The sequence below is a fragment of the Sus scrofa genome, chromosome 3, assembly GCF_000003025.6.
Source record: "Sus scrofa isolate TJ Tabasco breed Duroc chromosome 3, Sscrofa11.1, whole genome shotgun sequence".
NCBI lineage: Eukaryota > Metazoa > Chordata > Mammalia > Artiodactyla > Suidae > Sus > Sus scrofa.
Genome location: NC_010445.4, coordinates 33,700,932 through 33,822,827, shown reverse-complemented (window position 1 = coordinate 33,822,827; position 121,896 = coordinate 33,700,932). Strand labels below are relative to the sequence as shown.

Genomic DNA, 121,896 nt, shown 5'->3' with positions numbered 1-121,896 from the left:
TTGACGGAATTCCTCCCTTTTATTCATTTTTGGCCACCCCCCTGTATATGGGGCTCCTGGCCAGGAATCAGATCCGAGCTGTAGTTGCAACCTAAGCTACAGCTACAGCAATGCCAGATCTTTAACTTACTGTGCTGGACTGGGGATTGAACCCACGTCTCAGTGCTCCCAAGGTGTGGCTAATCCCATTGCACCACAGCAGGAGCTCTGAAGGAATTCCTTTATATATTCTGTATACCAGTCCTTTGTCACATATATGGACGGCAAGCATTTTCTTCCAGCCTGTAGCTTGCCTGTTTGTTGTATCTACAGTATCTTTTAAGAAGCAGGTGATGTGCTTAAGTTGTCTTTCAAGTTTCTCTTTTATGGCTCGTGCTTTGTGCCTCATGTAAGAAATCTTCATGCAAGATCACATTTGTTAGCTTTAGTTTGCTTTCCGTTTTTTGGTTTTGCTTTTTTCTTTTTGATGTGCTTCCTTTTTAATTAGTAAAAATAATGATAGGGTTCCAAAGCCAAACCTATAAACAAGGTATATTTAGAGAAGACCTGCTTCCATCCTGTCTCCCTCAACATGAGCCATTTAAGTTCTTAATCAATCCTTTTTTTTTTTCGGTCTTCTTAGGGCCGCACCCTCGGCCTATGGAGGTTCCCAGGCTAGGGGTCTAATCGGAGCGACGTTGCCAGCCTACACCACAGCCACAGCAACACAGGATCCAAGCCACACCTGCGACCTACACTACAGCTCACGGCAGCGCCGGATCCTTAACCCACTGAGCGAGGCCAGGGATCGAACCCGCAACCTCATGGTTCCTAGTCAGATTTGTTTCCACTGCGCCACAATGGGACCTCCTGAGCAGTTGGATTCTTAACCCTCTGTGCCGCAGCAGGAACTCTCAACATACATATCTTATTGTTTTATCCGGAGAGACTGCTTCATTGTAACAGATGGAGCTGTTCCCCCCTTTCTCTCTCTTGTTCCCTTTCTTCCCTCCAGCTGCCCCTCCCCGGCCCCCTATTTTTGGTAGCTGCAGAATAGCTGTAAGGATGGACATTTGGGTTATTTCTGGGGTTTGTTGCTGCACTGAAGAGCCTTGTACCTATGCCACCTGCTATTTTTGCCAGTCTATCTTTAGGATGGATTTCTAGAAATAGAATTGCTGGGTCAAAGGGTCCCACATCTGTAACTCTGCTAGGCATCACCAAATCCCCCGTATAGTACTTGTATGGGAAAGCCTGCCCCCCCCCACGCCCAGCGGACTCCCCGTAACTCCTGGTTTCTGCCCATCCGACAGACGGCAGGACTCTCCTGGACATCCCCCAATATCCAAGGGCACAACAAGGAGCCACGTAGCATTGTGGGCAAAGCCATAGACCTTACGGTGTCCCCTTTGTTTCCACAAATCCCGGCTCTGCCCTGCTGGCTGTGCCCCAGGCTGAGCCAGTGCCCTCACAATTGGGACTGTCTCTTCTGGCTGTTTCGGGCCACTGATCCTTTCACAATAGAAAGATTGGCTTCCAAGGGAGGGGAAGGGCTGCCTGAGAAACATCCATCCGTGGAAACAACAGTGAAGAAGGTTTTAATGGGGCTTTTTTCCCCTGCTTGTTTGACTGCTTCGCAGCGTATACAGTTCCCAGGCCTGGGATCAGATCTGAGCCACAGTTGTGACCACGGCTGCAGGTGTAGCACTGCTGATCCTTAACCCACTGTGCTGGGCCAGGGATCAAACCTGTGACCCAGTGCTGCAGAGATGCCACCGATCCCGTTGCACCACAGCAGGAACGCCTGCCTTTTTTGGTAGAAAGGAAAACTTGGAAAGACTGAAAGAAAGAATACATTTTATATCTGGAGTTTTACAGATAAAGATGGCTATTGTAATGGCGGGGGAAAAAAAGCTGGCTTCACTCCCCGGTCTGAACCCATTACCTGGTTTTGGCATTTGATCCCATAATAAGTCTATAAGAAGGCTTTTTTTTTTTTTTAACTTTTTATGGCTGCACCTGCAGCATATGGAAGGTCCCAGGCTAGGGGTTGAATCAGGGCTGCAGCTGCCAGGGGGGACCTGACTTTCAAAGGCTCCTTGAGCTGTGCCCAGTGAGACCCCGCCCCCTCCTGCCACAGCCACAGCCACAACCACACCAGGTCAGAGCCACATCTGCCACCTACACCATGGCTCAGAGCAAGGCCAGATCCTTAACCCACTGAGCAAGGCCAGAGATTGAGCCCACATCCTCGTGGATTCTAGGTGGGTTCTTAACCTGCAGAGCCACAACGGGAACGCCTAGGGCAGCTCTCTTATCCCCACTTCACAGATGCGGAGGCCAGGCAATGGAAGGGAAGAGAAAGGTAGGTGTTTACCCAAACTCACAGCTGAACGAGCAGGAGAGGCAGCTGGACTTGTGAGGCCACACATGTACACACACATGTGTGTGTATACATGCATATTAACACACATGCATACGCAGTGCAACATGCATGTCTAACCATGTGCACACATGTGCATGCATGTGTATCTGTGTATACACGTGTAAATGTACATACATGTATGCGTGCCTGGGACATACACCTACCCGCGTGTCCAATGCAAATGGCCATGTCCTCACAGCTGGATCTCTGCAGCCTGGATCCCCCGGATGAGTTTCTCACAGAAGAATCACCAGCTCTAATTGGATTCTTATTTTTGAGGCTCCCACCCTGCCCCTCTGCCCCCCTGCCCAGCGTCCGCTTGGCCCCCAGCCTGGGGAAGGGGTGACCTGACCTTCAAAGGCTCCTCAAGCTGGGCCCAGGAGACCCTGCCCCCTCCTGCAGGGAATGGGGACGAAGCCCACCCTCTGGCCACTGTGAGAACACACATCACAATGGCTGTTCCACCCGAGCCAGGGCCAGCAAGAGTTTCTGGGGTGACCTGCACGCCTGTCCCCTGCCGTCAACCAGGCCACACGATGGGGGCCTCTCGAGATCAGCACTTGGCTGCGAGAAGCTTGGAACCCAACACCGCCCCAATGCCACTGCTGGAGCAGAGGACCCCCTGGGTCCCCACGGGGAGCCACCCCCAGGGTGAGGGTCCCCTCATTCCGGAGACTCTGGGTCCCCTTGCTGAACTGGGGCTGATTCCAGGCTCACCCCCAAGGCCTGCTGCCCCCACTAACCTGGGGACCATGAGACCCAATGAGGACAAGGTGAGGGCTCCACACCCTTAAAGTGTCACCAGGCTACTAATGTCCCCATATCAGGTATGACCCCCCACCCACCCACCCACCGAGGGGCCTGAGACCAGCTAGAATGGTGGGGGTGGAAGTGGGGGTCCTGGCCACCTGGCTGTGGTCTCTTCCAATCTCTTTTCTTGCCTGGAACATGGTTGAAAGGATTAAAAGAGATGGAGGCCATAGGGCCGGGGACTTGGTAACTCAGTCTGAGCTCAGGACGACTTTCCAGTGGGGAGTCCCGGGCCAGGGACTTGATTTCTGACCTTTAGTTCCCACACCTCTAAAAAGGGTATAAAACCCAGTCCCAGGTGGGGCTGCTGGGGACAGGATGGGGGTGACACCACCTCCTGTCCCACAGAGTCAGTGTGGTGAGAAGCGGGGAGGGGCTTCCTGTTCCCCCATTGCCCCCCACCGGGGAGGAGGGGAGCCAGAGGAGAGGCCAGGCGCCCCCCCCTCAAGCTGCCAGGCTCCTTGCCTGGGAGGGAGGGGCAGGTCCCCATGCAAAGCACCTGAGAGCTTCCCAATAAAAACATACAGGATCCGGGAGGTCCCGGTGTGGCTCAGTGGGCTAAGAAGCTGACTAGCATCCATGAGGATGCAGATTCCATCCCTGGCCCTTGCTCCGTGGGTTAAGGATCCAGCATTGTCATGAGCTGTGGGGTAGGCTGCAGACACGGCTTGGGTCTGGCATGGCTGTGGCTGTGGTGTTAGGCCGGCAGCTGCAGCTCTGATTTGACCCCTAGTCTGGGAACCTCCATATGCCATGGGTGCGGCCCTAAAAAGACAAAATGGGCAAAACAAAAGAACAGCCTCTATATTCCAGGTATCCAAGCACTAGGACAGGGCTTGGCAAACATGGCTCACAGGCCAAATATGGCCTACCTCCTGATTTTGTAAAATAAAGCTTAAAAAAAAACCCACGGAAGGTCCCCACCCATCGCTAAGATGAAGGGGCTCCCATCCTCCTCTCCCCAGACCACACTCTGGGAATCCAGGATCCCAGCGTCCCTTGTCCCAACAGCCTCACCCCGGCTTCCTTGGCCTGGGCGGGGAGGCTGCCTGAGGCCCCCGGGGATGGCCGAGGGCTGACTGCTGGGAGGTGAGGGCAGGGCTGGGCGTCCACACAGGGTGACCATCCCTTGGGGGTCAGCAGGGAGACAGGGTTGGGAAGAACGGAGGCAGGCCCGCCCGGGGTCCACATGGTTCTTCTCAGAGGAGCTGCTGGAAGCTGCTCCTTTGGAGCTGTCCTGCCCAGAGGCGAGGGGCATGGCATTTAGTGGCCTGTGCTCCGGAGGCAGGTGTACTTATGCTCCAACCTTGACTCTCAGGCTTCTTTCCTGGGTGACTTCAGGCAAGGTACTCTACCTCTCTGAGCCTAGCTTCCACATCTACAAAGCTGGAAGAATACCACAGAGTTGCCTTGTTGATGTTTTGGCGAAGGTAAATGAAACGAGATGCAGCGGTTAGCACAGAGTTTGCCATGTAATAAATGCTTGATGTTAAAGAAGAAAAAAAGAGGTGTTCCCTAGTGACCTAGTGGTTAAAGGATCCAGCATTGTCATGGCAGGGGCTTGGGGTCACTGCTGTGGGGCAGGTTCAAGCCCTGGAGCAGGAAGTTCTGTGTGCCCTGGGTGGGTGCGGCCAAAAAAAAGGTTATATTAAAAAAAAGGTTTTGGGAGTTCCTGTCGTGGCTCAGTGGTTAATGAATCCGACTAGGAACTGTGAGGTTGAGATTTGATCCCTGGCTTTGCTCAGTGGGTTAAGGATCCAGCGTTGCCGTGAGCTGTGGTGTAGGTCGCAGATGTGGCTTGGATCTGGTATTGCTATGGCTGTGGTGTAGGCTGGTGGTGGCTAGAGCTCCAATTAGACCCCTAGCCTGGGAAGCTCTATATGCCATGGGTGTGGCCCTAGAAAAAGACAAAAAAAAAAAAAGTTTTTAGAACTCCCGTCATGGCTCAGTTGTAACGAACCCGACCTAAAATCCATGAGGATGTGGGTTCAATCCCTGGCCTTGCTAAGTGAGTTAAGGATCCAGCACTGCCATGAGCTGTGGTGTAGGCTGCAGACACAGCTCGGATCCCCCATGGCTATGGTTGTGGCAGTGGCATAGGGTGGCAGCTGCAGCTCTGATATGACCCCTAGCCTGGGAATTTCCATATGCCACAGGTACGGCCCTAAAAAGGTAAAAAAAAATTTTTTTTAAGAATAAAAGGAGTTCCCTTGTGGCACAGTAGGTTAAAGGATCCGACACTGTCATTGTATGGGCTTGGGTTGTTCCCTGGCCCAGGAACTTCCACAGGCCTTGGAAGCAGCCAAAAAATAGATACATAAAGAATAAAGAATAAAAAATAAAAAAAGAAATAAAAAAAGGGAAGGGAGAGAAAGGAAAAAAGAGAAAGAAAAAGAGAAAGAGGAAGGAAGGAAGAAAGAAGAGAGAGGGAGATATTATGGGGCTCCGAGCTATTTCTGCATCCTCAGGCTCCTGGCACTGGCTCCAGGAAGAGCTGACATCCTAGGACAATGAGGGCACAATGGAGTCGGAAATGCCTGGGTTTGAATCTCAGCTCTTCCACCTACTAGCTGAACTACCATTGGCAACTTGATCCATGCTTCCAGGCCTCAGCTTTCCTTCCTATAAAATGGGCGCACCCCCACCACCACCCTTGCCCAGACAGGCCAGGTTTTCAGGTCCAGACCTGGCCCATAGTCAGGCTTTAGATCTGAAGGGTTTTCCCTTCTGTTTCCCCGAAGGGCCTCCTCCTCACCCACCTCTGCCTCCAAGACCTGGACCACCTCTCCCGATGCACAGCTCCCCAGGTAAGTCAGCCTGCTGGCCCCACCTCCGGGCCTGCCCTCTCACTCAGCACGGCCCTGACCGCTCACCAAGACTCTGCCCAAACAGCACCTCCTCCAGGAAGCCTTCCTCCCTGCCCCCAAAGAAGCCCGGTCATAAGCTCCTCCTGACAGTGTTGACAGTCCACCCGGATCAGACCCTGAGCCTTCCATCCAGAACCTGGAAAATTGCTGGAATGGTGTTTTCTTAAAAAAAATACTCAGCCACCATCCAAGACCTCACTGCTCTGCACACCCAAGATTTTAAAAACAGCTGCAGCATTTAAAATCGCTAAACAGGAGTTTCCGTTATGGCTCAGCAGTAACAAACTTGACTAGTCTCCATGAGGATGTGGGTTCGACCCCTGGTCCTGCTCAGTCAATTAAGGATCCGCATGGCTGTGAGCTGTGGTGTAGGTCACAGACTTGGGTTACACTGGATCCTGTGTTGCTGTGGCTGTGGCATAGGCTGGCAGCTGCAGCTCTGATGTGACCCCTGGCCTGGGAACTTCCATAGGCCGTGGATGCAGCCCTAAAAAGTAAAATACAATACAATACAATAAAATAAAATGTTAAAAATCGCTAAACACATATTTTGGGGGTTCTACTGTACCTGGGCAAGAGGAAGAGACAAGAAGGCCAATGGGAAGGTTTTTTTGCTACTGCTTTGCCACAGGGGTCTCTTAGAGCTTTTAAGTGCAGGGTTAGGAGTTCCCATCGTGGGTCAGTGGTTAATGAACCTGACTAGGATCCATGAGGATGTGGGTTCGATCCCTGGCCTTGCTCAGTGGGTTAAGGATCTGGTGTTGTCGTGAGCTGTGGTGTAGGTCAGAGACGTGCCTCAGATCCCATGTTTCTGTGGCATCAGCTGGCAGCTGTAGCCCTGATTTGACCCCTAGCCTGGGAACTTCCATATGCCATGGGAGCGGCTCTAAAAAGACAAAAAAAAAAATGCAGGGTTACAGACCGAAGCTGAGAACTTCAGTGAATTCACCCAAAAGGAGACTGTATGGGCCAGGGTTATCCCAGGAAACTCACTGAGCTGAAAGGACCCAGTTCATACCCAAAGACACCCCCAATACCCTGATGCTTTGTGGGTGGGAGGGCCGTTAGACTGAGGGAGCCCTGGTGGGTAGGAGGCAGTACGAGGGGAAACCGTGCCTGTCTGGGTGGCCTGGGGTGTTCAGGGGAGCCCAGAGAACCTGCAGGTGCAGGCAGGCTTGCAGTGGGGGATGCTGGTGATGGGGACACTAGGGACCTTGGCTCTGAACTGCCCCCTACCCCTACCCCCAAGGACCATTTCCCAGCGGGCTTCAGCTGCTGTCTCCAGATCCGACACCGTCCGTGTGTCCCTACTGTGGGACCCACATCATCACAGTGACCAAGGCCGTCCCAGGCACCCTTACTTGGATTCTGTGCACCGGGATCTGCATGGCTGGGTGAGGGGCTGGCCCTTGCCTCTGCAGGGGTCTTGAGCATCAGTGTGCGCGGTGGGGGGCTGCCGGGTTTTGGGGGGCTGGCACGGGGCTGGAGGGAGGGGCCATTTCCTAGCTCACCTTGGGGGGCCAGGCAGCACTAAGGACAGAACGGGGTGGGGCGGTCCCAGGCTTGGCTTGGCCCCAGGTGAGTCCCAGGGCCCACTGTCCCCGAGCTGCAGGTGTATCATGGGCTGCTGCCTTATCCCCTTCTGCGTGGACAGCTTGATGGACGTGTTGCATACGTGCCCTGTATGCCAGCAGGAGCTCTTCTGCTACAAACGCCTGTGAAATAAATGCCGATTAAGCGACTGTTGCCTGCCTGTATCTGTCTTACTGGGGTTCCCCCAGCCCCAGCCCTGAGGGGTGATGCAGGGACTGAGGTGGTGCCTGCCTGCCCTCCTGCAGTGGAAGGCCAGGTGAGTGTGGGCACCGGCACCTTCATGGCCAGATTAGTGGCTGCCCTTCACCTCCACAGGGGTCTTGAGCATCGTGTGGTATGTGGGGGGTGGCTTCTGGGTTTGAGGAGGGCTGGCACGGGGTGGTTCACCTGGTGGAGGAATGATGGTGGCCCGGTGGCCCACCCTTCTCCTCTAGCCCTTGGAAATCGCAGTCCACTGTGTCAGCTCCAGTTCACAGAGAAGCTCTGCAGCTTCTCATCGGCTCCAGCTTCTTGTATCTTCGCGAAAACTTCTCTCCAACTCCAGCAAGGGAACCTGCAATGGCCTCACCTGCCACTCGCTCCTGGCACAGAGCCTGGCATGGTCCAGCTGACCAGTGACCCTCGTGCTACTAAATGCCACACCCACCAGGCACTGTGTCCTCTTTCCTACCTGCCAGGAGTCTCTGTTGTGATGCTCTGGCCACATCCTGTGCAACCCCTCAGAAACCCTGGTACCCCCCAGGGCCATCTTGGCCTCTTCCTTTCTCCTGCATCCCACAGCCTGCCCAGGATGCTCGGGGGGCCCCACAAACCCACTGGGCCTCAATCACCCTCTTTCCACCTGCTGGCAGCCCCTCCCCTCATCCCAGAGCCCGCCAGTCCCTCGGCGCAAGAGCCCCGCAATGATTTCTCTCCCTCCTTGTTATCACACCCCAAGTCTTTTTTTTCTTTTTTGTCCTTTTAGGGCCATACCTGCAGCATATGGAGTTCCCCAGGCTAGGGGTTGAATCTGAGCTACAGCTGCCAGCCACATCCACGCCAGATCCGAGCCGCATCTGCGACCTACACCACAGCTCACAGCAAGGCTGGATCCTTAACCCACTGATAGAGGCCAGGGATTGAACCTGCGTCCTCAAGGATACTAGTCAGATTCATTTCCGCTAAGCCACGACAGGAACTCCCCACCCCAAGTCTTAACTCCTGCCAGCATTCACCTGTGGCTAGTGGCTGGTGCTGAGTAAGCTCAATGAACACCAGCAAGAATTAACCTTCAAGAGTTCCCATTGTGGCTCAGCAGATTATCCATGAGGATGTAGGTTCAATCCCTGGCCTCCCTCAGTGGGTGAGGGATCCAGCATTGCTGTGAGCTGTGGTGCAATTCGCAGATGAGGCTCGGATCCTACGTTGTTGTGGCTGTGATGTGGGTCGGCAGCTACAGCTCCATTTTGACCCCTATCCTGGGAACTTCCATGTGCCTGGAGTGTGGCCCTAAAAAGAAAAAAAAAAAAAAAAAAGAACTGACCTTTGGCTCTGATTATGCTGGACGTTGGCCTAGTAGTCGCCATCCTCTGTGGCCCCTTGGAGGCTGCCTGTGGCTCTGGCTTCCCTCCTCTGGGCTCCAGCCAGAAGCAAGAGAGCAATGTGCTCACCCTCATGTCCAGACTCTTCCCCTGGAGACTTCCAGGATGCCCTGCCCGTCCCCTCTGCCTTTCCTTCCAGCCCCGTTACTCTTAGGGACAGTCTTGGTCCTGTCCCTTTCCTCCGGGTCCCTGGTGCCCCAGGGCCTGGCAGGGACAGGAGGGTTTATGGGAGCTGGGATGGGGTGGGGGAGGAAATCTCCGCAAATCTCTACCCCCTCCCCTCAAAGAGGTTTAATCCTTAAAACCCTTCCCAGGCAGTGGAAACAAAACTGTCTGGTAGCCATGAGGATGCAGGTTCGATCCCTGGCCTTGCTCGGTGGGTTAAGGATCTGGGGCATTGCCGTGAGCTGTGGTGTAGGTGGCAGACATGGCTCAGATGCTGCATTGCAGTGATTGTGGTGTAGGCCAGCAGCAGCTGCAGGTCTGATTTGACCCCTAGCCTGGGAACTTCCCTATGCCACAGGAACAGCCCTAAAAAGACCAAAAAAAAAAAAAAAAAAAAACAAAAAAACAAAACTAGAGGAATTTTCTAGAGACCATGTCAGAGGGGTGGGAGAATTGGAAGGCAGATCGGCGGTTTTGGCACTAACCTACATCTTATTCCCTTCAAGTGGCAGGTGCTTCCGTTATGCTCAGTATCACTCAGGAGGGCAGTGTCCCCCATCCTACAGAGGAGGGAGCTGAGGCTGGAGAGATGGCCAGTCCAGGGCCATAACTAGATGGGCAGCTGAGTACTTGGGTCTGCCTGCTGAGGCTCCTGCAGTGGTGAGAAAGGGTATGACGTTGGGAAAGGGTGTCCACAGTGCCAGTGGAGGCCTGGGAACGTTTCCCACGTGGTCTTTGGGGACAGAGAAGGCCAGGGGGTCAGGCCCTGGCAGGGGGAATGGACCCATCCAGGGACAGACTTCGAGATCTGAATGTCGGCTCCTTGAAGACGCCCACCAGCTGCCCCTCTGCACCCTCTGCTCCCTAAGATGCCCTGGAGTCAGCAGAAGCTGCAGGACAGACAGCCTTAGTTTCCCATCCAGAGACCCGTCTTCAAGAGATTTTCGGGATTAGAAGATGACGTGTGTAACACAAACTAGGCATCCAGCCCCTGAGAACCAGCACATCAGGATGGGGGCATCGAGTGGATCCAATCGACAGGGCAGGTGGTCACCCATCTAGGTCCTGTGTTGCAAAGAGGGACCGAGCAAGGAGGACTGAGAGGGAGGCCGGGTGGGCCCGCTGGCCACCACGACCCTGAGGAAGAGGTCTTGACTTGGGTGGTGGCTGGTCTTGGGCGTGGAGCCCCACAGCTCTGCAGAGGCACCCGGGCCAGTGGGCCGACAGTCACGGGGCCTGCCTGGCTCCTCCAGAACCCAGACAGGAACCAGGCACCTCTGCAGAGCTCCAGGCCAGTCTGATTCCGCAACCACCAGGCAACGTGCTGGATGGGACTCGGATTCTCTGGGAGGTCCCCAGGCAGGAACATTTGGTCACCACAGCCACAGTGCACAGGCCACACGCGAGGTCCTGCCCAGCTCTACCAGTAGCCCTCTGTGAGCCCATGAATCGGCCCCAGGCCTTCCTCAGACTGCCCAGTGGCAGGAGAGGAAACATCACATGCCCCACTTAAAAGCATCCCAACTTTTCAGCTTCTTTCAAACACCCTGAACGTCCAGCTGCAGTCCAATATCAGGCTTCCTCTGCTCAAAGGTCAAGGAAACTCCCATATGCGAGCAGATTTGTTTGTTTTTTGGCTGCACCGGTGGTATGTGGAAGTTTCCAGGCCAGGGATCGAACACATGCCACAGCTGCCACTGAAGTCACAGCAGTGACAACGCCAGATCCTTAGCCTGCTGAGCCATCAGAGAATTCTGGCCATTTAAAGTTAAACCAAGGAGTTCCTGTTGTGGTTCGGTGGGTTACAAACCTGCCTATCCGTGAGGATGTGGGTCCAATCCTTGGCCTCGCAGTGGTTTAAAGATCCTGAGTTGCTGGGGCCATGGCGTAGGCCGGCAGCTGTAACTGTGATTCGACTCCTAGCCTGGGAACTTCCATACACTGCAAGTGTGGCTTAAAAGAAAAAGGGGGGGGGGGTTATAAAAATAATAAAATCAGTGACAACTCACTCCTCAGCTACTTTAGGCACATCTAAGATGTTCAACAGACACCTGGGATTCGAGGCTCCCTTGCTGGGCAGGGCTGACGGAGGTCCCCCTCACCCCTCAGGGCAAAGTTTCTATAGGCAGTGAGCAGTCAGAAACGCCGCAGGCCCAGCCACCCACCCACCCAAAGCGTGGGCATCTACAGTTCCATCCTCCTATTTGAAATGCAGGTTTATACTTTTGAGACCGTTTCTCCAAGTGTGCTGCTTTTGGTGGTCACGGCGACCCCCTAGCCCTGTGTGACACTGTGGTTCCGGGGACGCCGATCACCTGAGGGGGGCATGCAGCATCCTCGGGAAAGGCCATCCTTCTGCAGCTCCATCCCCGTCGCCTATCGCCACCACCACCCTGGAGCATGAATCTGACGAATTGGACTCAAATGCCCTAACCGGGAGTGAACAAACTTGCAGCCAGTATGTGCTGTCCGCACAATAAAAAGGCCTGTGGGAAAAGCCATTTAATAATTTGAGAATAAGGTTCAGTGATCTGAAGACTATAATCAACCCTCAGCCAACACCTAAAGCAAGCAAGATCCACGCTTTCACTGTTCCAAGCGCCCAGAGACCGACGAGTGCAGGAGGGTGGGGTGGGTGGCGCTGTCTTGAGGTCGGGAGGGGACACCCAGGGATCAGGCACAGACCCCCCAGCTCCGGAGGCGAGGCCAGCTGCCCTGGACCGCGCCTGCCGCCCTCTCGACGTCTCCAGCCATCCTACCGCACCAGTTCCCTGCTGGCAAACCTTTTTATTTCACCCGCTTAAACGTGGCAAGTGAGAGGTAAAACCACCCACGCCGCAGCCACACCGCGTTGCAGCGGAGCAGCTTCCCGGGGCCCACGCGCACGGAGAGCGGAAACCTCTCTCAACGTCCACGTCACTCACCGAGTTATCGTTTTTATAGAAAATTTTATTCAACATACAACATTTTCCAGCAAAAAGGCAATATACAGGAAGAGTTGGTGTACACTGCTGCTACAGAAACAAACAAAAAATACTGGAAAAGGATGAAAAATAAGTGTGATTTTGCTGATTCTATTTTACTGCACTCAAAACTAGACACGCAGCTGGCGTCGGCGCCAAAGGAAGAGGCTGGACTGAAAGGAAACGACACACAATGAATATCAACATCAGAGAGCATCACTTGGATTCACCCGACAAAAAGCCACCTCCTCCCAGTGGTAATTGTACATGTTCATTCATTAAATATACAATTTCATTTTTCCTTTTTTTTTTCCTCTTTTTTATTTAACTTTTTTATACAAAGTCAACAGCTTGCTAACACTAGTGGGCATGCCCTCTTCGCTAAAAGGCCCTCCTTTCTTTGTTCCGTCTGTTCCACGTGAAAGAAAGTCTGTTTATAATTTTTTTCACCTGCTCTTGAGATCGTTAGGTCTGCCGAGAGGCAGCACAGTACACACCTTAACTGTGTTTAAGGGTTTCCAATTGAATAAAAAGACCCCAGAGTGTCTGTCAGGACGGTGTCCAGTGCATCCACTTTGCAGGCGGGGCTGCAGGACAGCAGTGGCTGGCGAAGTGAGACGAGTTATTAAAAAGACCCAGGCAGCCGGGGAGGCCGAGGAAGGGGCGACAATACACGGGTGAAGGAAAGCGCTATTTATTAGGTTGTGAGTTTCTCTGCTTCGCCTTTACAGATGCACAAAAGGTCATCAAAGTATAACTGGGGGAACGTGCCAGACGAGCCTAACAGAAGACGTCCTGGCGGCGGGGCTGGAGGCCGGGCCCCCGGGCGCCGTCCCAGCCGCGCCCGCCCGCCCGCCTCTCCCCAGCACGCTGACCGTCGCCTTCAACTGTGGTTACGGTAAAATAACTCTCATTGGCATCCAAGCTTTATAAAAACACCTTCATTTTGCTCAAAAAGGGCAATCAATAGATACAGGGAAGCCAAACTGAACAGCCTCAACAAAATAAAAGGGACACCAGCAGCCAATCCTCTCGCTCAAGACTTCCGACGGTGCTCGGGCACCAGAGTTCTCGGCTGGTAAAGGGCACACCCACCGCGGTCCCGCCTCGCCCGCCGCTCAGGGAGTCAGTTGTGGATTTTAATGGCCTTTTCAAGGTACGTGTAGCGACTCCTCTTTGGGGCTTTGTTGAAGTGGTCGAGCCCCAGCCAAGGCCGAGGGTGAGACATGTTACCTGGTGGAGGAGAGACAACTCAGCCCCTGACGGGTTGGCCGCCCTGCAGAGCCGCTGCCACCGCGTCCACCGGGGCCGCAGCTGTTACAGCCTCTGCGGGACACGGGCCAGTGCTCCGAACCCGAGGAGCGCTCACGGTTACAGGCTGCATCCCACTCCCGACCCCGCAGATGAGGGGAGCGAGGCCGGCTGCCGGCTGCTGCCGGCTTCGGGGGCGGAAGGGCTGCCTGACTCCTGGCCCCCTCGTACTTGCTTCTGGGCTGCAGAAGGGCTCTTACCAGGCTGAGGTTCAAAGTCTTTCAAGTTTACTTCATACTCATCTTCGTTTATGTATTGGTGCCGGCCCATCATCACAATGGCAAATTTAAACTGAGAGACAAAAACAGAAAACCCCATTAATTCTGAATATGAGCAAAAGCCACCCCGCTGACAAAGTCAGGATTTTAGCATCCTGCCTGGTAACTCCTCCTCAACACCCCAGAAGCCCTACCTTCTCAAACTCCTTCTCCTGGATGTCTAGCAGACTCTGAATCCGCTTCATCACTTCTCTGAAATGCTCGCCCTACGAAGGACAAAGGGCACAGGTGCTCACGCGGCTTGCACCTGCCTCGGCTGCACACGGAGTGGGCGAGGCTGATGCACGAGCACAAGGCGCTGAGCCTCCACCAGGCTGCTGAGAAGGCCCCTCACCTGGTGGATCCTCAGCAAGAACGGGATCCCGAACGTCCCGAATACCTCCTTGTGGAAATGCGCCACCGTGATCAGCATCTCATTCTCCTTATCTATGGCCACCTGGTCCAAAGGTACTTCCTGGGGACACGAGTTTGAAACACCAGAGGTGAGAAATTCAGTTGATGCAAACAACGCCGCAGTTTAAAAGGCCGTGTGTGGGTCTTGCTAGAACAATGAGGGTTTAGAGCCAGAAGAAACATCCAAGCTTTAACAGAAAACTCTGGGTCTTGAGAGACCAAATAACAAACTGTTTTAGTCGCTGTGGGGATCTCAGCAGCTTTAATGTCAACAGGGACCCACAGTTTCTGACTACACGTGCTTAGGGATCCATATTCCAAATGAGTTTCTAAAGAGGGGTAAGGGAGCCATCTAGCAGGAGGGGGCCTGGCAGCTGGGGCCGAGGGTTGGTGGGTGAGGCTGAGGACTCCAGGGGCGGCCAGACGGCTGTTCAGCGACAGGCATGTGCCGGATGCACCTCAACTCAACACTTTAAAACGGTAACGCTGAGCTTAGCTCTACTCTGTCACAATAAAGCGGTTAATTTTTCAAACTCTGGAAGAACTGAATTGACCTCGGGGTCACTCTGTCTGAGGGTGCACAAACAAAGGAAAGCCACTTCTCTGAGTCGCTGTGATATCCGAACAAGGGTCAGGCTGCTGCCCCCACAGGGCTGAGCCCTGGTGCCCTCAAGGGACAGCTACCTCTATTCGAAATGTCCGACTCGTCGCAGGAGACAAACATTCTAATAGTTCATCTTCTTGATGCACACCAATAATTTTGTAGCTTACAATTTCTAGCAGCCTGCGCAAAACAAGAAAGTGAACCATATAAATTCACGTGCCAAAAAAAAAAAAAAAAAAAAAAACCAGTAGTCTTCTAGAAAGTTTCCATTCCAGAGCTAAGATTTGCTGTCTCCTACGATATGAAATGTCCAAAGCAAACGTCTGTGGGGAGCAGACCAAAGACTGGAGCATGTGATTAATGGACAGTCTACAGGAGTCCCTGTGACCAGGCCTGGCCAGACCCCACGGACGAGGCCACGTCAGGGCCCGGGGTGGAATTAAATCGGACCCGTGTAATCCTGCAGTGGTTCCAAATTAGGCAGGGCTGGAGACATTTTTCTCACTTACTCTTCTGATATTCGAGGCCTTGTTCTTTTATTAACATCATCAAGAAAACATTCTGGGAACCAAGCAGCCCCAAGGGCTGTTTCATCATCCCACAAGCTGACCATGAGACAGGTGGTAACAGCACCCTACTCTCTGAAATAAAAACTCATCATCAAATCTGGGGCTCCTTCTTCAGCCTCAACATTGGCCAAACGGATGAGAAGTGACCCAATGTCTTGGGCCTAGTCAAGGCCCGCTTTCCCCAGCAGCAGCTCATCACGGTCTGAACTACTCTCTCCTCCTCCTCTGCGTGGCTTTCCTACCTCAACCTCCCATTTTCACTAGAGCCGGGTGCTATCAGGAGACAGGGAGAGAAGAAGGGCGAAAAAACAGGCGTCAGTGCAGGTACGACACAGAGGCAACACTCGCCTAAGTTTCCCTGACGCCTTCTCGCCGAGCTCCACGGCCTTTTTACATTCCTCCAGCAGGTCCCGGACGCAGCCGTGCTTGTCTGGATATAGTGTTATTTCCTAAGAAACGACAAGATAAAGGCTTTCAGGGGACAGAAGCCACGTAGAGTGCCCCTGTCCCCAGCTCACTCAGCCGCCACTCGCTCAGGCACCTGCCCCCCGGCGCTGCCTCAGGCCTGCCCACCCAAGCCTCCACCAGCCGGCAAGAGGGGCGTCTAGGAAATGCCGTTTTGAGGCAAGAAGCCTGTCATTCACAGGACAGTTTCTCAGGAATTTCTCCCCCTGAAAGGTCACCTAAGAGCCTGTCTAGTTCTCAGCAGGGTGACAAAGAAGACAAGGACTAGGATGGACAGTCACCAGAGCCTGATCACTCCGCATGGGTGACGGTGTTGAAGACGCATGCCCGATTTCCCCTCAGTAAGGGCGGGGCCAGAGAGGTGAAAGCCTGTTTCTAGAAGAACCACCTAACACGCGACTGGATGAGTGTGCCGAGGGCCCAGCAGGAGTGGCTGTCGGCTGCCTGTGCTGATGAGAAAGGTATGGACTGCGGCCAAGCAGCAAGGCACCCAGTTCAAGAGGCCCCGGCTGGTTCCTGCGCCTGTCCCTCTGCCCGTAGGCCTCCGAGGCGGCAGCAGGGCAGCCCATGGCCTCAGGCGTTCCACGGACGGAGGTCTGACTGAATGCGCTGCACTGAAAGTGCACACCTTGTGGAAAACTTACCTCTTCCCTAAATTGGCTGTTTAACCATATACATTTAAAACTCCGCCTGTTTTCGAAGTCTGTGATTTTCATCTTAAGCTGTTAAGCAAAGAGGCTCATTTTAGAGACGTTTCCACCAAAACCAAGCCTTCTCTCATTACCCGGGGTTCCAGTAACCTGGACTCGTACCTGCTGATAGTAAAGTTTCTTAGGCTGTCGCGGCTTGAAGAACTGCAGAAGGTCTCGTAAGGTACCTTCATAATTATGTCTAAGAGGATTACCTGGGCCATCCCTGTAACTACACCAGAAAAGAGAACGGAGATTAGTGACCGGTTTATTTGCCTCGAACAATATCCGTGAGTCAGCGCAAGAGCAAACCCCTGGCCTTACACCTAGACTTGAAACGGCCTGGGCACAGGGTTTCCCCCTGACGCGCCTGTCCCCCAGGCCCAAGTCCCTCCAGGTGTCACACCCGACGTGCTCTGCAGTGGTGACAGCTACGGGCCCTGGGGGGACGGGCCCAGCCGTGGTGTGGCCAGGATGGCAGTGGGACAGGCCTCGATTGGAATGGCACGCCGGGCCAGGCGGCCAGCTACTCGTGACATCCGTCGGGAGGAACTAGGGAAAGCACATGGTCCAGGCCGAGCGGCGGCACCTGCGAGGGTGGCTCACCCTTGAGACTTGAAAAACTGGAGCAGCATCGGGTCTGTGTTGAGCCTCTGAGCAACTGTCTTTGCCACCTGGGGAGGGAGGTCCAGAGGTCAGGGAGCAAAGGTCACGCGGGAAGCCAAAGGACGCTTGCTGATAACCTCTCTCACTGATTTTTTGCTTCCTGTTCTTCAAGAAATGTGCTCTAAGCAGCCTGAATTGGAATGCCCCCAAAACTTACTCTCCAACAGGAAGCAAGTAGGCTCGCTGGTGCTCTCACCAGGGGAGCAGCAGTCCCGGGAGAGAAAACCTTTAAAGGGTTTTCCACTTTTAAAAGTTACTTCTTTTTAATGGCTCGCACTTGGCATGTTAAAACTGAAGCAAAGCTGCTGTTCAGACTACCATCTCTGAAACCAAATCGTGCCGGGGTGGCAACAAGACAGGGGGGTGGGCGGGGCAGGAGGGAAGGGGAAACAGCCTCTGACCCCGTGGTGACATCCACACCAATCCACTTCCTCAAAGGGGACAGCAACCTTCCTCCAGAATACAACCCTGTCACTAAGCATCTAAAAAACAATACATTCATGGCCACACCCGTAGCATATGGCAGTTCCCGGGCCAGGATTGAATCTGAGCCACAGCTGTGGCAATGCCAGATCCTTCAACCCACTGCATGGGGCTGGGATGGAACCCTTGTCTCTGCAGCAACCTGAGCCACTGGAGTCTGATTCCTAACCCACTGTGCCACAGCAGGAACTCTTGAGTAATGTGCAGGGAAAAGAGCATTTTATCAAATACCTGAAAATAATTCATCCTATTTGATAATGTAACTACAAATCCAGGATCATTGGGGATTGTTTTATCACAGAAAATCACATCGACACGGTGATAGAGGTCTCTGAAATATTCCTTTGCGGTGGGTAATTCACTGTTATCATTTTCGGGGTCATCCCTGTGGGAAGAAATATGGATTACAGACAAAGTACAGGCCAGGGGTCACTGGTTTAAAAAGGCAATACCCCCCTAGCAGCAGTTGACACCCAGCGGTGTGGATAAAACTCGGGTTAGCATCTCTGAGAGCTGGGAGCCTGCCCAGCAGCCTCTCTGTAAGCAGGACCAGAGGTGTGCTCTGATCCACTGCTCTGCTCCTGACCTCGATCCCGGCCCAGAAGGCTGCCCTCTGCGGACACCATGGGCCACACAGCCGGCTCTGCTGAGTCCACTCCCAGACAGGACTTTCCCATGGGCATCGTTCCACCTAAATATTTCCTCCTGGCTCTTAAAACCGAAGCCTGCCACCCCTGCAAGGCAGCTGCAAGAGGAGGGCAGAGGCCAAGTGCAACATCGGGTCTTCCAGACTCCAAGACCACACACCTGCCGGCTGCCAAGCTGACCCGTGTGAATGAACGACCCAGGTAGGTGCGTTCTAAGGAATTTCACGTTTTAAGGGAAGGAAACACTTGCTCTTCCATCAAGACCTTCGCCCTCCTGCTCAGGGGTCACACTCAATGCCGACATTCTCAGGAAATGAGAACGTTCAACGAGGAAGATGTTCACAGCCCCACGTTCCAAAACCCAGAAGGCCAGCTGCCACCCCTCAAGCAAAACGGGACCCAGGCTCTAGGGATAGCGTGTGTCCTGGTTCTCAGGCTTGGAGTACGTACTTCTGAAACACTATAATATCGCCATCCATCAGCTCATCAAGGGCTTTATCAAGAGACACGTCGTAGTCCTGAATTCTCTCTGTTAAATTCGGTTTAACTTCCTACAGTAAAAGAAACGACATGGTTACAAAGCAAGGCCTGTCCAGTGTTTAATATGGCCACAAGCTGTATGGTTTTTTTTTTTTTGGTCTTTTTGTCCATTTTTTAGGGATGAACCCATGGCACATGGAGGTTCCCAGACCAGGGGTCTCATCAGAGCTGTAGCTGCCGGCCTACACCACAGCCACAGCCATGCCAGATCCAATCCGCGTCTGCAATCTATACCACAGCTCATAGCAACGCTGGATCCTTAACCCACTGAGCGAGGCCAGGGATGAAACCTGCGTCCTCATGGATGCTGATCAGATTCATTTCCGCTGTGCCACGACGAGAACTCCTGTATGTATTTTCTCTATACCCAATTCCACCAGCCCTACGTCTTTAATACAAATGTGAGCGGGAAATGATAATAAGGACATAGTAACCACAGGCCCTCAAGAGGGAAAAGTCAGCCATGCACAGAGGGGATCCTGACTCAGGATCCCCCAGGCCCCACTCAGAGGTGTGGTCTCTTCAGAGCAACAAATTGGGGCTCGCAAAGTAAACAAACAGGAAAGGCACTCCCCAAACCACCCGGGTATGCCAACTGCAGAAGAACAGGGTCCGAACCTCATAGAGGATAAGACTAGTATCTTGGATAAATCCTGCTCTGTCACACATAACTGGGAGCAGATCACCTAGGTGCGAGAAGAAAGAAGAATCCAAAGCTGTGACACGGGGACTTCGGTTAAGTCAACTCACGAGGCGAAGGAGTGTGGTTGGACTTACGTATTTTACAGGATATCGGGGTGTAGATATGGCCACAGTAATTTAAGCTCCGTGTTTTGGGATCGTACATTTTCAAAAATAACATCACATCATCTACACAGTGAAGAAACAGGCTTTGTTAGGATCTTCCAGGCACTGCAATGTTAACAAACATTCACAGCAACCTTGGCAACTGAAACCATAACTCAGGGCACCTAAACATGAGGTGTCAGATGCTAAGAGGCTGCTGCCAGGCCTGCAGCACCACGGCAGACGCCAGATGCCCAGGGCACACCTCAGGTCACACACTTGCTGAAGGTGCAAGTGCTGAACATTCAGGAATTCTGGCAACGGCAGCTAGCTGCGCGCTACTCACCACGGGAACATGGGTCATCAATCAGTGGTGTGTCTCTGCCGAGAAATGACACCTGAAGTAACATCGATGACCCTGGACCCACCTGGTCTGGAAGCGGAGCGGGAGCACAGGCAGCTCACTTACCTGGTCTCTTCGGCCCCATTTGCTACTACAACAGCAGGCAAAGGTGGGATGACCCACAGAGCATGAAATATCTACTATCTGGCCCTTCACAGCAATCCCTGCTCTCTACAATCTGTCGACATCGACAAGGCCACCTGATTAGCAGGACAAGCAACCTGGAGGACTCCAGGCTGCTGAGACCTTCTCCAGGGCCCTAAACCCACAGTCAGGCGAATCTGACTTCCTCAGGGAGCCCTGAACACAGTGGAGCCTTTTTTTTTGGGTGGGGGCGGGGGGAGGAGAGAGGGGGGTTCACAAGACTTCTTTGCAAGAGAAGAATGCTTAACCCCGTGTGCTTAGAATGATGGTCCAGGACTCTGACGCCACACTCTTGGTGCTGGGCGATGTGGGCACTTACGATCTTTATCAAACTTGGGTAATGTTGCTCCACTAGCAGCCAGCTCAGGATCAACTGTTTCCAGGAATATTGTCCAAGGGTTTTCATTATCACTCAGTTCAATCATCTATTTCCAAAAGAGATGCTGGTTTTAGAAGATTTTAATGGCTAAGTGAGCGTGAAAAACTATACTTAAGAACTGAAGAGAAGGTCCAATTCTAGGCAACTGGACCCGAGGGAGACCGACGGGGCTTGCCGTCCTTCCAGACCAGACTGCCGGCCACACTCACTGTTTTGTTGCCGTCGGCCTCGTTGTCTAGCATGGCCGGTCGCTTGGTGCCATTGCTCCTGGCCTGCATGGGCCACAACCGAATCTGATCTTGTGGAAAGCCCTGGAAAGAATCACAACACAATCAGTTTGTATTTTAGCTCGAGACGGAGGTAATGCTTCTATGATGAGAGAGAGAGATGATGACAGCTCCCCGACGGATGGGGCCAACAGCGCCCTGGCCTGTGGGGCTCCGAGCCCCTTTCACCAAGAAGGGGGAGCTGGGGAGGGAGGTGAGGGCACAGCTCAGAAGGAAGTGAGCTCAGGTCCCTGAGCCTGAAGCATCGGGCGCTGGGACTCACCATGGTCTGAGAGAGGTTCTGCACGAACTCGGCCAGCGAGGAGTTTTTCAACACTTTGAACACAGTGTATTTCACCTTTTCCTCATCGTACATATCATTTCCTTGATGGCCACAAAACTGGTCCTCTGCAACGATCTAAAAATAAAAACATGCATGAAAATCCCGAACAGAGTTTACAACCGACAAAACAGAACAAGGCCGCACTGATCGAAACTTAAGGTTCAAACGCTAAAAACCTTTTGCTTTAATGAGCCTTCTTCAGAAGGCCCCAGCGACAAGAAAGCACCAAGATGACCAAGAACTAAATCACCTCATTACTTAGAAAAGGCAAAACCTGCTACTTCCATGCAGCCATTCTCAACTCAGCATCAACTGGAAACCCACCTGTGTGGGGATCCCTAATATTATACAGCCAGGGTGCATGGGGACCTTTCTTCCAGGCAGTCACTTCTTAAAACAAATGCCTATTTCCTGTCACATCTAAACCATGAACCCAAACCAGCTGGCAATTCACCTGCCCACTTGGGCTGCCTGTGGGTGCTGCTCCCCCTCCCTTCCCCTTGTCCGATTCGGATCCCCTGCATTGTTCTTCTCAACACCAACATACTGCTGCTCTGTCTGGCGGCCTGAGTACCTCTAAGCCAGCACCCTGACCTGGCAAGACCCCTCGAGAGGGTCAGGGAACAGGTCTGGCTCACGTCACCACTGGTGAAGCTCTGCCCAGGCCCTGCCCAGCGGCTCACCTGCACTTGCATGTAGAGATGCGCTTCTTGACGCTCCTTCCGCTTCTGAGCCTCGATCCTTTTCTCCTCCTGCAAGCGTTCCACCAGCTGCTGAGGGATGTCATGGTCGGTGACAGCTTGTAAAACCTCACCTGCAGGACAAACGCCACTCCTTCACCTCGGGGCATCATGGCATCAGGAACAAAGCCACCTGGGGCCCAGGTCAAAACCCATAAGCCTAGACGCCGGGAGTGAGGCAGGGCCAGCAGAGGCGTCTGGATGGGTGGACAGAGCTTAGGTCCCTGCTGGCCTCCGGTGGAGGGCGCGACCCGGGGCCACTCACTGAGCCGGGACTCCCGGATGTACACCAGCATGTAGGCGTTGGTGCAGTGCCGCACGGAGAGGTCGTCGTCGTGGCCCCCGTAGTTGTGCTCGATGGCCTCCTCCTTCGTGCACCTTGACACCACGTCGTCGTCAAACTTGCACCACTGCGAGGGGAGACGCGGCAGAGCCAAGCGCCGTGAGGCAAGGCTAACATCCTCCCCCTGGCAATTTCTGTCATGTAGTCAACAGCCTGACGGCAGATGAGGTGCAAGCTCTCTCCATCGTGGACAGGACAGAGTTATTTTTATTTTTTTTGTCTTCTTGCCTTTTTCTAGGGCTGCTCTTGTGGCATATGGAGGTTCCCAGGCTAGGGGTCTAATTGGAGCTGTAGCCACCGGCCTACGCCAGAGCCACAGCAACGCAGGATCCAAGCCCCATGTGCAACCTACACCACAGCTCACGGCAACGCCGGGTCCTTAACCCACTGAGCAAGGCCAGGGATTGAACCCGCAACCTCATGGTTCCTCGTCGGATTCGTTAACCACTGCGCCACGACGGGAACTCCAGACAAGAGTTGTTTTAAATGGCCTTAACTAACTCCTAGTTAAGAGTTCGCCCTTGGGTGCCGTGCCGTGTGTGTCCGTCCCCCTCCATCAAACCCCCTCAGCATGAGCTAGCAGAGCTCAAGCTTTGCTCTGCCCCTCACTAGCCCTACAGCCCTGGACCAGATCCCAAGCCCCCCACCTGCAGCTCCCGGTGAGATCTCACGAGGGGACCCACGTGAGCCAGACAAAGCCAGGGCGACACACAGCACGGACAACAAGGTAGCAGAATAGCATGTGACCAACGCCGCCCCACCTGCACGGGCCCCAGGAAGTGACTGTTGTTTTAAGTGGCCAATCAACTGCCTTGAGTGAAGATGTGAGGGGTTCCCCAAGGGCTGATGTCCATGCTCAGGAGATGTCTAAAGTGCGATCGTCACTACCTACCATCCACCTTCCAAGCTCAGGACATACATACAGCAACAGAGGCCAGGAAGGAACCCTTCACTAGCAAGGCCAAGTCAGGCCGAGTGGGACCAACGTCCCCACAGAGCGTCGCGTGCCCAGCCCGGCACTTACTTTGCCGTCCCCTTTGGGGTTCAGATAGACCACGTAATGTCCACCGTGATTATCTCCACTGTGCACCAGGACTGCATGAAGGATGTAATTTGCAGGGTCTTTAGGATCTGTTTTTTGCAAAAATTCATCAAGTGGTAACTGTTCAGGGAATTCAAACCTATTAAAAAAAAAGAAAATTTTAAGAGAAATCCAGGTTTCCATAACTGGTAAAATATTTCAGCTGTCGTCTTTATTGCTAGACCTCCTAATTCACTGGCTCATCTTGACTGGAAGGAACATGAGCTTGAACGACCTCCTCGGGCAGCTCCTACTTGTTACATCTAATTAGTCCCACATCAACAAAGGCCGAAGCTTGATCTGAGACAGGACACTATAGGACATCACACAACTGTGAGCCTTGTGACAAAGCCTTTTCTAGGCTTTGAATATTCCCAAATGTATGGATCAACAAGGCAGTACCCTGGGAGGAAGGAGAGGAGGTGGGTGGGTGAGGACGAAGACTGAGGTGCCCGGCTCAGCCATGCCACACACCAGCCCTCCGCCCCCCACAACAGCACCCTCTGGGAGTCAGGCCCAACGCTGCCAAATGCTCAACTCCAGATCCAAAAATTCGGACTTTTCTGTGAAAGAGCATGATTTCTTAGAAACGCTGGCAACTAATTCGAATAAAAAGAGAAACAAAGCCAAGGTAAGGACCCAGCAGAGCACACCAGCAGGCTGGACCTCGTCTGCAGGCCACTGGTCAGTGAGGTCTGATTCTCAGAGACCCACAGTCAAGGGCAAGAACGGATGAGCAGGGGGTACACACACCTCCATCAGCATTCTAGCACGTTCTCCAAGTCTACACCAGCTGAGAGGTTACAAGATACTGGAGATCCCACTGCTGGGGAATGCGAAGCCTGTGGAGCAGAAAGCCCCCCTCCCCAGGGAGGTCCTTCTGCCACATGCACAGAGGCCGGGGCTTTCTGCAGAGGAAGCAGCCCCTGAAATCATCAGGTTAAAAGTATAGCTGGCTGCGGGACATCTAGGCAGAGGGTGTGGAAACCTCAATCAATCAGAGATGAGACTGAAAATAAAAAGACTCAACAAAGCACTGAGACTAACCCCCTAAATGAGGATGCTGGTTAAATCTTAACTTTCACATCCCACTCTAGATTACCTATCATTGATCTTGATGTTTTGGTCCGTCTGAGGGTCATACATAAATCTCATCAGCTGTAGATGTAACACTGGTGGCAATGTTAGGAATTTCACACCTTTCTCGGCTTCCTGAACAGTGAAAAAGAAACGCAGGTTTAGTTCACCTCTATTCACTTCTTGAAGCAATGAAAGCAACCGCCTTTCACAGCAAGACTGCAACACACAGGGAGGTGGTGCGGGGCGCCTTTAAAGGTTCCGCACGGGAGAGAGAGCTCCTCTTGCTTCGCTTTACGCTCTGCCTTCATGTCCGGCACTAGGGCAACAGCGGAGTGAACTGAGGCTCAGTCGCTTGCTGCTGTACTGATACAGTCAGTCAGTAACCACTACGAAAATCACAGAGAAACCCAGGAAAACCAACTGCAAAAGCAGATGACTCTAGGTATGAGAGGAGGCGTGCCCGTGGGCACCTGACCCGTAGAAGCAGAAGAACTGTCAGGGGTCAGGGCCTGGCCTCTGATGAGGCCCAGACGCCTGGCCTCTGATGAGGCCCAGACTGAGGAGCCCATCGGTGCTTACTGTTCATTCCCACTTCTGCACACAACTCCAGCCTGGGGTCAGCAAGGCCCTTTGACCACCATCAGGGCCCCTGGGCAGAGGACACCCCTAAACTGCTCAACAAGGCCCAATGCGGAAGAGGGACCAGACCTACTCCTCGCCACTCCCTCGGCTCTTCCCTCATTACACAGGCCTTCGCCGAATCAAACCATCAACAGGCCATCCATCAATGGCCTGCATCTATCTCCACTTCGGCCCTTCCGTCTGCGCTGTAAACTGGCTAGAAAACACCCACCTGGAGGAACTGGGGCCGACAAGCCACACCTATGTCGCAATGTTCTCTGCTGCACGTTAGTGTGCTTAAGAGAACAGGGTAGTCCTGGGAAGAAAACAAAAGCCCAGGAACCTACTGCCACACAAAGAAATGGCATGGTTTTAATACAACTTGAAAAAACAAAAAAGAAGAAATCCTGTTTCTAAGTCACCACAGACACGATGATTCTAAAATACGTAATGTTCACCCAGATCCCAAAATAACCAGTGTGGATAAGGCCAATTCCTGAGTTTCCTAAGCACACCTGGTTGCATGTTTGCAAACTGACTTACTGATCTACAAATCCCATGTGTTGAGTGGCCTGACCAAGCAGAAGAACTAGTTTGTGAGCCACTGCAAAATGGGTTCACGAGTACCATAAATTATAAATTAGCAAGCTTTGTAAACATAGGATGGTCTGAAAAAAATCATCAGTCAGTTACGCCAATGGGTCAGGAGGCTGCAACACAGACCCTGGGTGGCTGGACGTGTGAGGATGCTGCTAGTCCTGGACCATCTTGTTCACACCTACTGCTCTGCCGGAGGCCCAGAGGCCCTGAAGGGCCATGTGAAAAACAAGCAGGGACACCGAGTGCCCACGGAACAGATAACAGAAAATGCGCTCCTCACCCTGGGATCCTCAGAGAAGTGAAACTCCACTGCAAAAAAAAAAAAAAAAAAAAAAGGAGAGGCAAACCACCACCAGCAGCCAAAGCGAGAGTCCCAGTGACTGAGCAGTACCATTTCTGAGGAGGAGAAACTGAAGAAAACTCAGGGGTGGACAGCAGTGAGTAAAGGACAGAAACGTGGACAGAATGGAAAAATGTTTTCAAACCCGGGGCGGGGGCCTCTCGGTGTCAGGTGACACGTCTGCCTCTGATCACCATCCCCTTCCCCATCCCCACCTGCCAACTAGACACAACCAGAGCTTCTTCTACTGTCCAGACTGAGAAGTACAATCCTTCTGAGTTCCAAGTACCAGCAGCACAGAAAAACATACAACTTTTAGTTCACAGTTAAACAAAATACCCGAAAACAAAGTAGGAAACATACAAAGGGACACAGGACCCAGTTTCCAAGTTACCTGCAAGCCGTGCTCCCCGGCATCGTATTTATTGTCGCCATCTAGTTGTTCTACTGCCACGTAATCCACAAATGATTCAAATACTTTCAAAGAGAGAAAGAGAAAAAAGTCAGCTAAAGTTATCACTAGAGCTTTGATTATAACATAGCCAGGGAGGAAGCTGTAAATGCAGCCATGAGTGGGGCAGCTCCCCAGCTCTGTAACTTCACTGATCCCCAAAAGGTGTCAACTCTTAAGGCCACTGATATGGTTTCATAAGGGTGTTACAAGTGATACAGTTATTAAAACACATGGAAGTACAAATTTTAACCAAAACACTCATTCTAAAGTCAGTGCAGAGAGCATGTGGGGGCTGGGGGGGAGGAAAGGGGGCAGGAGCTTTGATGAGTAAGAAGGGAGACTCTAATACATGCGTTAGGGGTGTGGTTGCTAACACTGCAGTGTACAACCGACCTCCCTGAAGAGGGCAGGGCTCCAATGTTCTCAGGCCAAAAAACTAAAATTAATTAAAAAAAGCAGTGAGATAACAGATGGGGGTAATCCTTTCACTGTGTGTGTGTGGGGGGGGGCTATCAAATAATCATGAAGAAAATGTCAAGTACTTCAATTTTGTCAGTTAAACCAAATAAAGCTGAAAAGGAAGAATGTAGAATTTATCTAAGGATGACACAGCCAGCAGACCTGAAGAAAGTCTAGAAACAGGTCTACACAGATCCTGCAGCAGGCACCTCTGGTCCACCTTGACCCCGTGCAAAAAGAAACTTCCTGGATGGATTGTAGATAAACAGCAAAGATAAAACTGTACCCGATAAGAGAATCAGCTTAGGACTTCATGCAGGTGTTCTTAGACACAAAAGACTGATACACTGGATTTCACTCTAACTATGAAATTCTGCTAAACAAACGGCTACACCGAAAGAATGAAAAAGGTGAGCCCCGTACGGGGGAAGAGCCTGTGGAGAACCACCCCTGTGGGCGTGGGGCCACTCTCAACTCCCTGGACAGCAGGCAAGTTTGGAAACTGTGCCTACTGCCTGGAGCTACCAGGCTGCAATGCAGCAAAGAGAAAACCCAAGAGGCCACAGAGCCTCCCTGGGAGACTGGGGGAATTTTAGAGCATCTGCCAGACAGAGGGCCCAGCACAGCACCCCGGTGAGGTTCTCCTGGGGCCTGACCAGTGAGGGAGTGAGGCAGTTACACTAAAGGGATTAGGCATGGCCCCCATAGTTGACGCCGGCCTGGGAACAGCCTGTTTCCTCCAGGCTCAGTGGAAAAGCCTCCTAACACATGAGACCCTCAGAAAACCCAGCAAAGTGCAGCCCCAGTTGTGGGGACAACTAAGCCCCACTGTCTCGCACATGATCAAGCTTACAAACAGGTCCCAGAAGAACTATCTCCAAATAAGTGAAATGTGTCCCAGAACCAAGATTAAGAATATCCAACATCCAATAAGATAAAAATCACAACAGATGGCATCCAATAAAAGATGACCAGGCACACAAACAAGCTGGAACTTACAGCCCATGATGAAAAGTGAACCAAGAGAGAAAGATCCAGAGATCACCAGGCTAGGACATCACGTGATTATGAACTCCATTCCACATGTTCAGCAAGATGTCCAAATGGCCAACAGCATTTATTTCAAAAGGTGAAACCTCCCTGATCTCCAGGGAAATGCAAATAAAACCCAGGAGAGCACCATACCCACCAAAACAGATATGGGACAACGGATAGACTGCTGTGCCTACCAAGTCGGCATGTACGCGGGCCCTACAAGCTGGCAGCGAGCCTCGTGTCCACCTGCCTCACATCCAAAACCACCCAAATATCCATCAAGAAAGAATGGTTTCCAAAACCTTGTGTTGTATGCCTAAGGTGGAATACTACAAAGCAAGGAAAATGGTCAGTCAGACCATGGCTGCTCGGAACAAGGATGAACTGCACAGATACAATGCTGAAAACAGACAATGAGAATGAGAGAGAGACTACATGCGACAGTGAAAACCAACAAAAATAACCGAGGACAGGCTGTTTAGAAGCCCCAGCAGGGGTTTCCTGTGAGGAGGGGGAGGCAGTGGGTGGGAAGGGGCCAACATCTGTGCCTGCAAGTGTTCTGTCCCTTGGCCCGAGTGGGGTCACAATCCTGGGTTCAGGTGGTACATTCGTCATCTGGGCAATTTTCTCCACGCTACTGTTCAACAACCACCACAACTGCAAAGGAAGCATTACACGAAAACCAGTCATGAAAAAGTCGTACTATTATACACAGAACTTACTATTTTTCTTTCCTTTTATACTTAGCTGGATGTCGTAATAATCTTCTCTTCTATCTGATCGGTAGTCGACCTCTTTACACTGGATATACGACTGCAAGTAAGCAAAGTAAGATGGCTTAAACACTGACGGTCAAAATGATGGCGTTTTAAGAACCTTTCAAATCATTCTTTAAAACTGGTAAACACATACCACCATCTTGCCTCTGAATAATTTAGGTATGGTGCCTTCTACACACGTGCCTTTCATCTTATTTTCCACATTATCAAGCAACTGGAAGAGAAAGTTTCCGCTTTCAGAAAATATTACACTTAACATACAGTAATTTGAAATGCAACTGGGAAATTTCAATGGTCAAAAGAAATTCTAGGCTATAAATATTAAGACCTTTAGCATGCAATTATCAAAAACATACAAAATCTTCTTCCTTGGTTGGATATTTACAAAAATATCTACATGCAACAGTTGAAATTAACCCTCTATAACAGCCTTTGGAATGAATTAGTAATCTGTAGTGCCTTTAGAAGCATTTTTTATATTCATTTTACCTCTGTGGAAAAGCATGTAAATTGAGCACTAAACTTAACTCGTATTGGTCCACACCAAGAGATTAATGAGGTTGAGCCTGTCAACAGGATTGACTGGTTTGTCCATGGATATTTAATGAACTGGATTCAATCCAGCTAGTGCTGCAAAAAAGAAAACACACCTTGCCCAGCCAATCACCTTGAATAGCCATTTCATGTTGTGTGTGTGTGTGTGTGTTTTCATCACAACTGGAAGGATGGGAATTGGCCAGTGGTTTGGGGGATGGACCACCCACACAGAGGTCTGCCTCAGTCAGAACTTCTGGGCAAAGGAGGGGGTCTGGATGCTACAGAGTAAGACGAGAAGTCACCGTTCCAAAGTGAAGCAGGAGAACCAGGACAGCTACTTAAGCCAATCAGCCTGTTGTTTCTTTGGTGAGTAACTGGTAGATTATACCAACTTCACAAATCCAAAGCATACTACCTATGACTACTCCCGTCATACTCCCCTGTCAAGTAACAGCCTTTCTGGCTTTTAAACTAGATACACGCTGCCTTTTCTTTCTAGCCTACTTCCAGTCCTGAAGAAAGATGGGCACAATTTGAATTATAGTGATGTGAAGTAGGCCTGAGGTTTGACTTGGTAACAACTTCTGACCGTGCTTCAAGATATGAAATGTACGCAGTGCACAATTACAGCAGAAAACTCACCACTCGACACAGCTCCTGAACGTCATGTTGCATGAAGCTATCTAAAGTTTCCCACCTTGGAAAGACAAAACAAATTCATCTTTAAACTTCCATGAAGAGTAAATTAACAAACTGGGAATAAAAAACAAAACCATATAATCAGTCATTATGGAAAAACATTTATTTATTTATTTTGGGGGCCACACCGGTAGCATGTGGACTCCCAGGCCGGGGATGAGTATGAACTGCAGCTGTGACCTACGCTGTAGCTGAACTGATACCGCTGAGCACAGCAGCATCTCCTCCTTGAAGTCATTTTTTGAGAAGAGTATTTGGGGGGGGGTAGAATTCAAACACAAATCAAATTTTATCAGGACCCTTCACAAATTTTTTGCTTTTTAGGGCCACACCTGCAACATACGAAAGTTCCCAGGCTAGGGGATGAATCAGAGCTACAGCTGCTGGCCTACACCACAGCTCATAGCCAGGCCGGAACCTTAACCCACTGGGAGGTCAGGGATCAAACCCGAATCCTCGTGGATACTAGCTGGGTTTGTAACCTGCTGAACCACAACAGGAACTCCCATCTTTCCCGAACATCTCACTGCGAGAGGAGGAGGTCAAGTTTGCACACAAATGTACAGAAGTTTGGCAACGGTATGCATCCTGTTCTCGACAGGAAAACTTAAGTGGTGAATTCTTTCTCAAGCAAAATTCCAAAAGCTTCCATTGCCAAGGAGGTCCAAGAGTACACTGATAATTAAGTGCCCGTGCTCTGCTCTCAGCTCTCCCCGTCCATGAACTCGTCCTTCAGGCAGTAGAAGGCAAAGGTCTCCCAACACGTACCCAAAAGACTTGGTCAGCTTCTTTGTTCCTACGGGCTTATCGCTGTGCTGTAATTCATAGAAGACTCTTTGTAATGCTAAAGGGACGCTTTTGGAAGAATCGTCGCCCTCTGTTGGCATCATGTACACAGCCTAGAAGAATTGATTCAGACATAAAAATGGAATTTTATGTGAAAGTATCATTTCCAACACCACAATGACTAAGGTTGCTGGGTAAGGCTTTTAACTATCCCCCAAAAGGGTCAGAAGGTTGTTTAAACAATCAGGAGTCTTTAGAGACAATCTGGTAGTTACAGGAAAGTCAAAATAAATAACTTAGAGCTCAGCATCCAATGAGAACCACTTCTATCTCATACTTCCTAGAGCAGTATTTTCTAAGTGAATGTGACTCGTGAACAGGAGGTGATGCAACTTAAGTGCTACTGATGTGACCCACGCTCTGCTATCCCTGTGATATAATGTTATCGGGGCGGTCACCGCTCCCTGGAACAGCGCAGAGGAAAAGCCAGTGCTGTGGTTCCCCCGCCGCATGCACCAGGAGCGTGTGCTGGCTGCATGGTTGCACTGCCCGATGACAGCCCTGCCGTACAGACAACCCTCCTCGAGATTCAAGTTCTAGTCTGATTAAAGAACACATCTATAGTAACTGAAAAACCACACTTCCCAGCTAGTAGTTTTTTTCAACAAATCAATTTGATAAGAAACTTTTCAAATATTGCTGCTAATGACTTCTGTATTTTAAAAAAGCTCTATTGATTACTTTCAACCGAATAAAGCTTCACTAAGTGTCCACACACCGAGGAACAAAACTACACAAAGCATAAAGCAGAGCCCTCCGTGGAGACAGCCCTGTGTACCGGGAGGAGAGTCCGGCGAGGAGGGGGCTTTGCCTGCCCCTTAGTACTCGAAGAGAGAGGGGTGGGTGGAAGGTTGAGGGAGAGAAATACCATCCATTTACCTTTCGTAGTTGGTTTGTGAAAAATAAAGTCTGCAGCAGGCTGTTCATGTAACAAGTCGCTCCCTGATTCTTTAAACCGACATAGCCCGTGTGCTTCTTTGAATCCCACCTACAAGATCAGTTTGAGGTTGAGGGAAAACTGCACAGGACACCTCCTTGCTTCTGCAACGTGATTGGGGGCCGGCCTTGGGCTGCTCTGCTGCCACCTCCTTCCCACCATCCTGACACGGGAATAACTTCGTCGCCAGGCCAGCAGCTCTAATCACTCGGTCACCTGTTCTGTCCACTCCAGTACATGAACCAGTGCAAACTCACCTCAACGGCCTGCTGACTGCAGCACGGCTGTCAGGGACCAAGAGCAGGACTCACACATGCTTCTAGCAGAGTCCCAGTGCGCTTCTGCCACATACACGTGACATCACGTGTGTAGGTAGCACAAGACAGGGACACGGGCATGCGTACTGGCAAGTTGAGACCTCTCAACTTCTACAGCTATTCTAAGTCTTTATACTGGTGGTTGGTTAGGAGAGAGGTAGGTGTTCTCAGTCTGTAACCCTCACCCTCTGCAGTAACAGGAACCTAAGGAGATGCCACCGGACAGCAGAAAAGCCTCCCCAGCCAGTGCCATGTCCCTCTGTATACGACGTGAACACGTGACCAGCGTTAGGAGGTATTACTGCCTCAGAGTCAGCGGGACTCTGATCCAGGGGTTTGTCCACGGCCTTGCAAACAGGCTCAAGGTTACCAAATGGCCCTGGTTAAAATGCATGGGTATACATGATAAAAACTGGCCTCCAAATGCAAGAATCTTAAATTACAGGTCGCTATTTTAAAAACCGTAATCATAAATTCTGAATACCTTGTCACAAGTGAGACTGAACCAAGGTATGATCTAAGCGGTTAAGTCTGAAAAACCCAATCTACTTTTTTTTAGTCAGGAGACATACCATAAGCCTAAGGGAACGTTTTAAAAATAAAGGGGAGAAAAATCCTCCAAAAAATTTAATTAGAAATACCATGGTTTTAGCCCTGATATGCAAATTCAAGTATTTATTTCCAAAAGGTTCCTCCTCTGCTACCGGCCAAATTAATACAAAAACGAATAAATCTTATTTTAAAAGTTCCCAGTGCCACATGCAGGCCACCTTCACCAAGCGCTGGACTGAAGGACGCCCTTCTTGACGGCCCGCCGCCGCCCCCGTCGAGCACGCTCTCCGGCCGGAGGGGGGCGCCCCGAGGCGGGAGACGACGCTTCACTCCTTCCCAGACCTCCTGGTGCCTCCGCCAAGGCGCCGGACACCCCGCCCAGCCCAAGCCTCCCTCCACCCACCCCCGTCCCTCGCCCTCCAAGCCACAAGCGACCCAACACTACTCGTTCTTCAGGGCCAAAAACGCTCTCTTGCACCCAGGGGCGGACGCCCCTCCAGCTCCTCTGGCCTCGCAGCCTCTCCGCTCCTCCTGGCACACTGGTGGCGCTCCCCCAGCCACCCAAGGTAATAAGAGCACCTGTGGCCGAGGTGACTTAGTTAACGCCTCTGCCCAAGTCTCCAAGTTCTCTGAGGACAGAAAGCCAGGGCTGCCTTGCTCATCATGACCCTCCTGGAGCCCCGCAAACAGTAACTGCGCAAAAAACCTGCTGCACAAAGGCATGAACGCCAAGCTGGCACACACGTCGGTGGGCCAAGGCATGAGAGCAGAGAAGCACCTCTGCTCCCTTCACTATGGCTCAGGACATTTCTTATTTGCGCCTAAGTAAAGGAAACTTACGCAACTCCATGGGGGGCATCCGCCTGTACAAAGACTTCGAAAGTAACTTTGTCATCATCTATAAATCCTTTCTCAGGATCAGTCACTTCCTATAAAAAACAATTAAGAATATCCAACATGCATAAGAATTTAAGAGTGTTCACTTCATCACAAAGACTTAACTACCCTACTGCCCTGTAGTCAATAGATTAAAATGCTACTTGTGCTTCTAGTTTTGCAGTGCTTTGACTCCTTTTTAACAATGTTTTCTGACTAAAAACAGCCAAAGCTAGGATGCCTCCTGGAAGGACTGGGAGGGGTTGGGGGGTTCATGCCACCTGGACCCGAGGTGCTGGTGTTCGCTCCTCAGGTGTCTCTGGGGAGGTTTTCCACACTAGAAACTGTGCCTGAAACATCCTACTGGCTTCTGCCTCTGCAAATACAGCCCCAACTCACTGACCCGATAATCCACTGGTTACAGCAAACTGCCACATACTATGCCTGCCTCAGCGTTATTTCTTTTAAAGGAAATCTAGGGGAGTTCCCGTCGTGGCTCAGTGGTTAACGAATCCTACTAGGAACCATGAGGCTGTGGGTTTGATCCCTGGCATCGCTCAGTGGATTAAGGATCCGGTGTTGCTGTGAGCTGTGGTGTAGGTCGCAGACATGGCTTGGATTCCGAGTTGCTGTGGCTCTGGCGTAGGCCGGCGGCTACAGCTCCGATTAGACCCCTAGCTTGGGAACCTCCATATGCCACAGGTGTGGCCCTAGAAAAGGAAAAAAAAAAGAAAGAAAGAAAGAAAAAAAAAAAAAAAAAGGGGCAATCTAGCTGGGAGTTCCCCTCATGGCTCAGCGGTAATGAACTCAACTAGTATCTATGAGGATGTGGGTTTGATCCCTGGCCTCACTCAGTGGGTTAAGGATCTGGCATTGCCGTGAGCTGTGGTGTAGGCTGGCAGCTGCAGCTCTGTCGACCCCAGCCTGGGAACCTCCACATGTCACAAATGTGACCCTAGAGAGCAAAAACCAGGAAATCTGGTCTATTGGGAAAGCTATAAAATACCTTACAAGGTTAGAACAAAAACACTGAGTCCTGCTGGCTACTAAACATCTGAGATAGGAAACCAAAGAAAACACATTTTCACAGTTACCCACCCAACTTACAGAGCAAAACTGTGATTCTAAAATGAATAGATGGATTTCAAGAATAAAAAAATCAGGGAACAAGGGAACATGCTCTGCTTATTCAGTCTGAAGACACTGCTACTCACACTCCAGGCCATGAAATTGGAGAAGCCCCAGTCGTTCTCTTTATGGAAGAACAAGTGGCTGATGCGGCGGCTGAAGGACTTCTCGTCATCCCTGTAGTTGATGATCTTCAGCACGGCCTGCGCGTGACAGGACCACGACCTGTTCAGGGACAACCGGCTAAGCCTCAGGCAACACATCAGCCTGACACTGGCACATCTTTCAAAACACAGCACAAGAAACCCCCATTTTTCCCAAGGGAATAATGGAGAAAGAGGTGAAGGGGGCCTGGGGCACCCCTGTGCAGTCAGCAGGGATCTGTGGCCACGCCCACAACATGGGGAAGTTCCCCTGGCCAGGGATTGAACCCGAGCCACAGCCCTGACCAGAGCCATGGCAGTGACAACACCTGATTCTTAATCCACTAGGCCACCAGGGAACCTCAGCAGTGATTTTTAACTTATGGTTTCACGTTTCTTTGATTTCTAAGAGGTTTCAATTCAAGATCTTTACTGCTATCTATAAAATACACACATCTGAACTTTAGCTTTCTGGTCAGATAACAAGTTCTAGTATCTAACACGGTTATTACTTGAAAAGACGAATGACGATAAAGCTATTATTTTAAAAGAAAGATGAAAAGACCTAAAGCTCTACATTCTACTAATAAAGGTGTCACTTTGAAGTGTCACTCCTGTCCCCGGAAGCTTGGAGGCTCCTGGGGAACTCTGAGCAGGACCACCACCAGCAGAGGAGTGACAGCAGATACGGTCACTTGGGACAGACCACAAAAGGGCGCAATGTTTAAAATGTTACACAACCGCGTTCGGTGGCGCTCTCTAAAGGAACGCTTTTGGCTGAACTCAGAAACGACTTCATAGTCATCAGAACGAGTGCAAGGGCAGGGCTGTGCCCGTGGGCACCCCGGCTCACCCAGGGGGCTTGTGCTGGATGTGGACAGCTTGCTGTTTTCCTGAACGACCGTTCAGGCTAAAGTCGTGTGCCACACTAAACCAAATCCAGGCCACTTACGCCTCAGACCAGATGAGAACGGAGCCCTGTACCGTAAAACTGGCCTGGCACTTCCTGACAGTCAAGTAAAGAGGAAAATGAAACGAGCTGTGTTCCCTGGAGCTTCTGGCAGACGGACGGGGTCCAAGGAAGCAGCTTCCTCGTGGATTCGTCCATGTGTAATGAGAAAAGGGGGCAGAGTGATCCGGGACCCCTTCAAAGGAGCTCTGTCAATTGTGTTTCTGATAACTGTGCTCAACAGTGACAGCCTGGTTTTTAATGAAGGGCAAGAGTCAAACTCTAGGGATCGAATCAACATGTACGAAACATGAAGGCTCTAATCCCTGGTTTCATCTGAACATAAGGACCACCAAGACTCAATTTTAAGACATTTTATAGTGTAACTCATTTTTAGAAATGACACAAAAACTTTCTAAAATTAACTCCAGAGAGGCCCAAGCAGTAAAACCCTCACAGAATATTTTAATTTGAACTTTCTGTTTAACCAAGAGGAACTGGCTGGCATACAATGAGGAGGCCTGACAGACCTCAGTTCTTCTCAATTACATACAATTTTGCCCTCTGGCCGTTACTGGTAATCCAGCAGTCAGCTAGTCCAAACAGACTCTGATTCCATGTTCCATGGGCAGGTAGATTCTATGCAAGGTTTAGTTTTTTATTTGCAAGAAAAATATACACCTGTTGTAGTTTGGCTATAATACCTACCGGCAGGTTTTAAAGAGAGAAATTTATTTAATTTAAAACCAAATGGCTATGTAGAGGCAGCAAGGAAATTCAAAAAGACATCCAAAATTCAAAGGGAGGTCAGGTTTGTCTTCCAATAACGTATAATAACTATTTGTGGGTGTGTAATTGCATCATTGAAACTGTCTTACGTGGAATCAGATTCAGCATTGCACTGGAGAAAGAATCCTACGCTTTTTTGGTGTGGTCTGTCTGGATAAAAGCGTGGCATCACCATAATCTTCCATGGCAGATTTCGCACAAAACACGGAGGGCTAAGGACCGACTCACTCAGTCTGCTGAAGCGCTCGACAGTGAACTGAAAGGTCGCCTCGGAGCGCCAACTCGTGTCTGCAAGAAAACGCGTTGTCAGTCACAAAGGCCGAGCATCACCGGCCGACAGTGAAAGCAGCAACACCGGGATAAACGTCCTATACAACCGCAACGCGAGGGCGGAAGCCTGGCTCTCAGGGAAAAGGACAGCGGCATTTCCAGTTTCCTCACGATCCAAACAGTGGGAGGACTTAGAGTTTGTGTGACTGCAATCCACTACTCAGTGCTAACATCCCACACCTGCCTCCCCCCAGAGTTCCAACGAGGAACCCCTCCTCTCCTGTCTTAGTTCCCCAGTAGCCCGCAGCAGGTAGAGGAGAGACGGGAGACAGGAGGCAAACTGTTCCCGTCCTATCTGTTCAAGGACACGATTTGAGGAAAAGAAAAGGGATTGGGACTCGTGGGCTGAGTGTGGAGCAGAGCCAGGGAGGGGACACTGAATCTGCAGGCACAAGGAACTCCCGAGGGCTGGGGACAGCCATTCCCGGGAAGTGCAGCACCACTCACAGACACGATTCCTAATAAGGTAGCTAAAAATAAATGTTAACTTCATTAGTTCACCATTTTGGTGAAATACCAGGCTAGATTTTCTAAAGGAGAAAACTGGTTTTCCTTTTGACATGAACAGAACTGAACTGTTACGTCTACTCAGCAGGACCTAAGGCTAATTTAAGAAATCAAGGTTTTCTTCAATAAAAAGCAAAGCATTGATAAGAATTCAACTACAAGTCACACTCAAAAGTCCACCTTTTTCTGCTGGTGACTGTTCATCTGAAGTGACCTGGGCCATGGACTAGCTCTGACAAACCCTGCAGTGTGCACACCTTCCCAACTCCCCCTGTGAGGGAGAGGCTCTCCCAAGGTCGCCCCTCCAACCTGTTAGCAGCCGGCACTGAACCTGCCACAGGAAGGTCAGATTGCTACGGAGTTGCTAAGTGCCTTTTTCTTTCTGTGCCTATCTCGTTACAGAGGGACGGTTCACAGGTGTAGGGGCCAAGGGCCACACATGGTCTCCAGAACAACAGGAAGGCCTTTTCTGGCCCAGAAGCAGGTGCTGCTCTGACATTCCAGACCCCGGGGCTGAGGAAGCAGGCGGGCGCTCACAGTTCGGGGGAACAGGCTGAGAGCACACCCTGCCCTCCACTCCTTGTCTCCACGCTTCACTCAGGCCACTGGGGTGCAGACTTCTCCGCACACAGAAGCTGCCTCTGCTGTGACTCAATTTGTTCTTAAGAAAACATGTCCATCATTCCTCATGAGAGGGCAGTATTCTTTACCAAAGACTAAAGCCCTTGAAAAGGATGCCTAACAGCGCTGCTACCTTCCTTTAAAGGTTCTCGGTCCCCAGCTTTTTCACTGCCTGTAACATGGCCCAGTGGTTCGCAGGGGACCTCAAAGGGAGAGCAGCTGCCCAGGTGCCTTGTGCATCTGAGCCTCAAGGGGCAAGTATTATCCTGATCCCTTCCAGCTGAAAGTCCAAGGACAAGGCAAAAAAACTGTTCCAGAGAATGAGGTCCAGAAGGGCTGAGGAAAGTGGGCCACACTTTTGGAGCCACACACTCACATGTGAGCAGTGTCTAAACCCTGCAAGGCAGGCACGTGAGGTGTTCCTGCCCCCTTTACAGATGAGGAAACTGAGGCTTGCTGAGGTTCAGTGGCTTATCTCATCTGCTATTCTTACAACAAAGTGAGCACGGGGTCTCAGCACCCAAGCTCTGTGGACACCAAGCACCGTGGCTCTGCCTCTGGTTTGTAAAATGCCACCCTAAAGTCTAGGTGGCCAAATGCAGACACCAATAAAACCAGCCTGCTGTACAGTGACCAGAGGGTTAAAAGCAGCCAAATGATGTCACCACAGGACACACTCCTCAAACCCAAAGACATCAGGTCGCAAGGCCCCACCTTTCTAACCTACCTACCTGATTTTCAGTTACCATTCAGGTGGGATTGTAGAGTTTTCTACTGATAAGGAAACTGATCCTCAATTACATCCCTTTTTGCTCTTCCGACCCACAGTGCAGTCCAATTCCTCAATTAATCTTAGATAAGAACTAGGACCAGACAAACTCAGTGTGGCTTGCCTCCAGGAGAGGGCAAGCCCTTGGAGATGCCCCCCGGACCCTTGGCTCCAAACTCCTCCTATTGCAGGGTGGTGAGGGCAGCTGCCCTCCCGTCTTCGCGCTGAGTAACTGAAAATCTACATTCAACACCAAAAGGTCAAGACAGGAGGGTCTACCAAAGAGAAGCAGACGTGAAACCCACCTCTGGCCAACAGGGCTGGTCTGATCACTCTCCCCTGAAGAACATGAGAAAATCGGTGAAGGGTACTGGAGATCCCACCTGCGACCTGTGCAACTTTCCCTGTATCTATAATTGCTTCAAAACCAAACAATTCTGTTGTCTGTGACAGATACTTCACATCCTACAGAATTACTATTTCATCCAGAGGCTCTAACCTGCCTGAGCACCACAGAGCCTTTACTCAACTGCTCCATGCATCTCCCTTTTTAGGTTTTTGGCTGCACACACCGCATATGCAAGTTCCCGAGCTAGGAACCGAACCCGCACCACAGCAGTGACCCAGGCCACAGCAGTGACAATGCCTGATCCTTAACTTGCTGAGTGACTGTGGAACTCCTCCATACACCTCTCTTTTTCTAAGGGCCACACTTGTGGCATGTGAAGTTCCCAGGGTAAGGGTTGAATCAGAGCTACGGCTGCTGGCCTACACCACAGCAACTTGGGATTCTGAACTGCACCTGCAACCTACAACACAGCTCACGGCAATGCCAGATCCTCGACCCACTGAGCGAGGCTAGGGATCGAACCCACATCCTCATGGATACTAGTCGGACTCTTAACCCGCTGAGCCACAATGGGAATTCCTCCATGCATCCCTTTATTGTAAATGACAGGATGCTCTTGTGCCACCTGCTGTCCTCACATCCAGTCAGAAAGCCTGATAACCCACTATCTTTAAGTTTTTTACTCAGAAAGGCAGGCCTGAGGTTTCCCTAAATGGTGCTCTAGTACTAACTACATCAAACCGCAATTATTCATGCTCATACCGGCCTCTGCAAATCCTAGTTAATCCCCAGAAATTACTTTTGTTTCATGGGTACCAACAATCTAGATCTGGATCCATCTAGATCCGCAGAGGATGCATCTGCCCTCCAACTGCCCATGGTCACCTAGGGAAAAGTGGAATAAACTAAATTCGGAGTCAACAGGTTCAACTAGCAAACAATTTGGAGACTTGCTCATAACTCTGTGTTACAGGATTTTTAAATGCTCTCTACCTCAAAACTATTTTTCCTGCGTTGTTGGCCACTTAACTGCTGTATAAAAAACATCTGTTACTAAGAAGGCCTCTCTGTGAAGAGACTGATGGTTCGAATTCAGCGCTTCCCATATTGTGTGCCCTGTCCTCAAAAGGAGATTCAGGAAAAAGGGGGCTCTAAAGCTGCCCCAGAGCCCTGGGCAATCATTAACTTTCAGTCAAGTCTTCTGGAGGGACATGTCGGGAGACTGACGGCTGGCAAAGCACTGTGTCTAGGCCAGCGCTGCTCTAACTTCTTCGGTGTCAGAACACTGTCCACGAGGCACGTTATCTCGCCATTCAGTGTTTCAAAATATGTGTCACCGCTGGTGCAAACGAAGGCTTCTGCCCCTAGAACCAGAACCATCTCCCTCCCGCCCCCTCAGCCACCAGAGACTCCATCTGTTCACTCTCCTGCCCGGGGCCTTTCTTCCAAAAGGCTGACTGAAGAGCACTTCCCTTCACTTTCTCCTCTTCGGGTAACTCCTCATAGGAGCAATTCCACCTCCAGGTTCGACAGCACCGTTATTTACTATTAATAACTTGGCAAAATTTGCCTCAAAAGGCAAGTGATCTCCTCACACTAATTCCCAAGTGGAGATGACTGGCCCCATCTAGACACACTTTTGGATGTCCCGACTGGGGAGTGGGGTGACACTGACGCCCTCTAAGGCACAGGACCATCCCTTCCCAAAGAAAAAGGATGCACCCAGAAGGGCATCAGAGGCGGAGAAACCCTGCCCTTCCATCCACATCTGTGCCTCGTCCCGACCCGCCCGAAAAACACCTGGGCGAGGCTGAACGAGACACTCCTCTGTGGACCCCAGACCGGGAGGGCTCCGGCGGGGTGGGCCGCGCGCTGCTTGGGGGGGACCAGCGGCACCCCTTGCTCTGGCCGGGCGCGGCAGGCCCGGTCCTGCCTTCCCAACTGCACTCTCAGAACCACTTTCGGCATCTCCAGGGTCTGAAAGAAAACCAAGATCCCAGCGACCGAGAGACCACGCCCACACCATCGCCCTCGTCTGCAGCCGCGAGGGCGCTCCACAGGTAACAAAGCAGCGGGTTCGGACCACGCCTCTTTACCTTCCTCAGATATTGCCTCAGCCAGCTGCCAGGGGTAAACCGCACTGTGAGAGAACTCTCAACTACGGCTGCAGTTTCTCATGGAGGCTGAACTTTTGGCAGGAGGTCTGAACAGCAGTCCTTCTGGTGGTGCAGCCCGTGACTGATGGTTTCTTTCAACTGCCCCGTTACACCCCTGGGAAGGACACAACCCTCATGAGGATTGATGGACATGCTTTTGACAGAACATGGTTTCATATTACACTGCATGATTCCAGGGGCTGCATAAAGTGGTTTCTGGCTGCTACCTTCTCATGATTTCGACCCGGCAAATGCACAGGCCACGCAGTCTAAGTTAGAATGAAGAAACTGCCTCAAAAGAAAGTGGTCTCCTAGACACACAATGTCCATGCATGTACAGATGCATACGCTTTCCGCGGAGAAGCTAAAGACCGAGAGTCAGTCTGGGGGATGAAGCCCAAAGCTCGATTCTGGTTTTGTACCTAACCGGAACGGGGAGGGGTGACCAGCTACAGACAACGGACATACTTGCTACAGTAAGAATGCAATGGAAAGCCACGTTCCAGTGTCTAGAAGTATGGTGCTGCAGACGAAGAGGAAAGGAGAGTAAGATACACTTGCTGTTCTCAATACTAGCAGTGGCTAGAAAACTACAGGCCTGAGCAAATACCCATCTGTTACCAACTTACGTATTGAACCCTTCCTGCCTAGCCTGGGGAGAATAGACTCACCTTGAAATGTGTAGGCAGATCTTGAAATTCAAAACCAAAGCAGGCTCCTAAATCTTCCTCCCATACAACCTCCTAGCTACTCTTAAGAAACTCACAAGTACTTGAAGAAATGCATTTCCGACATAGTTTTCTGCCCAATGCAAGTAAACAAACCACAGGTACTTACCATCCTCCATATCTTCCTCTGTGTTGTTGTGTCCATCACTCATGGCTACATTCCCGTTGATAACAGGGTTTTGAGTAATTCTTGGTGGGTCATCTGTATCTCCAGCTTTAAAGGAAATAAACAAATATATTTGTACTTGATGATTTCTAGTCACTAAGTTTCAAAATAACTGCATTCTAACCCAAAAGGTATTTACTGTTGTGCTCACTAAATACAAACTTTCATTGCTTTCAAAATGTTGAATGGGATTTCAACACTCACTGTGCCACGCAAGAGTCTGCTCCATTTGCAATGGTCTCTCTTTTGATTTGGGTTTCTTACTCATTAAAACTCAAGGAAATATTGTTTAGGGTTCACTAAACATATACAAAAGAGTGGACATTACAACCTTTTACCACGGATTCACACGCCTTAAGCAGCACTCAAGTCTCCAAGTGTTGTGCGACAATTACTGTGTACGTATGAATACAGTAAAAAACTAAAAATAGCATTTTCGGGGGTATAGGGAATGTGGAAAGGGGGTCCCTGGGAGGACTGGTATGGACCAAGACCCTAGAAAGAAAGGATCCACCAACTGGTAACATGGTTGTTCCGCCATTCTTAATCTAGGTTGAACAACCTGTGCACAGAAGTGGGGAATCAAAACTTTTAACCAATGCCTGGCAAGTGTAAGGCTGAAACCCCCACTGTAACATTTTCATCCCTCTTCATTAAAAGCAAATCTTCTTCAACAGACTTACACCCATGGTTTAAAAGAAAAATGTAAAAAACAAACAAAAACTCTGCCAGGACTTAGTATTTCAATAGCCTCTACTGGCCAAAAGGGCCATATTTCACATTTAAAGCCTATCCTTCCCACAGGTCAGCACAGCTCACTACAACTAATGCTGTTCCTTGTCTGCCTGCATCGTTAGCTTCCTGGCAAATCAGATTCTCCAGTGGAAATTAGAGAGTCTCACAGGGGGAGTTCCCTGGTGGCTCAGTGGGTTAAGAGTCCTGCACTGTCGCTGCTGTAGCACAGGTTTGTTCCCTGGCCTGGGAACCTCCACGTGATGTGGACACGCCCCCCCACACCCCCGATGTCCGACAGGGAACTATATTCAATATCCTGTCATAAACTGTAACGGAAAAGAGTATGAAAAAGAATACGTATATATGTAATTGAACCACACTGCAGTACAGCAGACATTAACACATTATAAGCCAACTACCAATAAAAAATTTTAATAAAGAAATTCAAAGCATTTCAGCTGCAAAAAGGAGATGTACTTTTCAAAACTGCCGTGTAGATGTGTCCTTGAACTCTAACAACATTTCAGAGCCTTTACAGCATCTGGACCAGCCGACGGTCTCATTCAGCACCATGGACAGCACCATGCCCCTGCCCCTCCAGGCAAGTTCCAAACCCCAATTGCCAGGTTACAGTTCTCAAACAACTTCTGAATATAAACTGTCCCTTTTTCCTTCTTAAGCATCTCAGAATACACCTTAAAAATCCCAGGAAGCCAAGAAACAGGTATTACTACCTAAATTTAGACCACTGCCCATCTTGATACTCTTTGTTTTATTACATATATACACTGTGTTTAAAAGTTGTTTATGAAAACGAAATTTTTAAACTGATCCCTTAACCATGACACCCTGACAGAAAACCTGGAGGAGGGAAGTGGAGAAAGGAGAAATTCTTTTTCCTGTTGCTTAATGAATAGTCTTTAAGCTCTAAAACTTACCTGCAAGCAAAATGAACATCAGGTACTTTGAAATTTCTATATTTATCCTAAGTCACCCACCTCAAACATCATAAAAAATATTTTATAAGGAAACACTTTATCAAAGCCTATGAAATAAACAGCACATTCCACCAATGGAATATTATGCAGTTTTTTTTTTTTTAAGGTTCTCAAGATGTACCTGCATGAAAAGTTCTGAGTTATATATATATATTAAGGTGTAAAAAATTAAGATACCAAGCAATACATATCATCATATGCAACCTTTACTATAAAAGTGTTGGAATAAGAGTAAATTCTTATTTCCCTTTACACAAATGAACACTGGGAGAACACAAGCTACTAAGAGGTTCTGTAGAAGCAGCAGTATGGCGACTCTTCACCCAAGACACAAACCCATCACGTGAATGCACCATAAATCTTGAAATTTGCTTGATGTATGCCTGGCACTTGTAATTTGTTTATTAGTTCCTCGGTTCAAATCCAACCTAGGACAGGAGCTTTCAAACAGGTTTATAATGCAAAACTGACAAACGCTTCTCTAAGTTGGAGCCTTAAAGGCGAGGTGGATAGAGTTCTCCAGTTGAACCAGGTGCACCATCCTTTGCACGTTCCTGCCGGGCTGACCAGTTTGCTCTTTCTACCCTTCATAGGCACTGAGATCGTGGGACAGGCTGGTGGCTGTGAAACTGCAAAAAGCCCCTGTTGTCCCATCACATAAATGAGGAATCTGTCCAGCAACAGGCCCTGCGAAGCTCCCAACCGCCTGGGATCTTTTGTAGACGATGTTGGCAACTCAAGTCTAGCTCCTAAGGGACTGAATATCCAGTTAAAAAAGGCTCCTCAAAAATGAGCTCGTTCGACCAGAGGATTAAAATTGTAATTAAGACACAGTAAATCCCTGGACCAGAATTAAATGGTGAAAGCGCCAGATACCACCGTCTGTACCAGGCTTCCAGAAATATCCTCAACGACAAGCCTGTCTTTGTCGTCAAGGAAGCAGCACAGGTTGACATGTACACATACTCATCTCTACATAAAGTGATCCTGTTCCTGAATTTTACAACCTGCCCAGTTGGAATTTTCCCAGATGTGTTAACTCTTATTTGGCCAAATATAAACTACAATATTAACTTTTTTTTTTTTTTTTTTTTAGCACCGCACTTGCAGCATATGAAGTTCTCCGGCTGGGGTCAAATGAGAGCTGCAGCTGCTGGCCTACCCACAGTCACAGCAACGTGGGATCCGAGCTGCATCCGCAACCTACAGCAGAGCTCACGGCAACGCCGGATCCTTAACTGAGGCCAGGGATTGAACCCACATCCTCATGGATACAGTCGGGCTCACTACTGCTGAGCCACAACGGGAACTTCTACAATATTAATTTTTTGACACAAGGCTTGCAAATAATAAGACTGGGGAATGATAGCATGCAATGCCTCAAATAAACAGGACAAAAAGTTCCTGCTATACTAAATGTTGGCAGGGGAGCGCAATCGTCATTCCAAAATATACACCTGACACCCAGAAATAGAACAGATCCATTACTCACGATTGGTAAGCCTCTTTTTTTTTTTTTTTCTTGTCTTTTTGCCATTTCTTGGGCTGCTCCCGAGGCATATGGAAGTTCCCAGGCTAGGGGTCTAATTAGAGCTGTAGTCTGCAACCTACACCACAGCCACAGCAATGCAGGATCCTTAACCCACTGAGCAGGGCCAGGGATGGAACCCGCAACCTCATGGTTCCTAGTCGGATTCATTAACCACTGGGCCACAACGACAGGAACTCCTGGTAAGCCTTTTGACAACAACCCTGTGTTAAGTATCAAAGGCTTCATTTTAATGTAACATACATAAGGTACAAGATACCTTTTTTTAAAGAGTGACTTTAGAAAGACAAAAGGCTCCCTTGTCTAATTACAAAGCCCGTATTTCCTTCTCTTTTACTGAGGATGCCTGTGCTTATATCCAGCTTTTCTTCCCACTGACTTCCATTTGTGATGTCACAACCTAGAACTACTGACCCAAAGAACACTGGCCAATTGCTATGGAAATGATGTGGTGCTGACTCAGCACCTGAATCTCACTCCTGGATGGGGCGGGATGGACGGACTGATGGACAAGAAAAAACCCCAGAAAATTCCAATTTGCTGACCTTGACTTTTCTGTCACTTCACAAAGCTTTTTCAAACCTCTGCCAAAAAGGCATCAAACAACCACAATAAAACCTCAAGGCCTCTTCCAACTAAGAGTCCGCATGCTGCCACCAAGAGGTGCCCAACTAGCGAAACAACCCAGGGAGCAAAACCATGACTGGGTTATAAGGGCAGAATCCATGTAGCAGCACCAAGTCCACGGGCCAACTATTCGTCTGCGAAGTGGTCAAGCAGAACCTTACTTACAGCAGTCTTAATCCCAACTCTACCAGCTCACCCTGAATTCCAAGTCAACATCCCCCACACCCGGCTTCTGTCTAGTCCTCCTCCTCTCCTCTCTCCTGGCACTGAACCCAATTTAAAGAATATTGCATAAAATAGAGAGTATCAAGGTGAATTAGAACATTGGTATCTTTCTGAATACTCTTTTTTTTTGGTCTTTTTGCCTTTTCTAGGGCTGCTTCCCATGGCATATGGAGGTTCCCAGGCTAGGGGTCCAATTGGAGCTGTAGCCGCCGGCCTACGCCAGAGCCACAGCAACGTGTCTGTGACCTACACCACAGCTCACAGCAACGCCGGATCCTTAACCCACTGAGCAAGGCCAGGGATCGAACCCGCAACCTCATGGTTCCTCGTCAGATTCGTTAACCACTGCGCCACGACAGGAACTCCCAATATTAATTTCTTAACTGCCAGCCCGAATATGCTGCAGAAGGACAGTCTAGAAATGGTGGTACTGCTGCTGAAAACCTATGGGCAGCCTGTGGACCCCACTCCAAGCCCCTGAGTCACCTTCTCGTCCAAGCCCATGGGTGCCCGCCATGCCTGCATGGCTCTGCAGCAGCATCTGCTGGGGCTGGGGGAGGGGAGGTTCTCTCCGCCACATCAGCATGACTGCATAGAACCTCCAGGAGTGCTCCCTCAGCGTTCCTTTTTTTTTTTTTTTTTTTAAAGCTCCCCCACAAAATTAGGGCCAGAAACATATTCAAGCCACCTCATCAATTTATATGATCACCCTCAAAAGGTAAAGCGGTTCAGAAACAGAGACAGTTAGTGGGAAACCTAAGACTGGAGTTCCTTAGCTGATATATGCTGCTAGGGGAGAAAACCAGGTGAGGGGGCCGCTACTAACTGTGACTTTCCTGTCAATCTAAAATTAATCCAAAATTTAAAGTTTTTTTTTTTTCCCTTGTCTTTTTGCCATTTCTTGGGCCGCTCCAGCGGCATATGGAGGTTCCCAGGCTAGGGGTCGAATTGGAGCTGTAGCCACCGGCCTACGCCAGAGCCACAGCAACACTGGATCCGAGCCTTGTCTGCAACCTACACCACAGCTCATGGCAACGCCAGATCCTTAACCCCCTGAGCAAGAGCAGGGACCGAACCCGCAACCTCATGGTTCCTAGTCAGATTCGTTAACCACGGCGCCACGACAGGAACTCCTAAAGTTTGTTTTTAAAAAGACAACACATAGGGGTTCCTGTTGTGGCGCAGTGGAAATGAATCGGACTATCAATGAAGACGCAGGTTCGATCCCTGGCCTCGCTCAGTGGGTTGGGGACCTGGCGTTTCCATGAGCTGTGGTATAGGTTGCAGATGCAGCTCTGATCTGGCGTGGCTGTGGTGTAGGCCAACCGCTACAGCTCCTATTTGACACCTAACCTGGGAACTTCCATATGCTGCAGGTGCGGCCGTAAAAAGCAATAAAAATAAAAACACATAAATAAGAAACCGTCAAGCCTAAGAGGCAGGAATGTAGCTAACATTAAACTTATATATGAAGATTTTCAGCACAAGGCATCCACACCAGCATGCCTGAAATTCTCACCTAATTATACAGAAAGGCAGCTTGAGGGCCGAGACATGAAAGCCTCCCACAAGACACCGGGGCAGGTACACAGAGCAGAGCTCCTCCGGAGGGACTGACCTGGGAAGGAGCTGGTGTCAGTGTCAGGGCAGGAGCAGCAGAGGAAACATGGGACGTGTGAGAGGACCCACAGTCAGCTCCAAGGATTTCAGTGCTCCCAGTACTGGCCCCTACTGCGTTAGTGCCGGCCGGCACTGCCGAAACCGCAGCCGGGGACCAGGCAGAGCGGTGTGTCTTCCCATTTACAGAGGGACCCGGGGTCCCTGCTGGACGGTGAGGGGTGTTGCCATAGGAGGAACCCAGGCTGCTCTCCCCACTTTTCCCCCCTGAGACAGGATCAGCCTCAAGGAGGAAGGCTCCCCTCAGATAAAGGACAGAGTTCCAGAATGAATGCAGGGCACTAGTCAGGAAGAATGCACAAGTCCTGAGCAAAGGGGCACAAAGCTCTGAAAAGTTCTTTAGCCACAAATACCTCACAAACGCCTCCTCTCACCATTTTGCAGAATTATAGCGCAGAAATATCACGACCAGGAAAGACTTGATACACTGTACTGATTTCCACTCCCAGTTACTACATTCATTTTACAACATGTGCAGGCAGGACTCTGTTCCCCACAGCAAAGATACTGATCGGTCCAGCGCAACGACGCTCAGGTGGCCCTTTTACAGCCATGCCCACCTCCCTTCTGTGCCCCTCCACAGCCCCTGGTGGTGACCAATTTTCTCCCTATCCATAATCAGCCATTTCTAGAACTTTATACAGGGAGTTCCCTGGTGGTCTAGTGGTTAAGGCACTTTCACCCAAGGCCCAGGTTCCATCCCTGGTTTGGGAACTGAGACCCTACGTCAAGTTGCTGCATTGCCACAGCTGGGGGGCGGGGGAGAGAAACAATGTTATACAGAAGGACATATAGTGTGTGACCTTCTGGAGCACCAACTGACACTCATCACACTCCCTGCTGAGCAGGGTTCCGGGCCCAGGACAGACCACCATCTGACCACTCACCCGCTAACATCCGAGCCGCTTCCAGCTTGGGAGTATGATGAACAAAGAGGCCAACATCATTTTTGTCTAAGTCCTAATCAAAGAGGCAGGTACTGTTACGTGGGGATTTTATAGAATGAAACGCTCACAGAAGCAAGGCAAGGGGTACAGCAATGACCTTCCTGCCCCCCAAGTGGGAGGAAAGCATTCTCGATGTTCATGGATATACGCCCGTCCACAAGCTGCATGCGCCTATCTTCAAGAACAAGAAGTGATCCACTACCTGTAATGCATGGATGAAACATAGCTATCCCCATTTGGCACACGCATTTGATTTTGAATAGCCTCCTAACACTGCGTCATGACCTACTCAGCCATCCTGGACACACGACTCTCTAGCCACACACACCAACACTCTGTTTTGGCCATCTGAGCGATACTCCAGCAAATAACCATACTATGATTTTGTCCTGCAGCACAGGGTATAACTAGATCTTTCTCAACCACACTGAGCCCCCCACCCACCCACGTAGTACTCTTTCCCAAGGGCAAAGATCAACAACGCGTCTGAGAGCCAGAACAAGACCAAGGGGGTCTGAACAGCCTCCTGCACCAAGTTCTCCTGACATTCAGGGGAGGAGAACTCTTCTACCTCCATCGCTTTTATTTTCAAGAATTCAGATATGATCAATTTCCCAATGCTCTGGTCCATGAAAAAACTAGCTCTAAGCTCACTGAGAGGAGCAAAGAGACAGCTGAGCACCCACCGTTCTCAGAGAGGGAAGACAGAAGACCTACCGAGGTGGCTGAGAAGCTGAGCTGGTGGAAGGGAGAGAAGCAGCAGCAGCCTGGGGCAGGGGATGGAGTGGTGGGGGGCTGGGAAGGCTTCCACAAAAGCAAGGACCAGCAGGCTGTGAGCTGTTATGCTCCCCCCAAAACCAGAACCTCCTACAAGTCGCGAAAAAGCTCTGGACGCCCCTAGAAAACCCACAACTCTGTAGGAGCACTCAGGGGCCATGGTGTCACCCCCTGGGGGATTCTCAGACAAGACCGAAGGCTATATGCACTCCCTGGCAGAGGCAGAATCTGCAGGTAACCAAGGGTAAGTCCTTAGAATGAAAAGGACACAGACAGACGAGAGGAATTGCAGATCTGAGTTGCTCTGCACTCACCCAGGGCTTTACTGCCCTTCCAGCCACTGGGTGAAGGGGAGGAGGTGCTGGCTGGGCAGTGGGGTCCCTGTTGGCCAACGAGCTCCCCTCCCCAGCAACAGACAAGGCCACGGGGGCGGGGGGGGGGGAACACCCCCATGCTTTTGAGCCCTGGCTCCAGGGAACCTCTCACAGGTGGAAAACGCAACTATGTTTGAAAGATGCCTTCTGTTCCACTCTCACAAGTGTCGGTTTTCCTGCAATTGCGACTCTCTCAAGGAGGGTGGCACTCGGACGACTACTTTCCTAATGTTCCTCCTCCACCGCTGACCGTCTGGGGTGGTGGAGGCTGTGCTGGGTGCCCTCCTCTCCCAAGTTAGTTGCCCTACCTGCCAAGTGTCTTGACGTATTGAGCAGGCAAGGCCTGGGCTTCAGGAGGAGCCAGGCAGGCAGCCCTAAGACAAGAGGGCTAATGCAACAGAAGGGGAAACAGAGCCCCAGGCCCTGGACGCAGGGCCAGGACCAGGAGCGAAAGGAGGAAGCTGGGCAGAGGCCCTTGGAGACGCACATTCCCGCTGGTAACGGGCAAGCAAGGGAGTGGGAGATGTGGCTCAGGCAGAGGGTGGGCAGGGCCTTGAATGTTCCAAATGTGTCCCACCACGTGAAGTGAAAATGGGCCTGAAAGCACAGGTGGGTCAGAGCTGAGCTGGGCCCAGGGTCCTTTAGGTCTTGGCTGATTGAGCCCCACGTGTCCACTGGATCAAGCCCATCCCGGTCATCAGGCGGGGAGGGCCCAGCAGAGGCTCCTCTGCCGTCCCGTGTGGGGCTGGGCTATCTTGCCCTTGCCAGGTTAGCAGGGCAGCCTCCAGGGACTCTATGAATTCCTCTGGTCACATTAGCAACGAAACTGTAGCTTCATCAATACAACTAAATGTGTTCTGGTTTGATTGGTCCTGCCTGGGGTGGACTCTGAAGGTCCCAAGTAGATGTACCACATTGACAGTTAGATCTATACTCTGAAATAACCTTCATTTAAATTAGCTATATGAAAATAAAGCCCCAAGGAAGGCCAGGTACAAATCTGTGTTCCTTAAATAAAAAGGATCTGTTTGGGGCTTTCAGTTTGGCTTCATTATGTAAAAATCATCTGTTCCCTAGAGTTTCACGCTGACTGCCAACCATGTCTGTCCCACAAACATGTCTGAGGACTGGCAATGAATGCTGGCCGGGCACAGAGAGGGGTTAAATCCTGTACAACTGCCCAGGATTATAATTACGGCCATACTGCTTTCTTACGCAGTCTGATTCCCCAGCAAAGGAGAAACGGCCCCATCTGCAGTCCACCCATGGGAAAGAAAAACAAGCCTGAGCATGCCCAGCAGAGACAAGACCCCGTGGAGGCCACAGGACGAAGACACAAAGTATCTGTCCAACACAGGAGCCAAAAGATTCATACTCAGAATACAGAGATCCAAAAATCAAGAACAACTGCAACAAAGGAGAAATTCTTAAGAAACACAAAGGACTGGAGTTCCCATCATGGCTCGGTGGTTAACGAATCCGACTAGGAACCATGAGGTTGCGGGGTCAATCCCTGGCCTTGCTCAGTGGGTTAAGGATCTGGCGTTGCCGTGAGCTGTGGTGTAGGTTGCAGACGCGGCTCGGATCCCCCGTTGCTGTGGCTCTGGAGAAGGCCGGTGGCTACAGCTCTGATTCAACCCCTAGCCTGGGAACCTCCATATGCCGCGGAAGCGGCCCAAGAAATGGCAAAAAAAAAGAAAAAAAGAAAAAAGAAATACAAAGGATTGACAAATATGCTCAACTTTCCTAATTAACATGATACTATTTTTCATCTACCAGATTAACAGTGGAAAATACTGGAAATGTCCCCAGATAACTGAGGGTTTCATGTCACAAACTGGGTGGTGTCAACTGGCTCAAGGCTAAAATCTACGGCCAAATTATTCTCCCAAAGGGAATATTTATTCAAACCAAAGTCAAATATTCTTTCACACCAAATGTTTCTAGGTATCCATTCCAAGAAAACTAGCACACATGCCCAAAGAGATATACGCAAGTATATTTCTTACAATGAAGACACCACTTTTTCATTTTTTGACTGTGCCTGGGGATCAAACCCATGCCACAACAGTCACCTGATGCAGAGCCATGACAATGCCAGATCCTTAACCCACTGAGCCACCAGGGAACTCCCTGAAGCACCATTTTTTTAAACAGAGAAAAAGTTTTAAAATATAAATGCCCTCTAATTCTAGGGGCCAAGTATTGTACAAAGTGTGAGGCACGGGGCCATCTACAGACAGAAGGCAGATCAGTGGTTGCCTTGAATTGGAAGGGTGACCAGAAGAGTAACAGCTAGAGTCCAGGGGTTTCTTTACAGTAAACTGACTGTAGCAATAGGTGAATATATATTAAAAGCCAGTGAGGAGTTCTCGTGGCTCAGCTGGTTAAGAGTCCAGCATAGTGTCCATGAGGATGCAGGCTCAATTCCCGTGTTGCTAAGGATCTGATGTTGCTGCAAGCTGCGGTGTAGCTTGCAGACGCAGATCAGATCCAGTGTTGCTGTGGCCATGGTGCAGGCCAGCAGCTGCAGCTCTGGTTCAACCCCTGGCCTGGGAACTTCCATATGCCACAGGTGTGTGGCCATAAAAAAAAAAAGGAAAAAAAAAAAGCCATTGAATCTTATGAGTGAATTCCAGAGCCTATGAAATGCCTCTGTAAAAGTTGTATTTGGGAAACACGACAAGAACTTAACTAGAAATGGGCCGTTTTGAGGACAAGCAGTTTTACAGATCACAGTTGTTGAGGGCTCTGTGTGGTAAGTGTGCACACTCATCAAGTGCCTCCAACATCACTGTTCCTTTTTCTGCAGTATTTCTCTAAAATATTCAATGTTTTGGTGTTTAAAAACTCAATTATCTACAAAAGTTACTTATGTGGATAAATTCACTCCACATGTTGTTTTTAGGGAAAGCAAACTATAATAAGGGAGAATATCCATTAAGGGGGCATCAATTACCAGGACGTCCCTATAGAATGAGCCTTACTTGTGAAAGGGACAATATCCATCAGACACTGAGTATACAGTGTCCGCTGAGCGGTAGAGCTGTTCCCGCCTTGTTTCCATGTTGTTTTACTGTTTCGGTGGATATACATGCCTTTACAACAAAGTAAAACCACACACACATGAGAAGCCAAGCACATCACAGTGCACAAAGACACAACCCCAATACTGCCTGAGGCCGGACCCCACCTCAAGCAGCCTCACAGGTGGCACCAGGGAAGGACAAGGGCAGCAGCTGCCTATCTGGGGGCAGGAGGGAGTGGGACTCCTGAACAGTCCCAGAAAAGGGATCACCTAAGTTATCTGTGGCCTTGATGGTCCTCTGACACCTGGGCAAAGGCCAGCGTCCTCTCTTAAAATGCCTGGATTGTCCTTTGGAGCTATTTCCTTGTCTTTTTTGTAAAAGGAAACTTAGGAGCTGAGGCCTGGGGTCAGAAGTAAACAACAAAAAAAAAAAGAAGTAGACGACAGACTTTAAACAAATTCTGATTGAGCTAATTTAAACTTAAAAACTAGTCAAGCACCGCCAATTTCAAATGAGTTCCTTTATTTGTATCAAGCCACAAACAGAACAGCCAACTTGGACAGAAGACCCAGTTGTTTCTGGTTGGTTCCCCCACCCCCACCCCACCACATTGAAGCCAGCAGACCACCACTCAGGCCTTACCCTCGTGACCCACCCAGACTGTCAAGGGATACCTATATTCAAGATCTTCTAAAAACTAGTGGCCAAAGAAACTGTTTCAAAGTTCCTAGGAGGAAGACTAGTTTCCCAGGTAAATCACTGGAGCAGGAGACAAAATCGTGTTCCTGTTGTTTTCCCCAAATTAATCTGTACTAATTAATTAATCTTTGAACATAATCCAATCAAAATCCCAGCAGAGGATGTAAACAGTTGGACGGATTAAACGATCTGATTTTAAGACTCACTGCAAAGCTTCAATAACCAAGATGGTGCTGTATTAACAAAGGAATGGACACAGATCAATGGACCAGGAGAGCGCAAAACAGACCCGCGTAAACACCACTATTTGACAAAGGTGTGAGTAATCCAATGAAGAAGGGGGAGTCTTTTTAAACAGGAAACAACTAGACATCCACAGGCCACAAAAAAAAGAACTCTAGGGAGTTTCCCTGTGGCACAGTTAAGGATCCAGGATTGTCACAGCTGTGGCACGGGTTCGATCCCTGGCCCGGGAACTTTTGTACTGCCTTGGGCACAGCAAAAAAAAAAAAAAAAGAGAGAGAGAACTCCAATTTCACACCTTATACAAACACTAACTCACAATGGACCATAGGTGAATATACATTTCAACTTAAACATTTTTAGAGGTAGGAGTTCCCATCGTGGCTCAGTGGTTAACGAATCCGACTAGGAACCATGAGGTTGCGGGTTCAATCCCTGGTCTTGTTCAGTGGGTTAGGATCCGGCGTTGCCGTGAGCTGTGGTGTAGGTCACAGATGAGGCTCAGATCCCCCGTTGCTGTGGCTCTGGCGAAGGCTGGCATCTACAGGTCCGATTCGACCCCTAGCCTGGGAATCTCCATATGCTGAAGAAGCGGCCCTAGGAAAAGCAAGAAGACTAAAAAAAAAAAAAAATTTTTTTTTAGAAGTAGTCATGTGAGGTACGGCAAAGAATTCTTAGATGCAACACCAGAAACAAGATCCGTGAAAGAAAATTTTGATAAATGGGACATTTCATAGAGGATACAGGGATGGCAAATAAACACACATAAAGATGTGAGCTATTATATAAATGCAAATTAAACTACCATCCACCCATTAGGATGACTAAAATTCAACACACGGAACACTGCCCCGCAATACAAAGCAAGGAACTACTGACTAGATTATGGGCTGTATGATTCCTTTTACATTTGCACCGTCAGAGTTGGAGAGCACAGGCAGTGGAGACATGACCAGAAGAAGGGCATGAGGGGGGTCCAAGTCCCCAAACGCAGGAGTGGTTACACAGACCCACACCTGTGTTAAAACACACCATTCACCCCAAAGTCAATTTTACTATATGTAAAACTAAAGGAAAAACCACCTGTAGGGCAGGGAGGAGAAAGAGAAATGATTTACTGACTCTTTAAATAAACTTTGCCTTGATATATGGGTTCAGATCTTTAACTACTTGGGAAAAGAGAAGTGAAAGAGCCTAAAAGATCAGAGTCTTTCTGCCCCAGGACCTTTGGAGGGTCTGGCACACAAATGTCTGCATCACAGCTCCTCTTCTTTGGGGGGAGAGGGAGCTGAAAATGTCAATAAGCCAGAATAATGGGAGGTCAAACACACACACTGTTCTGTTTGGTCAACTGGACACAAAGTGTGCTGTTTCATAAACTATGTTTAATTTCAAACCAATTCCCCAAGAGTTCCAACTGTTCTACACGAGCTACTGGAAAACGGAGGAGGGGGCGGGGGTGGGTAACGACACAAACAGAACAAACAAGAGCAATGCTGGCCATGATGGAGTAGAAAGCAAGATAATCAAAACTACTCATCATTTCTGGTTTAAGCGCTCTCTCCAAATTCTCACCAAGCATCTGTCATTCATCCTAACGAGACCATTACAGACACCTTACTGCAGGGGACCATCCAACACTGCCTGCTGCCTGTTCCCACGGCATCAGCTGCCGTGGACAAGCAGGCTGCCGATCGCTAATTATCATCCAACCATCACCTCTGCCAGGCAAGAGCAAGACTCTTACATACAGAACCAAAGTCACTGCTCTCTTTGTGCCAGGGAGCTTTCTGGACTTCAGTCCTGCCCCCAGACAGGTAGGCACTGGGCTGCTACCCACACAAATGTGATGTTTTGGAGACTTTTAATGTAACTGAATAATGAAATCAGCCAACATTTAAAAGATCTGTATGACTGTGTGCATTGGTATTTTCCAAATGACCCAGGACTGAGATTAGAAATGCTCCGTTCAAAGTACGAGACAGGGAGTTCCCTGGTGGCCGAGTGGTTAGGATTCAATCCCTGGCCCAGGAAATTCTGCATGCCATGGGCTGCCAAAAAAAAAAAAAAAAGAAGAAGAGAAAGGAAAAGGATAAGATAGACAAATGAATTTTAATGTATTAGAGACACGAAAAGTTAAAACTCATAGGTTTCAAACTGCACATTGTAATTAACCTTAAGAAGCTACCGCATTTTCGTGTAGTTTCAAAGAACTGCCACAGATACCTGAAGAGGCTACTGAAGTACTGCTTTTTTTCTAACTGTACACCTCTCCATAAGACCGGGTTTCCTTTGTATTTCCAGTAAAATTACACTGCAACTGACAGTGGAAGGAGATATGAGAATCCAGGTGCCTTCTATTAAGCCAGACAATAAAGAAATATGCAAAAAATATGAACAATGCCATTCCTCATTAAATTTTTAGAAAATATTTCCTATAAGAAGTATGGTAGATATGTTACCAGGTACTGGTTTCTCACTTTTAAAGGAATAACTAAGATTGGTCTTAGTTTAGTTTTTTTTCCTTCTCTTTTAGGACCGAACCTGCAGCATATGGAAGTTGCCATAGCAATGCCAGATCCCAGCCGTGGTCTGTAACCTACACCACATCTCACGCAACAGCAGATCCTCAACCCACTGATTGAGGCCAGGGATTGAACCCTCTGTCCAGCTCCACTGCTACTCTGCGGCTGACTGACAGATACCCTCACCCTGCACCACCCTGTCCATTGATTTTGGTGGTGAGTCACATTCACAAAGTCCCAAGTTCCTTTTCAAGATACTGAATCGAACCTATTACAGACTACAGAATCCTGAGAACCTGCACATCTTTCTGATCCAATATAAATCATGGTGAGGAGGTTCCCCAGGACAGGGTGCTGTTCTGCAGTAACGGGGGGGGGGGGGGAGGCGCTGGCAGGGCTACGAGGGTACACCCTGAGAACGAGGGTACACCCTGAGAACGTTAATCACCAAGTGAAGAAAGGAGCCAGACACAAAGGCCACATACTGTATGATCCCACTTATACAGAATATCCAGAGCAGACACAGGGTAGACTGGAGGTTGCTTAAGGCGGTGGGGAGCCGGGAGTGACCCTAAGGAACAGAGGATTTCTTTGTGGGGAGGGGGGGCAGTGATTAGGACAGGATGCACCAGGCAACGAAGGGGTCGAAAGCCCTGCCTCTGGCCCTCTCCAATCACGCCTCACATCCCCAGAACTCAAATCCTAACACCACCCCTCCGGCCGGCCCGTAAGTAGCACTCGGCAGGCCGAGCCTCTCCTCCACCTCCAGAGCCCTACGCTCCAGTGGCATTCATCACTTTCTATCCTGCTCACGTGACCCATCTGGATGCTGCAGACTCTCCTAAAGCAAAGACACGTTATCACCTGCTCCATCTTTGTAAACCACCCCACCCTGTGCCCAAGGCAGTGATTTGAGACCAAGGGCAAGTGTGTCTGTCCTCTGCTGAGCCACTTTGGGAACCTTCTTCCTAGGTTTTTACACAAGAAAATACTTGGTTATTCTAAACAATCCTCTCCGAAGCCATCGGCTAGAAAGTAGAGCAACGACTGGTCGGCAGAACTCGCTGTGACACAGAAGCCCCGAGCACGTGTGGCCACCAGCCCCGGAACTGCAGACAGATGAGACAGAGGAGCTGAGCACTGCCTTAATCACTCCGTCCCCCGAGCCTCGGGTTTCTGGGCCTGTAGAGCAGAGGGCGCAGCAGTCCCTTCCTGCTCTAGAACACAACTGCACCACCAAGAGCCCTCTGAGACCCTACCCCACATGCAGCCAGTACTTGAAGAATAAAAGGTCTTAAGAAGTATAGGACTTAACTTCATCAACCCAGCCACAGTGTGTTAGCAGTATGCACTGCTGCTGTTTAAGCTGTGTATTATTATCCATCTCATGTTTTAAAACTCACTGTCAGGGAAAGAGGCCAGGAGAAGGTGTTCAGGACATGCCACCAAACACCACCAGACGGCCAAGCTGGAAGCTCAGGGAGCAGGGAGACAGGCTGGCCTCTGGGACCTCTTATGTCCTTAACCGCTGCCCAGGTGAGGAATCTGGGTTCTGGAGCCTCTGGTCCCGTTTTCCTTCCACCTTATGAAAGCTGATGTCTTAAGAAAGAACAGATGATTGAGGGAACAGGGAGGAGGCCAATGTGGTGGGTCAGGGCTTTGGGGACAGAGCAGGGTGCAGCCAGGTTTATGCCATCCGTCTGGCTCGGAGGAGCTATGGTTGCTCACGTGCAGAGGTGGGTGTGGGGGTGGAGTGATGGGAGGACCTGAGTTGGGGCAGCCTGTCCTTGTTTGGACGCACCTCAAGGTCTAACCCTGGAGCCCCACAGAACTGGATCCTCTGAGATGCAGTACACATGTGCACTGAGCCCTGGCTACCAAGGCTCGAGCCTTCTCAGTTTAAATCTCTCCATGTGCCCAGAGCCCCGAATGTTTGCTTTAGGGATGATTCATGTCAGTTCAGGATCACGTTACTGAGTACTTGAGTCTCAAAGGAGGGAGGCATCAACCTTCAAAACACGCCTGTTTTGCTGGTATCACCTTCTGCCATCATATGCCACTTGCTTAGGTGCTGGGTGGCCCCAGCTAATTTTGGCAGTGAGCTGTTTTCTAGACTGAGAAGCCCAACTGCAGCTTTGCCCTCTGGGTGGTGAGGTGAGGCCCACAGGAGAACAGCAGGGGGTTAATCACAAGGTGGTGACCACAACCTTACGACCAACAGTGCCGGCCTACTGGCTCTAGAATGAAGCACAAATTTCTGTGAAGCCAGATGGCTTGGGCTCAAATCCCATGTCTGACGCTGACCATGGGTAGGTTATTCCACTTGCTCAGTGCCTTGCTCTGCTCTGCTATGAAATGGGAATGCTATTTCAGAGCGGTGGTTAAGGCGTGCACACAAACACAGCCCTCCATCCAATGGCCTGGTCCAGGGAAGGTCAGCTGCCACACTCCAGCCTCTCTGCAGCTCTCTAGAGTTCGGGGCCAGCCACACTTCCTGGACACCACCTGCTACTTCTTACAACCTTCTTGGATCCTTGTTTGTTTCTGGTGGCTGCTGAACGAATTACCACAAGCTTACTGGCTTGAACGCACACTCATTCTTTTACAGTTTTGGAGGCCAGAAGCCCAAGATGGGCCTCACTGGGCTAAAATCAAGGTACCAGCAGGACTGGGGTTCTCCTTGGCTCCCCTCCCGTCTTCAAAGCCAGTGAGGTCCCCCTCACACCAGCCACTCCAGCCTCCCTCTTCCCCAGGTTAAGGCCCTGTGAGCACACTGGCCCCACCTGGATGTCTAGCAATCCTAACTTCATCACACCTGCAAGGCCCCTGCCGCGTAAGTAATACAGCCGCTGCTTCCGGGGCACCAGGACAGACATTTCTGTGGGTCATTATTCTGGGACCACAGATCCCATCCCTCTAGTCCTAGAGACCCAAAGACCCCAAGCCCACCGTGCTGTCCTTCACCTCCTGCCTCTGATCACACCACCCCTCCCTCTTTTCAAACTTAGCTGTGTCACGTCCTCTGCAAAGCCTCAGCTGATGCACCCCTTCCCCACCACAGGCCAGTCCCCGCCTTCCCCGGGGACACAGTCACCCCCAATGCTACATCATAGCCCTCCCCAGCACATCTGTATTTACCAAGGGCCTTCACTCCAACCAGGTGGTCAAGGGCAGGTGGCAGCTGGCACTGAACCTGCCCGTCGGGAGGGTCTCATAAATGTCTGTCTAACGGCTTAGGCTCTGCGAGTGCAGGAGTCAGAAGCAAAACCATTAGCCCTGGTTGCTCATGGAAATGTGGGTGGGGGTGGGGTGGGCAAAACCAAAAGGTGCCTTCACCGAGCCTGCAAGCAAGTGCCCTCTGAGGACCTAGTGAAACAGGAGCAAGCGTGGAGAGTTTTCAGCCATCTGTGACTTTTCTGCAAGGTCCCAATATGGGCCAGGCTGTGCGCTGTCCAACAGCAGGGTGTCACGTGTCACACGGGAACCCGCTACAGTAGATTTGAGGGTTAGCAGGTTAGCTGCAACCCAAGCCAATATAACCCAGAACCCCATTTCTTTCACTGCAACCTAAGTCAGATGTAAGTTTACCGGACGGAGGTAAAGCTGCCTACAGAAAACGTTTTGGGAAAATTGCTTTATGACGGCTCCCACTCCCAAGGGTACAGGGCTGCAGCACTGGAGTCACATGCACATTAGTATAACACACAGAAAATAACTCGGATAAACGTCATCCTCTAGGAGTAGCAGCGATGCCATCCATCCAGCAGGAAGTGGGTTTGTTTGTTACTTAAAAACTAGTCATGTGTGCTGTATTCTGTATTCCTTCCAAGTGTGCATGCAGGCTTTTAACATGGGGAACTGCTGTTCTACACAAAATTGTTTCGTTACCGTTGTGGAATGATAAAGTTACAAGAGCAACAGACTTTCTCTTTATTAATGGCCTATACACACTTTCAATGCACACGTACAGTTACTGCAATTCTATGTGCTTGTTCTAAGTAATAAACTGCTGAAATGTGACTTTCTTTAATAATAACCTGGGTCTGCATCTTGTACGTGTATTTTATTTCATTTTTCAATTTGTCTGCACTGCATTTCTACAGAAACAGTTTAGAAATTGTCCACAATGGACTGAAAATTAAAGAAAAAAACCTAGTTCTTTACCACAAATATATGAAGAAAGCCTGCTGTCCAGTATGCCCGGGAACTATTTATCCACAAGTTTCCAAGGCACTTATTTGAGCTTTTCCAGGACACATTGTATCTTTCCAACATCCAATGGGACACCAACGCTCCCAGAAACACCCTCTAGCCCAGAACCCTAGTGGATTGTTCAGGTGAACTCTGACCACTAACACTACCTGCTTTGAGGGACATGTGCTACATCTGTTCATCCAGTGTGGTGGCTGCCAGCCACGGGTGGCTACTGAACACTTGAGCCAGCCCTCTCAGGCAGGTTGGGTCTCAACAGGGAAACAGACTGTTCTCATCAGTACGAGCAGGAGAGCTAGAGCACTTCAGAGCAAGGAGGAATCCTCTGGCATAGACAGGTAGGCTATCACTCCGATCAGCAGAAACAGCCCCGTGTCCACCACTACCCTGTGGCTGTGTGTGTTGGGGGGCAGGGGTGCCCAAAGGCTGAGGCTCATAGACTTCACTCCACCAGCTAGTTCTGAGGGCATTCTGCAGGCTAGGCATTCCGGCCCCTCTGTTCTTCTTACAAGCTAAAGACAGACGAGGAAAAGGCTGAGAATCCTGGAGGGAAATTCTTATGTGTCCATCTAGGATGGTTATAAAACAGCAATAGGGATTGAAGAATGTTTTTCACCAATTCACACACAATTTGATTGAAGAAATTTCTCCTTCAAGCTGATAAACTACCAACTCCAAGAAGCAAGCACTTCAAAATGACCTACCCCCAAAAAACTGCCTCCCCAAAACTGTTTAAGAGGTGGAACTGGACTATCTCACCATGGAAACACACTAAGGAGCACTGTACAGCCATCATACAGAATCAACTAAGATCCCTGAAATGTAATTTATTCCCCAAAGTCATATTGATGAAATGTACCTGCAACTCTAGGCCAGTCCGCCTGGTCTGCTCCGCCTGTCCGCTAGAGCAAACACACATGGTTTTCCTGGGAAAAGCCCCCTCAGCTCTTTCTGAAAGTATCATGGGGCAGGGGGTAGCAGAAGGGAGCCAAGATATCAGACCACCCAGACAACAACTGTGGCCACACCCTGGGTGTGACCATGCTCTGCACTGCAGGTCACCCCAACAAGCTCCTACAACCCTTTTCCAAACCAGGGGCCTGTTGAACGACTTATTGCGAGAGCTAGACCTTCCCTGGTCAATATTCTGGGGGCTGGTATCTGACACAGGACACTGCCCTCCCAGTATCAGGAAACCAACCAGTCACTGGCACGGAATCACCCTTCTCTGCCAGGCAAGAAAATCCTGCAGAACCGCTGGGGTCATGCAGGGGACCCTCCTGCCTCACTTTTGAATTTTCAAAAGGTCCAAAAGAAGGAAAGTCCACCTGGAGACTCAAACACAGCACTCACATTTGCCAAGAAAAAGCTCCTGACGATTGGGTAACTTGGGCTCCTTGAAAGGACACCTGGGCATTCTGGAAAATAAAGACTATGGCCCCAGCTGGGCTGGACAACAGAGTGGGTGGGGGGAAGACCCCGCAGGTAGTGAACCCTAGTGCCCCCCAGCTGGCCTTCTCTTCCCAACCCCTGACAATGGTCCCACCCCTCAAGGTGCACCCTCTGTCCTTCTCCCTGGCTCTCGCTAGTCCACACTCTGCGTGTCACCATTCACTCTTGCCCAGGGCCATTTCTCTCCCTACATAACAAATTTTGTAACAACCAACTTTCAAGCTTCAATCACCAACGCCCAGGAGTAGGCCTGCCGCTCTTCAAGAGAATTTCAACCCATCTGACCTCTCATCAGCTGAGCCATATGTTAACTTACTACAAAAATGGCATAACCGGCTTTCTTGCATCTGCAGGACCCTTAAAACGCTGCTTCCTCAAACAAGCTCACCTTAGTTCAAAGTAAGTTTATGAAGCAGCTGACACATAACACTGAACTCTGTCACAGTACATGTCAAGAAATACCTTGTTACAACTAGGTCTCCAGAGTAAAATTCCTTTGCCTTGTAAATCAAGCACAAATACCCACAAAACCCCAGAAACAATAACGAGTTTTAAAATGCTCAAAAGAAGGAGGTCCTGCCATGGCACAGTGGGTTAAGGATCCAACTGCAGTGGTTTGGGTAGCTGTGGAGGCATCAGATCCCCAGCTCGACTAGGTGAGTTAAAAGGATCCGGCATTGCCACAGGTGCAGTGCAGGTCGCGGCTCAGGCTCAGATTCAATCCCTGGCCCAGTAACTTGCATATGCAGCGGGTGCAATCATAAATTAAAACAAAGATACTCAAAAGAAATCTTTAGTAAGGTCCATCAGTGCCCTCGTCTACACGACAAGCTTTTTACTGCAAAAGGATCAAAAACGCCACTTGAAGCAGCTTACGTTAAAAGCAGTAAAACTGAATTAGCAGCTATCAAGGCAATATTGGTTTATGGCTTTGGCATTCTCTTTCCACACCACCTTGCCAGCTAGCCATCTCCTGAGCTACTGTTTAGCCTCAGAATTGCTATTTCCTGAATGAGTGTCTCCCACAAATACATTTAACAAAAAAAGGAACATAAGAGGAGCATCTTCAGTCCAGCAGTCCAGCAAAGAGGAAGATGAGTGCACAGTGGAAGCGCTCAGGGCCAAGACATGGCTCTCACCCAAGTCAAGTGGCTGAAACCAGGAGAGACGTTTAGTGGAAAGGAAGCATCTGAATGGCTTCTGAACCACCTTCCTGGGTCTCTGTCCTGCCTGCATTCAAGAAGAACTGTCACCACCCGTGTAAGTACATGGCCCCAAAGCCAGAGTGTGTGTGTGTGTTTGTGGTGTGTGCTCAGAAGCAAAAGCTGGCTGAGGACCCCAATGCCTAGACTCGGCTCCCACCCATCTACCTGCATGTGTGAGGAAGGCGGCACACACCTGAGTCCTAAGTAGGGCAGTGATGAGGCAGCTGTGTGGGGTCCAGGAAGAGGGGAGGCAAAGACCAGTAAGACAGCTATTGCAAAGCTCCAGCATGAGGAAATAGGAGCCTCTTTTAGGGTGAGGGGTGGAAAACCAAAAGGGCTTGGTAACAGGATGTGGGATTTAGAGACAAGAATTCAGAGCCGACTCAAAAAGCCTGGAGGCTCGGTGACCTGGCTTCCCTGCTGCAAGCTGATTCTCAGCCTCACATGCATCACTCAATGCTCTAACGCGGGTACAAGAACAAGAATACTCTGGTCTGAGAAGGCCCTGGAGCTGCCCAAGCTTCAGTAAATCCACTGTCATGCATTACGTTGTTCTTAAAATATTATACTATTGACCTTAAATACCTATTTAGGCACATTAGGCCCAGGATTTCATAAATAATGTTGCTTAGACTAGGGCTGCTCAGTTTTCTTCCTAATTGACATTAGGCTATAAAAGCACGAAGGCCAACTGGCCCCACCTGTGTGGGCCATGTCCCTCCGGCAGGTGCCGCCCTTTCACCATCACAGCCCCACTGATCCAGGACCCGGTGCTGCCTGAGCCCAGCACTTCACACCCACTTTGGGTCTCCACCCTCACAACAACCTGGCAGGATGCGACTGACCTCCTTTGCGAGGATGCAGAAACTGAGGCACTGAGAGCTTAAGCAATGCGCATGAGGTCACAAAACAACGAAAAGGCAAAGTCCACCTTCAGATGCAGGCCTGGCACCAAGCCTGTCCTCTCCCACACTGCCCCACCCGGAGTTCTAATTCAATAGCTTCTTTCTCCCTTTCCACAAAACTGATTCCAAAAACAATAAAAATCCGGAGTTCCTGTTACGGCTCAGTGGTTAACGAATCCAACTAGGAACCATGAGGTGGTAGGTTCGATCCTTAGCCTCGCTCAGTGGGTTAAGGATCCCGAGTTGCTGTGGCTCTGGCATAGGCTGGCGGCTACAGCTCCGTTTCGACCCCTAGCCTGGGAAGCTCGTATGCATGCCCCAGGTGCAGCCCTAGAAAAGACAAAAAAAAAAAAAAAAAAAGACCCAAAAAAAAAAAAATTAAAAATCCAAGATGAAGGTATACACTTTTTTCCAATGTGCTGTGATCATTTGTTTACGGGTAATCAAAATCAGCAGCCTGGAAGATTCGGGAGGGCGGATGCCTGTGAAGAGTAACTTCCAATTCCCTCAAAACCTGACAGCCTCCCATCAGAGTCAGATGTTTCTAGGTTTGGCCTAATTTCTCCTCTATTTCTTCTGGGTTCTCCAAGTTAATGTTTATATTGTAGCTCTGAAAAGTTCTCTTATTACCAACATGAGAGGAAAATCAATATTCTCGTATGACTTGATTTTGGTCTTGTTACGGTGCTATTCGAAAAGGAAACACGTTTTAGATAGAGTGTAGTTTGTGCGCGTGTGCAAGAGAACTCACTTTCCACTCCCAAACCTGCTTAAAGAGAAAAGTAACTTGAAACTCCATCTCCCCACATGAGTTGGAAAGAAAAAGAAATCCATCCCTGCTGCCCCCAAACAAAAAATACAGAAGTCACAGATCAATTCTTTTCAGAGACTCAAGACTGCTGATTTGCTCCCAGCTTGGTGTCCTGAGAGCAGTGGTCTGAGAGTTGTAAAAAAGTCAGACCAAACAGTCTCCATTAGCCTCAAAGAAAGACTCACTCTGACTGCTCACACGAGGGCAGAAGCCACACCAGGGGACAAACACCTGTGCAGGCAGCCTGTGCGGCAGAAGCAGGCCTCGGAAAACTGCCTCTTGATTGGGAGGGAGCTCAGCGCAGAGCAGACTACCAGCTCCCAAGTACAAGCCCCTCGGGCAGCCCCTGGGCCTGCACGGCCTCTCCCCTGAGTGAGACGGTGAATAAACCGCCAAGCAAAGCCATTCCTGCCCAGGCCCACTATTGCCACCGCCTCCACACCTGAGAATGTGCCACCGACAGCACACAGGCAGGAAGCACGTGGGCCCGACCCCACTGAACTGCCAACAAACGTACCCACCTCTTCCCTCTCTGCTCTTCACCCCGAATAACTTTCCTGAGGGCTCAAAACAAGACATTTTTAAAATAACTAATCCTGCGCTCTGTTATTCTCCGGCAGATAGGCAGGGGCCGCCCCTACAAAGCAGAGCAGGAAAGCAAACTGACCTGCTGAGAGGGAATAACCGCCGACCAAACCAGTCTCCCAGGCTCCTCCGAAACCACCCTGCCCAGAAGGGGCGGGCTAGATGCTCCTCTTGAGGAAGCCGCCCCTCCCCAAGCTGGTCAGAACCCTGACAGCTTCCAGCTGCTGAGTGGGGAGGATTCAGGGCGAACAGCAAACAGGTGCGAGTCACTCGCAGCGCCGGGCACGCAGGCCAACCAGAGCCGCCGGTCCCCAAAATCCCACCCTTCCTGCTCCGTAATAGGAAGGAGTCTTTCACTCTTTCTCATCTAAAATACAATATATGTCAACCTAGCAGCACATGCGAGGAGAGGGAAGGCTAGGAAAGGCTGAAAAGCTTGTAGACCGCCTAAGACTCGGGCAGCTTTTTAAACGGCACACCTGTGGGGGCTCGACTACAAGCCCTTCAAAGACATGGTAGCTTCTAGTTAAGGCCCATCCAAAAGAAACAAGACTTCAGTTTAAGGAATCATTAGTAATAAGCTACAATCTTTGCAATCCAGTTTGAGATGGCAGTAAATTTGCAGACTCATGACTTTATGGGTGACTTTCCAATGCCATTTTTGATATGAAAATAAAAAACTCCATGAGAAAAGAAACCAGTTGTGAACACATGCCCGGACTGAAAATTCTTCCCCCATTCAATCCTCTCTAGTCTTAAAAAAGTCCTTGAAACTTGTGGCCATGATTATTTCCCAAAGACCCAGTTCGGTGCCAGAAATGCACTCTGCGGAGAGGCCCGTGCTTATACTATCACTAGTGTTCAAAACCAGTGGCAGGACGACTTACATGGGACATGGCGTAGGCCAGCCTAGCGCTACTGGATTTTTGTCTTGATGAGTGGTATTTGAAAAGGAAACTGAAAAGCAGCCCTCTTTTGGCCTAAAGGAATATACAGAATACTCTCAGCACGTACTCCTTCAGCTAGTTGGTTTAATGGCATATGACAAAAGCTCCACCAAGTTACTGCCTCGCTGGGGCCAAGAGAAATAGACAGCCAGTTCTTGGCGTGAGCTTGGCTCTCCTGCCCCCCATTCCTCACCACTGTAAGGACAAGTGGGAAGTGCCTTCTGCAGGCACCTCCACTTTACCTCCTGCAATCGGGCAGGGCATCCCCCGCCCCCCCATTTTCATACTCATGGGAACACCAGTCAAAGTGTTCTTGCCAACCAGGGTGCAGCGCCCCGCACGTGTAGCCACCCCAAAGGACAAATGCTGCTTTACCTGAGCTTCCTTAGCGCCCCACACACTTACGCAACCCAAGATCTCTTGCTCAAAGCAGAACAGGAACATTCAACGCCCCATTCACCCAGGTGCCCCCTTTTAACTCCTGCCTGTCGGCCCTCCTAGAAATGGGTAAAAATTCTCTTTTAAGGCTCCCTAGACTTTGCCCTTTGAAATACGTGGGGCCATGACAAACAGATGCCTTCCAGTGACCACCTCTGCTTGAGCCTGTAAGCCCAAGACCCTTTCCTATCCAGGGCCTCTACATCAAACCTTCATTACCAAGACCTAGTATCTCAAAAGTGCGGTACCCTGGAAAGCTGCTGGCACAGGGGCAGAAAATTAAAAGTTACCTTCGGAGTCGAGCTGAATTCGGATATAGGTAGTTGGGGGGAGGGGAGCTTTCACGTAGTTTCAAACCCACACCTGGCCCGAGGCTGACTGCACCAACAGCCAGGTACCAAACTCCCTGAAAAACAGGTAACTCTGAAACGAAGAGCGCCTGGCTCAGAACTCTGGGCCCGTCGGGAGGCTGACAACATCCGCGTCCCTTGCAGGTGTTTCAAAATGAAGCCCAACGCTAGCAAGTGCTGTTACAGAGCGATCGACCCGGGAACCGCTTCGAAGCCCCGGGGGGCTCTCCGGGGGAGCGCACGGGAGCAGGTGGGGGCGAGGCCCGAGCCCAGGGAGGTTTCCAGGGCCCCGACCCTCCCGGCCAGAGCCAGGCCCCCGCGACGTCCCGTCAGTGGCACGGTCCCCGGAACCCGGTTCCCGACCCCGGCGCGCGGCGGCCGCCAGCAGCCCCCAAAGCCCTGCGTCCCTCCGCGGCCGGAGCGCCCTCATTTACAACTCTGGGCTCTGGGCGCTTTGTGCCGGCGAGGCCGCCCGGGTCCCGCGGGCCGGACAATGCGCCAGGCGGGGGGCCGGCGGCCGCCCCCCGCCCGCGGGCCCGGCATGACGGTGCAGCCTCGCCCCGGCCGGGCCGACCGGGTCGGGACGGCCAGGCCGAGGCCCGCGGCCGCCCGGGGCCTGGTTAAAGATGGCGAGCCCCTCGCGTGGCTCCTGCGGCTCCCCCCGGCTACAATGGAAGGCGCTCCCGGCCCCGCCGCGGCCAGCCCGCGGGGCTCACCTTCCATCTCCATGTCCTCGGGCTCGCTGAGCTGCTGCTCGCCCGCTTTCTGCTGCTGCTGCTGCTGTTGCTGGTGGTTCATGTCGGCCGCGGCCTGGGCCTCGCCTGCGGCCGGGAGCCCGGGCTGCGGGCCCGGCGGGCGGGCGGCGGCGGCGAGCCGGGGCGGCGGCGGCGGCGGCGGCGGCGGGGCGGCCTCCTCCTCCTCCTCCCGCGCGTCGTCGGCAGCGGCGGCCCCGGGGCGGCCCGCGGCGGGCGGCGGCGGCAGGGAGACGCGCACGTACTTGCTCGCGATTCGCCCAATCTCGGCGCCGAGGCGGGCGGGCGGCCGGCGGGCCTGGCCGGGCGGCCTCCTCGCTCGCTGCGGCCGCCGCCGCCGCCGCCGCCGCCGCGGGGCCCGCCTCCCGCCGCCGGGGCCGGGGCTGCGGGGCCGCGGGCCGGCCGGGGGCGGAGGGCGGCCGGGCGGGGGCCGCGGAGTCAGCCCCGCCTCGGGCCGGGCGCGGCGGGCGAGAGGCCTGGCCGGCCGCGGCGGGCCTGCGGGGCCTGGGGCTGGCGGGAGCGGCGGCGGCGCGGGCGGGCGACGGACCAGCCGCGCTCGGGGCTCTGCGGCCTCCGCCTCCTCGGCGTCGTCGTCGGGACTCCGGCAGCGGACGCGGCGCCCGGCGGCTCGACTCGGCTCGCTCTCAAAATGGCGGCGGCGTGAAATGTCACATCCGCATGGGGGGCCCGAGAGCGAGCGAGCGAGCGAGCGAGGAGAGCGGGCGGGCGGCGCAGGGAGCGGGCGGGCGAGCTCCGAGCTGGAGGGCGGAGCGGGAGCGGGAGGGCGGAGCGGGGAGGCGGTGCAGGGAGCGGCCCGCCCGCCGCCGCCGCCTGGGCCCGCCCGCCCGCCGGCCCGCCTGCCCCGGCCCGCAGCGCCGCGCCCCCCGCGCCCCGCGCCGCCCGGCCCGTCTCGGCCTCTCGCCGGGCGCCCGCCCTCGGTGCCCGCCCGAGCCTCGCGGCGCGGCCGGGCCCGGTGCGCTCCGATGTGGGCGACGGGTCCCCCAGCCCTCGGGGGGCGAGTGGCCCAGCATCTGCCCCGCCCGGGCATCTGGTCACCCGGAAAGCCCGCGCGAGTGGCCGTCGGGGCAGGGCCCGAAACCCTGCCCCGCAGCCGTGTGACCCAGGGCAGGTAGCTGATACCGCCCGGCGCCTCTTTAGAAGAGGGCCCGGGTAGGAGCGAGCGGTCAGCACCGATCAGCACTCGCTGGCACTCCTACCATTTACCCCCGTTAACCGGCCTGCAACTTACTCACCCTGCACCTCTCGTGGGAGCACTTTTCTCACTATTGCCCAAACCAGAAACCAGATTGGTTTTAGTCCCTCAAAACCAAACTAAAAAGTTCTTCATGTGGCATTCATTGATTCCCTTTCTATCAGCCCGTCCTGGCTAAGACCGTTCACCCAGGGCCTCCTTCATTCTGTCCTGTCTCTTGTGATCCTTGAGACACTGGTGACTAGGGTCTCAACATTCTGAGGATAACCAAGGAAGTGTGGATGGAGAAGAGAATAGAGGAAAAGCACATGCACCTACATATCGGTACCTCTGAGTGACCTTAACTGACCAGGAAATCGTGATTCCTGTCCCACTTTCCATCTCCCGTCTCTCATCCTTGAATCTTTCTCCAGTTTATGCACTGCCCATCTCCCTAGCCACGAAAGAATGTTTTGTTCACTGTGGTATCCCAAATGCCTGGTGCATAGCAAGTACTCAATACATATTTGTGGAAGGAACACAGGATTCAAATGTGGCTAGAGTAGAACCCCACCCCCACCCCCCAAGCATTTCATAGACTTGAACTGGTTTCCCACCAGTGCATTTCTTCCTAGACCAAAGCAGTGGGCAAACTGAGAGAGAAGGAGTTTTTTCCCCAGGAACCAGTCAATCCCAGCCCCTGGGTCACCCCCAGATTCTGAAGAGGCGTTGTTATTCACCCAGATTCTCACAAATGCTAATGAACAGTTCTCAGATGCAAAGGAATCCTTCTCTCCACCTCTAGAGACTTGGGGGAGGGCAAGGACTGCTCTGGCAGAGGAAAGGGTGGCAGGCAGTGATAAACGTGCCTATCACGTTCCACACTGGCCAACCTTATCTTGCTGGGTTCAAAACCAACCCAGGGATTAGTAAAAAGAACACCTTGCATGATGGATACATTAAATGTGGTATCCCCATCCAAGAAGATACTGTTTGGCAATAAAGAAGAATGGATGGGAGTTCCCATCATGGCGCAGTGGAAATAAATCCTACTAGGAACCATGAGGTTTCGGGTTCCATCCTGGTCACAGACCAGGCTCAGATCTGATGTGGCTGTGGCGTAGTGGGCCGGCAGCTGTAGCTCTGATTAGATCCCTAGCCTGTGAACCTTCATATGCCTTGGGTGTGGCCTGAAAAAGCAAAAAAAAAAAAAAAAAGACTGGATGAAGCCTGAAAACAGGCCAGCTGGGTGAAAGAAGCCAGACAGAAAAGACCTTCTACATGATTCCAATTACATGAAATGTACAGAGCAGAAAAATCAATCTATAGAGATGGAAGGGATGAAAATATCCTAAATCTGATTCTGATGATGGTTGCACAACTTGGCAGATATACTAAAAACTATTTAATTGTTCACTTTATTTATTTTTCGTCTTTTTGCCTTTTCTAGGGCTGCTCCTGCGGCACATGGAGATTCACAGTCTAGGGGGCTAATCGGAACTGTAGCCGCCGGCCTACGCCACAGCCACAGCAACTCAAGATCCAAGCTGCATCTGGGACCTACACCACAGCTCACGGCAGTGCCGGATCCTTAGCCCACTGAGCAAGGTCAGGGATCGAACCTGCAACCTCGTGGATCCTAGTCGTGTTCGTTAACCACTGTGCCACACGGGAACTCCTTGAATTGCTCACTTTAAATGGTAAAGGATATGGTATGAGAGTCAGATCACAATAAATCTAATTTAGAAAGAGTATCTTGCAAAAGATGAGAATGAGTGAGGAAGACCAGACTGGAAGCTGCTCATAGTCTACACAAGAGATGGAGACGGACTGGGCTGGAGCTGGAGGCAGGGGGGCGTCGGGGAGCAGGTAGAGATGTAGAAATGTTGGCAGGTCAAACTGGTTGGAGTTGGGTGGGAGGGAGAAGAGGAGAATCAAACAGCATTCTTAGATTTCTGGATTGAGCAACTGGGTGAATGATGGGTGATGCCAATTACTAACATGGGGAGAGAAGTCTGAGGGAGCAAAAGGTTTGGAAGTAAAATTAAGAGTAAGGTTTTGGAGGAGTTCAATCCCTGGCCTTGCTCAGTGAGTTAAGGATCTGGCATTGCCGCCGTGAGCTGTGATGTAGCTTGCACACGCAGCTACAATCCTGCATTGCTGTGGCTGTGGTATAAGCCAGCGGCCAAATCTCTGATTGGACCCCTAGCCTGGGAATCTCCACATGCTGCGGGTATGGCCCTAAAAGACAAAAAAAAAAAAAAAGTGTAAGGTTTTTGTTGGAGTTCCCTGGTGGTTCAACAGGTTAAGGACCTGGCATTGTCACTGCTGTGGCATGTGTTTGCTCCCTGGCCTGAGAATTTCTGCATGCCACAGGTGCAGCCAGCCAAAAAAAAAAAAAAAAAAAAAGAGTAAGGTTTTTTTGGCTTTGTTTTGGGGAGTTGGGAGATGGTATTGGGCTTATTGTATGTTTGTTTGCTGCTTTGGCTATATTACAATGAGATGCCTTTGAGACATTATCCATATGGAGCTAGCAAGGTGTTAGTTCAGCAGGAATCTGGGCTGGAGGGAGAGGTGTATGGAGATGATATTAGAGCCTGGAGGCCACTTAGGGAGGTGGTGATAGAGCAGATGTGGGCCATATTCAGAGGTTGATACAAAGAGGGACCAGCAAAGCAGACTCTCTCAGATTGGGCCCTCACCCTCACTCAGTCATTCCAATCCCAGACCCTGCTTTACTTTTTTTCTTTTTTTTGTCTTTTCTACGGCCATACCCGCAGCATATGGAGGTTCCCAGGCTAGGGGTTGAATCGGAGTTGTAGCTGCTTGCCTACACCACAGCCACAGCAATACGGGATCCGGGCTGCGTCTGCAACCTACACCACAGCTCACGGCAACGCTGGATCCTTAACCCACCGAGCACGGCCAGGGATCAAAGCCGCAACCTCATGGTTCCTAGTCGGATTCATTAACCACTGAGCCACTAAGGGAACTTCCTGTTTTACATTTGTCTGGTACTTACCAGCATTGGGATTAACTGCAATTATCTGTTTTCACAGTGTGGTATGCAGGTTTCTACAAGGGTCCCTGTGACCTTTAACCTTGATGATACTCCTATGACTGTGTTCTATTACACTGATGAGATTAAGGTTGCTAATCAGTTGCATTTAGAGAGCCCATCCAGTTTGGTCCAACCTAATCATATTGGCCCTTTAATAGCAGAGTTTGCTCTGGTACCAGAAGAGGAAGGCAGAGACGTGAGATGAGAGGAGGTTCTCCGGTAGTAAGATGGAAGCGGTCTCATGGAAGGACCTGCATGGAGTAGCCTCTGCCAACTAAGGGACCAGCCACTGGCCTGAAAACAGGGACCTTGGAACCAAATACCTCCAACAACCTGAATGAAGTGATCTTTCCCCAAAAGCTGTCAGAGAGCCCTTGGCTTTGGCCTTGTGGAAGCCAAGAAGAGACCCCGGAGTTCCCGTCGTGGCGCAGTGGTTAACGAATCTGACTAGGACCCATGAGGTTGCGGGTTCGGTCCCTGCCCTTGCTCAGTGGGTTAACGATCCGGCGTTGCCGTGAGCTGTGGTGTAGGTTGCAGACGTGGCTCGGATCCCGCGTTGCTGTGGCTCTGGCGTAGGCCGGTGGCTACAGCTCCGATTCAACCCCTAGCCTGGGAACCTCTATATGCCGCGGGAGCGGCCCAAGAAATAGCAACAATAACAACAACAACAACAAAAGACAAAAGACAAAAAAAAAAAAAGAGACCCCACTGCTCTCTCTCTCCCACCAACTGGCCCGCCCTTCTGATCTACGAAACTCCGAGATCTTATGTGGGTGCTGTTCTCCACCGCTAAGTTTGTGGTAACTTACTGCACAGCAGTAAAAGATGAACATGCATAATTAATCTGCCTCCTCCTAGGAGCATCTCGATGGGAGAAACTGTTTCACAGCTCTGTCCTCAGCCCTGGCACATAGCTGATGCTCAGTCATCTCAACTGATGCTTACTATCTGCTTTCAAGGAGCTGGGGGCTGTCTGTCTGGGATACCAAGGTGGGAAAGACAGTGCCGACTTGCTTTCAAGGCTTCTCAGGTGGATTTTCGTAGGGATTCAGTGATGCCACCTTCTTGGCTCTTTTCTTGCCTTGCTCATCTTTCACGGAGGAGTGGATGGCAGCTTGAGGGAGAGTGTATTCCTAGGCTACCATGGCTACTAGAAAAGCAAGACCAGTGCCCTTTGAGACCTACCCAGACTCAGTGATTCCAGAGGGCTGTGCTAGTCTGTTCTTTTCTTTCCCCTGGTGGAATGACGTCTGAGTTAGCTATAAAGCCCATTTGCACGCAGAAAGCATACTGGTAGAGGAACTCTGCCGAAGAACCGCATCGACTCAGTAATGCCTGCTTGCTGGGAGCTTTAATGCCAAGATGCCTCAAAGGATCTGTTTGGAGAGCTCCAAAGGGCAAGAGGATTGAGGACACCATTTCTGTTCACTGCCAGTTTTTAAAAATTTCACAACCCCTACCCTGGTTCAGGAACCAGGGACCGGAGGAAGAGTCAGAAAACTGGGGAGACAGGAACCACTGGACCAGCTGCCTTGTCATTAGGCAGAGCCAAGTGCAGGGAGGGGCCGCCCTATCATTACTCTCTGAGCAAAACATATTTTGCTGCTTCCAGGGCCCATGCCATGACTCGGCATAAACAGCTGGTTGGCTTTTCTTCTTGAGAACCAAAGTATTTAAATATCTGGAAGCTCCAATGGTCAGGGTCTAAAATAATTGGAGAGAAGTGTCAGAGAAGACATGGGAATAACAGGCACTTTTTCTTTTCCTTCAGGGTAACTAAGTTATACTCCGTACCTGGAAAGATGACGTAAGCCTCCAACCACAAGGTTAGTGAGGATGTGGGCTTAGAGATAAGGCATTTGGCTAAGGTCGTGCAGCTGCAAGCAGTTTAAGAGGTCAAGGGACTTTAGGATGCAGACCCAGCTGGTCTAGGTTCCACAGGGGCTCCTGCAAACTTGAACTTGAGAAATTCATTTCACCTCTCTGAATTCAAGCATTTTTGGTTTTTTGGGTTTTTTTTTTTTTGGTCACACCCATGGCATGGGGAAATTCCTGGGCCAGGGATCAAATCCATGCCACAGCAGAGGCAGAAGCTGCTGCAGTGACAATGCCAGATCCTTAACTGGCTGTTCCACAAGGGAACTCCTGAATTCAAGGTTCTTAGGGAAATGGGGAGGGTGGTTTCTACCTAAAGGGGCTGGTACGGAAACCAAAAGAAAAAACTGAGACCACTCCACCCGAAGCTCCTGAGAGGGTTCTTGTAAGAGGCAAGGGTGAGCAAGACAAGACCTCAGCCCCGCAACCCTTCATGACCCACCATCCTCTCATTCAAAACTGTCTGTAGGCTGAGTACCAACTATGTGCCAGGGACAGACTGCCTGAGGTTAAACGAATGCCAAAAATGACCTGGGGGGGAGGTGGCTAATGAAGTCACGTGGCTAACATTCTTCTGGGGCATGAGTCAGCAAAACAGTAATACCCTTAAAGCCAGCTCTTTTCAGGAATGAGTTGGCCAGGTGAGCTGTAGATACTGGGGTCTCTTTACTTTTTTATTTTTTATTTATTTAGTCTTTTTAGGGCTGCACCCGAGGCATATGGAGGTTCCCAAGCTAGGGGTCAAAGAAGACCTGTAGCTGCTGGCTTACGTCACAACCACAGCAACATGGGATCCGAGCCTCGTCTGTGACCTACACCACAGCTCACAGCTACGCAGGAGCCTTAACCCACTAAGCAAAACCAGGGATCGAACCTGCATCCTCAATGGATGCTAGTCAGGTTCCTTTCCACTGAGCCATGATGGGAACTCCACCTTTTTAATATACTTATTTTTACTTTTTTTTTTTTTTTTTTTTTTTTAAGGGCTGCACCAGAGGCTTACGGAGGTTCCCAGGCTTGGGGTCAAATCAGAGCTGCAGCTGCCTGCCTACACCACAGCCACAGCAATGCAGGATCTGAGCCACGTCTGCGACCTACACTGTAGCTTGCTGAAATGCTGGATCCTTAACCCACTGAGCGAGGCCAGGGATCAAACCTGGGTCTTTATGTGGAGTTCCAGTTGTGGCTCAGTGGTTAATGAATCTGACTCGGAGCCATGAGGGTTCGGGTTCGATCCCTGGCCTCGCTCAGTGGGTTAAGGATCTGGCGTTGCCATGAGCTGTGGTGTGGGTCACAGATGCGGCTCGGATCCCGCGTTGCTGTGGCTCTGGCATAGGCTGGTGGCTACAGCTCTGATTCGACCCCTAGCCTGGGAACCTCCATATGCCACAGGAGTGGCCCAAGAAATGGCAAAAAAGACAAAAAAAAAAAAAAAAAAAAAACTAAACAAAAAAAACCTGGGTCCTCATGGATCCTAGTCAGATTCGTTTCCACTGAACCACCATGGGAACTCCTTATTTACCTCTTTTTTGGAAAAAAAAAAATAAGCTCACAAAAGATGCTTTGGGGATACAATGAACTTATTTGCAGAACAGAAACTAACTCATAGACTTGAAAAACTTATGGCTACCAAAGGGGACAGGTTGGGGTAGAGAGGGGTAGACTGGGGGTTTGGGATGGAAATGTTGTAAAATTGTGATGGTGGTTGTACAACTATAAATATAATAAAATTCATTGAGGAGTTCCCATCGTGGTGCAGTGGTTAAGGAATCTGACTAGGAACCATGAGGTTGCAGGTTCAATCCCTGGCCTTGCTCAGTGGGTTAAGGATTTGGTGTTGCCATGAGCTATGGTGTAGGTTGCAGAAGTAGCTCGGATCCCGCATTGCTGTGGCTCTGGTGTAGGCTGGTGGCTACAGCTCTGACTCGACCCCTAGCCTGGGAACCTCCATATGCTGCGGGAGCGGCCCAAGAAATGGCAAAAAGACAAAAAAAAAAAAAAAAATTTTAATTAATAAAATAAAATTCATTGAGTTAAAGAAAAAAAGATGCTTTAGTAGTGACTGGCTTGCCTCAAAGTCTAAAAACAAAGATGCAGTGATGAGAAGCAGGGTACATGGGCACCTTCTTTTGCTGTTTTTGTTTGTTTTTTAGGAAAATTAGTCAAACCATTACTACCCCTCTTGGTCAGACCCCCTTAAAAGGGTAAGAATATGGAATAATGGGATATAAATATATATATATATATTTTGTCTTTTGTCTTTTTTGGGGGGGGCGCATCCCATGGCATATGGAGGTTCCCAGGCTAGGGGTCCAATCGGAGCTGTAGCCCCTGGCCTACGCCAGAGCCACAGCAACACCAGATTCAAGCTGCATCTGCGACCAACACCACAGCTCCCGGCAACACTGGATCCTTAACCAGGCCAGGGATCGAACCCGCAACCTCATGATACCTAGTCAGATTGTTTCCACTATGCCACGACGGGAACTCCAGGAACCATCCTTTAAAAGGCAAACAACTCTATTTTGATTTAGCCAATATTCGCCTAGAAGTTTGCCACTTGAGTTTACATTCTTGACAGAATTTCCTTAGCACAAAGAAGTAACTCCTCAAAGAGCCAAGTAATGTGCTTTATGCTTGAGTATCTTATTAATCCCCACAACCAGGTAAGAACAATAGTAATTGCTCATGTTTATCAAGTGCTTCTCTGGGCCAGGCACCGGTCCAAGGCTTACTCATTCATTTAATCCCTTCAACCACTCTTTGAAATAAAACTGTCATGAGCCCCTCTCTGCAGGAGAGAAAACTAAGGCACAAAGAAGGAAGGTGCTTAGTCTCAGAGGTCAGAAAAAGCAAGGGGAGGGTCTCTTTCTTTTTTGGCCATACTGGTGGCATATGGAAGCTCCTAGGCCAGAGACTGAATCTAAGTTGCAGTTGCAACCTCCACCACCACTGCAGCAACACTGGATCCTTAAGCCACTGCACCGCAGTGGGAACTCCAAGGGTTTCTTTTTTTAATTTTAGGGCTGTACCCAGGGCATATGGGTTCCCAGGCTAGGGGTGGAATCATACCTGCAGCTGCCAGCCTATGCCACAGCCACAGCAACACAGGATCTGCGACCTACCCCACAGCTTGTGGCAACACCAGATCCTAAACCCACTGAGTGAGGTGAGGGATTGAACCTGCATCCTCATGGATACTAGCTGGGTTTGTAACCCACTGAGCCACAATGAGAACTCCTCCAAGGGTTTCTTAATGTAGGTTAAACACAGACTTGCCATGGGAGTGGCCCAGCTTTGTCCCTCACGTGGATGGACCCAACAGGATTGAAAACAAGGTCTCAAACAAAAACTTGTGCATAGTGCTCGCTTCGGCAGCACACATACTAAAATTGGAACGATACAGAGAAGATTAGCATGGCCCCTGCGCAAGGATGACACGCAAATTCGTGAAGCGTTCCATATTTTTATAAAAAAAAAAACAACAACTTGTGCATAGATGTTTATAGCGAAAAAACGAAACAACCCAAATGTCCACAGACAGATGTTTAACAAAAGGCCAAATATCTACAGTGGAATATAACTCAGTCATTAAAAAGGAGGAAGTATTAATACCGGATATGCCACAAATACACCTTGAACACATGCTGAGTGAGAGAAGTGAGCCACAAAAGACCACATGTATGATTCCACTTGTATGAAATACCTGGAATGGACAAATCTAGAGTTAGAAAAGAGATTAGTGGTTGCCAAGGACTGGGTATGGGGTGAGTAGAGGGAGTGGCTACTTAATGGATATGGGGTTTTGGGGGGTGGGGTAATGAAAATGTTCTAGAAATAGTGGTGATGACTGAACATCATGATGAACAGATGAAATGTCATTACTGGTCAACTTTATACTGTGTAATTTACCATAATAAAAAAATAAAGAGAAGTTCCCGCTGTGGCACAACGAGATCAGCAGCGTCTGAGGAACCCTGGGAGGCCGGTTCCATCCCTGGTCTCGCACAGTGGGTTAAGGCATTGCTATAGCTGCGGCTTAGGTCCAAACTATGGCTCAGATCTGATCCCTGGCCTGGGAACTCCATATGCCTCGGGGCAGCCAAAAATATGTAAGTAAATGATGATTTGAACTAAGGTATCTTCTCATTCCATACCATATGCCACTAACCATCATGCCCCACTGTACATTCTGGTGCAAGGCAGTCTAAGTCTCACTTTATTTATTTATTTATTTATTTATTTATTTATTTTTTGCTATTTCTTGGGCCACTTCCACGGCATATGGAGGTTCCCAGGCTAGGGGTCGAGTCAGAGCTGTAGCCACCAGCCTACACCAGAGCCACAGCAACACGGGATCCGAGCCGCGTCTGCAACCTACACCACAGCTCATGGCAACGCCGGATCGTTAACCCACTGAGCAAGGGCAGGGACTGAACCTGCAACCTCATGGGTCCTAGTCGGATTTGTTAACCACTGCGCCACGACGGGAACTCCTAAGTCTCACTTTATACAAGAGGGAACTGAGGCACAGATAGGAGATGGTGGAAATGGGATTCACGCCTAGCTCTCTGCTCTTTGCAGAAATCAAGCCCATGAGCTGTCTCCCAAGGACAGGGAGCTCCTGACTTTGGATGGGTTCAGCACTACTGCCATTTAGGGCTCACTAATCCCTGTCCTGTGCACTGCAGGACATTCCTCAGCTTCCCTGGTCTACCCCCTGGATGCTTGTAGCATCCTGCTGTCACAAACGAAAGTGCCTCCAGAACTGGCACTGGCTCCCATCCAATGCCTCAATTTACTTTTCTCCTAATAAGCCTAAAAATAAACTGCCAACCTGGAAAATTACTTTCAAAGACATTTGAAAATGAAGGTGGAGGAGTTCCTGCTGTGGTGCATTGGGTTAAGAATCAGATTGGAGTTCCCACTGTGGTTCGGTGGATTAAGAGCCAAATGTCTCTGTGAGGATGCAGGTTTGATCGCCAACCTGGTACCGTGGGTTGAAGGAGCCGGCATTGCCTCAGCTGCGTGTAGGTCGCAGCTATGGCTGGGATTCAAGCCCTGGCCCAGGAACGTCCTTATTCGGTGGGTGTAGCCTTAAAAAAGAAAAAGAGAAAATGAGGTTGGAGAGGAGTTCTCCCAAGGTGCAGCAGGTTAAAGGTCTGGCCCTGTCACTGCAGTGGCTTGGGTCACTACTGCGGCACAGGTTCAATCCCTGGCCTGGGAACTTCTGCATGCTGTGGGCAAGGCCCCAAAAAAGAAAGAAAGGAAATGAGGGTGGAGAATACCTGAGTTAAAGCAAAATTCATTGAACTTTGCATGTAGTCATTCATTCATTATTCATTCAACAAATATCAGTGGAAAGCCTCTCGTGGCCCCCTCCCTTGAGGTGGATGCAGGCAGAAAATAAGAAGCCTTGCTTTAAGGTAGTGATCTGGGTCCCCTGGCCGGTGTGTGGCTCGTCCTTCCAGCTGGAAATGCCCCTTCTCAGAATCCCTGCCATCTCTTAGGAGGCTTACACACAGGGCATGGCTAAGCTACTGGGTTCAACAGCCTGGCAGGAAGTAGGTCCTTCCTTCCATAGCTCTTGCTCAGGAAATATTTTGATTGAATGAACAAATACACATACTGGTAACAGGCAGATTTCTCGCACCTCTGTTGAGAGTGCAGTGACTTTGCAAGCAGCCACTGGATTTTACGTGCCAGATGGAAACTCATGGAATTTAAATTAATTAAAATAATGGCATTCGATATCAAAGTAGATAGGGAAAGTCTCATGTTCTGAGGGCAACAAACAAGCTTGAGAACACTGAGGTGTCTTGTGTTAAAAAAAAATTACACACAAAAGTGATGTTTATTAAACACTTACTATGTGCCAGGCACCCTGGTAAGTATTCTGTTTCTTTCTTTTTAATAATCCAGAACTTCCAAAGATTTAATATAGAGAGATAATATCCTATATTAATAACCATCATATTTCTTTGGAAAGTACTTTTTTTTAGGGCCCCACTCACAGCATATGGAGGTTCCCAGGCTAGGGATCAAATTAGAGCTGCAGCTGCTGGCCTGAGCAGCATCTGCGACCTACACCACAGCTTATGGCAATGATAGATCCTTAACCTACTGAGCCCCACTGAGCAGAGCCAGGGATTGAACCTGCATCCTCATGGATACTAGTCAGGTTTGTTAGCTCTGAGCCACAATGGGAACTCTGGAAAGTAATTATTTATCGGCTGCACCTGTGGCAGGGATTGAACATACTGCAGTGACACTTAACCCCCTGTACCACCAGGGAACTCCTTGAAAGCAATTTTTTTTTTTCTTTCTAGGGAGGCACCCACTGCATATGGATGTTCCTAGGCTAGGGGTCTAATCAGAGCTGTTGCACAGCAACAGCCACAGCAACGCAGGATCCAAGCCACATCTGCGACCTACCCCAGAGCTCACAGCAATGCTGGATCCTTAACCCACTGAGCGAGGCCAGGGGTCGAACCTGCAACCTCAAGGTTCCTAATCGGGTTCATTTCCACTGCACAACAACGGGAACTCCTTGAAAGTAATTTTTGTTCACAAATAATCTCTTCTTCTCCCCAGCCTGTCTGCCAAAGTAAAGCGGAAAGGAAATTCTTTTTTTTTTTTTTTTTTTTTGTCTTTTTGCCATTTCTTGGGCCGCTCCAGCGGCATATGGAGGTTCCCAGGCTAGGGGTTGAATCGGAGCTGTAGCCACTGGCCTACGCCAGAGCCACAGCAACGCTGGATCCGAGCCGCGTCTGCGACCTACACCACAGCTCATGGCAACGCCGGATCGTTAACCCACTGAGCAAGGGCAGGGACCGAACCCGCAACCTCATGGGTCCTAGTCGGATTCGTTAACCACTGCACCACGACGGGAACTCCGGAAATTCTTGTCTATAGTTCAAATATCTACATTTTCAGAGAACCTTTTGAATTTATTTTAAAAACAACAACAGTATCTTTAAGTGGCAAAGAACAATGTGTTTTAGGATCTGGTATTATTGAGATTTTTTTTCTCACAATAAGAAAAATTAAGGCCTTAAAATAGAGTGACCTTGTTAGCTTGAGTCCTTATTTAACCACTTTTGTACTAGGTGTTTTTTTTCTTTTTTTTTCTGTCTTTTTGTCTTTTCTAGGGCCACTCCCACGGCAAGTGGAGGTTCCCAGGCTAGGGGTCAAATCGGAGCTGTAGCCACCATCCTATGCCAGAGCCACAGCAACACAGGATCCGAGCCGTGTCTGCAACCTACACTACAGCTCACGGCAATGCCGGATCCTTAACCCACTGAGCGAGGCCATGAACCCACAACCTCTTGGTTCCTAGTCGGATTCATTAACCACTGCGCCACGACGGGAACACCCTGATTCTGTTATTGATTTGAAGTAACTTTACAAGAAAACAAATGCAAGAGGGCAGTGGTAAAGTACAACTAACACAGAATTAAATTCGTGTTACACCTTTTTTTTGGCTCCGGGTGGTGATGTGCACCCAGGACATGTGGAAGTTCCGGGAGCCAGGGATGGAACCCGAGCCACAGCGGTGACAAAGCCAGATCCTTAACCAGCTGTACCATCAGGGAACTGCTTTAGACACATGTTAAACTAGAAATTCAAAAGAAGACAAAGACTACAACCTGCAAACAACGACTCTACATCACTGCTATAGCCCGCCTTCCAATGTTGCATTCATTAACTGGGCCAGTTTTTTAAATTTGTTTTTTTGGTCTCACCCATGGCATGGAGAGGTTCCCAGACCAGGGATCAGACCTGTGCCACAGCAGTGACAAGACCAGATCCTTACACGCTGAACCACCAGGGAACTCCTGGGGTTTTTTTTTTTTTTTTTCAGTTAAATAATGCAACATGGAGTTCTCATCCTGGTGCAGCAGAAACAGACCCGACTAGGAACCATGAGGATGCAGGTTCAATCCCTGGCCTCGCTCAGTGGGTTAAGGATCCGGCGTAGTCGTGAGGTGTGGTGTAGGCCACAGACACAGCTCGGATCTTGCGTTGCTGTGGCTGTGATGTAGGCTGGCAGCTGTAGCTCCGATTCGACCTCTAGCCTGGCAACCTCCAAGTGCCACGGGTGCAGCTCTTAAAAAAAAAAGCTAAAAAAAAATAATGCAACAATCTTTTTCGGAATACCTACTCAGTTGGTCATTACCATAAACACAACAGCCATTTATCTTAGCTCATTTCTATGGTTACTTCTCAACACTATCTGATTTGCCGCTATTACCAATTCAACCACAAATATATTTTGACCTCTATTGCATTCAAGGCAGTGAGGGTGGGAAGTGGGTTGGGCTTTTTCTGTTTCATCCTAAATTATGGTGTTTTACTTCCCCTTTATACAACAACCCTACTTTTGTGCTTTTAGCCACAGTGGTGCTTTTAACCACTGTTAACGGTGGTGTCTTCCGAGGAATTGAGGGGATTCCATGTCTACTTTTTACTTTACTTTTCTCTTCCATGGGAGTTAGTAAACTATGGCCCACAGGACAAGTGTGCAAGTGCTCATTTTTTTAAAAAAGTTTGGGAGTTCCCTGGTGGCTCAGTGGATTAAGAATCCAGTGTTGTCATTCTTGTGGCATCAGTTCCATTCCTGGCTGGGGAATTTCTGCCAAAAAATGAGGACATTTTAATAGAATACAGCATTCATTCATTTATATATTGTCTGTGGCTGCCTTCACTCCACAAAGGCAGCACCAGTAGCTGCACTAGAGGCCAGAGACCATATCGCCTACCAAGCCAAAAATATTTACACTCTGGCCTCTAACGGAAAGTTTGGGCTTCCTGCTGTACTGTGAAATTTTTTTGGAATCATGTGCATGTTATACTGTAATAATAATACTTATAGGAAGCACACATCAAAACAATAGCATTAGAGACAAAAAACAAAAACAAAACTATAGCATTAGAGAAGAGCTATAGGGAAACTCTGAGATGAGGGCTGAGACCCCAGGCTCCGGGTGGGGAGACGAGGTGGCCCCTCATCTGAGACCGCCACAATGGGCTCCCCAGGTCTGGCCAGAGCCAGTGGCATGGACACTGCATTTGCTCCCTTTTTTTTTTTGTCTTTTTGCCATTTCTTGGGCCACTCCCATGGCATATGGAGGTTCCCAGGCTGTAGCCACTGGCCTACGCCAGGGCCACAGCAACGTGGGATCCGAGCCACATCTGCAACCTACACCACAGCTCACAGCAATGCCGGATCCTTAACCCACTGAGCGAGGCCAGGGATTGAACCTGCAACCTCATGGTTCCTAGTCGGATTCGTTAACCACTGCGCCACGATGGGAACTCCTGCATTTGTTCCCCTTTCCCCCAGGGGCACCAGAACTTCTGTAGCACTTTCTGATCCACACTATCCCAGGATCTGCAGCACCACCATCCCAGGCAAGGCTTGTTAAACGTCCTGCCCCAGGAAGACTTTTTCAAGGAGGTTTAGGGCAGGGGCGGGGGCTGGGGCTGGGGCTGGGCAGTTCATTTTTCTTTTTTGGTCGCCTGCAGCATATGGAGTTCCCAAGCCAGGGATCAGATCCGAGCTGCAGTTTTGACCTACACCACAACTGTGGCAACCCTGGATCCTTTAACCTGCTGTGCAGGGCTGGGGAATGAACCTGTGTCCTGGCACTGCTGATCTGTTACGGCACAGTGGGAACTCTAGGACTGGGTTTTTTTTTTTTTTTTTAAGGGCCATACCCAAGGGATATGGAAGTTCCTAGGCTAGGGGTTGAATGGGAGCTGCAGCTGCCGGCCTACACCACAACCACAGCAATGTGAGATCTGAGCCGCATCTGTGATTTACACCATAGCTCACAGCAATGCGGGATCCTTAACTCACTGAGTGAAGCCAGGGATCGAACCTGAGTCCTCAGGTATACTACTAGTCGGGTTCGTTACTGCTGAACCACAGCGGGAACTCCGAGGACTGGGCATTTTTAAGAGCCCCCAGGCGATGCGGACTCACCCCCACCCCCACTCCACAGTGGACAAGGCCCACTGCTAAGTTACAACAGCTCGGATGCAATGGGCACTCACATGTGCCAGGCCTGGTCCCCAGTGCTTCCCATGAATTCTGTTGGATGTCAAAACCACCCCATGGGTAAGGCCACGCACACAGTTATGCAGTGGGTACATCGTACAAACTGGGGGCCAGCAGACCAGCGTCAGAGGGGTCAGGGAGGAGGAGGACTGGGGGGACACACAGGGGAATTTTTTTTTAAGGTTCTCCTATTGATAGTGGGGGAGGGGATACATGACTCCCTGCCCTTGTAAAACGCACAGCCACTTACAAGGAGTGAAATTTAATGCACACCAAATTTTTTAAAAAGTCTCTGGGAGACATTCAAGAGGGGCACTTCTAATTTGAACAAAGGGTCTGGGGAGGCTAGCCCTGGCCCTGCCTAGATTGGGGAACTATTACCCTTTTGACGGAGGAGAAAGCCAAGACGCAGGAGGTCAATTGGCCCAGCAACTGGTCCAGAAAAGCATCAAGGGTTCGCCTCTGGAAACAACTCAGAACCATCCATCAACTGAATGGATTACTAAAAGTAGCATATCCAACATGGAACATCATTCAGCTCTGAAAAGGAATTACACACTGACACGCCTGCATGAACCTTGAAAATCATACGCTCAGTTGAAGAAGCCAGACACAAAAGGCCACATATTGTATGATTCCATTTATAAGATATGTCTGGAATAGGTAAATCCACAGAGACAGAAAGGAGATGAGTGGTGGCTAGTGGCTGCGGGGACGGTTCATGGGTATGGGATTTGGGGGGAGAAATGAAAATGTTCGGAATTAGCTGTGGTGATGGTTGTACAACTCTCTGAATACATGACAAATCCCTGAATGAATTATACACACTTAGGAGAGTTGTGTAGTATGTGAATTATCTCACTAAAGCTGTTTTTTCAAAAAAACAAAACACAGACACCCAGACACAGAGAACAGACTGGTTGCCAGAGGAGAGGGAGATTGGAATTAGCAGACGCAAATTGTTATATATACGATGGATACTAACAAGGTCCTACTGCAGAGCACAGGGCCTATTCAATATCCGTGATAAGCCATAATGGAAAAAGACCGCGAAAAAGAATACGTATATGTATAACCGGCCGCTTTGCTGTATGGCGGAAATGAACACAACATGATAAGTCAACTCTACGTCAATAAAATAAATCTGAAAACAAAGAAACAAATATTTCCATTCAGGCAGCTTCAACATCATTCCACAGGAGATCTTAAGAGTCACACCATATTCCAATGAAAAAAAAGAAGTCACACCAGGTGGCCCTCACCCAGGCGGGCAGGTCAATATTTCAAAACCTACATCCGAGAAATTCCTAAATGAATACTCTGCTGCTGAATTAATACAAATAGCCATTGTTTTTGCCTGGTCCACTCAGTGCCAGCTATTCTTCTTTCATTAACTGTACTTTTTATATCAACCAGTTAGGGGTGGGTTCCAGGCTCCCCTAATTTTCTTTCTTCCTTCCCCCTCTTTTTTTTTTTTTTTGTCTTTTTAGGGCCACATTTGTGGCACATGGCGGTTCCCAGGCTAGGGGTCTAATCTGAGCTACAGCTGCCAGTCTACACCACTGCCACAGCAATGCCAGATCTGAGCTGCGTCTGTGACCTGCACCACAGCTCACCGCAACAACAGATCCTTAACCCACTGAGCGAGGCCAGAGATCGAACCCACAACTTCATGGTTCCCAGTCAGATTCTGCTGCACCACGACGGGAACTCTCCTTCCTTCCTTCCTTCCTCTTTTGCTTTTTAGGATCACACCCATGGCATATGCAAGTTCCCAGGCTCGGGGTCAAATTGGAACGGCAGCTGCCAGACACAGCAAGAGCCATGCAGGATCTGAGCCACATCTTCAACCTATACCACAGCTCACAGCAATGCTGGATACTTAAAATCACTGAGTGGGGCCAAGGATCGAACCCCAAGTCTTCATGGCTACTCGTCAGGTTCATGTAGATGCGTTGATGCTGAGCCACAAGGGAACTCCCCAGGCTCCCAGGCTCCACTGTTTTCTGAGAGAGGTTGTACTCCTGAAGATTTGGCAGCATTTTTTTTAAAAACACATTTTAGGGCCACCTCTGAGACATATGGAGGTTCCCAGGCTACGGGTCAAATCAGAGCTGTAGCCTCACCACAGACTGCAATGGATCTGAGCCGCATCTGCAACCTACAGCTCACAGCAACACCTGATCTTTAACCCTCTGAGCAAGGGCAGGGATCGAATCTACATCCTCATGGATTCATTTCTGCTGAGCCACGACAGGAACCCCAAGACTTGGCAACATTTAAAGCTAATCATTCAAGGCTACACTTGACAATGGGGGGCGGGTAGGTACTGCTGTTTCGGGGCTCAGGTGGGGTGGCCCTAGTGACTAGTGCTGGAGACCTCTTGGTCCCATGTCCCTTGAGGTTACTGGAGCCTTAAATTAATGCAGAGGTGTAAGGAATTTGTATTATCTCACATTAAGACCAAAACTGAGACGGGACCCATTTTTACGATACTGATTCATATTTGCACTGAAAAGGACAACTCTAAATGATAATCTTTTCTTCCTTTCTTTTCTTTTCTTTTTTTTTTTTTTTTTTTTTTTTTTTTGTCTTTTTACCATTTCTTGGGCCACTCCTGCAGCATACAGAGGTTCACAGGCTAGGGGCTGAATCGGAGCTATAGCCGCCAGCCAAAGCCACAGCCATAGCAACTCAGGATCCGAGCCATGTCTGTGACCTACACCACAGCTCACAGCAATGCCGGATCCTTAACCCACTGAGCAAGGCCAGGGATCGAATCTGCAACTTCATGGTTCCAAGTCACTGCATCATGATGGGAACTCCTAGATGAGAATCTTTTTATGAAGAGGTTGGCAGCTTGCTCAAAGTCACAGGAATACCCTGGTGGCATAGCAGTTAAGGATCTGGTGTTGTCACTGCTGTGGCGTGGGTCTGATCCCAGGCGTGACCAAGAAAAAAAAAAGTTAGAGCCTCCTGACTTGGGAGGTCCTGCTGTGGTACTGTGGGTTAAGGATTTGGCTGCAGCAGCTTGGTTCACTGTGGGGGCAAATGTTCAACCACCTGCCTGGCGTTGCTGTAGCTGTGGTGTAGTTTGAGGCTGTGGGCTGGATTCCATCCCTACCTGGGAACTTCCATAGGCTGCAGGTGCAGCCAGAAACAAAATCAACCAAAAAATTCTGAGTCTGGGATCTAAGTCAAGCCACCCGAGGCACTGCAGTGACAATGCCGAATTCTGGCTGAATTCTTAACCCGCTGTGCTGCAGGAGAACTCCTGGGACCAGGATTTTAAGCCTGTCTACACTCCGAAGCTGGGGCTCTACCTCCCTCCAGTTAATCTCATTGTTAAAAACCCCATCCTCAGCTCCCGAGGCAACACAGGATCCTTTAACCCACTGAGCAAGGCCAGGGATGGAACTTGCAGCCTCATGAATACTAGTCAGATTCATTTCTGCCGAGCCACAACAGGAACCCCCAAACTTACCATTTCATTGTAGATTTTTTTTTCCATACCTGGGCCAGGAATCAAACCCACACCATAGCAGTGACCTGAGCAATGGCAACACTGAATCCTTAACCCGCTGAGCCACTTGAGAACTCCCCAAACTGATATCAATACATATATATCAACACATAAAACGTTATGAAAGAGATATTTTACCATCATTTTTTTTATTAAAATCTTTGAAATCTGACTTATTTTCATATTTAAAACAGAACCTGGCCCAGCTCAGTGCAGATGCACTGGATTAAGGGTCCAGCATTGCTACAGCTGTGGCACGGCCTGGATTCTATACGCCACGAATGCAGCCAAAAAAGAAAAAAAAAATGTTTCTTTCATTGATCTCCATTTCGATTTCATAAATTTGCCTTTGAAAAAGTAGGGTCAAATGTTATCAGGAGCTGTTTAAATAGTATTTCAATGTATTTTCAAATTTCCTTTGAAGATAATATATTAATTAAGAAAAAAAGTAGAACCACATATCCCAGCATTTCCAACACACTTCATAAAAGATTTCCAGTACCATAACCAAGCATCAGGTTTTAAACTAGAATTAATTAAAATTAAATTCAATTAGAAGTTCAGGTCCTTGGTCGCACTATTTATATTTCAAAGGCCCAGTTGCCACGTGGCGCAGGTGTTTCCCGTTCCGGAGAGCCCAGATAAAGAATATTTCCATGATGGCCAAGTTTGGCTGGCCGACCGGGTTCCAAAGCTAATGTGAGGATTAACTGAACTGATTAACAGGCTTACCACGCTGCCCGTCCAGTTCCCAACAGATACCACGCTGGACACCATGCAGTCATTTCGTCATTTCATGTCAGCATCATCCATGCAGGCCCATCTTCCTGACTGGCCCAAGCCTGTCCCTTTTCTTTTTTTTGGTTTTCAGGGCTGTACCTTTGGCCTATGGCCTATGGAAGTTCCCAGGCTAGGGGTGGAATCAGAGCTGCAACTGTCAGCCTATGCCACAGCAAGCCGCAACTGTGACCTGTGCAGCAGCTTGCAGCTCTCAGCTCACCACCACACGGGATCCTTAACCCACCGATGGAGGCCAGGGATGGAACCCTCATCCTTTTGAATACTAGGCTCTTAACCTGCCGAGCCATGATGGGAACTCCAAGCTTGTCCATCTTGCTTTATGCTCTCTTCCTACTGGACTGTCTCCTAAGAGCTCCTAAAAGAGTCCCCTACTTCTGTCCATCCGTCCCTGCCTGCCCAAGTTCAGCTGACGTTCCTTCTCCCCCTCCAGTCCTTTTCTTCCGCTCTTTCCCTCCACCCTCCAAGGGTGGGTCCCAGTTTCCTAAAGGCATCCCCAGGCCCCTCCAGGGCTCTGGTGTCAGCCCTCCAGGGCCAGAGTCATCTTTTCAAAAAAAGCCATTTGATGGGATAACCCCCTTTCTTAAAAATCTTCTAGACACCCCCTCCTTGCTTGATCTGGCCCCTCCCTGCCTCCCTTTCCACCCCACCCTGAATCTGCCAGCCTCAGGGTCTTTCCAGAGTGGCCTGATCTTCTCTCCAACCACTTTCACCCCGGGTGACCCTAATCTTTTTCTTAAGGTCCCCCTGTAGCACCCACCACTCTATATGCTACTCTTCCTTCACAGTCACTGCTGTGGTTGGTGGCTGTGTGTGCTCGTGTGACTGATTCTCTTTTTTTTTTTAATGGCCGAACCTGCTGCATATGGAAGTTCCAGTGGCTAGGAATTAAATCTGAGCTACAGCTGCAGTCAATGCGGGATCATTCCACCCACTGCCTCAGGCCCAGGATTGAACCCACACCTCCACCGAGCCGGCACAGAGCCCCTGGAATCCACGCTGCAGTCATTTCTTTCTTTCTCTTTTTTTTTTTTTTTTTCAGGGCTACACCTGCAGCTAATGGCTAGGGGTGGAACTGGAGCTGCAGCTGCTGGCCCACAGCCCCAGAAATGAGTGACTGACACCACAGCTCACAGCAACACTGGATCCTGGATCCTTAACTCACTGAGCGAGGCCGCGGATTGAACCCACATCCTCATGGATACCAGTAGGGCCCATTATGACTAAGCCACAATGGGAACTCCTGCAGTCGGATTCTTAACCCACTGTGTCACAGTGGGAACTCTGTGTGTGACTGACTTGATTAAAAGGGTTAAGTGATTGACTTAACACATGCTTTTGCCTTTTTCCTACTAGATGTAAATTTCTTAAATGAGGCAGGGCCCTGTCAGCCTCACTTATCCCCTCTCCCCACGGGCTGGGTACACACAGGTGCTCGATAAAGGTGAGCTGATTTTTTTTTTTTAAGGTGGATTTTGGGGAAAAAAAAGTCTGTCTCCTCCATTAGAATGTAACCTCCATAAGGTAGTAACTGCCTTTATCTTTTTCAAGGTAGAAGCCACAGGGAAGATCCCCATATCACCTAAAAGAACAAGCCAATTCCATTGGCAGGTTTTGTAGGTTTCTTGGAACCCAGATGTCTGTGGCAGCTGTGAGAACCAGCCAGAGCTTGGTAGCTGCCCTACCTACTAAGATGAAGCCCAGCACCTGTTCCCAACTCCAACCCACACTCAGCATGCAACCCTCTCCCTGTTTGTGGGGTTCCGAAGGTTGAATTCTCCCTGTGAGTAAAGCAAGCAACGGCATTCTCTGCCTGGGGAACCACGAAAAAAAAAGATGCGGGAGGAAGCAGAAGATGGTGTTTAACCGTAGGCCAGAATGTCAATTACAAAGGGATGGGAGTACGTGAACTCCAGATGAAACCAAACCAGAAAGAGGACCTCGCAAGCTCGTGGAGAGAGAGCACAATGCTCAGTATATTCATGTTAACGTCTGTGGCTTCAACTCTGGACTGGTGTGATTCTGGATTTGAATGTTTCTCTTCTTTGGCCGGGGGCGGGGGGGGGGGATGTAATGACATTTCTAAATACAGCAGCCCGTTCAGCTGCACTCAATAAAGTCATCTGTTTCTACCTTGGAAGAGAATTGGATTTAACAAGGTAACCAAAGTGACTTCAGGGATTTTCAAGGGTGATTCCGACTGCACTTGGGCATCTGTGCTGATCTTGGAGCCTGGGTTCCTTGGTGGGGAGCCCTTTTAGCTATTTTCCTGGGGAGGCTAATAAAGCTGACCCTTTGCCCTCCACCCTGCCGCTAAGCTCTTTCCAGGCCCATCCTTCCACCAGCTGCTCAACTCCATGTTGGTCAATTCAATCAACTTCCAAAAGAAAGGCCCAAAGCAAGACAACCAGACAGACACAGGCGCCTCTGGCAGAGGAAAAGGTCAAACTCATGGGCAAATCACACGCTCGCCTCCCTTACACCCCGCCACACACACAAGAAACAAACCGGCTGTGGAGGGCAAGGCAAGACTTCCACGAGCGTCTTTCTTACCAACCAGCAATCCACTTGGAAAACATGATTGTAAAAAACATACCTTGCTTTTTTATTGTGTCCTTCCAGGCAGCCAGGTACCACCTGCACGCTAAGCTGGTGCTGGGGACGTGGCAGGGGAGTTCTCTCAGGCATTGGGGGATGTATGTCCCTTTGGCTCTCTTGCTGTATACAAGCTTCCGTTTCCGTTTCCGAGGTGGCTTTGCCTTTGATGGCATGGTGCCTCTCAGGAAAGCAAGTTCTCAGTGGGTGTCCTGCACTCCTTAGATCCAGCAGTGAAGGGAAAGAAGTCTAGTGCTGCCCTTCTCAGCCTCCAGCCTTTCATAGGCTCCCTCCCCACCACCCCTTCCCCACCCCTAGCTCATCTGAAGGCTGGGTCTGGAATCCTTGCTCATTTGCATAACTTAAGGGTTTATCCAAGGTGTGGTTCCAGGACAAAAGAACGGGCTACTCTAAAGTAACTATTTATTTACTTATTTATTTGTCTTTTTAGGGCCGCACCTGCAGCTTCTGGCAGTTCCCAGGCTAGGGCTCAAATCAAATCGAAACTGTAGCTGCCCACCTATACCACAGCCACGGCAACGTGGGATCTGAGCCTCATCTGCAACCTACACCACAGCTCACAGCAATGGCATGGCTGGATTCTTGACCCCCTGAGACAAGGACTGAACCCGTGTCCTCATGGATACGTTGACCACTGAGCCACGACAGAACTCCAACTTTGAAGCCTCACTTTTTTTTTTTTTTTGAAGTACGGTGCAAAAACCCCTTGTAGAAATGAACCTTTCCACAGAAAAGAAACTCATGGACGTGGAGAACAGACTTGTGGTTGCCAAGGGAGTGGGGAAGGGATTGAGATGGACTGTGAGTTTGGGGTTCATAGATGCAAACATTTGCATTTGGAGTGGATAAGCAATGAGAGCCCGCTGTATAGCACAGGGAACTATATCTACTCACTTGTGATGGTACTTTATCTAGTCACTTGTGAGGAACTTTCACTCCAAATATTTGCTGTGACATTTTGTGAGACAGAGATAGTTAGACAAGATAGACAACGAAGTTCTTTCCCTGAAGACTTAGCCTTTCACGGGCCCCAGTGTTGGCTTCCCCTGGGTACCCTGGGAGCTACAGAATCAAGCCTACATTTGATAATATCCTTATAATCCGTCGTGGTATAATGCATTCACACCATGGAATACACTACAGTGATAAAAAAGAACAAATTATTGAGACATTATTGACAGCATAAATGACTCTCCCAAATGTGCGTGATTTTATTAATTAATGTATTTATGTATTCATTTATTTTTGGCCTCACCCATGACATGTGGAAGTTCCCAGGCCCAGGATCAAACCTGCGCCACAGCAGCAATTACTGTAAGGTTCAATTACCTTACAGTACAAGTTTGTTATATAGTTAAAGGAAACATAATTTTATACAACATGATTGCAGGCCATACATATTATACAATATTGATGCATACTTCACAAAGCTCCCATTAATGAGTTCATGAATGAGAAATATTTTATTTTATTTTTTGCTTTTTAGGGCCACATCTGGCATATGGAGGCATATGGAGGTTCCCAGGCTAGGGGGTCTAACCGGAGCTACAGCTGCCAGCCTAAAACCACAGCCACAGCAACAAGGGATCTGAGCCACGTCTGTGACCTGCACCACAGCTCACGGCAATGCCAGATCCTCAACACACTGAGCGAGGCCAGGGATTGAACTGGCAACCTCATGGTTCCTAGCTGGATTCATTTCTGCTGCGCCACGAGGGGAACTCCAGAAATCATTGATTTTAAATGCTTTTTTTTTTTTTTTTTGTCTTTTTGCTATTTCTTTGAGCCGATCCTGCGGCATATGGAGGTTCCCAGGCTAGGGGTTGAATTGGAGCTGTAGCCACCGGCCTACGGCAGAGCCACAGCAACGCGGGATCCGAGCCTCATCTGCGACCTACACCACAGCTCACGGCAACGCCAGATCGTTAACCCACTGAGCAAGGGCAGGGACCGAACCCGCAACCTCATGGTTCCTAGTCGGATTCGTTAACCACTGCGCCACGACGGGAACTCCGATTTTAAATGCTTTAAATTTTGCAGAAATTCTTACTAGACTATTATACGGGTGTTTGGGAATATTTTGATAATATGTTTTAGAAACAAATTATTAGCTGGGAATGCATTATTCTTTTTTAAGTAATGAGAGATGTTAATAACAACTACAAAAACCTAGAAATAACTCAAATGGCCATCAACAGGAGAATGGTTAAATTAATTGTGGTATAATCATACCATGGAATACACTACAGCAATAAAAAAGAACAAATTATTGAGACATTATTGACAGCATGAATGACTCTCCCAAATGCGTGTGATTTTATTAATTAATGTATTTATGTGTTTATTTATTTTTGGCCTTACCCATGACATGTGGAAATTCCCAGGCCTGGGATCAAACCTGCGCCACAGCAGCAAGACCGCAGCCACAGCTATGACAATGCAAGGTTCTTAACCTGTTGAGCCACCAGGGAACTCCTGGTTTTATTTATGTGAAATACAAGGAGGGGAAAACCAATCAATGGTGCTACTTGGTATGGTGATTGCCACTGAATGGAAGTGGGAAAGGGGCGTGAAGACCTTTGGGGGTGCTGGGAATGGTGTTGGCCTGCATGGTGGTTGTGGAATGTGTCCATATGTCAAAAGTCACCGGAAACAAAAAGAGAAAAAAAAAGTTATCAAGCAGATAACTTAAGATTTGGGCACTGTACAGTATGTGGTTGATTCTCCGGGTTCCCGACAGTTACGTCCTATAAAGACCATCATCACAAACACCGAATGACAGGAGCTGAACCGTCGCCCCCTGGAGAAACTTCAGAGCTGGGTTCCTGTGAGTCTCTGGTCACATTTTCATCAACCCATCAGTACATGCCTTGTTTTATGTGTGATTCTGGTTTTTGTTGTCATTGTTTTATTTTGTTTTTTAAACTTTCAAACCATGTTTGATTGATTCATCTTTGATCTCACCTTTTCACTGAGCTTTGGCAAAATTGTGTGTTTCTGTTTCAAGGCATCTTATTTATTTATTTATTTACTTATTTATTGTCTTTTCTGAGGCTGCACCTGCGGCATGTGGAGGTTCCCACGCAAGGGGTCGAATCGGAGCTGTAACCACCAGCCTACACCAGAGCCTCAGCAATGCGGGATCCGAGCCACGTCTTCGACCTACACCACAGCTCCCAGTAACGCCGGATCCTCAACCCACTGAGCGAGGCCAGGGATCAAACCTGCAACCTCATGGTTCCTAGTCGGATTCATTAACCACTGCACCACGACGGGAACTCCTCAAGGTACCTTATTTAATACACACTGTTGAGTCTACACATTGAGTTCATGGCCAGCAGCGCTAGAGATTGTGCCTGATGGAGCTCCTCTAATACATCTTTTTCCTCCATAAAGCACATCTCAGCCTCCTCACACTTCGGGATGTAGACAACCCCCCTGGAGAACAGGTGGGGCCATTTTAAACAGCAAAATCCAGGAGTTCCCATTGTGGCTCATGAGCCCGACTAGTATCCATGAGGGTGCGGGTTTGATCCCTGGCCTTGGTGGCATTGCCCTGATTCCTGGTGTTGCCATGAGCTGTAGTATAGATCACAGATGTGGCTTGGATCCCACGTTGCTCTGGCTCTGGTGTAGGCCAGCAGCTGCAGCTCCAATTCGACCCCTAGCCACTGCAGGTGGGGCCCTAAAGAGTGGGGGGAAAAAAACAAGCAGCAAAATCCACAAAAAGTGCAAATGGCACAAAAAGATCACAAAAGAACACCAGTTCACAGTATCAGAGCCAAAACTATAGGGAGGGCGTCGGTCACCTTGTTCGATGTCAGCTGGGAAAGCGACTCAGGTATTTACCCAGGAATGACCTTGGAAAGACTGTGTGTGTGGGTTTAGTGGCTACAAATATATTTTAGTGAGTAGGTGATTTCGCAAATACAGAATCCATGAGTAATGAGTTTAGGCTATTTTATAACTCAGTTTTAAAAAGTTTGAAGGAGTTCCCGTCGTGGCGCAGTGGTTAATGAATCCGACTAGGAACCATGAGGTTGCGGGTTCGGTCCCTGCCCTTGCTCAGTGGGTTAACGATCCGGCGTTGCCGTGAGCTGTGGTGTAGGTTGCAGACGTGGCTCAGATCTGGCGTGGCTGATGGCTACAGCTCTGATTGGACTCCTAGCCTAGGAACCCTCATATGCCGCAGGAGCGGCCCAAGAAATAGCAAACAGACAAATAAATAAATAAAAAGTTTGAAGAAATCAGGGAGTTCCTGTCGTGACTCAGTGGTTAACAAATCCAACTAGGAGCTATGAGGTTGTGGGTTTGATCCCTGGCCTTGATCATTGGGTTAAGGATCCGGTGTTGCCATGAGCTGTGGTGTAGGTCTCAGACGCGGCTTGGATCCCGTGTTGCTGTGGCTGTGCTGTAGGCCGGCGGCTGTAGCTCTGATTGGACCCCTCTCCTGGGAACCTTCATATGCCGCAGGTGCAGCCCTAGAAAAGACAAAAAAAGACCAAAAATAAAAGGTTTAAGAAATCAGAGTGGAGATTCTCGCCATCAGAAAACTTCCTATCGGCTATATTTTCAGGACTAAACTGGTTGCCAGCACTGTTCTTAAATCTGAGTCTCCTTTTCTTCCCCTGCTGAGCGTATACGCTGTCTCCATTCACATCCCAAACATCACTGAGTGCCTCCTGTGTCCAGGACGCTGCCCTGTGAAACAAAGTCAGAGTTCCCAGAAATTAACCACCAGCTCTGGAGTACAACTCCTCTAAAAAAGGGAGTAGAATGTTTTCTTAAATAGAAAGAATTTGCACACCTGGTAAAAAAAAAATCAAAATAAGATTTCTTTTTTCCTTTTCTGCCACATCCAAGGCATATGGGAGTTCCCAGGCCAGGGGTCAAATCTGAGCCAGAGCTGCCACCTACTCTGGAGTTGTGGCAACGGTGGATCCTTAACCCATTGCACTGGGCCAAGGATCAAACTGGTGCCCCCACAGAGACAGATCAGATCATTAACCAACCACACCAAGTGGGAACTCCCCAAAATTCCTTTTCTCTTTTTTTTGTCATTTTAGGGTCGAACCTGCAGCATATGGAAGTTCCCAGGCTAGGGGTCTAATTGGAGCTATAGCTGCTAGCCTACACCACAGCCACAGTAACATGGGGTCTGAGCCACGTCTGTGACCTACACCACAGCTCATGGCAACGCCGGATCGTTAACCCACTGAGCAAGGGCAGGGACCGAACCCGCAACCTCATGGTTCCTAGTCGGATTCGTTAACCACTGCGCCACGACGGGAACTCCCAGATTTCCAATTTCTAAAGGAATAAAGGGCTTCCGAGAGTGCGTGTGTGGTTAAGGATGGGGTCTCTACAGACTGACATCTTCGTTGGAATCCTGATCTAGCTGTGGCCCTAGGGGTCGAATCGGAGCTGCAGCTGCCGGCCTACACCACAGCCACAGCAATGTGAGATCTGAGCTTCGTCTGCAACCTACACCACAGCTCACAGCAACGAAGGATCCTTAACCCACTGAGCGAGGCCAGGGATTGAACACACGTCCTCATGGATACTAGTCAGGTTAGTTAACTGCTGAGCCATGAAGGGAACTCCAACACTCTGCATCCTTTTAAAAAGCATTTATTTATTTATTTATTTATTTATTTATTTATTTATTTATTTTAGGGCTGCACCCACGGCATATGGAGGTTCCCAGACTAGGGGTCCAATTGGAGCTACCGCTGCCAGACTACACCACAGCTCACAGCAATGCCGGATCCTTAACCCACTGAGGGAAGCCAGGGATCAAACCCTCAACCTCATGGCTCCTAGTCAGATTCGTTCCTGCTGCACCACGATGGGAACTCCAGAAAGCACTTCTAAAACAGTACTGGAGTTTTCTTAATAAGCATCAATTTACCATCCAGCCTGCCATTCTGCTCCTAGGTATCTGCCCAAAACACATGAAAACACATGGCAATACCAACCTAAGGGTCAACATTTCTAGGGGCATTATTCACAATAGCCCAAAACTGGAAGAACTGAGGCATTCCTCTTTGGCTCCTCAGGTTAAGAACTGACTAATATCCATGAGGACACAGGTTAGATTCCTAGCCTTGCTCAGCTGGGTTAAGGATCTGGTGCTGCCATATAGCTTGCAGATGCATCTCAGATCCCATATGGCTGTGGCTGTGGTGTAGGCTTCAGCTGCAACTCAGATTGAACTCCTAACCCGGGATCTTCCATATGCCACAGATGCGGCTCTAAAAAACAACAAAAGCAAAACAAACCAAAAAAAAAAAAAAAAAAAAAAAAAAAAACCCAAAAACTGAAAGAACTGAATGACCACAGCTCAACAGATAAATAAACCATAGTTTATTGGTATCACTGAATACTATTCAGCCATAAAAAGGAATGAACTACCGACACGTGCTACAATGTGGATGAGCCTAGAAAACATGCTGCTCAGTGAAAGAAGTCAGATGCAAAAGGCCACGTAGTGTAGGATTCCATTCATATGAAATATCCAGAATAAGCAAATGCATCCAGACAGAAAGTGGATTAGTGGTTGCCTGGGCTGGTGGAGCAAAGGGGATTAACTGTAAATGGACCCAAGGGATCCTTTGAGAGGGATGGAAAGGTTCTAAAATTAGATTACAGGGAAGGTGGCAGAAGTGTAAAACATTACTAAAAACATCGGTTTGTACACTTTACTTCTTCCTTTTTTTTTTCTTTTTAGGGCCACACCCCAGGCATAGGGCATGTGGAAACTCCCTGGCTAGGGGTCGAATAAGAGCCGTGTCTGTGACCCACATCACAGCGCATGGCCACACTGGATCCTTAACCCACTGAGAGAGGCCAGGGATCAAACCCACATCCTCATGGATACTAACTGGGTTCATAACTCTGGGCCACAAGGGGAACTCCCGGATTGTACACTTTAAATGGGTTAAGTTTATGCTGTGTAAATTACACCTTAATAAAAGTAAAGAATAAAACATTTTTAATGTTGAGTAAAATCTGCTTCAGCTATAGCCATTCGTTAAATACACAGCTACTTGACTCCCAAGTTTTTTTTTTTTTTTTTTCTTTTTGGCCATGCCCACAGCATGTGGAAGTTTCTGGGCCAGGGACTGAACCCATGTCACAGCAGTGACCGGAACCACAGCAGCAACAATGGCAGATCCTTAACCCACTGAGCCACTGGGGAACTCTGTGAGTACAATGAGGAGCTTACTTCCCATTTACACTTGTTACAACATGTTGGCTCGGAGTTGCCACTGTGGTGCAACCTGTTAATGGTCCGACTTGCCTCTTTGGCCTCCACAGATCCCCTGACCAGCACACTGGGTTAAGGATCTGGCGTTGCTGCAGCTCTAGCTTAGGTTACATTCTAGCTCTGGCTTGGGTTCGATCCCTGGCCTGAGAACTTCCATAGGCCACAGATGCAGCAGAAAAGAAAAAAAAATATTGGCTACATTCCTCGTGATGTACAATACACCCTTGAGCCTGTCTTATACCTGATACTTTGTACCTGTCACCCCCTCACCTTGATATTGCTCCCCCTGCAAAGCTAACCACGTGTTCGTTCTCTATATCTAGGAGCCTGCTTCTTTTTCTTTTTCTTTCTTTTTTTTAGGGCCGCACCTAGACCTCCCACTGGCAGCAGCAAGGAGTCCCAGCAGTCCTCCCACAAGACCCCACCCCCATCCCCACCCCCCACACCCTTACCTGACCTGCAGCCCTCCTCCCCTGCCCTCCCCCAAGTTATTCCTCCCCAGAGACCCCCATGACCCTCTGTATTTCACTTCTCTTGTCTCTTCCCAATGAATGCAGGCTCCTCAAGGCCAAAGACTTTTTTTTGCTTTTTAGGGCCACACCTGTGGCATATGGAAGTTCTTGCCTTAGGGGATGAATCGGAGCTGAAGCTGCCAGGCCACACCAGAGCCATAGCAACGCCAGACCTGAGCTGTGTCTTTGACCTACACCACAGCTCACAGCAACCCCAGATCCTTAACCCACTGAGTGAGGCCAGGGATCAAACCCATATCCTCGTGGGTGCTGGTCGGGTTCACAAGCCGGTGAGCCACTACAGGTTCTCCCAAAGTCAGGGACTTTTGTCTCCACGGTTCCCGCAGCACCCAAACAGGGCCGGGCATCTAGTAGGCCCTCACTCAACAGGCACCCAAACATTGAAAAACAGCCCAATGCCACCTGCAGAGTGAGGATGGGTCGTGGGAGTCTGGGCGGAGGTGCTGGGGCTCGGGCTGCAGACAAACAAACAGGAATGTTCCAGACGTGGTCAGGGGCAGCCACGAAAGGCTGCTGAAGCAGGTTCTGGCCCAGGAGGGGCGGACAGGGTTCCTCCTCAGAGGGGGCAGGGCCCCAGGTCAGTCTGGGTGTGAGAGTCAAGCCGTCTCCACCCAGGAGGCCAAAATTGATCACACCCACCTGAGACCCCTCCTGTCTCCCAGCAGCTCAGAAAGAGCCAGAAGCCAGCCTCCAGGTCTTTCCCTCCTTAATGCAAAGCCTCTGCCCTCTCCTCCCTCTTGGTTTAGCTTCAAGGCTCAGCTCCAATGCCACGTCCTCCTGGAAATGTGGGAGGGGGAGAAACGTGGGCAGGGCTATCCCAATTCTAAGGTAAAACGTGGGCATTCTTTGGAGTCATTCATTCACTCACCGAATTTTTTTTTTTTTTTTTTTTTTTTTTTGTATTTCGGGGCCACACTTGTGGCATATGGAAGTTCTCAGGATAGGCGATCAAGGTGAAGCTGCAGCCGCCGGCCTACATCAGCCACAGCAATGCCAGATCTGAGTGACATCTGCGACCTGCACTTCAGCTTATGACAAGGAAGATCCTTAATCCACTGAGCGGGGCCGGGGATCAAACCCGCACCCTCATGGATACTAGTTGGGTTCTTAACCCACTGAGCCACAAAAGGAACTCCCACCAAGTTGTTTTTAGTCCCTGTTCTGTGCAGGCTTTGGGGAGATGGGGAGGAGGCAGAGCAGGTGGGGCAGACTGGACATTAACTGTTGGAACAAGAAATTATGATTATAATTACTACTATCATGATTTTGGACAGTCGGTATAGAGGTGAGCTGACCTCAGTCAATATCAGAGTCTGCAGGAGATGTTCTGGAAACCCAGGGCGCCCTGCCCAACAGTGTCCCCGTGACAGTGACGGCCACACTCAGGTTCTCCGTGCATGGCTTGGTTCCACCTGCAGAGTAACCTCAGGTTCTAGCGTCCTTATTTCCATTTCTCAGAATCCAAACACTGAGGCACAGGGCAACATCCCCCTAACAGGGAGCAAGGGTGGCGGCCGGAGAAACCAGGGCTGCTGGACGCTTACCTCCTTCTGTCCCTGCTTAGAAGGCACTCCCGGACCACCCTCCCTTTCCCTCAGCCTGCTTTGCTTCTCTTCCTGGCACTTTGAGACGTATCTATTTTTTATCCTTCTCCTCCCTGAGAAAGTAAGGCCAGAGGAAGCTTGCAGATGACTCATGACTCATCCCCGCTGCTGCGCACACCGAAAATAATTGGATTTAGAAAGAGAGGAGTTCAGATGACTTTGATTAGCCCTTTCAAATTATATCAGTTCCAGGAGCTCTCCTGTTTACAGAAATCCTTGCTGGACTTGACTGTTTCACAGGCTCGTTCCTAGGGCCAAGCACTGTGCCCTGCACATAGTAGGTGCTCAGTAAAGACTTGTTGAGAGGGGAGTTCCCGCTGTGCCTCAGTGGGTTGTGAACCCGACTGGTATCCATGAGGATGTGGGTTTGATCCCTGGTTTTGTTTTTTTTTTTGTTTTTTTGGTTTTTTTTGCCTTTTTGCCATTTCTTGGGCCACCGTGACATGTGGAGGTTCCCAGGCTAGGGGTCGAATCGGAGCTGAAGCTCCTGGCCTACGCCAGAGCCACAGCAATGCGGGATCCGAGCCACATGTGCAATCTACACCACAGCTCACAGCAACGCTGGATCCTTAACCCACTGAGCAAGTCCAGGGATTGAACCTACAACCTCATGGTTCCTAGTCGGATTCGTTAGCCACTGAGCCACGACGGGAACTCCTGATCCCTGGTCTTGATCAGTGGGTTAAGGATCCAGCGTTGCTGAGCTGTGGTGTAGGCTGGCAGCTGCAGCTCCAATCCTACACCACAGCCATGGCAACACTGGATCTGAGCCACATCTGCAAACTACACCGCAGCCTTCAGCAACACGGAATCCTTAGCCCACTGATGGAACTTGCATTGTCATGGATATTACACCCCATCATTAACACACTGAGCCACAACGGGAACTCCCTATCTTAACCGTTTTATTTTATTTTTATTTTTTTTGTTTTTTAGGGCCGCACCTGTGGCATATGGAAGTTCCCAGGCTAGGAGGTCAAATCAGAGCTGCAGCTGCCAGCCTATGCCACAGCCACGCCAACGCGGGATCCAAGCCGCATCTGCATCCTACACCACAACTCACAGAAACCCTGGATCCTTAACCCACTGAGGGAGATCAGGGATCGAACACATGTCCTCATGAATACTGGTTGGATTTGTTTCCACTGCACCACAATGGGAATGCCTATCTTAACCAATTTAAAGTGCAGTATTCACAAGTTGCTGGTACTAAGTACATTCACAATGTTGTGCAACCATTTCCACTATCAAACTGTTCCAGAACCTACTGGGATTATACCGTGAACCTAAAGGTTTCACACAAGCTCAGGGATCTGGGAAATGCTTGGAGACCATTCATGAATTATTATGAGGAGTAGTATAAACAATGGCACCAAGAAACACTTATTTCTCATTCACCATATCACAGGCAGTGAGTGCTCTGGGCACCAACACACATTAACTCATTCAATCCTCACCCTGACGCAAGGAGGCATGGGCTCTGTGATCCCCATTTTACAGATGAGGAAACTGAGGCAGGAACAGAGCAGTTCGGTAACTTGCCTGACATCACACAGCAGAACATGGGATTGAACCCAGTTCCAGAATCTGTGCTCTTGACCTCCATGCAATGCCAAGCTCGGGGGAAGCCAGCGTTGTCTGTGTTTTCCCAGAAGCAGGTAAGGAAGGAAAGTTTCCCTGGGAAAAAGTGGGGCAAGGTCTTCCCTCCTGCCAGGTGCCACCTGTAGGGGACACAAGCCTGTTGCTTGCGGGAAAGTGGGGCAGATGCTTGCTCCTTCTGCCCACCTTCTCGTTGATGCTGCTTCTACCATAGCTGGCACCTCCTTAGGCTGGTGACAGGTCAGCCTGCTCAGCGGGGGGCCAGAGGGACCCGCTGTGACTTTGATGGGTTGAACTGCCAGAGTAGAAACCACAAAGCACCCACTTACTCCTGATGTGGGCAAGCCAGAAGCGGATTCAGACTGGGTGCTCAGCTTCCTCCCTGCGTATCTGCCAGCAGGCGGCAGCCTTGCAAGCATGGAAACTGAGCGGGCATGCCCAGTCCCCACCTGCTCCCACCTTATGCTGAGATGCTCATGACATTCCAAACAATCGACTACAAATCCCTTTAAAAAAAATTTTTTTTTTTAGGGTTGCACCCAAAACATATGGAAGTTCCCAGGCCAGGGGTCAAATTAGAGCTATGGCTGTTGACCTACACCATGGCTCACAGCAATGCTGGGTCCTTAACCCGCTGAACGAGGCCAGGGATGGAACACATGTCCTCATGGATACTAGTCAGATTCGTTACCCACTGAGCCACAATGGGAATCCCAGACGGCAACTTTCTTTTCTTTCCTTTTTACTCTTTTTTGGCTACACCCTCGGCCTGCGGAAGTTCCTGGACCAGGGATCAAAGCCCCTGCAGTGGCAAGACCGATCCTTAATCTACTGCACCACACGAGAACTCCAGGACTGCGATTTTCTTCTCCCTCCCGAGGCTCTCTATAAAGAGAGGGCAGTTTTCAATGTAAGAAACACAAAAATGCTTGGGGGGTGTTTCTTTAAAATGCAGATTCCTAGGTCCCACTTTCAGTCAGGCTGGGGCCTGGGCATCTAGAGTTTCCACCAGCCTCCCCGCAAGACACACATAAAATGACTGACAGAGCTCAGGTATGGACAAATGGACAACCCCTAGGGAATACAGTACAGTATTTATTTTCTTTTTGTCTTTTTAGGGCCACGCCCGAGGCATATGGAGGTTCCCAGGCTAGGGGTAGAATCAGCTGCAACTGCACCACAGCCCAGCAATGCCAGATCTGAGCCACGTCTGCGACCTACACCACAACTCAGGGAAACGCTGGATCCTTAACCCACCGAACAAGGCCAGGGATCAAACCTGAGTCCTCACAGATACCAATCGGTTTTGTTACTACTGGGCCACAATGGGAACTCCACTAGTCAGATTCTTAACCCGCTGAACCACAATGGGAACTCCCTTAAAAATTCATTTGATTAAAGTATAGTTGATCTGAGAGTTCCCAATGTGGCACAGTGGAAACAAATCTGACTAGGAACCATGAGGTTGTGGGTTCAATCCCTGGCCTTGCTCAGTGACTTAAGGATCTGGTGTTTCTGTGAGCTGTGGTGTAGGTCACAGACACAGCTTGGATCCTGAGTTGCCGTGGCTGTGGCATAGGCTGGAAGCGGTAGCTCTGATTTGACCCCTAGCCTGGGAACCTCCATATGCCACGGGTACAGCTCTAAAAAGCCAAAAAAAAAAAAAAAAAGTACAGTTGATCTGCAAAAAGCGGGTAGATTTTAGTGCTATAACTGCTCAGACATACGGATGCGGGGGCCTGGCTGGGAAGAGGGTGTGGGCAGCAGCACCGCGCCCTGGTGGCTGTGCTCTCCTCTGCAGAGATCAGAAATGTCTCAGAGAGATCATACTTTTGGAGGTGGTGGGGGTGGGGTGGGGGCGGCACGGCACCCACAGCATGTGGAAGTTCCTGGGCCAGGGACTGAGCCCATGCCATAACAGTGATCCAAGCCACTGCAGTGACAATGCCCAATCCTTAACCCCCAGAGCGAGGCCAGGGATGGAACCCGCAACCTCATGGTTCCTAGCTGGATTCGTGTCCGCTGCGCCACGATGGGAATTCCGGTAAGACAATAATTTTATGTTGTTTGGAGTTCCCTGGTGACCTCATAGGCTAAGGATCTGGTGTTGTCATTGCTGTGGCTCAGGTTTCTGCTAGCAGGTTGGATCCTGGTCTGGGAACTTCCACATGCCTCAGACGTGGCCAAAATAACAACAACAACAACAACAACAATAATAATACCTTTGTGTTGTTTAAGCCACTAAGTTTTGGGGAATTTGTTTCAGCAGCCATAGGAAACTAGTACTGGCACAGAGCATTGACGATGGGTATGATGACTAATATTAGGTAAGCATCTTTTTTTTTTTTTCTTTTTAGTGCTGTACCTGTAGCATATGGAAGTTCCCAGACTAGGGTTCCCAACCCACTGAGTGAGGCCAGGGATCAAACCCACATCCTTGTGGATACTAGTTGGATTCATTTCTGCTGCACCAACAGGAACTCCGGGTAAGCATCTTTTGTAGGTGATTCCTTTAATTGTATCAGTCAGTACAGGTTGTGTTCTGCTGCAGTAACAAATGATCTCCAGAGCCCAGTGACTCCAGTGGCCTAAAATAACAACAATCCGTTTCCTGCTCAACTGCCAGGTGACAAAGGCTCCTGGTGGTGACTCAGGGACCCAAGCTAACATGGCTCAATAAGGCTCACATGGTCATTTTCACTCACTACATTGGCCAGATTAATCACAGAGCCCCATATATCCACTAGGGGGCAGAAGTGCCATCCCACTATGTGCCCAGGAAGGGGGCACTGGGAACACTTGGAGAACCTCACCAGTGACCTTCACCCTACCCTTCTCATCCTCGGCAAAGACTCTCTGCAGCCAGGTGTGTACAGCATGCCCCCTGCACCATTTCCTGGACTAGGCTTGTATATCTGACTCATCCTGGGCAAGGGGGGATCCTTTCCCTGGGAATTTGGAATTGGGACTGAATAAGCACGTGGATTCATCCAAATCCAAGCTCTACTCCTTAACACCTGGGTGCTCCTGAGCAAGTTACTTCCCTTTCTGGGGCTCAGTTTTCACATCTGTGAAGTGGGGATAATTACAGTAGTATCAACCTCATAGGGATGTTTGTAAGGAGTAAATGAATTTCCACATAAAGTGCTTTGTACAGTGCCTGGCACATAGCAAATGCTCAATATATGATGTTGCGGTTGCCATAAGTTAGGATTCTTCGGTTCTAAGCAGCATACTTTACTCTGATTACATTAAGAAAAGAAAAGGCATTTGTTGGAAAAGAGAGGATGGATCAGAGAATCGAAGGAAAAGCTGAACAAGCCAGACCCCAGCAAGGGACAAGAGCAGCCTTGGGATCCAAGAGGCAGGATCCAAAGGTCTCTCCAGGCCCTGCTGTGGGCTGGGCAGGCTCCGAGGTTCAGATTCCAAGACAGCTCTAGTTCCAGCACATTCTTACCCTTTGGTATCCTGATCAACATCCCCAGCCAAGCTGCAAGTTGCCAGGAAAGAGGTTTCTTTTTTGTTGTTGTTGTTTTGTTTTGTTATGCTGCCACACTCGCAGCATATGGAGGTTCCCACACTAGGGGTTGCATCAGAGCTGTAGCCGCTGGTCTATACCGCAGCCACAGCAATCCCATATCCGAGCTGTGTCTGCCATCTACACCACAGCTCACGGCAATGCAGGATCCTTAGCCCACTGAGCAAGGCCAGGGATCGAACCTATGTCCTCATGTATACTAGTCAGATTCGTTTCTGCTGAGCCATGATGGGAACTCCAGAAAGAGTTTCCTTTTCAAGGGTTGTGGTTGGGAGATGAGTCCAGATGATACTTGGGTCTGGGCATCACTCAAGCCATCCAACAGCTTTGCTGAAGATCTTCCCTGTGGGTGGAGGAAGCCCTCAGCGGAGCACATGGCTTGACAAGCACAGGAGGGACCAAGGTTCATCCTCCAGGTGCCTCCTTGCTTGGCAACCCTTGAGCAGTACGGAACCTGCTTAACTCTCCATGGCCACCCTATATCCTCTAGCAGCCGCACAGAGAGATGGGGAGAAAGATGCTGTGTGCTTAGGACTGAGCTCTGAAGCTGCCACAGTCCATGGAGTGGTCCAGGAGCAGAGGAAGTCAGGCCAGAGAGAGAAAGAATGAATGCAACCTGCAGAGAGAAACAGAGCTGAAAGAGTCTCTCTCGCTCTTTTTTTTTTTTTTTTTTTTTCCTTTTTTGGCCACACATGGAGTTCCTGGGCCAGGGATCAGATCTGGGCCCTAGTTGCCACCTAAGCTGCCGCTGTGGCAATGCCAGACCCTTAGCCCACTGTGCCAGATTGGGGATCAAACCTGCGTCCCAGGGACTTCCCGTTGTGGCACAGTGGTTAACAAATCTGACTAGGAATCATGAGGTTGTGGGTTCGATCCCTGCCCTTGCTCAGTGGGTTAAGGATCCGGCGTTGCTGTGAGTTGTGGTGTAGGTCGCAGACGCGGCTCGGATCCCGCGTTGCTGTGGCTCTGGCGTAGGCCGGCGGCTACAGCTCCAATCAGACCCCTAGCCTGGGAACCTCCATATGCCGTGGGAAGCGGCCCTAGAAAAGGCAAAAAGACAAAAAAACAAACAAAACAAAACAAAACAAAAACTACGTCCCAGTGCTCCAGAGATGCTGCTGATCCGTTACTGCCACAGTGGGAAACTCTGAGCCAAGAGACTCTTGAAATGCCAATCCAGTCTGTGTTGCTGATGGCTTTCCATTTCTGGACCCTCCTGAGGCCTTCAGACTCTATGAGTCGCTCCCTTCCCTTGTTGCAAACCGTCCTTTCTGCTGAAGCTGGCTGCATCCCTGCCCCAGCTGAATCCTGACAATGGAGAAAGCATTTGGTTACAGCTGTCATTCTCCCAGTTGACAGGGAGACATTTTTGCCAAACACCATTGGGAGGTGAGATTCCGATTATATACAGCTTACAAAGGGGAGTGGTGTGGTGGTGCTGGAATCCCTGGAGGTAACGATGAGAAATGACGTTGGATTCCCTTGCAGTTGCTGGATGAGAATATACCCACCTCCACCCCCCTGAACTGTCGCTATTCTAGGAAAGCAGCTCTGGTGGCACCAAAAGTAACTTCCACCAGGAGGAGCCTCTGTAGGTATTTTAAAAGAAATCCCTTTGATGAACCCTAAAAGAGTCCTGCTAGACAGTCTGACTGCACATCTTTCCCATTTTTTCTGGGTCACAAAGCCCAAGATGATGAGTCCATACGCAGCGTCACAATACATGTGGTACTTTCTCCTTACCCCGTAACACAGCCGGGCATGTGGGGTAGGATTATGTTATATCAGGTCCGTGATTTCTTTCCTTCTCTCTCTCTCTATCTTTCTTTTTTTTTTTTTTTTTTTTTTTTTGGCTTTTCCAGGGACGCACCAGAGACATATGGAGGTACCCAGGCTAGGGGCTGAATCGGAGCCGTAGCCACTGGCCTACCCCACAGCAATGTGAGATCCGAGCCCTGTCTGTGACCCACAGCTCATGGCAACGCTGGATCCTTAACCCACTGAGGGAGGCCAGGGGTCGAACCTACAACCTCATGGTTCCTACTCGGATTCGTTAACCACTGAGCCAGGACAGGAACTCCAGGTCCGTGATTTCCTAATACTGATTGATCTGCTGTACAAACAGGGTAACCTTGTGTAAACTGAAATAACCCCTCTCCGGGTCACAGTACCCTCAGTGATAACATGACAGGGATGGAGCGGATGGTTGCAGTTCCTCAGTGTAACACACTGTGCAGTTAACCATTATATGGTCCCACTTCTCTTTCTCCAAGTTCCTCTGGGAGAAGTTCCTCTGGTCCTGGGTTGCCCTCCCCTTCTTCTCTCCCTGTGGCTCAGGCAGGTCAGAGTAGACCATTCTCCTGGCCACTGGATTGGCTCATGACAGAGGCATGTGACCTACGTTGGGCCAATCAGAACCTCCTCTAAAATGGATTGACAGACGTTGGGAGGCAAAAATTCTCCTTCTAATGGAAGGGCTGAACTGGAGGTCTGAAGCCACCCGAGGTCATTGTTTCTGCCACCCGGCAAGAATATCTATGCAAAATAAGGCCAAGCAGCAACTGACAGCACAGAGAGAGAAAAGGAAAGAGAAAGTGAAAGCTCTTGCCCACCCCTGAAATTCCCAGCGATTTTCACTCATCAGTTACCTTCTAGCTACGTTTGGGTTTGCACTCAAAGGAAAAAGTCACATATGTGGGGCCTCCACTTTATTCTGGAGAGCCCCCCACTTAAGGGAAAAAAGTTTAATTACAGTTATAATATTGTTAGGAAACAAACAGCAGGCCAGATTTGCTTCAAATGCTGCAGTTTGCTAATCTCTGATGTAATGCATCGAAGGGGGACATATGACTTGTAACAACAATGCCTTAAACACTCACTTTACACTTAGGAAGGGCTGAAAAACCGAGGCTTCAGGACCCTCACATCCACTTAGGATCAGTCATTTCATTTGTTTGCGTCTCTTATTTTTTTCCAGGATGATATACCAGATTAAACTCAAGCACTGCCTCAAGACTGCATTAGAGTCTTTTTGTCTACAAGGCACCTGACAGCTGGCAAACGGTTAAGAATATTTATACTGTCTCCTTTAACCGTACCAAAAAAAAAAAAAAAATCCTGCCAGGACTCTCTGTTCTCTCCTTCAGAGCAGTTCTAAGCTCTGAATTCTTCTCCCACTAACAACACAGATAAGCTTAATAATAGGTGTGAGGCACTGTGTTAAGTGCTTTAAAGACAGTTTCTTATTTAATCTTCTCCATAACCCTGGGAGGCAGTGTGGGGGGTCACTGCTGATTGCCTACTCGGCATCCAGTCTGCCTTTTCTTGAAATCCGGAAAGGCATGTAGCACAAGTGACTGAAGGCCAGCCAATCCCATCCCCAGCCCCAGGACTGGGCTCTGATTGGTCTAAACTTGATAATCCCATTTCATTGCCTGTGATTGGCTCAGGTTTCCAGGCCCAAGCCAATCAGCTTTAGGCATTCCCCAGTGAATGGGTTCTCAGTCCAAGGGTGGGTATGACACCTAAATTTGACTGACTAGGCTGAAAGAAAGAAGTTATCCCATGATCAAGAGGTGCCTCTCTAGTGCTCATTGGATGTGACCAAAAAGGCAAACGACTTCAATTACCATGAGAAGCCAGAGACATCAAATAACCACAAAAGAAACTCAACCACAGCCTGAAGCTGAATCCCAGATAGAAAGATGGAGAGTTTCTAGGTCCTTGATACCAGATTCAGCTTTTGGATTAACCATTCCTGAAGGCCACACTGGGCTTCTGGCTTTTTTTTCCTTTTTTTTCCTTTTTTTTTTTTTTTTGCTTTTTTAGGGCCCCACCCAAGGCATATGGAGGTTCCCAGGCTAGGGGTCTAATCAGAGCTACAACAGCTAGCCTATGCCACAGCCACAGCCAGATCTGAGCCTCGTCTGAGACCTACACCACAGCTCACGGCAACGCCAGATCCTTAACCCACTGAGCGAGGCCAGGGATCGAACCAGAAACCTCATGGTTCCTAGTGGGATCTATTTCTGCTGCGCCACGATGAGAACTCTATCTCTGGCATTTTTGCTATTCAAGATGATATATTTCCTTATGGTTGACATAAATTTCCATTCCTTACAGCTCAAAGATCTCTGTGATGCATGTAGATGTTTACCTTCATTTTACATTTGAGAGGACTGAATTCAGAGATGTTATGTAATGCAAATGAGTCGCTCAGCTAGTAAGTGGCAGGTGTGGGTCTGTCTCACTTCCCATGCCTTTAATCACACCGGTGTGAGGATTAGCTGGTGCCCCCATGCCCAGTTGGCCCCTTTTCTGTAATGCAAGTAAAGACAACAACAGCAATAATAATGGTAGTTAATACTCGTCGAATGTGTACTATTATATGCCCGGTACTGTTCAAAGTAATTCACCGGCATTCATTCTTGTAATAAGTTACCACTGTCCCCATTTAACAGATGAGGAAACTGAGGCACAGGGGCTTAAGCAACTTGTCCAAGGTCACATAACAAAGTTCCAAATGTAAATGCTCCTACCCACTATACTAAACAGAAAACATGCATTTCTGTACTGACTTCAGTTGGCTGAGCCTAGAAACTTGTTGCCATAGACCCCGCCACATTCTAACATCTTAGGTTGCTTCACTTATTGGCAAAATCAGCCTAGTTCCTTTAGGTATTAGAGCTCCCAAACCTTGGGGCATAGCAGGGAGGTGAAAAAGAATGGGCATGATTTTTTTGTGTCCATTTCTTTCCTGGCTTATTTTTCTTGCTGGCTAACTTTTTCCAGTTTGCTTTTGCATCTGCACTGCCACCCACTACCTTATGTTACGACTTTAAATGAATTGCATTCTTGGAACATTCACCTCCTGTCTGAAGCTCAGGAAACCCAGCTGGCAAGGGGTTCATCTCCTAATTGTTTCTTCTTGCACATCATTAACTTAGGAGCTAAAACCCATCCCAAGCCTACTGCCAATGTCTAAAGGATGCCCACCACAGACCCACCACTGCTGCAAGTGCTTAACACACTCTACTGGCAACAACCCTTGAGGATTGAAAAACACTGAGGCACAGAGAGATTAAGTTAATTTGCCAAGGTCACACAGCAATATGAAACAGACCAAAGATTTGAATATGAAAAGTCTGGCTCCTCACTCCTTGTGGTGGACCCAGGCCTTACAGCTTCTTAGGGGAAGAATGGTAATCTGTTTGGTATTAAGGCATTTTCAAGATATTAGTTGAAGTGTGCCAGCCCCCTGCAGGGCCAATCCTGTGTTCGCTGAAGATTGAGTGAGGACTTCTATTACTCAGATCTGATCCTTCCCAACCTGGTTCTGTGTGCTCAGCCTGGTCTCCTCAATATAAAATGCTCTTTGCAGGCTTTCTCCGTGTCTCTTTCATTCCTCCAGAGCTGGGCTGTCCAACATAGAAGCTGCCAGTCACATGTGGCTACTAAGCCCTTAAAACGCGGTCAGTCCAAACCAAGATGTGCCATAAGCACCAAACACACATCAGATTTCTAAGACAGCATTTTCTTAAAAAGCAAAATATCTCAGCAATTTTTTTTTTTTTTTTTTTTTTTGGTTTTTAGGGCCACACCCGCATCATATGGAGGTTCCCAGGCTAGGAGTCAAATTGGAGCTGTAGCTGCAAGGCCTACACCACAGCTCATGGCAACACCAGATCCGAACTGCATCTGCTACCTACACCACAGCTCATGGCAACGCCAGATCCTTAATCCACTGACCGAGGCCAGGGATCAAACCCGAGCCCTCATGGATGCTAGTCAGATTTGTTAACCACTGCGCCAGGATGGGAACTCCCAGCAATATATATTTTTTTAAATTTTCATCTGTTTCATTTGAAAATCTAGCTACTAGAAAATTAGAAACCACATATACGGCTTACATTATGTTTCTTTTTTTGTTTGTTTGTTTTTTGTCTTTTTGCCTTTTCTTGGGCCGCTCCCGCGGCATATGGAGGTTCCCAGGCTAGGGGTCGAATTGGAGCTGTAGCCGCCGGCCTACGCCAGAGCCACAGCAACGCGGGACCCGAGCCACGTCTGCAACCTACACCACAGCTCACGGCAACGCCGGATTGTTAACCCACTGAGCAACGGCAGGGATTGAACCCGCAACCTCATGGTTCCTAGTCGGATTCGTTAACCACTGCGCCACCACGGGAACTCCACATTATGTTTCTATTGGGTTTAAATGGCATCTTTCTAATGCCCTCTCCTCAGGAAGTCTTCCTGAACCACCCCACACAGAGTCAGCCCTCTTCCCTTATCTGGGTTCTAGCCATAGGTATTTATTTCTCTGTCACCTAAAAGTCTGAAAGCGAGCAGTGCTGGGCCAGGATGGGCCTCATGATGCCTGGAACCCAGGCTCCTTCCACCTCGTTGCTCTCCTGAGCATGACCTTTATTATTTTTATTACATGGTTAAAACTGGTCTCCAGCATTCTCCCATCTGCCCTCTCAGGAAACTTCCTGTAAAGTGCACACAGCACTTCAGCTTCCATCCCACTGACCAGGATTGGGTCACATGGCCATGTCTGCTGCAAGGGAGCCTGGGAGGTGCTGCATGGCTGCGTGGTGTGCCCAGCTATGAATTGGGTGGTGGGGGGAATGTGTTTCTGACTTTTAAAAAAAGACGAGATGTGGGAGGACAATTGGTCATCCGTATTCCATCTCCAATAAGCAGCCTCCTCTTTATCTCCCAGAGCAGGTCATAATCTCTTTAGTTGCTTATCTGTTTATTAACCTTGGGGACATGCTCCCTTCTTTGAATATAAACTGAGAGGGCAAAGACTTGGACATCTTTTCAGTTCGGCACCCCACTATCTGATGAACGGCCTGACACAAACTAGGCAGGTTGTAAATGTCTGTGTAATAGATCAATGTTTTTTAGAGGCGAATCATTTTAAACAAAGCCATCGTGCAGGTAACGAGGTTTGTAGCATCTTTTTCCCATCACAAAGTCAGGGTATTAAACGAGATAGTTTTCCAGGTCATTGCTGGGGGTGGCTGGGCTGGCAGCCCCACTAACTTCCTTTTGATACTAAATCAGAGGATGACTCAGATGGGCTCTTTCCAAAGAGAATGAACCCTTTGGGTGGGTAGGGTCCTCAACAGACTTAGACTCCTCTTATAATGTTCCTTGGAATTAATATGATAACCTCCCAAGACTCCAAGCAGTACTACCAAATCCATCTCAATAAACGACACTTAGCTCCTTTCCAAAAACCTCCCAAAAAGAAAAACAAAAGCAAAAACCTCCCAGTGTTGTCATCTATTTGATTCCATCCAAATTCCCATGACCACGACTGTCGTTCAAGGATTTTTCTTTTTCTTTTTCTTTTTTCTTTTTGGGTCCTTACCTGCAGCATAGGGATGTTCCTGACTAGGGACTAAATCGGAATTGCGGCTGCCGGCTGCAGATCCGAGCCACATCTGTGACCTACACCACAGCTCACTGCAACACCAGATCCTTAACTCACTGAGCGAGGCCAGGGATCGAACCTGCTTCCTCATGGATACTAGTCAGGTTCCTAAACCGTTGAGCCACAACGATAACTCCCATATAATTCCTTTAGCTGTATTTACTCTTCCATCTGGCTAGGCTGGTCTTATGGTCATGCCCATTCTTGCCAATATCAGCAAGGATCACCAGGATAATAAAATAACATTTTTTTTTTTTAAGAGCCATACCTGCAGCATATGGAAATTCCCAGGCTAGGGGTCAAATCAGAGATGCAGGTTCTGGCCTATGCCCCAGCCATAGCAACTCGGGATCCAAGTTGCATCTGAGACCTACCCACAGCTCACAGAAACCTTAACCCTCTGAGTGAGGCCAGGGATCGAACCTGCATCCTCATGGATACTAGCCGGAGCTGTTTCCACTGAGTGGCAACAGGAATTGCAGATTTTCTTAGTTTTACCTAAAGTCCTTTTCCTGTTGCAAGATCCGATCCACAACAGCACATTACATTTTTTTGTCGTATCTTCTTAGGCTTCTCTTGGCTGTGACAATTTCTAAGACTTTCCTTGTTTTTGATGACAGTTTTGAGGAAAGTGATCAGGTATTTGCATAATGTCCCTCAGGTGGATTTTGTCTGATGTGTGTTACCACTGAGCCATGACCAGAACTCCAAAATAACACACAATGATCAAGACTTACTCTATGCCCTTATTCTGTCAGGGTCACATTATAACTTTTGTGGGACCTTCAAATCTGACCCAAACTGGCAAATGTTGCTATTCCCCAAGAGGGACTGGGGGGTGGTTGGGATGTTCCCAGTAGGAACATCTGTAGCAGGAACCATCAAATTGTATTCAGTATGCTAAGTCTGACATTCCAAGTAATTTTTGGAAATTTTATGATTTCTGATACATTAAAACTTGGGGGTGTCATTCCCGCCATGGCTCAGCAGAAACGAATCTGACTACCATCCATGAGGACGAAGGTTCGATCCCTGGCCTCGCTCAGTGGGTTGGGGATCTGGCGTTGCTGTGAGCTGTGGTGTAGGCTGGCAGCTGCAGCTCTGATTTGACCCCTAGCCTGGGAACTTCCATATGCCATGGGTGCACAGCCTAAAAAGACAAAAACAAACAAACAACAACTTTGGGGGGAAGGGATCCCAAATTATTTCAAACTGGGTGCACTAAGCAAGTTTCACTTATATTAGGTCTATGCTGGCATTTCAAATTCGCAAAAATCAAACAGTACTGGAGTTCCCAATGTGGCTCAGCAGGTTGTGAACCTGACAGAGTGTCTGTAAAGATGTGAGTTCAATCCATGGCCTCCCTCAGTGGGTTAAGGATCCCGAGTTGCTGTGGCTTTGGTGTAGGCCAGCAGCTACAGCTCCAATTAGACCCCTAGCCTGGGAACCTCCATATGCCTTGGGTCGGGCCATAAAAAGACATAAGACAAACAAAGAAAGAAAGAAAGAAAGAAGGAAAGAAAGAAAGAAAGAAAGAAAGAAAGAAAGAAAGAAAGAAAGAAAGAAAGAAAGAAAACAAACAAAAAAAATCAAACAGTACTATATTGTTATACCCATCGAGCTTACGCTCAAGACTGTCCAATTCTGGAGCTCAAGATCTCATCCACTGTCATGCTGCTTCTCTGTGAGCCTTCCCGAATCTTTCACCCTAAACAGGCAGGCAAACCCTGGTTCTCTCCTCTGTGTCCTGTGGTGACATCCCAGCTTGAATGTCACCTCCTCCATACTGCCCTTCCAGTCACCCCACAGACGTCTCCCATTCTCTGCTCTCCTCCTATTGCAGGACGGGTTACTCATGGTTCTCCTCCCGCAACCCACCCGTTAGTTAGCATCCCCATGCTCCCTGCACCTTCTGAGCCAGCCCTTCCTTCCTTATTCTTCCTCTTTGTGGACTTGCTCCTCCCTCCCACTCCCAGTTTGCATCGAAGCATATAGTGGGTGTTCCCATCGTGGCTCAAGGGTGACAAACCGACTAGTATCCATGAGGTTGCAGGTTCGAGGCCTGGGCTCACTCCGTCGGTTAAGGATCTGGCATTGCTGTGAGCCGTGGTGTAGATCACAGACCCAGCTCGGATCCTGCTTGCTGTGGCTGTGGTGTAGGTTGGCAGCTGAAGCTCTGACTCGACCCTTAGCCTGGGAACTTCCATATGTCATGGTACAGCCTGAATAGGACAAAAAACAAACAAGAAATAGCAGCAGCTAACTTTTCGAGGGTTTTGCTTGTGTTAGCAATGCCCTCAGGAAAGGAAGATCATGATAACCTCATTTTGCCCATAAGGGAACTAGAGTCCCCAGAGGTTAAGTGGCTCGTCCCTGACCACACAGGTGGTAAGTGGCAGAGCTGGGAGAAACCACATACTACCCAGCTCTAGAGCCTGCAACTTACCACCTAACAACCTTTAAAACTGCAGAGCATAGGTGAGGATTTTTTAAAAGACCCAACCATTATAAAAGTGTCTAAAGTAGAAGTGAAAGGAGATTTTTTTTTTGTCACTCAGCTGTTTAAAGATCTGGCAATATCATTGCAGCAGCTAAGGTTGCTGCTGTGGCACGGGTTTGATCCCTGATCCCTGGCCCACAGGGAACTTCCACATAGCTCAGGAAAAAAAAAAAGAAAAAAGAACGTTAGAGACTAAAGCCATCTGCCAGCTGAGAGAGCTAAGAGTGTAACGCAGGATCCTGAATGGGAGCCAAGAAGGACATTATTGGGATAAGTGGGCAATTTGCACGTGGACTATATATCAGAAAATACTATAATGTTATTATTATTATTATTATTTGGTCTTTTAGGGCCACACCCGCAGCATATGGAGGTTCCTAGCATAGGGGTCGAGTAGGAGCTGCAGCTGCCCGCCTTCACCACAGCCACAGCAACATCGGATCCTTAACCCACTGAGCGAGGAGAGGGATCGAACCCACGTCCTCAGGGATACTAGTCGGGTTTGTTACCGCTAGGCCCCGACAGGAACCCCTATGATGTCAGTGTGAGATTTCTTTTTCACAGGGGACATACAGTTGATGCACAGCATTGTGTTAGTTTCGGTGTACTACACAATGACCTGACATTTGCATACATCACGAAACGATCCCTGCAAGAAGTCTAGTAACCATCTGTCCCCATACAACTTTACTAGGATATTACAGATCACATCCCTCATACTGTGCATTATGTCCCCGTGCCTTATATACGACGTAACCGCACATGTTATATTTTTGTACCTTTTAACCCCCTTTACCTACTTTGCCTGTCTCCCACCCCCTTCCTTTTGGCAACTATCCTCTGTTCTCTGTATCTATGAGTATGTTTTGTTTTGTTTTTGGCTTTTTGTGGGCCGCACCTGTGCCATACGGAGGTTCCCAGGCTAGGGATTGAATCGGAGCTGTAGCCACCAGCCTATGCCAGAGCCACAGCAACGTGGGATCCGAGCCGCGTCTGCGACCTGCACCACAGCTCACGGCAACGCCAGATCCTTAACCCACTGAGTGAGGCCAGGGACCGAACCCGAAACCTCATGGTTCCTAGTCGGATTCGTTAACCACTGAGCCACAATGGGAGCTCCTCATTTTCTTTTGTTTGTTGGCTTGCTTTGTTTTTTAGATACCATGTATAAGTGAGATCATTTCGCAATTTTCTTTCTCTTTCTGACTTTTTTTTTTTTTTTTTTTTCAGGGCCGCACCCACAGCATATGGAAGTTCCCAGGCTAGGGGGCTAATCGGAGCTACAGCTGCCGGCCTGCACCACAGCCACAACAACACCAGATCCAAGCCAGATCTGCCACCTACACCACAGCTCATGGCAACGCTAGATCCTTAACCCACTGAGCAAGGCCAGGGATCAAACCTGCATCCTCATGGATGCTAGTCAGATTTGTTAACTGCTGAGCCATGATGGGATTTCCTTCAATTTCTTTAATAAGGTAACTGCACTGTAGGATGTAGGATAACATTGCTGTTGTTAGCAGGTACATACTGAAGTACTTAGAAGTGAAGAGTCTGATGAGAGTAAGTAACTGGCAGATGACAGGAGTGAGGAATACACGCCCAGAGACAGACAACAGACAGTGAGAGATATAGACAGATAAATAGATACAGAAATAGAAGAGTTACAGAGCTAAAGAAAATGTAGTAAAAATAATTTTTAAGAACAGGAGTGGAAGAATTGGCCCACACAACTGAAAAGGAACACACTAGCCTTAGGCATGTTTAAATGCTCTTGTTCATATGATGTGTCAGGAATCTGTCTCTCTCCCCCTCTCGCCTTTGCTTTCCTCCGTTTGGTCCTTCAAGCTCAAATCTTCCAAGCTTAGCAACACAGACAACATCTCTTTTCAGGGCTCAGGCTCACTGGACGCACTTGGGTCACATGTCCACCTCTGAACCAGGTCGAACCAGAATGGGATCCTCTGATTGGTTGAGCTGGGTCATGTGCCCACCCCAGGAATCCAGGAAGAGGATCAGCCCCACATAAACCACATGGGCTAAGAATGAAGGGGTGGTCATTACCCAAAGGAAATTTGGAAAAGCGTAACTCGAAGAAAGGAGAATCAGGGCCGGACAGGTAAAAACACACATATTTGCTACACATAATTTTTTATAACTGTCTATACTTTATATTCTTTTTTTGGAATTAGCATTTTTCATTCCTCAAAATATCATGGACACTTATATCTCAATAAAGCTGGACCAAAAAAATATCATGGACAAAAACAAAGTCCCTGGACAACAGAGAAATCTGATAGACGTTAGGTCATCTAGGTCATCTTCAGGGTCAGCAGTCATGCTGATGATACACATCCTTGATGTGATGTGATGAGAAAGTCACTTCATGTGTGGTCCTCCTCCCCGAATCCATCACCCGAGGCGCATCACGAGAGGAACATCAGGCAAAATCCACTCGAGGGACATTCTCCAAATACCTGACCATGGCTTCTCAAAACTGTCATCAAAAACAATCAAAGTCTGGAGTTCCTGTCGTGGCCCAGCAGAAACGAATCTGACTAGGATCCATGAGGATGCAAGTTTGATCCTTGGCCTCGCTCAGTGGATTAAGGATCCGGCGTTGCCATGAGCTGTGGTGTAGGTCGCAGACATGGCTCAGATCCCGCGTTGCTGTGGCTATGGTGTAGGCTGGCTGCTACAGCACGGATTCAACTCCTAGCCTGGGAACCTCCATATGCCTAGGGTGCACCCATAAAAGGCAAAAAACAAACAAAAAACAAACAAACAAGGAATGTCTGAGAAACTGTCACAGCCAAGAGGAGCCTAAGACATGACAAATGAATGTAATGTGCTACTGTGAGTGGGATGTTGCAACAAGAAAAGGATATTAGGTAAAAGCTAAGAAAATCTGCATTGTAAATCAACTACACTCCAATGTGAAATAAAAATTAAAAAAGAAAATCTGAATAAAGTACGGATTTTAGTAATAACGTGTCAATATTGTTTAATTGTAACAAATGGACCATACTAATGTTAGATAATAATAGGAGAAACGAGTGTAGGAATATGGGAACTCTCTGTACAATGTTTGCAAATGTTCTACATATCTAAATAAATTTTATTAAGTATACATGTCATGGAGTTCCCGTCGTGACTCAGTGGCTAACAAATCCGACTAGGAACCATGAGGTTGTAGGTTCGATCCCTGGCCTTGCTCAGTGGGTTAAGGATCCAGCGTTGCCGTGAGCTGTAGTGTAGGTTGCAGACGCGGCTCGGATCCCACATTGCTGTGGCTCTGGCATAGGCCAGCGGCTACAGGTCTGATTCAGCCCCTAGCCTGTGAACCTCTGTAAGCTGCAGGAGTGGCCCAAGAAATGGTAAAAAGACAAAAAAAAAAAAAAAAGAATATATGTCGTGGACAGATTGTGCCATGTCCTTTTTTTAATGATTGCATGATATTCCTTAGTCTGGCTGATCCACCATTTTTGCTGGTTTCCTTTTTATTTTTCTCTTTTTAAGGCTGCCCCTGTGCCATTTGGAGGTTCCCAGGCTAGGAGTGGAATCAGAGCTGCAGCTGAAGCCCATGCCACAGCCATAGCAACGCAGGATCCAAGCCACATCCAAGACCTACACCACAGCTTGTGGCAACACTGGATCCTTAACCCACTGAGTGAGACCAGGGATGCAACCCGCATCCTCGTGGATGCTACATCAGGTTCTTAACCCACTGAGCCATAACGGAACTCCTTCAATAGAGTATTTTTATTTATTTATTTATTTTGTCTTTTTGCCATTTCTTGGGCCACTGCCTCGGCATATGGAGGTTCCCAGGCTAGGGGTCCAATCGGAGCTGTGGCCGCTGGCCTACGCCAGAGCCACAGCAACGCGGGATCCGAGCCGCCTCTGCAACCTACACCACAGCTCACGGCAACGCCGGATCATTAACCCACTGAGCAAGGGCAGGGACCGAACCCACAACCTCATGGTTCCTAGTCGGATTTGTTAACCACTGCGCCACGAAGGGAACTCTGTATAGAGTATTTTTAAATTATGGTATGTACTTTGTCTTTTCAGGCATAACGCTACTGCACACAATACACTACTGAAGAGTGTATACCTAACTTTTTATTTTTTTGTCTTTTTAGGGCCACACCTTGAACCTACATCTGTCCTCATGGATCCAGGTCAGATTCCTTTCTGCTGAGCCATGACGGGAACTCCTGAATACATAACCTTTATATGCACGGGGGAATCCAAACCATTCATGTGACTTGCTTTACTGCAACACTGACTTTACTGGGGTGGCTTGGAACTGAACCACGATCCCCCTGAGGTCTGCCTGTTGTCTCATTGCTTCCTGGTTGAGTTCTATGCCTTGCCTTCTTCACAGCTCCACTGTAATGATTACCTATTGTATTCATTTCCTGCGGCTGCTATAACCAATTATAAAAAGCTCTGTGGCTTAAAACAATAGAAATGTATTCTCTCACAGTTCTCGAACCCAGCAGGCCCGTGTTGCCTCAGGGTGTTCTTGGAGTCTGTTCCTTACCTCTTCCAGCTTCTACGACTTCCATCGTGGTATTTCCGGGCTTGGGGCTGCATCAGTGCAATGTCTGCCTCTGTCTTCACACGGCTGCGCCTTCTCATTCCTGTCTCTGTGCGTCTCTTATAAGGACATGGGCATTGAATTTGGGGCTCGCTTGGATAATCCATGAAGATCTCATCTCAAGATCCTTAACTTCATGACACCTGGAAAGACCCTATTTCCAAATAAGGCTGCATTAGCCAGCTCTAGAAATTAGGATGCAAACCTATCTTTTTTTTTTTTTTTTTTTTTTTGCTTTTTTTGCTTTTAAGCCCGAACTCGCGGCATATGGAGGTTCCCAGGCTAGGGGCTGAAATGGAGCTACAGCTGCCGGCCTACACCACAGTCACAGCAATGCAGGATCTGAGCCATGTCTGTGACCTATACAACAGTGTAGGATCCTTAACCCACTGAGCGAGGCCAGGGATCACACCCGCCACCTCATGGTTCCTTAGTTGGATTCGTTTCTGCTGCGCCACGAGGGGAACTCCGTGAACCTATCTTTTGGGACGCCACCATTTAACTCATTATACCTCCTCTATCATAGTTGTTGCTTCTCTTTTCTTTTTTTCTTTTTCTTTTTTTTTTTGCTTTTTTAGGCTGCACCCGCAACGTATGGAAGTTCCCAAGCTCGGGGTCGAATGGGAGCTATAGTTACCAGCCTACGCCACAGCCACAGCAACAGCAATGCAGGATCTCACTGGCAGGGCTGGATCCTTAACCCACTGAACCAGGCCAGGGATCAAACCTGCGTCTTCACGGATACTAGGCCAGTTGGTAATGCTGAGCCACAGCAGGAACTCTTATGCTGCAGCTTTAAAGCTGATCCTTTAACCCACTGCCCAGCCAGGAATCAAACCTGTGTCCTAGGCTACAGAGATGCCACTGATCCCCCTGTATCACTGTGGGAAGGCCATCAAGCCACTGCCTAATGGTATCTACTGTGAGCTGAGGCCCTGCTGTGACGGGTGCTAGGGAGCCATTAGTTCATATCATTCTTCTGAATTTCACTTCCAATTTCTTCTTTTTTTTTTCCTCTCCCTTTTCCACACCCAAGGCATATGGAAGTTCCTGGGCCGTGACCTTTTCTCACAGCTGCAGCAACATAGGATCCTTAACCCACGGCGGCAGCGGCGGAGGAGGAGGGGGCGGCGGAAGGGGGGGGAACAGAACGCTAATCCTCACGGGTACTAAGCCGTTTGGTAACCCGCTGAGCCACGAGGGGAACTCTCCCACGTCCACTTTCTTTCTTTCTTTCTTTTTTTTTCTTTTTTTGGTCTTTTTTGCAATTTCTTGGGCTGTACAGGTAGGGGTCTAATCGGAGCGGCAGCCGCTGGCCTACACCACAACCACA

The 121,896-nt window shown here is 49.4% G+C and overlaps 1 protein-coding gene and 1 long non-coding RNA gene across 3 annotated transcripts in view; both read right to left on the bottom strand.

The window, feature by feature from the left end:
- USP7 (ubiquitin specific peptidase 7) lies at positions 12,348-68,471 on the bottom strand. 2 transcript variants are annotated; one of them, XM_021085575.1, is made up of 31 exons: positions 42,223-42,327; positions 41,326-41,500; positions 36,743-36,941; positions 34,859-34,997; positions 33,609-33,697; positions 31,842-31,950; positions 30,885-31,015; positions 30,060-30,114; positions 29,014-29,094; positions 28,824-28,914; positions 26,548-26,630; positions 24,615-24,724; positions 23,456-23,612; positions 22,354-22,498; positions 22,032-22,162; positions 21,289-21,423; positions 20,949-21,050; positions 20,680-20,785; positions 19,805-19,897; positions 19,646-19,713; positions 18,938-19,038; positions 18,072-18,225; positions 17,298-17,365; positions 16,815-16,923; positions 16,647-16,724; positions 15,886-15,986; positions 15,049-15,148; positions 14,306-14,425; positions 14,106-14,177; positions 13,894-13,984; positions 12,348-13,615 (listed from the first exon to the last, which is right to left on the bottom strand). In XM_021085575.1, the coding sequence occupies exons 3-31, from the start codon at positions 36,826-36,828 to the stop codon at positions 13,509-13,511; spliced, it is 3,012 nt and encodes a 1,003-aa protein (XP_020941234.1). In that variant the 5' UTR covers positions 36,829-36,941; positions 41,326-41,500; positions 42,223-42,327; the 3' UTR covers positions 12,348-13,508.
- LOC102164365 overlaps positions 118,122-121,896 on the bottom strand; it is a 4,645-nt gene continuing 870 nt past the window's right edge. The window contains exons 2-3 of the long non-coding RNA XR_298187.3: positions 120,507-120,717; positions 118,122-118,454 (exon numbers count right to left, since the gene is read on the bottom strand). This is a non-coding gene — a long non-coding RNA (uncharacterized LOC102164365). The remainder of the gene's footprint in view (positions 118,455-120,506; positions 120,718-121,896) is intronic.

Excerpts from the sequence above, each read along its gene's own strand:
- USP7 (XM_021085575.1), bottom strand. The coding sequence starts at position 36,828 with ATGGTGATGCCACGCTTTTATCCAGACAGACCACACCAAAAAAGCGTA. Across the intron at positions 26,631-28,823 it reads TATAAAAGGAAAGAAAAATA|TATTTGAATCATTTGTGGAT; the intron begins GTAAGTTCTGTG and ends TCTCTTTGAAAG. Across the intron at positions 16,924-17,297 it reads CAGTTTTTCAAGTCTCAAGG|TTACAGGGATGGCCCAGGTA; the intron begins GTGAGCCACCCT and ends TTTCTGGTGTAG.